Raw genomic sequence first — 104,089 nt, 5'->3', positions numbered from 1 at the left:
CAAAGGGCTGCTCTCTTCTCACAGGGGTCCTCTTCAAGCAGGAACCAGGCTGCTTCGGTCCCAGAATTTCCCCTCACCGTGAAGGGGTGCAGGGCTCAAGATGCAGACCACACAACTGCACCAAAATTCAAAACTCTAACCTCCCAGCCCACCCTCCAGACCCACCCAGCAGGCAGCAGCCCTGAACTTGCTGCTAGAGCCCAGCTGACCATGCAGTGACTCTCTCACCCAGGGAGCTGGAGCCAACTCAGCCTGGCTGGGGAAGCCTCCCAGCAAACTCCACAACTGGGAATCAACAGTGGAGACATAAACCCAGCTGAGGGATCCTGCCTTCAGGTCCCTAGAGGCCAGTTCTCAGGGGGAACCCTGCCTGCAGGCCTGGGGCTTACTAGCTCCCACACAGTCAGTCCTCCCCTTTTCCTGGCTGGCTCCAGACTCCCCTCAACAATGGTCTCCCCTTCCCCCTGGGAGGGGCATCTCACTCCCCATGGGTTGCCAGGCAGACTCTGGCCCTGGTAGGGAGGGGAGCCAAGGCAAACTCAGAGCCTCTCCCTGAGCTGCCAGCAGACAAAGCCCCGGGAATCCAAGCAATCTCCTTGGGGGTTACACTTATGTTTCTGTTTCGAGATACGCGTTATGGAGGAGGAAGAAGGAAGAAACCAAATGCCCATCATAGAATTCGTCCTCTTGGGATTTGGGAATGACTCTGAACTTCAGCCCCTTTTCTTCCTGCTGTTTCTACTGATCTACCTTGTGATTGTAGCTGGGAACAGTCACATCATTGTGCTGGTTGTGGCCGATCTGCACCTCTACCCCGCCCCCCCATGTATTATTTACTGGGGAACTTGTCCGGTGTGCAGATCTGATACAGCTCCACATTCCTCCCTGCCTGGGGACAGAACCATGTCTGTAAAGGTCTGTAAAGTTAGCTAGAACATTTCTGTTAAGGGCTGCCTTGTGCAATTATATATCTTTGAGGTACTGTCTGCTACAGAATGGCTGCTACTCGTAGCCATGGCCTAAGCTTGGTACGAAGCGATATGCCAGCCCCTCCGTTACACTGCTCTGATGAACGGCCGGATCTGTGGCCAGCAATGTTCTGTGATTCCAATGAAATCGACTATTTCTTTGAAACAAAAGACAGGACTATGTAGCACTTTAAAGACTAACAAGATGGTATATTAGGTGATGAGCTTTTGTGGGCCAGACCCACTTCCTCAGATCAAATAGTGGAAGAAAATTGTCACAACCATATATACCAAAGGATACAATTTTAAAAAATGAACACATATGAAAAGGGCAAATCAAATTTCAGAACAGAAGGGCGATGGGGGGGAGGTAAATATCTGTGAGCTAATGATATTAGAGGTGATAATTGGGGAAGCTATCTTTGTAATGGGTAAGATAATTAGAGTCTTTATTCAAACTTAGGCGTAAAGTGTTGAATTTAAGCATGAATGACAGTTCAGAGGATTCTCTTTCAAGTGTAGTCTTAAAAGGCCTTTGAAGCAGTTGAATTTATGGCTACATTTCTATGACTATTTCTTTGGTGATTTTTCACCCGTGATCAAGCTGTCCTGTGACGACTCCCATGTTCCGCCACTGGTGACATTTACTATCTCTGCCATGTGCCCTTTCTTTTCACCCTGACGTCTTACATTTATTTGTATCATCACCACGATCCCGAAGATCCCGTCCAGCACCGGCAGGCAAAAGGCCTTTTCCACCTGTTCCTCCCACCTCATGGTGTTGACCATTTTCTATGGAACCCGTATGATTGTCTACATTGCTCCACCAGCCAACACATTCAGGGTCCTATACCAAATATTCCCCGTCTTCTACACATCCCTGACTCCCAAGAGCAAGCCTGTTATCGACACCCAGAGAAGGAGGTGAGCGAGTCCCTGAGAAAAGTTTTTCATAAACTGGCTGCTTTCCGAAATGGGCGGAGGATGTGAAAGGATCAATTTTAGCACATGGCCCATCTGAGAACAGGTTCCTTCCTTCCTTCCGTCATACATTTAATAAACATTTCTTTATACACAACTTGATAGTGTCAGAAACATTCCTCATCAATCCCTGTATAAGGCCTGGGCCTGCTCTGTGTGTTGCTGCCTTGCCCTGTATAAGGCATGGGCCTGCTTTGTGTGTTGCTGCCCCGCCCTTTATAAGGCCTGGGCCTGCTTTGTGTGTTGCTGCCCCGCCCTGTATAAGGCCTGGGCCTGCTCTGTGTGTGGCTGCCCCGCCCTGTATAAGGCCTGGGCCTGCTTTGTGTGTTGCTGCCCCGCCCTGTATAAGGCCTGGGCCTGCTCTGTGTGTCGCTGCCCCGCCCTGTATAAGGCCTGGGCCTGCTCTGTGTGTCGCTGCCCCGCCCTGTATAAGGCCTGGGCCTGCTCTGTGTGTCGCTGCCCCGCCCTGTATAAGGCCTGGGCCTGCTCTGTGTGTCGCTGCCCCGCCCTGTATAAGGCCTGGGTCTGCTCCGTGTGTTGCTGCCCCTCCCTGTATAAGGCCTGGGCCTGCTCTGTGTGTTGCTGCCCCGCCCTGTATAAGGCCTGGGCCTGCTCTGTGTGTTGCTGCCCCGCCCTGTATAAGGCCTGGGCCTGCTCCTCCGTGTGTTGCTGCCCCGCCCTGTATAAGGCCTGGGCCTGCTCTGTGTGTTGCTGCCCCGCCCTGTATAAGGCCTGGGCCTGCTCCGTGTGTTGCTGCCCCGCCCTGTATAAGGCCTGGGCCTGCTTTGTCTGTTGCTGCCCCGCCCTGTATAAGGCCTGGGTCTGCTTTGTGTGTTGCTGCCCCGCCCTGTATAAGGCCTGGGCCTGCTCTGTGTGTTGCTGCCTTGCCTTGTATAAGGCCTGGGCCTGCTCTGTGTGTTGCTGCCCCGCCCTGTATAAGGCCTGGGCCTGCTCCGTGTGTTGCTGCCCCGCCCTGTATAAGGCCTGGGCCTGCTTTGTCTGTTGCTGCCCCGCCCTGTATAAGGCCTGGGTCTGCTTTGTGTGTTGCTGCCCCGCCCTGTATAAGGCCTGGGCCTGCTCCGTGTGTTGCTGCCCCGCCTTGTATAAGGCCTGGGTCTGCTTTGTGTGTTGCTGCCCCGCCCTGTATAAGGCCTGGGTCTGCTTTGTGTGTTGCTGCCCCTCCCTGTATAAGGCCTGGGCCTGCTCCGTGTGTTGCTGCCCCTCCCTGTATAAGGCCTGGGCCTGCTCCGTGTGTTGCTGCCCCGCCCTGTATAAGGCCTGGGCCTGCTCCGTGTGTTGCTGCCCCTCCCTGTATAAGGCCTGGGTCTGCTCCGTGTGTTGCTGCCCCTCCCTGTATAAGGCCTGGGCCTGCTCCGTGTGTTGCTGCCCCGCCCTGTATAAGGCCTGGGCCTGCTCCGTGTGTTGCTGCCCCTCCCTGTATAAGGCCTGGGCCTGCTCTGTTTGTTTGCTGCCCCACCCTGAATTATGCCTGGGGTTGCTCTGTTTGCTAAGGCTCTGTCCTGAATAAGGCCTGGGTCTATAAACTGCTGCTGCTCCCTGCAGAGAGGCGGGGACCCTACACTGTCTTTGTGCTGCCTGTTGCCCTAAGCCAGGGCTGGGCTTGGGAACTGCTGCTTGGCCATTGCATGGGCCTGAGCCCCTAGACCAGAGAGGGGGGAACCTCATTGGGATCCGGGGGCTGCTGACCCACAGAAAAATCCGCCCGGGGCCGCACACAAGCGAGAAGCAGGGGAGGCCAACTGGGGGCTGCATCTGGCCCCCGGGCCAGTAGCTGGTTTCTGTGGGCATCTAACTGTGCTGGGCGCCATGTAAGGAGGCAGTCTGGCCTCCCCTCCCAGCTGAGATCTCTCCAGCAGCCTTTAATTCTTCTCTCGCTATAAAATAGACCTGATGCTGGCTCTTTTTTTACTATTATTCCAGCCAATCGACTCCTCTAATCCCTCAGTAGAACAGCGATTTCCATTAAGACCAGCAGTTCCGTCGCCGTTATTTTATTTTGAAATAGGACATCCCCCTCCACCTTTTTTTTTTTAATTTCTTTGTTTTTCAGGACAGCAATTCTCCTGACTCGGTTATTTTCCTTTTGGAATCAGTTGTTTTGCGTGAGTTCTCCTTTGGGCTTCGGAATCAGACTTGCCTTTCGTTTGTAAAGAGACATATTCACGTTCCTCTCCACGATAATTTCCAATTCCCACCAGCAGAAAGATCAGGAGAGATGACATCATCTCACAGGGAGGAGACACTGCCGAGCAGAAGATACATAAATTTCCGCGAAAGGGAATTCCAACAAAAACACCCACCCACCGAGAAGCGCTCTATGCTCCATACTTTCAGGTAGGAATCAGAAGCTTGTTTATTGAGGAAATTGAAATGTATCGATTGTAGAAGAGACTGAAAAATACAGTGCAGAGGAAATAGTCTTCGCTCTGCACATCTGAAGGCAGGACCAGGGCGAAGCTGGCACTAGATCATCAGTGTGAATGTTCAAAGAGGGCAGTTAAAATGGAAAAAAAAATCTGATTTAGAAATGAAAAACACCTGATCAGGCATCATCCACCATGCGAGGGAGAGAATGGGATTGTTTGTTCCATCCTGCAGGGGAGGAAGTGAAGGCAGATGTGCTAAAGCAAAACATGCCTAAGAAAGATGAAGGACTCTTAGGCTGTGTCTAGACTACATGGCTCCATCGATGGAGCCATGTAGATGAGGGTTGTAGGCAAAGGCAAATGAAGCCGCGATTTAAATGATCGCGGCTTCATTTAAATTTACATGGCTGCCATGCTGAGCCGACAAAGAGCTGATCAGCTGTTTGTCCGCTCAGCGCGCTAGTCTGGACGCTCCCCTGCCGACATCAAAGCCCTTTGTCAGCAGCCCTCGTGGGATGAGTTATTCCTCGTGGGATGAGGTTTACCGAGGCTGCCGACAAAGGGCTTTGATGTCGGTAGGGGAGCGTCCAGACTAGCGCGCTGAGCAGACAAACAGCTGATCAGCCATGTAAATGTAAATGAAGCCTCGATCATTTAAATCGCGGCTTCATTTGCCTTTGCCAAAAAAACAAATCTACATGCCTCTGACGACAGAGGCATGTAGTCTAGACATCCCCTTAGATTTTGAATGTAGGAAAGTAAAGATGGGCATGGTGGAGGTCCATCTAGCCCTGTGGTTCTCAACTGGTGGTCCATGGATCGCTGGTGGTCTATGGTGACTTTTTTGGTGATCCACAGGAACATTGTCCAAAGTCACCCGGTGTGAGCAGGCACCAAAAATCTGTTAGTAAGAAATAAATTACAAACCAAAATGTTCGTTGTCTGCTCTTTTTTATAAGAACATGAGAACGGCCGTACTGGGTCAGACCAAAGGTCCATCTAGCCCAGTAGCCTGTCTGCCGACAGTGGCCAGCACCAGGTGCCCCAGAGGAGGTGGACTGCAGACAATGATCAAGCAATTTGTCTCGTGCCATCCATCTCCAGCCTCTGACAAACAGAGGCCAAGGACACCACTTCTATCCCCTGGCTAATAGCCTTTTATGGACCTAACCTCCATGAAATTATCTAGCTTCTCTTTAAACTCTGTTATAGTAAAACATTATCATGTCTCAAAAAGGAGGTGGTCCACGAAAATTTTTTGATTAGCCTGGTGGTCCATGGACTGAAACGAGTTGAGAACCACTGATTATTCTAGCCAAATATCCTCTCTTCCGACTGTGGCCAATGCCAGAGGGAGTGAACAGAACAGGGACTCATCCAGTGATCTCTCCCCTCTCGTCCATTCCCAGCCCCTGACAAACAGGGTGTGACTAGACCACAGCGTTTTTTCGAAAAAAAGTGGCCTTTTTTCAAAAAAACTTCCCTTGCATCTAGACTGCCGCCACGTTCTGTCGAAATTAAATCGAAAGAATGCAGCGGGTTTTTTCAACCGTGGTAAACCTCATTTTACGAGGAAGAACGCTGTTTTTTGAAAGTGCTCTTTTGAAAAAAGGCGTTCTTGAATGAAAACAGGGCTTTTTCGAAAGAGAGCATCCAGACTGCCTGGGTGCTCTCTTTTGAAAAAGCGGCTCACTTTTTCGAAAGAAGTGGTTGTAGTCTAGACACTCTCTTTCGAAAGAAGCCTGTAGTCTAGACGTAGCCTCAGAGGCCAGAGACACCATTCCTTCCTACCCTGAAAAATCACAAATGAACCTATCCTCCACAAATGTACATCCTTCACTGGATCCCCTGTGTGTGTCATGTATTTATTTTTTACCATATGAAAAGTGTTCTTCATAAAACTTGTGCAACAAAAATACTCTCTCTTTTGTGTGTGTGGTTTTTTTCGGGGGGAGGGGGTTCTGCATTTCTGTTGTCCTGTTGCACTTTTTTGTTACCCTAGCACCACTTCTGGGGTGAATATAGTTTATACGCGCCCTTCTTAAGTCAGCGGGGGAAGAGCTACGAAGGTAGGGTCTAACCCAATGTGTGTAGGGGAGAAGCAAAGAGGAGTCTTCAGATTTATTGGCTCTTGTACCTTTGGTTTAAAAGCAAGTGTCCGTCACGTCCCTCAAATACATGTCTGGATTTTATTCTTCACAACGTTTGGAGAAATCTCTCTCTCTCTGTTTCTGTATTTTTTCTCATTCTTTCTGTATATATTTTTCTTTTTTCACTCCAAGTTCCACTTTCCTCCACGCACGTTCTCCCTTCTGAATAAAATGACTCTCTGATTTCTCTCTTGGTGAATTTTCCTTTCAATTTCTTCTACCTTTCTTTACATGGGGTTAAATTCTTCTCTCATTTGTTCCACTTGTGTAAATATACAGGATCATCATTCTGCGGTAACAGCCGTTGGTGGGGCTTTACAAGTATTCTTTTTGTCTCGCTCTTTGTAGCTTTCACAACTGCCTATATTAAAGGCGGTAACGTGTTTTTGGCATTTCCTGTTGTTCCGCCATAGGTGGTATAGCGGTTAGCAGAGCTGCATTCCAGCTGGGTTCAATTCCCAGGCAACGCATGCTCAGCTCTTCCCTTTCTTCTCAGGTTGGACATAAGGAAAAACCGCTTAACTGTCAGGGTGGTTAAACACTGGAATAAGTTGCCTAAGGAGGTTGTGGACTCCATCACTGGAGATATTTAAGAGCAGGTTGAATGGACATTTGTGAGGGATGATCTAGAGTTACCAAGCAGAAGACATAAATTTCTGTGAAAGGGAATTCTGACAAACACCCCCCCCAAGAAGTGCTCTATGATCCAAACTTTCAGGTAGGAATGAAAAGCTGAGTTTATTGAGAAAATTGAAATGTATTGAGTGTAGAAGAGACGGAAAAATACAGTGCAAAGAAAATAGTCTTTGCTCTGAACATCTGAAGGCAGGACCAGGGCGAAGCTGGCCCTAGATCATCGGTGTGAAAGTTCAAAGAGGGCAAAAATCTGATTTAGAAATGAAAAACACCTGATCAGGCTTCATCCACCATGTGCGTGGCGGTGTTAGGTCCTGCCATGAGGGGAGGGGACTGGACTCAATGACCTCTCGAGATCCCTTCCAGTTCTGGTGTTCGATGTGGTGGAGGACAGCTGGCAAGACCTTCAAATACAACTCAGCATCTGTGGGATTTTAGCATGTGTCTTAGGGGCTATGTCTACACGGCATCTGGGCGGGATAATCCCCTGCTCCGGTAGAGCCACACGCACAATCTCTGTGCTAAAACTAACAGCGTCGCCTGGGCCGAACACACTAGCTGCCTCAGCTGGATCCCATCTTAGGTCGTAGGGACAGGTAGGTGGCTATTCCAAGCATTGTCTGTGCTGTCCTGTTCTCACTGCTAAGTCTAGCCTGCTCACTTGGTCAAAGCTAGTGCAAGGTAGGTCTGCCCAATGTTGGGAATTGCTACAGGGTAGATGGAACTGTGTTGGAATTCTAAACACCAGTCACTTCCAGTCGATGGACTTGGGCGTGTTATCTAGATTGGTGGATACTTTTATCGGACACGTGTTGTGTTTTACCTTCCCATCCTAAATCTTGATTTCTAATCCAGGAGGGTTTCAGGGAGTGAGAGGGAACATTTCTGTAATCCCATCGGGTTCCATGCTCTAGGTTCGCCTATCCTGAATGCTCCAACTCTTAATGATCTGAATCTTCCTCTGTTTATTGACAACTTCATTTTACCTGTGGAGAGATGCAGTGGCGGATATAGGGTAGGGCGAGCAGGGTGGCTGCCCCAGACCCCATGCTTCAATAGGCCCCTCACCAGTGCCAGGGGCGGACTGGCCTGGCGGGATACCAGGAATTTCCCAGTGGCCATCCGCCGAAGGGCCAGCTGCTGGAGGAGGAGGGGGATTGTGACGGGGCGCCACAGCCCTGCACTTTAAATTCCCCGGCACAGGCCAGTACGGGCCATGTGGGGCCGAGGGAACACATGCGTGGCGTGCTGAAATGCCACGCAACAGCTGAGAGGGGAGACACCTGGGCGTGGCGAGATGTCACGGCTCGGGACTTTAAAACGGTGTGGCCCAGCATTGCACCGCTCAGTTCGGCACATGGTCTGGAGCCTGGGCCGGGGTTGCAGTCACCCTGTACACTGGAAGGCAGAAGGTGGATGGCAGAGGAAGGGGCTTGTGCTGAGGGGAGGGGGGCAGGTCAGGAGAAGAAAAGGGAAGGCACCAAGGGACAGTGTGGAGGAGAGACAAATGCCAGGGGGCCAAGCGCAGACAATGAGGAAAAGGGCAGGAAGGGAGGTGTCAGTGGGGGGGGCGGGGCAGGGTGATGATGGGAGAGGAGAGGGTAAGGGCATTGGAAGCTAAAGGGGGAGGAGAAGGTGCTGGGAGAAGGCGTGAAAGAAGGGGTGGGCATGAGGAAGGCGGGGATGGAGCAAGGTACGTGTGAGGGCACAGAGGTATGAGGGGAATGGGGGCAGAGGGTGGTGAGGGGGTGGGCATCAGGGAAAAAGGGGGGCAGGGCCAGTGAGGGAAGGGGGAGGCACCAGGAGGGTGCAGGGCTAAGGGAAGGTGCAGGTGCCAGGGGATTCTGGGGAGAAGCAGAAGGGCAGACACCTGCAGGGGAGGGACCAGCACCAGAGGAGAGAGGCAGGGCTGGTGCGTAGAGGGAGGTGTCAGGAGAGGGGATGAGGAGGGGTAGCTCACATGATCAGAGTGGGGCTACTGGAGGAGTGGGTATGGGGGGACGCCTTTTTTCTATTTTTTCTCCAAAAGGGCGCCCCACAAAATTGTGCTGCCCTGGGCCCCGCAAAACTCTTATCTTCCCCTGGTGGTAGCACCTGCTCCGGGTTTCCAGGGTAGCCAATAGCACAACTTGACTGTTTCCTCCATCAATATTTTCTCTTTCTAGACACATATTATGGAGAAAGCAGAAGGAAGGAATCAAACGCTCATCATGGAATTCATCCTCCTGGGATTTGGGGATATTGGGGAATTTCAGCCCCTTCTCTTCCTGCTGTTTCTAGCGATCTACCTTGTGACGTTGTCTGGGAACCTCCTCATTGTTGCACTAGTGGTGGTCGATTCCCGTCTTCACGTCCCCATGTACTTCTTACTGGGGAACTTGTCCTGCGTGGAGATCTGTTACACCTCCACCTTCCTGCCCCGGCTGCTGGCCAGTCTCCTGACCGGCGACAGAACCATTTCTGTTAAGGGTTGCCTGGTGCAATTGTATTTCTTTGGTGCCCTATCATCTACGGAATGTCTGCTGCTCACGGCCATGTCCTACGATCGATATTTAGCCATCTGCCACCCCCTCCGCTATGCTGCATTAATGAATGGCCCGGTGTGTGGCCAGCTGGTGGCCGGGTCCTGGACGAGTAGTTCTCTGAGCTGCTCCATAGTCATTATTTTCTTGTTACAATCAACGTTTTGTGATGCCAAAGAAATTGACTATTTCTTCTGTGATTTTTCACCCGTGGTTAAGGTGTCTTGTGGTGACACCCGGACGCTGCAGCTGGTGACATCTATTATCTCAAATACAGGGGCACTTGTGCCCTTCCTACTGATCCTCACATCCTACATTTGTATCATCGTCACCATCCTCAAGATCCCATCCACCACCGGGAGGCGAAAGGCCTTCTCCACGTGCTCCTCCCACCTCATCGTGCTGACCGTGTTCTATGGGGCTGTGATCACTGTCTATGTGTTTCCAACAGCCAACACGCCCAAGATCCTGCGCAAAATATTTTCCGTTTTTTACACCGTCCTGACCCCCATGATTAACCCCGTCATCTACAGCCTGAGAAACAAGGAGGTGAACGACGCGTTCAGAAAAGCTGTTCTCAAACTGGCTGCTCTCAGACACAGGCATAAACTCTGAAAGGACAAATTGTAGCCAATAGAAAAATAGAGATGAACTAATGTAGTTGCTTAGATATTGTCCATTTGAGTCTTTCTTTCAAGGTATTCCTACAAAACTTGATTGCCTCAGAGATGGCCTGTATGAAAGTGGTTTAGCTTTTTTCAGACCTGTGTTTCAATAAAGCACGTTACTTCATTCATCTGAATGTGAACACCAGTGTTCTAATTCCACCCAGAGCGTCATGTCTTTTGTGGGGTTCTGGGTCTCTTCCACTATACACCTATCTCATAGTGCTGGAAAAGACCATGAGAGATCAAGGAGTGCAATCACAGTAGGACCAAATACCATCCCTAAGTGGCTTCCTCAAGTATTGAACTCACAACCCTGTGTTTAGCAAGCCAATGCTCAAACGACTGAGCTATTCCTCTCTGCTATGGTCATACTTCACTTAATAGGACCCTCTTAATAGGACTTGGAGGAGTAGGTGACCCACGTTGCTGTCACAGCGAGTGGGGAGTTTGGGTTGGTTTGTGTTCTATGCCGATCTGTAGCTGGGTGGGATGGGGCATCTGTCCCGCATTGGCCCTTTAAGGGGTTAAAACCCAGCCTGGGAGAGGGCTGGAGCCTTTGAACCCTGGAGCCAGCAGCTGTGGCCAGTATGAGCCAATTAGGGCCCAGCTGAGGGCAATATAAATAAAGGCTCCTGGAGGGAAAACAGACACTCTTGTTCTGGTTGGGGAGTGGGAGGGTCCTGGCTGCCAGGGAAGCTAGGGGCTGCCTGAGCCAGAACAGGGCTGGGGAGAGGGAGGCGGTGCTGGGGATCCCTGGCTAAGTGAGCTCCCAGGCTGCGGGGCCTGAAATAAGGCCAGAGAACACTAGGGCTGTAGTTACAGCAGGCCTGGGGAGAGGCAGGCAGAGCTGGGGACCTCTGGCCAGGCGAGCTCCCAGGTTGCAGGGTCTGGGACAAGGCCTCAGGGTTGCAGGGGGGCGGCCTGGGCAGGTGAAGGCAGCAGGTCCTCACCCTTTTGCCAATGCTCAGTGGCCGTGTCAGGCTGCTGGTTGCTTCTGAGGAAGGGGCAAGATGCCGACTGGCCGTGGGTCACTGAGGCAAGGTGGAGCTTGGGGTACCCAGAGCGTGGGGGTGCTGCGGTAGGGCCATACCCAAGGGGAGGATGCCACGGTCTGGCAGGAACGTGGGTCCTATTAAACAGAGATGCAGGAAAACTGGTACCAGCAGGCATGACCCCAGCCGAAAGGGGGTGCTTCTGAGCTGAGAAGCTAATTCCCAGCATGTCCAGCACAGGCGCCCCCTATCGGTGAGCAGCGCCCTGGGACACTGGGTAAACAGAAGTTGAAAGTCTGTGGCAGGTTGGACCTTTCAACATCCTGCTGTGTGAACTTTCCTGCCTTTTCCTCCATCTTTACTGGGTCACGGCAGCATTAAGATATCTATATCTGTGTGCACACCAGGATCACCGTGTACACTGTCACGTGCACAGAAAAGGCAAACCTAGGGGGGAGGGCCAGTATTTTCCGGGGTCATAAGAACTGACTTCCCTACCGTGCCCCCACACAAAGGCTATGTCTACACTCACAGCTTCTTGTGCAAGAGCTACGCTGCCCGCCCGCTCTTGCGCAAGGAAATTTAGCGTACGGCGTGGTAAGAGAGGGCTCTTTGAGCAAGGGCTATGCTGTTTTTTATCAGGTGTAAGCTCTCTTACACAAGAGCTCTTGCACAAGAGGGCAGTGTGGACGCTCAGCAGGGATTTCTTGACCTCTGGAGGGTCGATCTTCTCTGTAGTGTAGATGTGCCCCAAGACCGAGGGAAATGCAGTTTATGGCTTGATGTTTCAGGCATCGTTTGGATGAAGAGTTGGTTGATTCGGTCTGAAGTGATTCATGACATTCAAATTACCTGACTATTTCCAGCAAAAATCAGCCTAAATCTTTCCGAAACAAGAAACAGGACTATGGAGCACTTTAAAGACTAACAAGATGGTTTATTAGGTGATGAGCTTTCGTGGGCCAGACCCACTTCCTCAGATCAGATTGTGGAAGAAAATTGGCATGACCATATACACCAAAGGGATACAATCAAACTTTTTTTTTGATTGTATCCCTTTGGTGTATATGGTTGTGCCAATTTTCTTCCACTATTTGATCTGAGGAAGTGGGTCTGGCCCACGAAAGCTCATCACCTAATAAACCATCTTGTTAGTCTTTAAAGTGCTACATAGCAGGGCTCGAAAAATAATGCAATCTACTCGTCCGTGGCAGCGCAGCTGGCGAGCGGGGCTTGCCACAGTTTGGGAAGCCCTGCTATGTAGTCCTGTGTTTTGTTTCAGCTAGACTAGACTAACATGGCTACATTTCTATTACTATTCTAAATCTTTCTGGACTTACATGCTGGGCCATACCCCCTCCCTGTGTTTCCTGGAAGCTGAGTGCTTGGGCAGCCAGACGGGAGAGATCCCAGGGCTATCCAGCCAATTAGCAGAGTGCCCACGGTCGGCAGCATGCATTTCTATGGGTGGTGCACATCCACACATGCCTCAGTGCACATAACAAAATTTATTCCACATGTGAATGGAAAAAAATAGAGGGAATATTGTCCTCACTGCCCGTTACACTATTTAGCAGGTGGTTGGGACACTGCAGTGGGTGATGGGTGAAGCCCTACATTTATTACCCCTTTCATCTCAAGATAGGAGGAAGACAACAATCTTCCACGTTGTCAAAAATTGCCCTGGTCTATGGAATCCTCTCCACAGAAGATCTCTCTTGTGTGCACTCTCTCTCTCTTTCTTTGGTTGCATCTTTTCATACATACAACAGTGAAAGAGGCAAATAGTCACTGAACCAGGGAATTGAATTCAATGTCCTGCAGAGAATGCACAAGCCTCAACCTCTGATCCAGAGTTGTCTTTCTGCCCCGATAACTGTCCATTTCTCATTGTGAATGACACCAAGCAGACATTGGGCTGGGAACAGCCAGTGAGAAGCACTTTGTAGGAGGCCGAGAAAGCTTATTTTCCCCAGGACTTCTGGAGAAATGGGAAAAAAATGTGGTCACCGTGCTCTAAATCGGCATAACAAAAATAAATCCGGACTGGGTTTTCCATCAAGGGTTGGTTGTTTTGTGGCTAAGACTCAGTTCTGAGCATCACGACCCTTCATTTTGCTTCCCAGATGAGCCACCTACTGGATGGAAACATTGTCACATACGAATTCATTCTTATCCAGAGTTCGATGCATTGAAACTTGTGTTAAACTTACAAGCGATCTCTCTGAGGGCCAGGCTACACTCCAGCAAAGATCAACGCTGCCACAGTCGATCTTCTGGGGTTCGAATTAGCAGGCCTAGTGAAGACCTGCTAATTCAAATGGAAAGGGCTCTCCCATCGCCATCAGTAGTCCTCCTTCTCATGAGGAGTAAGGGAAGTCGATAGACGTGTGTGCTGCTCTTGACCTCTGGCTCTGTGGATGGTGCCAAAACAGGATTAGGCTATTTCTTAATTAACATAGCTGGAGGTGCATATCTTAAGTCATAGAATCAAAGCATCATAGGGGTGGTAGAGACCTCAGGAGTCATTGAGTCCAGCCCCTGCCCAAAGCAGGACCAACCCAACTCAACTGTCCCAGCCAGGACTTGGTCAAGCTGGGACTTAAACACCTCTAGGGATGGAGATTCCACCCCCTCCCTAGGGAACCCAGCCCAGGGCTTCCCCACCCGCCTAGGGAAATAGTTTGTCCTCCTATCCAACCTAGACCTCCCCCACTGCAACTTGAGACCATTGTTCCTTCTTCTACCATCTGCCCCCCCGAGAACAGCCTCTCTCCATCCTCTTTGGAACCCCCTTCAGGGAGTTGCAGGCTGCTCTCAAATCCCCCCTCACTCTTCTCTTCTGCAGACTAAACAAGCCCAAATCCCTCAGCCTCTCCTCATAGGTCATGTGATCCATCCCCAAATCATTTTAGTCACCTCCGCTGGACCCTCTCCAATGCGTCCTCATCCTTCCTATAGTGAGGGGCCCAGAACTGGACACAATGCTCTAGATCAAGCTAAGAGGATAAACTTAGTGTGAACTTTAGAGTAGAGGCAAGAGCTTGGAACAACCACCTGTGGAGGTACCTGGGGTCTCAGATGGGACTGAGTTTGGGCAGCTAGTCTGTGTGATCAAGGCTACACCATTTTCAGTACAATCACACAATCAAAGGTTGTGTGTGTTACTCTACCAGCGCTCTTAACACCAAGCCCTCTTAATAGATACCACAGCCTGTTGCCTTATGTTTGTTAAAAGAGTGGTTACTGAGGAAGCGTCCCAGGTGTTTATCCAAGTGCAAATGATATGAAACTCCCACCCTTTAGAAAGACATGTCGGCACAATAAAAAAGAAGTCATCAAGGAAAAATAACAACAGATCCATATTTGTGAGGAAGGGAGAATTTATCTGGGGAAAAACAACCTGGAAAAAGTGATATCGGTAGAAAGTTAATAAAATACAGAGCGATTGAGAGAGCTTGAGTGTTTTCCAAATATTACGAGCAAAATATGCAGATATTTGAAAAGAGAAGTAGGACTCCTTGCTGTTATTCAGAACTAATACATCTGAAATGTATCGCTTGCTTTTCCCCTACAACTGTCATGATATACCCAGTCTTTGGATGTCTCCTTCCCTGGCTTATGATGTGCCTATATAAATTAGGTCTCCATCAGGAGTGACGATGGTGCATTGAGATTGGTTTAACTTCAAAGTAGGACAAAAAAATTTAAATCCTGAAGTCAAAGAGAGAGAGAGAGAGAGAGAGAGAGAAACAAATTTGTGTTCAAATGATCTGCAAGCCAGAAAACACATGTAGTGAAAAAACATACACCCATACAAGGAATGAGAAAGCTATGTAAATTCAGAGAGGATTGGTCCATAATTGGCTTCCAAATCGGAGGGCCCTTCATTGCATGTTTCGCTATAACCCATCCACGTGTATTCATTTTCCTTTCGCCCTGGACTGACCACATCACCTTGTTTTTTCTGACATGGTGATTTTTTTAAACTGTGCTCTTTTCACTTTCACACTGCTGATCCAGTGCCATCTGCGCCCGAACCCTAATCCATCCATCAGATTTCTATTTTTTTGCAGACAAGGTTATAATATTTGCAGCACATTTCCAAGGCTTCTATAATATTGTAGTCTTCAGTGATCTCAGTAAACTGAGCTTTGGATTCCTACCTGGACGTTTGGATACTCTTTCTTAGGCATGTTTTTCTTTAAGCCATCTGTGATGGCTTCCCCTTGATGCTACCTTGAATTGGGGTTCCTAGGGACCCTTGGACCATCCGTCTGGGCCTCCTGTCACTCTGCGCTGCTGTTGAACCTATGCCTAGTTCTGTAGTTGCTTCAGCCTTCACACAGGCAGCTGTGGGTACAACCAGGCTCACCAACCAAACTCTGTGTCCACCAACTATAGAGAAGCTACCATAGCAATAACCAGCAGCGCCACCCCCCCCCCCCCACCTAAAACCCCTGGATTGTAAAACCTTGCCCTGGTCAGAACACCATGTAATACATGGGTTCCCAAACTGGGGGGGGGGGGCACGCTGTCCGGAGAGGTGTGAAGAAATTCAGGTGGGGGGGGGGTGTGTGCGAGGCAACACAGCTCCCTCCCCCCAGCCAAGGCCAGTCTATCCGTTCCTCCAGAACATGTGCAGCTCGGGCTGGCTGGGGCAGACTTCAAAATGACCGCCTTAAAAGAGCAATGCCTTCTCTGTTCTTAAAAGGGCAATCTTTTGTTTTTCTTCTCAACAAGTTTTGCTGCTATTTTGACAGTATTCTGGAAAAACTCTGCCATGTCCAAGGAATGAGATTGTTCTTCCGAATTTTTTTTTTTTCAAAAACGCAGATGCACTATTTCGAAAGCCATGTAAACCTCCTTTCATGAGGAAGAAAGGCTCTTCCAAAAGAGTAGGGGTTTTCCTAAAAATGTGGACCAGAAAAGCCTCTTCCAAAAAAAATTGGAAAGAGATACACAAATTGTGCCCTGCAATTTGTGTATCTCTTTCCAAAAAACAGTGTAGTGTAGATATATCCTCTATCAGCTGATTCTCAGAGAGAAAGAGAAAGAGAAAGAGAAAGAGAAAGAGAAAGAGAAAGAGAAAGAGAAAATTTTGCTCAATAAGGGTATGTCAACACTATTTTTTTTCAGGAGCAGTATGCAAATATTGCGGTGTATTTGCATACTTCCTCCATTTATTTTTTGGAAGAGGCTTTTCTTGTATTTTCGCCATCTACACAGGAGGAAATTTTGGGGAAAAAAACCCCTTTTTCGAGAGACTCCTTATTCCTCCTACAATGATGTTTACAGGGTCTTTCAAAATAGGATATCCTCCTGAAATTTGACCCCCACATAGTTGGGGGCCAATATTGGAAAATCGTCTTCCAGAAAAAAAAAGCCATAGGAAATATGCAAACGCACTGTGGTATTTTCATATTTCTCCTGAAACAAAAAAAGTAGTGTAGACATACTCTAAGGGTTAACCTTGTCCTTAAGGACAGAAATGGCTCATGTCTAAGGAAATAGATCAGTTTATCTATACCGTACACTATGCTAAAATGTGTCCTTCCTGATGGTATGCCTGTTGCTAAAAGCAACCAGTTTCTGAAGAGCTTTTCTCAGGGACACTTTGACGTCCTTGTTTCTCAGGCAGTAGATGACCGGGTTGACCATAGGAGGCAGGACTGTGCAGATGAAAGAGAATATTTTTTTGGGTATGGCTGCAGTGCTGACAATTGGAACCAAATAGACAGAAATTGTCATCACATAGTAAATGGTCAGCACGATGAGGTGGGAGGAGCAGGTGGAGAAGGCCTTTAGCTTCCCAGTGGTGGAAGGGATTCTCAGGATGGCGGTGATGATACAAACGTAGGTTGCCAGGGTCAGTAGCATGGGTGCAAGTATGCATATGACAACGACAATAAATGCCACCAGCTGGACTAACTGGGTGTCATCACAGGACAGCTTTAGCACGGATGTAAAATCACAAAAAAAATGGTCAATTTCTTTGCCATGGCAGAACTTGAGTTGGAAGAAGAAAATATCTACTATGGCACAAGCCAGAAAGCTGCTTATCCAGGACCACGCCACCATTTGGATGCAAATGGAGCCATTCATCAGGGCAGTGTAACGGAGGGGGTGGCAGATCGCTAAATACCGATCGTAGGACATGGCCGTCAGCAGCAGCGGTTCGGTAGCAGACATGACACCAAAGAAAAGTCCTTGGAGCAGGCAGGCCTTCACGGGGATGGTTCTGTCCCCAGTCTGGAGACTGGCCAGCAGCCGGGGCAGGATGCTGGAGGAGAAACAAGTTTCTAAGCAGGCCAAGTTCCATAATAAGTAGTACATGGGGCTGTGAAGTTGCTGATCAATGACAACTAGCACAATGATGAGGAAGTTCCCAGCCAGTGTCATAAGGTAGATCATGAGGAAGATGAGGAAGAGGAGGGGTTGCATTTCAGGGGCCTCCTGAAACCCTAAGAGGATGAATTCGAGGATGAGAGTTTGATTTCTTCCTTCTTCTTCCATAATAGGCATCTAGAAAAAAGTAAGCCATGAAATATTGATGGAGCGCAAGGAATCCGGTTGTGTGGTCAGTCTCACTATCAGACATCTGGATGGGCTAACCCCATGCCACCGGAACTCTGCACGAGGAAACAATGGCACTGTCAATCAACAGAGGAAATCTACATCTCACTGGCTGAGTGCCAGAATAGAGCGACCAAAATCACAGAGCCCCGTTACATTACAGAAATATCCCATCCAAGGGTGTTTCTACACATCAGGGCTTAACGAGAAATAAGCATAGCATATTTTGAAATAGCTAATTTTGAAATAGGGAGCGTCTTCACGGCACTTATTTCGAAATGAAGGAGTCTTCCTTCGAATTTCCTGCACTGTCCTCTGTCACAGCTGAGTCAATGAAAAACCTACTTGATGGATGAAGTCCTGCTCTGCACTGATTAGGCCTCAGTTCAAAAAGGAATAAGGGATCTTTCGGAAAAGGCTTTATTTTCCGAAAGATCCTCATCTAGACTGGTGCTTTTTTCCGGCAAAGCTCCGAGCCGGAAAAAAGAGGCAGCCATGTTTATGCAAATGAAGCGGGGGGGATTTAAATCCCCACCTCATTTGCAATTGCGATGTGTCTAATTTGCATCCCTTTTACAGAAAAGGGATGCAGTCTAGACACAGCCGTGGAGAAATTGGAGAGGTTCCAGGGAAGAGCAGCAAGAATGATGGAAGGTCTAGAGAACATGAGCTATGAGGGAAAGCAGAAGGAATTGGGCTTGTTAGAAAGGAGAAGACTAGGAGGGGACATGAGAGCAGTTTTCAGGTACCTAAAAGGTTGTCACAAAGAGGAGGGAGAAACATTGTTCTCCTTGGCCTCTGAGGACAATACAAGAAGCAATGGGCTTAAACTGCAGCGAGAGAGTTTTCGGTTTGACGTTAGGAAAAACTTCCTGCCTCTCAGGGTGGTGAAACACTGGAATAAATTACCTAGGGGGGTTGTGGTATCTCTATCACTGGAAATATTTATCTGCAGGTGTCAAGGCTGTTCCCCACTGTGGTACGACAAATGCAGAAGTGCAGACCCGCAAAAGCATCCCCAATGCTTCTCTCTCCAGGCTTTGGTACAAAACCTTCCCCCCAAAATCCTAATACCCAGACTTTGGGGAATATCTGCTGCCGCCACCCAAGTATTCCAAGAAAACCAGGGGGGAGATCACTTGGGAAATCTTCCTAAAGCCTCAGGGGTATCCCAAGCTCTTTTCCCCCCCAAAAAAGAGAAAAGAGAAAAACAAGCTGCAGTCTGTGAAAGCTGACCCCTCAGCAGACAGACAAGCAGACAGATCTTCCAGGACATAAGAATGAACTAATATGTATTAATTAGAAAAAGAAAACAAGCTTTTATTATCAACACCAAACTACCATTGCAAGTATAGTTGAGGTGTCTAGATGATAAGAGCCAACAGTTGAAATACTCAGAGAAAATTCCCTAGGTTAGAAAGCTTCATTACAAAAGAGGGAGAAAAAGAGAGAAAAAAACACTTTTAACAGCACAGACATCACTTCCAAATGCCCAAGAAAATAATAAAACCTGATGGGCTAACTAAACTTTGCCCTACTTACACATTGTGAGAAGACTTTTCTTGGAGAGAGACAGGCCTTCCCATCTCCATTACTTGAAAGGAAACTGCTGTGACCCAGACAAACGAGGGAAAAAATAAAATTTCCTTTGTCCCTGTTTGAAATCCCTACCTGAATTGTTCTTGACTGACCAAATACCTGGCTAGGTTAACCCCTTAGCCACCAGGCTGCTGGTCAGCCCTCCTGATTATGATAGCAGGTTCGAGAGACAGCTCTTATGGATGGTCTAGATGGTGCTTTGCCTTGCTGTGAGGACAGGGGACTGGACTTGATGACCTCTTGAGGTCCCTTCCAAATTCTAGTGTTCTATGAGTCTGTGATTCTATATAAGAGTTAAATATAGTTCAGGGACACAGAAATTCCATGAACTCACACCCCAGACTGCTTCCTGATCTGAGTAACATGCGTACAAATTTTGTCAATTTCATTATCCTATAATTTCCAGTTTCCCCTTCTATCGGTCATCTTCAGTTATATCACAAAAGTGAGCTTTGGGTTCCTACGTTGAAGTCTGTCTTTTTTTCTGGTGTATTTTGACGTGATTCCTGTGAGACGATGTATTCTTCCATGATATTTCTGGTAGTGGGAATTTGAAATTATTGTACATAGAAAAGTTATTATTTAGTTTTAGAAAGGAAAAATTATAGTAGAATGATATTGTTCCTATGAAAGGATCAAAGGGGAATGTCTGACTTCAAAGAAAATTAATGGAGACATTTGTCGTTAGAAATCTCTGAATTTTTTTTGCATTTGATAAATAGACCCACTAGAATGATAGGAATAAAAGGAAGCAGTATCTTTCATACTTTAGAATAAGAACATAATGAAATGAGACGACGTTACAAAATTCTTGTCTAAAGCTGCCAGGTCTGTCTGATCTCTGGACCGGCAACTCAAAATGCTGGCCAAGAAGACCCCTAAGTTGACACGTGAAAAACGTTTCAATCCGCTGGTTGACATTGGCTGGGATTTTGGAAGGAACCCAAGGGAACTAGGTTCCCCACTGCCTTCCAAAATCAAGGGGAGTAGAGACCGTCACCTTTCAATGCTCCTCCAAAATCCCTGCTTGGATGACAGCCTGACTTGGCCCCACTTTTCCGGTCTTTCTCTCACACTGTGAGACTATGACTCCTCTAAGCAGCACAGCTGTGCACAAATCAAGCCACACTGCTCCTGCCCTCAGACTTGGTGGTCTTACAGACTTCCCCAACCGCCAGCACACACACACTGTCTGTGTGTCACACTCACAGAGAACCTTTGGGGTTTTTTCACATCTGTACACTTACTTTGTCTCTGCCTCGGACTGACACACTCTCCCAAACTCTTCCATGCTCACCTCCCTTCATGTGCATGCGGTGTCGTTGTTATTTCTGGTATGCGCACACAGTCTGTGAAACGTTGTTCTTCGGAAGTGCTTGTCTTGTGGGTTTTGGGCTGGTATTTGCTTCTCCCACTTTGGCTCTTCATAAAAATGGTCAAGAGACCAAATAAGAAGTGTCAGACAAGGTCATTGCTATAAAACAATAATAGCATAGCACAGGAATACGGGGAGGTATGACGTGGCACCTGGTATTGGCCACTGTTGGAAGACATGATACTCGGCTTGATAGACCTTTGGTCTGACCTAGTTCGGCTGTTCTAATGTGCTAAATCTGGGGACCATTCACGACTGTTTCTTAGGCATATTTTCCTCTAACCCAATTATGATGGGTTCCCCCATAGTGCTAACTAAAATGGTGGTTCCACTGATTCCTCCAATCCACCAGTCTGGGCTCCTCTTGCAGGTTGCTAACTCTGCTCCTAGCACTGGGTACATGCAGGCTCTCGGAGGAGCAGCAAGGGAGACGTTACAGTCGACATTACAACCACAGCTTAGAGTCCCAGAGCAACACTGTTCTGCCGGGTCGAACCACTGAGCAATAAAATTTTATTATCCAGTTCACTGCTTCTTCCTTGTGGAGGGGGATATGCACCCTGCGCTAAAAAACCACACTGTGATTTTTTTCCCCCCAGACACATCCCTATGAAGCAGGCTGGTGCAGGGTAAGCTAGAAATAAATGTATTTGCTGCAGAAGTGATGATAAAGGTTAGGAAACAGAGCAGAGATGATTAGCAGCAAATACCCCAAACTGCAAACTGGGCATTACACAGTGGTTAGATTGGTCATACGGTAGCAGTTTCTCACCCTGACTGATGATATCGGTCCAATGGCAGATTCTCACAGCACAAGCTGCATTCGCAGTGAAGGCTGGGTTTCCATAAACTGCCCAGCAAACCCTGTGACCAGCACTTCCCCCCTTTCGGCTTTTGTTCGTCACGTTTTTCCAGGAGTCCTCTAGTGTGTGGCGTGACGAGGAATTGAAGAGATCATGCCCAGCCTTATATAGCTTTGACACAGGGCAGGAACCCTTTGTCTGAAAACCTGATTCTGAAAAAAAAGTTGGTGGAAAAATACAGACATCCCCAGACAGAGTCAAGAAACACGGGGCCTGATCACCACCCTTGGAAAATCCCAGCAACCTTTAGTTACAGGCTCTCGGGAGTGTTCTCACCGAGACTCAGATGGTGAGAGATGAGTGTCTCCTAAGGGCTACCTGAAATAGGCCGTTCACAAACAACTGTGTCAACTTCAATATCTTGCCATGTGGGAATTGCTCAGGTGTGACTGAGTTTGGAACCCAGATGTCGAGTCAATATTCATAACAGTAGATAGAAAACTGAGACTTTTGGAGTGGAAAAGACACAGGAGCACTCACCAGATATTTCAACCCCTTGCCAAATGTTGCAATGAGCATTTATATGCAGATGACTCATGCAGAGTAGTTTACATATATCTGGAAAAAAAGACCACTTTTCATGATTTTTTATTTTTTTTATAATATCAAGCTTTTATAAAGTAGTATGTAGTAAATATATAAAAGATGAATGCTAAATGATAGAGTGGAAGGAAGAAAGGAAGGAAATAGGAATTAAGGGAGGAAGGAAGGGAAGAAGGAGAAAATACTCAAAACCTAACCCTGGTCAGTACACCGTGTAAAAGGATTTTGTTACCTGTTTTATCCCCCCCCTCAAAGTGGAGAGGAACTTGCACACTTTTGCTAAGCAAGATTGGATCCTCACACCGTTAACTTCAGGGTGCACTGGTTTAGGTGAAACTGGAAACACACATAGGCTGTGTCTACACTGGCACCCTTTTCCGTAAAAGGGATGCTAATGAGACACTTCAGAATTGCAAATGCCGTGGGGGATTTAAATATCCCCCGCGGCATTTGCATGAACGTGGCTGCCGCTTTTTTCCAGCTCGGGGTTTTGCCGGAGAAAAGCGCCAGTCTAGACGTGATCTTGCGGAAGATAAGCCCTTTTCTGGAAGATCCCTTATTCCTACTTTCAAGTATTCCAGTGTAGACACAGCCATAGATTTTAAGGGGTTTATGGGATGGGAAACAGATCCAAGCATATTACCAGCAAATACACCAATAAGCAAATTGAACTTCATACGCTGTTGGAATGACGGGGCAGAAGCAGTTTTTACCCTGACTGGTGATACAAGCGAAATGGCAGGTTTGTGAGGTTACATTTGCCTTGCTCCTGAGGTTTCTTGGGTAGACATTGCGTTAACCTGGATGCAGCATTTCTCTAGTTCCATCTGTCTTCCTCGGGTCTACCCAGGAGTCCGCCTGTGTGGGGAGCAGAGAAGAATTGACAAGATCCCTCCCCACCCTACATATATTTAGCTTTTGTCTCAAACTTAGTACACTAGAATGGAGGGGGTGGAATGTCCATCTCTAGTGGTTTTTAAGTCCCAGCTTGACAAAGCCCTGGCTGGGATGATTGAGTTGGGGTTGGGGGCTGGACTCGATGACTCCTGAGGCCTCTTTCAGCTCTAGGATTCTAGGATTCAATCGTTGCTTCCCAGACAAGTGAGTGGAAAACCAGAGACTTTGCAAAGACACTGCCCTAGCAGAGCCCCAGCGACCATTAATTGCAGACTCTCTGGTATATCTTCAGGAAGACTCCACAGGTGGGAGATACATTTCTCCTCAGGTATATTCTTTTCCCTAATGGCTCATCACCCTGGACAGTTCCTTCACAACCAGCTCTCTGGACCATGTAGCCTATTAACCATTATTTCCCTCATTTTGGCCTATTAATATAATATTCACTTGAGTTCAATAATGGTTTTATGTTATCCTTATTTTTCTTTAATATAGATGTGAAATATGCTGGTAGCGCAAGGGGCCTACAGAATTCAGGTTCTGTAAGATGGCCGATGGCAATAACATATAAGTGGGGTACTCTATGCCTTGTGTCTGTTATTTTCCATAAAGGGGTGAAGTAAGAGTTTGCAGTCGGTGTAAGTTTATTTTTGAACCTTACCCGGAATTTATGGTATAAATCTGCTAACGTGAGAGTTACGAATGTTTCAGTCTCTTTGTGCAATCGCAAGCAGATGGAGACTGTTAGACCATGGTTTCCGTATAGCTTCTCACCCTTTCTGTGTGGTATAGGGACAGCGTCCAAAAAGTCATCAGGCACCCATAATGAATATTCATAAGATACCCAAAGACTTCTTCCAATCAAAAATGGTACCCTCAGAAATTTCAGGGTGTTAGGCCCAGTTATGGAAAAGGGGTGGTTTATCTGGAATGCTTTGGTGCCCAAAAGACGTATGTAGACCTAGTGATTTGGGAGATTGAGGCTGCTGTAATCTGGCACGTAGTGGAGAGAGCAGTCCCTCCTAAGACGTGTGAGTATAAGGTCAGAGAAAGCTTAGGATTTATCTCTATTCCTCTCTTTGGTAACGGGTTGCTTTCCCTTTCTTGCTTAAGTCTGCTTTTAGAACTCCTACTAACACTTGCTCCCATGTCTTCCAGGGGAAGGGAAGCCCCCCTTCTCCATCCAACCTTGGGATCCTTGTGTGTGTAGGAATTAGTAGTACTCTTATTATTATTATTTCTCTTTGTACTCTTAGGTAAGTTGGGAGTTAATTGTGTTATTGGCATCTTCAGAAGGAATTCAAGTGATTTGGGTTCTTACTGTAGTTTGTGCTGTGGTGATCATAATCATTATTCCATTAGCAATAAACCTGTTTTCCATTTCGTTTTCTGAGTTAAGGTGTGGTTGCTGTCTGTCGCCTGTTGACGCTCAAGAGGGGGAGCCTTGTGGTTCCACGGAATTGTAATCTGGGATAGAGGACGAACTTAGATCATTTCTGATCAGATTGGCCAGCTTTACCCATCCACATTTCACAAAACTCCTTCCCAGGCTACAACTACAAGTGTCTTGCCTGGTCAGAGTTCCTCAGGTGTAACTCCATCTGACCCATAGCCAAGAGTCCCACTTTTGGAGATGAACATGATACCTGCACATACACATGGAACCCCTCCTGTTGGCTGGCCCAGTGTGAGGTTATTCAGCATAGGGGAAGCCTTGTCACTTCTTACCCCACCGTGGGAGGCTAGGCCTGAGGCTGCTTGGTGTGCTCTGCCTTGTGTACTGTGAATGGGTGTGTGTGCACCTCAGACCAGACCCACTCAGACAAAGCACCAGGAACAAGCTTTATTCTGTAACAAATACAGAACACGATCGCAGTTCAGCAGCCCCTCCTCTCGGCATGCAGTCCGTGTTCTCGCACAGTCCCTTCTGAGACCCTGCCGGGGTCAGAGGGCACACCCTGGCAGAAACCAGGCAGCTCTCCCAACGTGCTGGGGTTTGTCGTTCCCAGGACTGCTGCTGAAGCCCACTGGGAGTTGGGCTACACAGAGAACAATCAGATTCTGCAAATAATCATTTTTCAAAGGACATCTCCAATGTCACGTCAAAAAAGTGTAGACATATCCTAAGGGGTAATTTTGTCCTCAAGGATACAAATGGTTGACGCCTAAGGGTACATCTAGACTACAGGCTTTTGTCGACAGAGGCTTTGTCAACAGATGCTGTTGACAAAGCTTTTGTCGACAAACAGCATCTACACTACAGGCAGTTCTGTTGACAAAGCAAGCCGCTTTTTCGACCCAAAGTCTAGACGCTCTCTTTTGAAAAAGCCCAGTGTGGATGCAATAGCGCCCTTTTTTGACAGAACTCTGTCGAAAAAGGGCATTATTCCTTGCAGAATGAGGTTTACCACCGTTGACAAAACTGCTGCATTCTGCCAACTTACTTTCAAGAGAACTCAGTGGTCATGTAGACGCAGGTATAGTTTTGTCGACAAAACCTTGCAGTCTATACACTCCAATCTCCTATCCACCCTCATTCCCAGTTTCATTGCCTCATCAGTTTCAGAAAAGCTTTTCTCAGGGACACTTTGACGTCCTTGTTTCTCAGGCAGTAGATGACCGGGTTGACCATAGGAGGCAGGACTGTGCAGATGAAAGAGAATATTTTTTTGGGTATGGCGGCAGTGCTGACAATTGGAACCACATAGACAGAAATTGACATCACATAGTAAACGGTCAGCACAATGAGGTGGGAGGAGCAGGTGGAGAAGGCCTTTAACTTCCCGGTCGTGGACGGGATTCTCAAGATGGCGGTGATGATACAAATGTAGGACACCAGGGTCAGTAGCATGGGCACAAGAGTGCACAGGACAGCGATAATAAATGCCACCAGCTGGACTAACTGGGTGTCATCACAGGACAGCTTTAGCACGGGTGTAAAATCACAAAAAAAATTGTCAATTTCTTTGCCATGGCAGAACTTGAGTTGGAGGTAGAAAATATCTATTATGGCAGAAGCCAGAAAGCTGCATATCCAGGACCCTGACACCATTTGGATGCAAATGGAGCCATTCATCAGGGCAGTGTAACGGAGGGGGTGGCAGATCGCTAAATACCGATCGTAGGACATGACCGTCAGTAGCAGAGGTTGAGTAGCAGACATGACACCAAAGAAATATGATTGCACCAGGCAGGCCTTCACGGAGATGGTTCTGTCCCCCGTCTGGAGGCTGGCCAGCAGCTGGAGCAGGATGGTGGAGGACAAACAAGTTTCTAAGAAGGCCAAATTCCACAGTAAATAGTACATGGGGCTGTGAAGTTGTTGATCCGTGACAACTAGCGCAATAATAAGGAGGTTCCCAGCCAATGTCATAAGGTAGATCATGAGGAAGACAAGGAAGAGGAGGGGTTGCATTTCAGGGGCCTCCCCAAACCCTAAGAGGATGAATTCGAGGATGAACGTTTGGTTTCTTCCTTCCTCTTCCCCCATAATAGGCATCTAGAAAAAAGAAAGCCATGAAATATTGATGGAGCGCATGGAATCTGTTTGTGCAGTCAGTCGACATCTGGATAGGCTAACCCTATGCCACCAGAACTCTGCAGAAGGAAAAAATTGAGCTGTCGATTTACAGAGGAAATCTACAACTTACTGGCTGAGTCCCAGAATCAAGTGACCATAATCATGGCCTCAGTTGGAGTATTGTGCCCATTTCTGGGCACCACATTTCAGAAAAGATGTGGAGAAATTGAAGAAGTTTCATGGAAAAGCAAGAAGAATGATGAAAGGTCTAATAAGTACGAGCTATGAGGGAAGGCTGAAGGAATTGGGCTTGTTTAGTTTGGAAAGGAGAAGACCAAGAGAGGACATGATAGCGGTTTTCAAGTACCTAAAAGGGTGTTACAAGGTGGAGGGAGAAATATTGTTCTCCTTGGCCTCTGAGGACAGGACAAGATGCAATGAGCTTCAACTGCAGCAAGGGAGGTTTTGGTTGGACATCAGGAAAAACTTCCTAACTGTCAGGAAGACAGTTAGGAATAAATAGTCTAGGGGGGTTGTGGAATCTCCATCCCTGGAGAGATTTCTCAGCAGATGTCAAGGCTGTTCCCGACTCTGACGCAACAAATGCAGAAGTGGGGCTCCGCAAAAGCACCCCAAAATCACATCTCTCCAGGCTTTGGGTACAACCCCCCCCCCCCCCCACACACACACAGAATCCTAATACCCAGATTTTTGGGGAATATCAGCTGCCACCATCCAAGTATTCCAAGAAAACCAGGGAAGAGATCACTTGGGAAACCTCCTTCCTAATACCTCAGGGGTACCCCAAGCTCTTTTTCCCCAAAAAAAGACAAAACAAGCTGCAATCTGTGATAGCTGACAGAGAGACAGTTCTTCTAGGGCACAAGAAAGAACCAATACTGATTAATATGAAAAAGAAAACAAACTTTTAGTATCAAAACCAATCTACCGTTGCAAGCATAGTTGAGGTGGCTAGATGATAAGAGCCACCAGTTGAAATACTCAGAGAAAATTCCCTGGGTTAGAAAGCTTCATTACAAGAGAGAGAGAGAGAGAGAAAAACACTTTTAACAGCACAGACATCACTTCCAAATGCCCAGCCCAAAAAACAATAAAACCTGATGGCCTAACTAAACTTTGCCCTACTTACACTTTGGCTACGTCTACACTGGCCCCTTCTTCGGAAGGGGCATGCTAATTTTGAAAGTGGGAATAGGGAAATCCGCGGGGGATTTAAATATCCCCCGCGGGATTTAAATAAACATGTCCACCGCTTTTTTTACGGCTTGGGGAAAAGCCGGAAAAAAGCATCTAGACTGGCCCGATCCTCCGGAATAAAGCCCTATTCTGGAGGATCTCTTATTCCTACTTCAAAGTGGCTACATCTACATTGGCACCTTTTTCTGGAAATGCTTAAAACGGAACAGTTTTCCGTTTTAAGTATTTCTGGAAAAAGAGCGTCTACACTGGCAGGCTGCTTTTCCGGAAAAGCGTCTGTGGCCAATGTAGACTCGCTTTTCTGGAAAAAAGCCCTGATTGTCATTTTTGCGATGTAGACTTTTTTCCGGAAAAGGCTACTGTGCTGTCTACACTGGCCCTTTTCTGGAACAGTTTTCCGGAAAAAGGACTTTTGCCCGAGCGGGAGCAGCATAGTTTTTCTGGAAAAGCAGCTGATTTCTTACAGTAAATCGTCATTGCTTTTCCGGAAATTCAAGGGGCCAGTGTAGACAGCTCGCAGCTTATTCCGGAAAAGCGGCTGCTTTTCTGGAATAAGTGGCCCAGTGTAGACACAGCCAGTAGGGATAAGAGATCCTCCGGAATAGGGCTTTATTCCAGAAGATCGGGACAGTCTAGATGCTTTTTTCCGGCTTTTCCCCAAGCCAGAAAAAAAGCGGCGGAAATGTTAAAAGCATTTCCGGAAAATCATGCCAATCTAGACGCGAATAAAGTCTCAACCCCCTGGGTGACGTTGGCTGGGATTTTGGAAGGAACCCAAGGGAACTAGGTTCCCCGCTCCCTTCCAAAATCAGAGGAGTAGAGACCGTCACCTTTCGATGCTCCTCTGAAATCCCTGCTTTGATGAGAGATGGTCTTACTCTCACCCAATTTTCTGGTCTTCAGTGGAAGAGTGAAGGTCTCTTTCTGCCACACAGTGAGGCTGGGATCCCGCTAAGTGGCACGGCCATGCTCGAAGGACGCCGCGCTGCTCCTGCCCACAGAGTCGGTGTTCTTATCGACTTCCTCAGCCACCAGCACACACACACACTCTCTCACACACTCCTACACACACACACAGTTTCTGTGGAGTGTTTTTTCACATGTGTACACAGATTTTGTCTCTGCCTCGGACTGATGCCCCCTCACAAACTCTTCCACGCTCACCTCCCCGCATATGGATGCAGCGTCGTTGTTATTTCTTGCATCACACACACAGTCTGTGAAATTTTGTTCTTTGGAGGTGCTTGTCTTATAGGTTTTGGTCTGGTACTTGCTTCTCCCACTTTGGCTCTTTATAAAGAGACCAGATAACGAGTGTCAGACAAGTTCATTGCTATAAAACAACAATAGCATGGTACAGAAATACGAGGAGGGACACCTGGCATTGGCCATTGTTGGAAGGCATGACACACAGCTGGATAGACCTTTGGTCTGACCTAGTACGGCCGTTTTTGTGTTCTAAATCTGGGAACCATTCATGACTTTTTCTTATGCATATTTTCCTCTATCCCAGTTGTGCTGGGTCCCCCAGTTGTATTAACTAGAACGGGGGTTCCACGGATACCTCCAAAAATAACAGTCTGGCTCCCTCTTGGAAGCTGCTGACCGTGCTCCTTGCATTCACACAGATAGCACTGCTGCAGGTATATGCAGGCTCTCGGAGGAGCAGCAATAGAGACGTTACAGTCAAGATTTACAACCACAGCTTAGAGTCCCAGAGTGACACTGTTCTGCCGGGTCGAACCACTGAGCAGAAAAATTTTATTACAATTCTCTGTTCCCTCTTTGTGGCGGGGAACATGCACCCATGTGCTAACCAACTACGCTGTGAATTTTTTTACCCCAGACACATCACTATGAGGCAGACGGGTGCAGAGTAAACGAGGAACAAATTTCTTTGCTGCAGAAGTGTTAATAAGGGTTAGGAAGCAGAGCAGATACACAGCACTACAAACTGGGCACTACACAGCGGTTAGATTGGTAATACAGGGGTAATTTCTCACCCTGGCTGATGATACTGGCAAACAAGCAGATTCTCACGGCACAGGCTGCATGCCTGGTGAAGGCTGAGTTCCCGTAAACTGCCCGGCAAACCCTGTGTCCGGCCTTTCCTCAGCTTCGGTCTTTGTTCCTCATGTTTTTCCAGTAGTCCTCTTGTATGTGGCGTGATGAAGAATTGAAGCGATCACACCCAGCCTTATATAATTTTGACAAAGGGCAAGGACCCTTTGTCTGAAAACTTGATTCTGAAAAAAAAAGTGGGTGGAAAAACACAGACATCCCCAGACAGAGTCTAGAGACACGGGGCTTGGTCAACAACAGCCATTGGGAAATTCCCAACAGCCATAAGTTATAGTCTCTTGGGAGTGTTCTCATCAAGGCTCAGCAGGTGGGAGATGAACGTCTCCTAAGGGCTATTTTGCCCTTACCGGCTCATTACCCAAATAGGCCCTTCACAAACAACTGTATCAACTGCAACATCTTGCCACGTGGGAATTGCTCAGGTGTGACTGTGTTGGAAACCCAGATGTCGAGTCAATATTCTTATCTTTAGATAGAGATCTGAGACATTCATACAATAGGATAATCAGAGGCAGCAAATCACGACTTTTCAACTGACACCTCCAATGACCCATCTTGCAGAAAATGCATCTTAGTTACGTTACAAAATATATGATCTCTATGAAGAATGGTGGTGGGGAAGCTGTGTCTTTCTTCACTTCCATTCTTCATGGATTGACCGAAGAGTCTTATTGATAGTTCTCTATTATCCATTAAAACTGAGTTTGGGTTCTGACCTGGATGTCTGAATACTGCGCCATTTCTTGGTGTTCTTTCATGATCGTCCCTTCCCCAGAGTTAATGCTCTCCTGGCTGGAAGATTCTCCTTCCTATGAGATGATGTCATCTCTGTCGGTATTTCTGTAGGTTGTAAATTCAAATCATTGCCCAAAAGAACATTCATATTTATTTGGAGAAAGGAAAACAACAGTCCAGAGCCATCTTATTAATTTAAAAGTGAACTCATGGGAAAGCACTGAGCGAAAGAGGAAAATTAATGGAAACAGGAGAACGACAGACCCAAAAGACAAAGAAAGAGAAAAAAGGGAATGTCTCCTTTCCAAGGAAATAAAAACACACAGAACTTTTGATCTCAGTGGAAATCTCTCTTTATCGGATGTTTTAGCTGAGTAGATGTACTAGAACATTAAAAAAAGGAACCAATGTGATATCTATTTCACTAGGGGTACGTCTAGACTACAGGTTTTTGTCGACAGATACTGTTGACAAAGCCTTTGTTGACAAAGAGAGTCTAGCCTGCATTACGTGGATCGAAAAATCGATCCGCTTTGTCGACAAAGAGCGTACAGACTGATGGATGCTCTGTCGACAAAAGGAGGCACCCGGAAGTGCTTCTGGCAGGTCACAGGGGCAGCCTTAAAGTCAAGGCGCTGCTACATGCTCTTTACAGAGACGCGTGCTTCAAGGGAACCTCCTGGACAGCCATTGCTCTGCTCCTGCTTCTGGCTTGCCTACCTCCTCAAGGGAAAGCAAAGCTGCTGCAGTTCTTGCTCTGGTTGCCCTGCTTCTTCGGACACCACAGACGTTTATTTTCAGGTTTTGTTTTTGTGCTTTGCACTGTGTTTTTGGCCATGGAGCCTGAGCTGCCCTGGGCAGGCGAGGACCCATCGAGCAGCACAGTATATTAATAGAAAGGGATACTTCTCACTGGTGCTGCAGGTCCTGGTCGACCATCGGGGACAATTCACTGACATTTGTGTCGGGTGGTCAGGCCGGGCACATGATGCCCGCATATTCCGGAACTCATACCTATACCAAAGGCTGCAAGCTGGGGCATTTTTCCTGGAGAGGAACCATGCAGTCGGGGATGTGCAGATGCCTACATGCATCGTGGCCGGCACGGCATACCCCCTTGTGCCCTGGCTCATGAAGCCCTACAACAGCCCCCTGGATGCGAGCAGGGAACTGGTTCACTCCCGCCTGAATCCAGCTCACTTCCAGGTGGAGTGCGCCTTTGGCCATCTGAAGGGCAGGTTTAGATGCCTGCTCATTCGGCTGGACATGGGGGAACACAACATCCCCGATGTGGTTGCAGCATGCTGCGTGCTGCACAACCCGGTGGAGAGGAAAGGGGAGGCCTTCCTTCCTGTGTGCGGACATGGTTGATGTGGAGGGAAGGCACTTTGAGCAGCCCTGGACAGCCGCCATCTGGCAAGCCCACCAGCTGGGCTTGTGCATTTGAAAAGCCCTGAGGGAGCAATTCTCCCAAGGAGGCTGATGAGTTTCCCCAGGGCCTTCCAAATGTGGGATTGCCCCCATCCCCCCGGTGCCTTCCTCCCCAAAATGCCTCCCGGCCCCACATTGACACATTGTACGCATTCATCACACACTGAGAACAGAGACAGGTGGTGGTGAAAAAATGTTTGCAGTTTATTTCACTGTTGGTTCACTGGGAGGGGGCTGGGCAGGAGCTGCGTACCTGGGCCATGGGGCAGGAGTTTGGGGAGGGCAGGGGCTGAGGAGGGGAGGAGTTGGGGGGTAGGGGCTGAGGCAAGGGGGCAGGTTGAGCAGGAGCAGCAGGACCAGGCACAGGACCAGGGAAAGCCGTAGCCTCCCGGATAGCAGCACAAATATCAGTGCGCTGCTGGGCAAATTCCTCCAGCAAGCGCCGGCGCCACTCAGCCTCTGATTCCATCCTCCGGTTAAATGTGTCCTGCATCCCTTGCAGGACCGAGATGTGCTGGTGCACCAGGTCCAAGTACGTGCACCAGTGCTGACGGGTTTCCTGAAGCCATCTAGGTGGTGGGGCGGGTGTGGCGCCCTCCTCCTGGTCAGCTGATCCAGCAGTGGCGGACAAGAGGGAAAAGTCGTCAGTCATGGATGCTCACACTTTTCCTGGGAGGCCCTCCTTCTTCTCAGCAGGCAGTGCCTGTCCTAGGGTCAGCGGATGCTCATGTGCGTCTCAGTAAGGCCTGGTGTGGCTTGGCCAGCAGTGACAGCCTCCCTGGAGCCCAGGCGGTGTGCAGGCCACCATCCTGCCCCCCCTCCACACACCCCGTGGCCAAGCAGCACAGACAAGTGTCAGGCCACAGTTGGGGTTCCCACAGGTTGCTGAGAGGCCTGCAGCTGTGAGGCAATCCAAGCGTCCCCAACCCAAGTCTGAACCTGGCATCACTGCCTGCAGGAGCAGGTGGTGCCTCGCAGCCATGCGGGTGCAGGGGTAGGACGGCCCTCCCTGAGGTCGGCCATGGGTGTGCCCACCCCGGCAGTGATCAGCATGACATGTCACAGCACCGCACCGTCTACTTTGCTCCTGCCTGCCCTGCCCTGTGTGTGTTGGACCCTCACAGCACCCACCTGATGTTCCCTCCCTGGGGTCCGAATTTGTTTGGGAGGCCTCCTGAGCATGGGTGTCTGGCTCCTGGTGCTCCTGGTGCTGTCTTCCTCCTCCTCCTCCTCCTCCTCTTCTTGGAGCTCCTGGTTGTCTGTCTGAAGTTGCAGCCGCTGCTGCATAGGGGTCTCTACACCACACTCCACAAGCCTCTCGGGAGGCAGGGGTTCCCCTGCCCCCAGGATCCAGTTCAGGTCCTCGTAAAAGGCACAATAATGTGCCGTTTCCCTAGAGCGGGAGCTGCGCTCGTGGGCCCTGATGTACCCCTGCCGCAGCTCCTTCACCTTGGCTCTGACCTCGGGTACGGTGTGGGGGTGGTGGCCTTGCCTTGACATCAGCCATTCTGCTGTAAATGTCCCCGTTCCTGCGCCTGGACTGTGGGACCTGAAGAGACTCCTCCTCAGACCACAGCTCCAACAGAGCTTTGATCTCGGGCCCAGACCAGGAGGGTGCCCGGCGTTTGGTGCCTCTGGCTTCCTGGGGGGATGTGTCCCTGGAAGGGCCAGAGGGGTTTTGGGGGAGGCTTGTCCCTGGGACATGGCTCTGAGTTTCCTGACTGGACAGAGCTGCACGGTCTCACGGTCCTGGCTGGAGCTGGCTTGTTGCCAGAATGCTAATCGTGGGTGCCTGTGCCTTTTAAAGATTGCTACAGGCAGGAACAATAGAGTTGAAAGCTGTGCTAGGAGTGTCCACCAGGGCTTCTTCCTGGAGGCCTTTATTGTCGACATAAATTCTCTCCTGCATCCACACTTGCCTTTTGTCGACATAACTCTGCCGACAAAGGCATCATTCCTCGTAGAATGAAATTTACCTCCCTTGACAAAACTGCCGCCTTCCATCGACTTACCATTGACAGAACGCAGCAGTAGTGTAGACGCAGGTATAGTTTTGTCGACAAAACCCTGTTGTCTAAACACACCCTAGGTATGTATCTACACAGCAAGGCTAACCTCAAAATAAGCTACGCAAATTGAGCTACTTCAATTGCGTATTTTATTCGAAATAGCTTATTTCGAAATAGGGAGGGTCTATCCAGCACTTGTTTTGAAACAGAGAGCTCTTCCCCCGACTTCCCTTATTCCTCTTACAATGAGGGTTACAGGAGTCGGAGTAAAGTCCTCCAGCTTGACAGTATTTTGACGCTATTTTGAAATAACAAGGAAATAGTTTGTCTTAATATCTGTGATTTATTCATTTGTCCCCTCCCTTCATCAGCCAAGAGTGAGAGACACACATAGAATCCAAGCACTTTCCCCTCGCTCCTAGATAGTCAGGAGAATGGGAAGAAAAGCAAGACACGTTCCAGTAGGCATGGCTGCTACACCATCCCCCCCAGCGCTTGCCTGAAATGGCACATCTGTGTCAATCCCCTAAGCCCATAAACCACTTTTGTTCCAGTCACCTCATTGGATTTTCACCAGCAGGGAGCTGAGCCTTTTGTGTAGCTGAGCCAGCTTGTATTTGTGATACCAGAGTACACAGCCACATCCATCCTTGAGATCCACAAATTCACGTTCTCATAGCTTTGTCTTATATTGAATGAACAGTATCCACCACAGCTCGGCCTTCAAAGGAACTTCAGATCGGAGCAAAATTGGATGGGGGGGGGGTGTTATAATTCAACGGCAGGTGTTATGAAAATCTCTCTTAGTGCGCCAAGACTACCCCAACTCTTCCCAGCCAGGGCTGTCATGTTGTATCTTTGCGCTTGTCTCTCTGTATCGACTTGCAGTCCGTTGGTCTTACACTAAGGCTACGTCTAGACTGGCATGATTTTCCGGAAATGCTTTTAATGGAAAAGTTTTCCGTTAAAAGCATTTTCGGAACAAAGCGTCTAGATTGGCATGGATGCTTTTCCGCAAAAACACTTTTTGCGGAAAAGCGTCCGTGGTCAATCTAGATGCGCTTTTCCGCAAAAAAGCCCCCAATGCCATTTTCGCAATTGGGGCTTTTTTGTGGAAAATAAATCTGAGCTGTCTACACTGGCCCTTTTGCGCAAAAGTTTTGCAGAAAAGGGACTTTTGCCCTGAACGGGAGCAGCATAGTATATCCGCAAAAAGCACTGATTTCTTACAGTAGGAAGTCAGTGCTTTTGCGGGAATTCAAGTGGCCAGTGTAGAAAGCGGCTGATTTTCCGGAAAAACTGGCCAGTCTAGACACAGCCTAACACTCCAATCCTGCAAACACTCATGCTCACATTTCCTGCCCTGAACAATCCCATGGATTCTGCTCTTTGGAGCAAGGAACAGCTGTTTGTTCTGTGTCTGCACACAGCCAAGCACAGTGGAATGCTGGACCAAGACCGGGAGCTCCTGCACAACAAAGTTAGCTAATACGTGGTAAAAAAAAATAGCCATGGCACTTCACTGCTCTTGAAAATTGTAGCCCCAAACTGATCAGACAGAAGGATGCGAACCTTTTCTCAGAGGCGGTTGCAGAAGAGAAAGCCATAATGAGTCAACTGAAAATGGAGAGGAGAGCAGAAGAAAGAAGTCACTGAAGCCTGGCCTACACTGGAGCAGAAGGTTGACTTAAGATACACAACTCCAGCTAGATGAATTATGTAGTTGGAGTCGACGTATCTTAAATCGCTATCCGCACATTGAGAGGCTAATGGGAGCAAACACGCCCATCTGCTTCCCTTAGTCCTCATGAGGAGCAGGAGTACCACCATTGTGGGTATACCCTCTGAGTTTGATTTAGTGGGTCTTCACCAGACCCACTAACTCAAATCTGGAAGATTGACCGTGGCAGCAGCAATTTTCCGCGTAGTGTAGACATGGCCTGAGTGAGAGAGAAGGAAAGACCTGAGAGCTAATGTACACATATAAATTGTATCACACCAGCACTGTTAAAAGTGCCCCAGTGCAGATCCTGTGACACCCCTATGAAGGTAGTAGGGTATTACCAATTGGGGCAATAAGCTACACCAGCATAAGGCAATGATTGTTATCTTTCCTTAATATACACACTGCTCACTGCAACAGGCAATCACCAGGAAGGAAAATGTTCCCTCACGCAACATCTACGGGATGACGTTGTTTCGTGTTGTGCTTGCGAGCATAGAAATGGTGCATCTCTGTTCTTGTCTGGAAAAATATAATATTTTTCTCTGAACTGCCTTACATCTTCTTTCAAACAGGCACAAACCACTGAAGGATTATTTCTCCTTACATTCCTGGTCATGTAAATGTATAAAACATCAGTGAGAGTGTCACTAGAATTTTGTTTCCAGTCGACAGGGCCCTACATTAAAATCATGAGTCACTATAATACTTTCAGGGGAAAGTGATTGATTCATGGTCTGGAAAACTGCCTCATGACGGAGACTGAAGGAGCTACGGGTATTTAATCACAGTCTGGAAATCATGCTATTTAACAGAGAGAGTAACCAATGCTCCAGTTACGGACTTCACACCAGTCCTGCATTTGGAGCTGTAGCCATGGTTTTGACCAGTGTCCACTAGGAAATGGGCCAAAGCTTCCAAATTGTTGTCATGTTTTACCGACATTTGGACAGTACATCAACTGGATTCATATCAATGGAAAGCCCGGCCAGCTGTTCCAAGACTCTTGAGTTCGCCCATTTGCAACAACTGGGGAATTTGGGCTTTAAATAACTGATATAGAAACACAACACAAGCATTGCCCAATTGACTCTAAACTGTGTCTTCTCTAAGGCTGTGTCCAGACTCAGGGGTTTTTTCGGGAAAAGTAGCCTTTTCCCGAAAAAACGTCCCCTGCGTCCAGACTCAAGCCGCGTTCTTTCGAAATTATTTCGAAAGAACGCGGCTTTTCTTTCGATGGCGGTAAACCTTGTTTCACGAGGAAGAACGCCTTCGTTCGAAAGTTCCTCTTTCGAAAGAAGGCGTTCTTCAATGTAAATAGGGCTTCCTCGAAAGAGAGCATCCAGACTTGCTGGGTGCTCTCTTTTGAAAAAGCGGATTGCTCTTTCGAAAGATCCGCCTGTAGTCTAGACGCGATCTTTCGAAAGAGGCTCTTTCGAAAGATGCTTTCGAAAGAGGCTCTTTCGAAAGAAGCCTGCAGTCTAGACATAGCCTAATAGAGCTCATTGGGAGGGAGACGGTTTGTAACGAAGACCTTTGGGAATTAATCAAGGGAAACTTTGGTTTTCCTCTGAACTATAGTGCGGAAGTCATAACGAGTTTTCATTCCCATGGTTCAAACTTTTTCCCTGGTGTAACCACTCTCTTTCCATTATGTTGACATCAGGCTCCTCACCACTATAGGTACCTAAATTCCAGAATCCTGCCCCAATGGGGTTCTCTAAAGGTAGGTCTACACTACAGGGTTTTTTTCGGAAAAAGATATGCAATTTGCTTATCTTTTTACGACTTTTTTTGGAAAAGCTTTTCCGACATTTGGCCCATCTACACAGGGCCAAAAGTGGGAAACCCTCCTCTTTCCAAAGATCCCCTGTTCCTCATACAATGAGGAATACAGGGCTTCTGAAAGAACGTAGCTACTTTTTCAGAAACTGCCAAAAAACTGTGCTACGTGTAGCTTTCTTATGGCCAGTGCTTTGATTCACACCAATGGTTATTCTGACTCTTTCATTGAAATCTCTTTGGCAGAGATTTGGCAGCCAGCCTGCAATCCAAGGTTAATATTTTCCCCATTTTTTGTGGGAGATGCTTGTTGTTTTTCAGAGTAGTCCTTCAGCGTATCAAAGGTGAGATTTTCAAAAACAGCAAGGGATTTAGCATCCCAGCACCGAAGGAAGGTCAGGAAGGGTTGGTGGTGTATTTCCCAGGTCCTTCACGAAAATCTACCCCCCTAATTTCAAGCATAAGGGAAGAGTCCATAAGCGAGAACACTTTGTTTCCAATATAGGAAACTGAAGATTCCCAACCCCATCAGGCAGGGTGATATTAGATGTGAGTTTTCCACCCAATCCCCCACACAACTGTGCAAAACACCTGGTTAAATATTATCACAGGTGCAGGTCACTTCTCAGCATCTTAGTCTTGGAAGATTTTGACAGATTTTTGCTGAAAATATTCAGTTGAGTTGAGATAGTTTCATGGATAACTTTGGGCTGAACAAATCAACTCTTCTCCAAAACACCTCATACACAAGGCCGCAATCAATACAGCCCCGTCTGTGCCTCTCACATGGCATGTAATCAGGGGATTCTAGGAGGCTGGGAAAGGATCAACAGGCCTCAATGAGATTAAAAACAGGGGAAGGGAATATGGATATTTTGGGCCAGAAAACAGGACCAAAAAGTCTGGAGAAAGATCACAAATATAAGGAGACTCAGTGTGATTTTATTCCTTAATTATTGTCAAATGTTGTTATTTCTACAGCACGTTTCTGGCTGGAGCGACTGAGGCTGGTGCAACAAAATCTAGGCAGAGATTTGCAAAGTTGCCTAGTGCTTTTGCCTGCTCATCTCCTGTTCATTGTCATTCATTCACAATGTCTTCTGAGTTTTGAAAATGTTGATGATGCCTATTCTGTTCCAATTCTACAGACCTACACCAATATCAGCATCAGTAGAGATTGGGCTATTTTAATATTTCCTTACCTGACAATAATATCAGGCCAGGACAGAAATCTCACCTCATAGGACACTGAGGCTCCCAGACCTCCCCAGTCTTTAATTTTTTGTTTATCCAGCTACCCATCAGCATGGAACGCTGCCCAAGCACAGTTCCCCATTCACTGCGGTGTCAACATTTCACCCACTTCTCAGAAGTGTAATTGACAAAAAAAGGACCCTCCTTAGTGCAGGAATGAGGGCTGAGAGATTCCGTGGGAGTGGAAAAGACCCAGGAGCACTCACCAGATATTTCAACCCCTTGCCAAATGTGTCTATGAGCATTTATATGCAGATGACTCACACAGAGTAGTTTACATGTCTGGAAATTAAAGACTACTTTTCATGATGCATGTTTCTTACAATATCAAGCTTTTATAAAGAAGTGTGATTTAAATATATGAGAGATGAATGCTAAATGATAAAGTAATAGGAAGGAAGGAAGGAAATATTCAAATAAAACCCTACCCTGGTCAGTACACCGTGTAAAAGGATTTTGTTACCTGGTTTATCCTCCCCTCAAAGTGGAGAGGACCATGCACACTTTTGCTAACCAAGATTGGATCTTTCCCCAAACCCTTCACTTCACTGCAGTTTGTTGTCCACAACTTGTAGTTCCCAGGGCTGCTACTGAAGCCCACTGGGCCTTGGGCTACACAGAACAATCATATTTCACAAATCATAATTTTTCAAAGCACACCTTCAATGTCGCGTCATCCACAAACACATCAGAATTGTGCTCTACTCATATAATACCATAGCTGTGCAGAATTTTGGGGGCATAGTCACTCCAACTACTTTAATGTCCATACCGCCTGGATGGAACAAGCATCAAACATTTTCAGATAGGCTGGATGGCTGTACCCATGGGGGTTTTTGTGTTGTTGCAAAGCTGTGTTGCTTTTCTTGGATGTGTTGCCAGCTGCCCCCATCTCTAAACCTTCCTTCAGAGTTTTGGAATATGAGTTTAGCCTTTCCACTCTACTGTCCAGTCTCTTCTACCATGGACAGGCTTTAGTTATCTCAGGGTACATCTAGACTACAGAGTGTTTCCCAGAAAACCTCTGCCACATCCAAGGAATGCGTTTGCTCTTCCATTTTTTTTTCTGAAGGAGCAGATGTGCTATTTCAGAAGCCATGTGAACCTTCTTTCATGAGGAATAAAGGATCTTCCAAAAGAGGAGGTTTTCCTACAATTTGGCCCAGAAAAGCCTCTTTGAAAAAAATTGGGGAAAAAAAGTGTAGTGTAGACATTACCTCAATCAGCTGAGCTTTGGAAGAAAGAAAGAAAGAAAGAAAGAAAGAAAGAAAGAAAGAAAGAAAGAAAGAAAGAAAGAAAGAAAGAAAGAAAGAAAGAAAGAAAGAAAGAAAGAAAGAAAGAAAGAAAGAAAGAGAGGCCGTGTCCAGACTCAGGGGTTTTTTCGGGAAAAGTAGCCTTTTCCTGAAAAAACTTCCCCTGCGTCCAGACTCAAGCCGCGTTCTTTCGAAATTATTTCGAAAGAACGCGGGTTTTCTTTCGATGGCGGTAAACCTCATTTCACGAGGAAGAACGCCTTCTTTCGAAAGTTCCTCTTTCGAAAGAAGGCGTTCTTCAATGTAAAGAGGCCGTCTTCGAAAGAGAGCATCCAGACTCGCTGGGTGCTCTCTTTCGAAAAAGCAGATTTTTCTTTCAAAAGATCCGCCTGCAGCCTAGACGCGATCTTTCGAAAGAGCCTCTTTCAAAAGAAGCCTGCAGTCTAGACATAGCCAAAGAAAGAAAGAAAGAAAGAAAGAAAGAAAATTTTCATCAATAAGGGCATGTCTAAACTACATCCCTCTTTTGAAAGAGATGTAGTCTAGACATAGCCTAAGGGGTAACCATGGTTCATGTCTAAAAAACTAGATCAATTTTTGTCTACCGTACTCTATGCTAAAATGCGTCCTTTCTGATTCTATGCGTGTTGCTAAAATCAACCAGTTTCAGAAAAGCTTTTCTCAGGGACGCTTTGACCTCCTTGTTTCTCAGGCAGTAGATGACCGGGTTGACCATGGGAGGTAGGACTGTGCAGATGAAAGAGAATATTTTTTTGTGTACGGTGGCAGTGTTGATGATTGGAACCAAATAGACACAAATTGTGATCACATAGTAAACGGTCAGCACGATGAGGTGGGAGGAGCAGGTGGAAAAGGCCTTTAGCCTCCCAGTGGTGGAGGAGATCCTCAGGATGGAGATGATGATACACACATAGGACACCAGGGTCAATAGCATGGGCACAAGTGTCCATATGACAGCGACTGTAAATGCCACCAGCTGGAGAAACTGGGTATCATCACAGGACAGCTTTAGCATGGCTGTAAAATCACAAAAAAAATGGTCAATTTCTTTGCCATGGCAGAACTTTAGTTGGAAGAAGAAAATATCTACTATGGCACAAGCCAGAAAGCTACTTATCCAGGACCACGCCGCCAGCTGGATGCAAATGGAGCCGTTCATCAGGGCAGTGTAACGAAGGGGGTGGCAGATCGCTAAATACCGATCATAGGACATGGCCGTCAGCAGCAGAGTTTCAGTAGCAGACATGACGCCAAAGAAATATGATTGCACAAAGCAGCCTTTAACGGAGATGGCTCTGTCTCCCGTCTGGAGACTGGCCAGCAGCCGGGGTAGGATGGCGGAGGAGAAACAAGTCTCTAAGCAGGCCAAGCTCCATAGTAAGTAATACATGGGTGTGTGAAGTTGCTGTTCCGTGACAACTAGAGCAACAATGAGGGTGTTCCCAACCAACGTCATAAGGTAGATCACAAGCAAGATGAGGAAGAGGAGGGGTTGCATTTCAGGGGCCTCCCCAAACCCTAAGAGGATGAATTCCAGGATGAACGTTTGGTTTCTTTCTTCCTCTTCCCCCATAATAGGCATCTAGAAAAAAGAAAGCCATGAAATATTGATGGAGCGCAGGGAGTCCGGTTGTGCAGTCAGTGTCACTATCAGATATCTGGAGTAGCTAACCTCATACCACCACAACTCTGCCTGAGGAAACAATGGAGCTGTCAATAAGCAGAGAAAATCTCCTACAAGTCACTGGCTGAGATGCCAGAATTGATGGACCAAAATCATGAACCCCATTGAATTACAGGACTGTCCAATCTAAGGGTACGTCTACACTTCAGAATGAACTATAGCAATTGCATAGTCTATTTCAAAATAGTTTACTTAAAATAGGGAGGGTCTACACAGCACTTATTTTGGAATAGAGCGCTCTTCCCCCAACTTCCCTTCGGGTATGTCTACACTAGCTCGTTAGTTCGAGGTAGGTAGGTAAATGAGGGCAACCGGAGTTGAAAATGAAGCCCGGGATTTAAATATCCCGGGCTTCATTTGCATGTTCTCGAGCGCCGCCATTTTTTAATCGCCCTTAGTTCGAACTAACTGCCCTCGGCTAGACGCGGCAGTTAAACGTTAATTCGAACTATCTCCTTAGTTTGAATTAACTGTTACTCCTCGTGGAACAGTTAGTTCGGACTAAGGGGGATTTAAAAATGGCGGCACCCAGGAACATGCAAATGAAGCCCGGGATATTTAAATCCCAGGCTTCATTTGCAACTCTGGGTTGCGCTCATTTGCCTACCTAGCTCGAACTAACGAGCTAGTGTAGACATACCCTTAGGGTCCATCTACACTGCACCATTACTTCGAGATAACTAGCGTTATTCCCAAATAATGATGTGAGCATCTACAAAGCCATTCCGTTACTTCGAAATAAATTTGAAATAACAAACAACTAAATCTGAAATCTGTAATCCTCCTTCTACAAGGAATAACGCCTCTCCCAAAATAGCTATTCCAAAAAAAGACATGTGAAGACGCTCCACAGCTGCTATTTTGAAATGGCCCCTCACCATTTTTTCCTAATGTCCAACCTCAACCTCTCTTGCTGCAGTTTAAGCCCATTGCTTCTTGTCCTGTCCTCGGAGGCCAAGGAGAACAATTTGTCTCCCTCCTTTTGACTCTCTTAGATACTTGAAAACTGCTACCATGTCCCCTTTTAGTCTTCTCCTTTTCAAACTTAACAAGCCCAATTCCTTCAGCCTTCCCTCATAGCTCATAGCTAGACTTTTCATCATTCTTGTTGCTCTTCTCAGGACCTTCTCCAATTTCTCCACCGCTTTTTTGAAATGTGGTGCCCAAAACTGGTCAGAATATTGCAACTGAAGCCTAATTGGTACAGAGTAGAGCAGAAGAATGACTCCTTGTGTCTTCTTGTGATGGGTCTCCCCACTGTGCTAACTAGAATAGTGGTTCCATTGATACCTCCAATCCACCAGTATAGGCTCCATCTTGCAAGCTGCTGACCCTGCTCTTCGCATTGACACAGGTAGCCCCGCTGCAGGTACATGCAGGCTCTTGGAGGAGCAACAATAGAGATGTTACAGTTGAGATAACAACCACAGTTTAGGGTCCCAGGGCTACACTGTACTGCCAGGTCAAACCACTGAGCAGTAAGATTTTGTTACGGGGTTCACCGCTCCCTCAATGTGGAGGGGAACATGCACCCATGTGCTAACCAAGCACACTGTGATTTTTTTTTTCTCCCCTGACACATCACTATGAGCCAGGCGGGTGCAGGGTAAGCTTGAAATAAATGTATTTGCTGTAGAAGTGATGATGAGGCTAGGAAACAGGGCAGAGCCGATTACCAGCAAATACACAACACTACAAAGTAGACATTACACAATGGTTAGATTAATAATGCCGGGGCAGTTTCTCACCCTGACTGATGATACCGGCAAACAGGCAGATTCTCACGGCACAAGCTGCATTCGTGGTGAAGGCTGAGTTCCCATAAACTACCCGGCAAATCCTGTGCCCAGCAATTCCCCCTTTTCGGCCTTTGTTCCTCACATTTTTCCAGGAGTCCTCTTGAGTGTGGCGTGATGACGAATTGAAGAGATCATACCCCACCTTATATAGCTTTAATGTACAACAGGAACCCTTTGTCTGAAAACCTGATTCTGAAAAAAAAAGTGGGTGGAAAAATACAGACATCCCCAGACAGAGTCTAGACACATGGGGCTTGGTCATCAGCTCTTGGAGAGTCCCAACAACCATTAGCTACAGGTTCTTGGGAGTGTTTCCAGCGAGGCTCAGCTGGTGCGAGATGAACGTCTCCTAAGGGCTATTTTTCCCTTACTGGCTCATTACCCGAAATAGGCCCTTCACAAACAACTGTGTCAACGTCAACATCTTGCCACGTGGGAATTGTTCAGGTGTAACTGTGTTGGAAACCCAGATGTCAAGTCAATATTCATAACTTTAGATAGAGATCTGAGACATGCATACAATAGGATAATCAGAGGCAGCAAATCACGACTTTTCAACTGACACCTCCAATGACTCATCATGCAGAAAATGCATCTTAATTCTGTTACAAAATATATGATCTCTATGAAGAATGGTGGTGGGGAAGCTGTGTCTTTCTTCACTTCCATTCTTCATGGATTGACCGAAGAGTCTTATTGATAGTTCTCTATTATCCATTAAACTGAGTTTGGGTTCTGACCTGGATGTCTGAATACTGCGCCATTTCTTGGTGTTCTTTCATGATCGTCCCTTCCCCAGAGTTAAAGCTCTCATGGCTGGAAGATTCTCCTTCCTATGAGATGATGTCATCTCTGTCGGTATTTCTGTAGGTTGTAAATTCAAATAATTGCCTAAAAGAACTCGGAAAGAACCGTTAACTCTATTGCTTCCCAAGAACATTTGAGGCTATGTAGAGAGCTCCAGTTTCATCCACCTCAGCTGACCCTGAAAGTTCCGTTGTTGGCAATACCATCAACTGTCTTCCAATGGGGCACAGAGAGAGGGCCAAAAACACCACAGATAGGCGAGAATGAACCCTGGTTAAAATGCATGTCTCTGGATTCGAATTCTAGGGGTTATTTCTTTGGAATTGGATGGAGTCTACAGCGTAAATATGGGTAAATGAGGTCCAAGCCTACTATGAGGTTTGTCGGGGGTTCTCATATGAATCCTAGAACATTAGAACTGCAAGGGACCTTGAGAGGTCATCAAGTCCAGTCCCCTGCCAAACATCAGGACCAAGCACCACCTAGACTATCCCTGACAGGGGTGTGTTCAATCTGCTCGTCAATATCTCCAGGGATGGAGATTCCACAACCCCCCTAGGCAATTTATTCCAGTGTTTCACCACCCGGACAGGCAGGAAGTTTTTTTTTCTAATGTCCAACCTCAACCTCCCTTGCTGCAGTTGAAGCCCATTGCTTCTTGTCCTGTCCTCAGAGGCCAAGGAGAACAATCTTCTCTCTCCTCCTTTTAACACCCTTTTAGATACTTGAAAACCACGTCCCCCCTCAGTCTTCTCTTCTTATTTTATAGGAAGATGAACGTTAATTGCGGCCATGTCTTTGGGTCAATCCAATACATGCCTCTGAATATAACTCCCTATCTGTCGCCATGGTAAAAGAATCATAGAGCCTCATCTGGACAACTGTCCAATTTACCTCGGCCAACAATGACTTCAGATAATGCGGGCAATGCTGTTATGGGATACTTGGCACAAGGCAAGAGGAGTGTAGTTATGGGAAGACACACGCAATTGTCAGTGTCCCATAGAATACGGTAAAGGAGAGGTAAAAAACGCCTTTTAGTTCCCAGAGGCAGACGAGATGCTCAGAATGTGCCTATATTAGCAACTTATGATAGAATGGTTAATAGAAACCGCAGAGAGAGAAAAACGAGGCGAACAAGAAAGCTATATGGTTATCAGGCAGGTGCCCATTGTGAGTTGTTTTAACACAGGGGACCGGAGAAAGTCAATTTCCTTAGAAGAGACCATCAGGACAGCTAGGGACTCACTCTCTTCCCTCTTTCTCAGATCTTCCCTTTCTGTAGCACACTCGAGATTGGGTTGCATCTTTTACTAAGCCTGCTACACCCTCCTGATGCTCTAACTGTACTCTGCAGTTCCCTATGGGGCATCTGTGGCGATTGCCAATTTGCTCTCGCAGGGACTTGTCACTGGTGGAACCCAGGTCTCTCCTTTTCAGCCTGAGCTTACAACAGTCAGGTTTCCTGCAGTCTGAAAGGCATTTACAAGGCAGTTTACAAGGGTCAGCTCTTACTGGTGTCTGGGGATTCGAAACATCTACCAGTTTTTCAGCTCAGCAATACTTCTCTTGGGTCTGTGGAGAAATTTGGCTACTTTCAAGGAGGAATAAGGGATCTTCCAGAAAAGGACTTATTTTCCGCACGATCCCGTCTAGACTGGCGCTTTTCTCTGGCAAAACCCCCAGCCGGAAAAAAGCGGCAGCCATGTTCATGCAAATGCCGCGGGGGATATTTAAATCCCCCGCGGCATTTGCAATTCCGACTGGTCTCATTAGCATCCCTTTTCTGGAAAGGGGTACCAATGTAGACACAGCCATGGAGTCCCACCACGGATGACCATAGAATCATATCATAGAATCCTAGGGCTGGAAGAGACCTCAGGAGTCATCGAGTCCAACCTCCTGACCAAAGCAGGACCAACCCCGACTCAATCATCCCCACCCAGGGCCTTGTCAAGCTGGGACTTAAACACCCTTAGGGATGGAGATTCCACCCCCTCCTTAGCGAACCCATCCAAGTGCTTCCCCACCCACCTGGGGAAATTGTTTTTCCTAATATCCAACCTAGACCTCCCCCACCGCAACTTGAGCCCATTGCTCCTCGTTCTACCATCTGCCCCCACCGAGAACTGCCTCTCTCCAGCCTCTGGAACCCCCTTAGGGAGCTGAGCCTTCAAATTGTTTGTCCAACATGGTCAGGTCTGACAGACTTCCCGCATTGGAAATATTCTGAAATTTTTTGGAAATGCAGAGGAAAAAAAATTAGAATTTCCAGTCAGAAACAAAATTTGGTTTCGAGAAATAAGGGTGAAAATCACATCGACTGGATACTGACTTAAGGCAAAATGAACAAAGACAAATTCCCTACAACAGCTTTAATTGCCAGCAGCACACCGAGAATTCATCGACTCATAGAATCCTTGAACTAGAAAGGATCTCGTGAGGTCATCGAGTCCTGCCCCCTGCCCAAAGCAGGACCAACCCCAACTCAATCATCCCAGCCAGGGCCTTGTCAAGCCAGGACTTAAACACCTCTAGGGATAGAGATTCCACCCCCTTCCTAGGGAACCCAGCCCAGTGCTTCACCACCCTCCTAGGGAAGTAGTTTGTCTTAATATCGATGATTTATTCATTTGTTCCCTCCCTTCACACACATCCTTGTGGTCTACCAACACACATTCTCATAGCCTTGTCTTAATTAAATGGACCACATCCACCAGAGCGAGGCCTTCAGTGGAACCTCCGATCGGAGCAACATTGGCGGGAAGAGTTATAATTCAACAGCAGGTGTTATGAAAATATCTCCTCCAGTGAGCGGAGACACAACTCTTCCCAGGCAGGGCTGTCATGTTGTATCTTTGTGCTTCTCTCTCTGTATTGACTTGCAGTCCATTGGTCTTACACTAATGCTCCAATCTTGCAAACACTCATGCCCATGCTCACATGTACTGCTCTGAACAATCCCTTGGATTCTGGTCTTTAGAGCAAGGAACAGCTGGTCTGTGTCTGTACACAGCCTAGCACAGTGGAGTGCATGCCCGGGGAGCTCCTGTATGACAAATTCAGCTAATACACTATAAAAAATAATAGCTGTGGCACTTAAGTGCTCTTGAAAATTGTAGCCCCAAACTGATCAAACACAGGGACCTGAGCCTTTTCAGAGAGAAGGGTGCAGAATATAAATCCATAATGAGTCAACTGAAAATGGAAAGGAGAGCAGAAGAAAGAAACCACTGGGGCCTTGTCTACACAAGAGCAGATGGTTGACTTAAGATACACAACTCCAGCTAGATTAATTACATTGCTGGAGTCGACGTATCTTAAATTGCCATCCACATGGTGACAGGCCAATGGGAGAAAATGCTCCCATCTGCTTCCCTTGCCCCTCATGAGGAGCAGGAGTGCCAGTGTAGATGGGAACACCCTCTGAGTTTGATTTAGTCAGTCTTCACTAGACCGACTAAATCCACCCCCGGAAGATGGATTGCAGCAGCATCTATCTTCCATGTAGCGTAGGCATGGCCTGAGTGAGAGAAGGAAAGACCTGAGGGTTCATGTATACATAAATATTGAATCACACCAGCGTTGTTAAAAGTGCCCCAGTGCAGATGCTGTGATACCGATATGAAGGTAGTAGGGTATTACCAATCGAGGCAATAAGCTAGACCAGCAGGAGACGCTAGCATAAGGCACTGACTGGTCCCTTTCTTTGATACACACACTGCTCACTGCAACACTGAACCCGATATTTGCAGCCTGAGGAACACGGAGAGAAAACGTGCTCTCAGGAAATCAGCAGGAAGGAAAATGTTCCCTCACATAATTTCTATGGGATGATGTTGTTGTGTGTTGTGCTTCAGAGTATGGAAAAGGCGCGTCTCTATTCTTGTCTGGAGAAATATCATATTTTTCTCTGAACTGCCTTACAGCTTCGTTCACCCAGGCACAAAGCACTGAAGGATTATTTGTCCTTACGTTCCTGGTCGTGTAGATGTATAAAACATCGGTGAGAATTTTGTTCCCAGTTGACAGGACCCTACATTAAAACCATGTGGAGTCAGTAGAATAGTTTCAGGGAAAGGCTAGACGGCTGATTCGTGGTCTGGAAAACTGCCTCATGGCAGAGATTGAAGGAGCTAAATATATTTTGCTGAGTAACCGATAATTTAATCACAGTCTGGAAATCAGGCTATTTAGTCGAGAGCGTAACCAACGCTCCAGCTACTGGCTTCAAACCAGTCCTGCGCCTGAAGCTGTAGCCATGGCTCTGACCGGGGTTCACTAAGAAATGGGCCAAAGGTTCCAAATTGTCGTCATGTTTTACCAACATTTGGACAGTACAACAATCAACTGGATTCATATCAGCTGAAATCCCGACGGGCTGCTCCAAACCCCTTGTGCTCACCTGTTTGTAACAATTGGGGAATTTGGGATTGAAATAATTGATGTTGAAACACAACACAAGAATTGCCCAATTGACTTCAAACTGTGCCTTCTCAAATTGATCTCATGGGGGATGGAGGGTTTATAATTGAGGTCTTTGGGAATTAATGAACAGCGACATTGATTGTCCTTTGAACTATTGCTAGAAGTTATAGTGAGTTTTCATTCCCATGGTCCAAACAGTTCATTGGTGTAACCACTCTCTTTTCATTATGTTTATATCAGGCTCCTCACCACTATAGGTGCCTAAATCCCAGAATCCTGCCCCAACGGGATTCTCTAAACCTCCATTCAGCTGCCCCCAACCTCTGCAGGCATCAAACTGTAAGGTGCCGCTTTCTACTGGCCAGTGCATTGATTTGCACCAATGGGTGTTCTGACTCTTTCAGTAGTAGACTCCTTTGGCAGCTAGCCTGTAATCCATGGTTAATATTTTTTCCCATTTTGTGTGAGAATCTTGTTAATTTTCCAGCTATTCCTTTAGTGTATCTGAAGGTGGGATTTTCAAAAACACTACGGATTTAGGAACCCAAGGAAGATCAGTGAGGTTTGGTGTCGTATTCCCCGAGTCCTTAGAGAAAATCTAACCCCCAATTTCAAGCACAAGGGAAGATTCCGTAAGCGATAGCACTCTGGTTCCAATATAGGAAACTGAAGATTCCAATCTCCATCAGGCAGGGTGATATTAAATGTGGGTTTTCCACCCAAACCCCCACACAACTGTGCCAAACACCTGGTTAAATATTATAATGGGCTGGTTGCTGCTCAGCGTCTAAGTCTTGAAAGATTTTGATAGATCTTTGCTGAAAATACTCAGGTCATTTGAGAAAAATTCATGAATAACTTTGGGCTGAACAAATCAACTCGTCTCCAAAACAACTGATATGTGAGGCCACAAAATCAATACACCCCCGTCTGGGCCCCTCATGTGGCCTGTAATCAGTGGACTGCAGGAGGGTGGGAAAGGATCAGCAGGCCCCTAGCAAGTTAAAAACAGAGCAAGGGAATATGGAAGGAACAATCAGTTCCATACATACAAGATGGGAAGCGACTGTCTAGGAAGGAGCATGGCGGAAAGGGATCTAGGGGTCATAGTGGACCACAAGTTGAATATGAGTCAACAGTGTGATGCTGCTGCAAAAAAAGCAAATATGATTCTAGGTTGTATCAACAGGTGTGTTGTAAGCAAAACTCGTGAAGTCATTCTGCCGCTCTACTCTGCACTAGTTAGGCCTCAGCTGGAGTACTGTGTCCAGTTCTGGGCGCCACATTTCAAGAAAGATGTGGAGAAATTGGAAAGGGTACAGAGAAGAGCGACAAGAATGATTAAAGGTTTAGAGAACATGACCTATGAAGCCAGGCTTCATGAACTGGGCTTGTTTAGTTTGGAAGAAAGAAGATTAAGGGGGGACATGATAGCGGTTTTCAAATATCTAAAAGGGTGTCACAAGGAGAAAGGAGAAAATTTGTTCCTCTTGGTTTCTGAGGACAGGACAAGGAGTAATGGGCTTAAAGTGCAGCAAGGGAGGTTTAGATTGGACATTAGGAAAAAATTCCTAACTGTCAGGGTGGTCAAATATTGGAATAAATTGCCCAGGGAGGTGGTGGAATCTCCCTTTCTGGAGATATTTAAGAACAGGTTAGATAGACATCTGTCAGGGATGGTGTAGACGGAGCTTGGTCCTGCCTTGAGGGCGGGGGGCTGGACTCGATGACCTCTCGAGGTCCCTTCCAGTCCTACGATTCTATGATTCTATGGATATTTCGGGCCAAAAGAGAGGACCGAAAAGTCTGGAGGAAGATCACAAATAGGATGAGACTCGGTGAGATTTTATTTCTTAATTATTGTTCAATATTGTCATTTCTACGGCACATTTCTATCTGGAGCGACTGAGGCAGGTGCGACAAAATCTAGGCCGAGATTTGCAAAGTTGCCTAATGCTTTTGCGTGCTCATTTCCTGTTCCTTTAAATTCATTCACGAGGCCTTCTGAGCTTTGAAAAGGTTGACCATACATTTTTGTTTCAATTTTACAGACCTGCATTAATATCTATATGGGTATCAGCTTTGATCCAGAGATATTTTAATGTTGCCATTACCTGACACAAATATTGGAACAAGTCAGAAACTTCACTTAGACGGGCAGAGACCCCAAAACATCCACAGACTTTCATTTTTTGTTTATCCAGCTACAGATTTGTGCAGAACACTGTAACTGGTTGGACACGACCTCCCCTTCCTTCTTTTCACTGGTGTTTAGCTGACGAGACGTACTCCCCTGCTTACCCCTTTTTTTCTGACCTTGGCTTTTTTAGTTACAGTTTGTGATGCTTTTTATCATGCCTTGGGTATGTTATCTGTAGTTTCTTGTATTCAAGGCTATGAGGGCAGTTTAGGATACGTGACCTTTTAAAGCAAAGACCCTGCAAGTAGATAAATTCACTGAGAAGCAGCCAGAAGCTTTCTCCCTCTTGGATAAGATGTAACATCCCAGCAGAAGCCTGGGACCGGCCCAGAGGAAGTGAAGCCTCCTAAAGATCTGAAGGGATCTCCCAAGGAACCTCATGGCCGAGTCTCCGGGAAGCTGACGCCAGCACCAGCAAAATAAAAGTAATCTACACCACGCTTGCAGCCCGCCTCCGAACTGCCTGCATGAATGTGATGTGTGTGTGTGTGTGTGTGTGTGTGTGTGTGAGTATCACTTTACTCTTAAGAATCTGGACAAATACACAACCCCAAAAGCCATCCTGCTTCATCCCACCCTTTGTCCGGGTTCGTTCCTCAGAAGGTCTGAGGAAGTGCAACAAACACCGCCCAATCACAGTTCCCCACTCGCTATGGTGTCGACATTTCACCCGCTTTTCAGAGGTGTCATTGACAAAAAGGGATAAGCACCAAGAGATTCTGTGAGAGTGGAAAAGCCTCAGATGTTTCAACCCCTTGCCAAACGTGGCAATGAGCGTTCATTATGCAGATGACTCACGAAGAGTGGTTTACTGAAATATACGTCTGGAAAAAAAGACCACTTCTCACGACGAATGTTTCTGACAATATCAAGCTTTTAGAAAGAACTGTGCATTAAATATATGAAAGATGAATGCTGCAAAAATAATGGGCTACATCTACACTGCAGGCTTCTCGTGCAAGAACTGTTTTGCACAAGAGTTCTTGTGCAAAAGGTCTTCTGCAAGAACGCATCCACACTGCCGTGTGCTTTTGCGCAAGAGTGTCCATGGCAGGGTGGACACACTCTTATTCAAGAAAGCTCTGATGGCCATTTTAGCCATAGGGGTTTCTTGCGCAAGAAATTCATGGTGCCTGTCTACACTGCCTTCTTATGGAAGAGCTCTTGCACAAGAGGGCTTATTCCTCGTGGGGAGAGGAATAACAATTCCGGAGAAGCCCTGTTTTCTGACACTTCGCTATAAATTGACTTATGCAAGAACGTGCGGGCTGTGTCTACACTGGGCCACTTATTCCAGAAAAGCAGCCGCTTTTCCGGAATAACTTGCCAGCTGTCTACACTGGCCGCTTGCTTTTCCGGAAAAGCAATGACGATCTACTGTAAAATTGTCAGTGTTTTTCTGGAAAAACTATGCTGCTCCCATTCAGGCAAAAGTCCTTTTCCGGAAAAACTGTTCTGGAAAAGGGCCAGGATAGACAGGACAGTAGTCTTTTCCGCAAAAAAGCCCTGATCGCGAAAATGACGATCGGGGCTTTTTTGCGGAAAAGCACATCTACATTGGCCACGGACGCTTTTCCGGAAACAGTGCTTTTCCGGAAAAGCATCCTGCCAATGTAGACGCGCTTTTTCCGGAAATACTTATAACGGAAAACTGTTCCGTTTTAAGCATTTCTGGAAAAGGGTGCCAGTGTAGACATAGCCTATATAGAGTAATAGATAGGTAGATAGGTAGGAAGGAAGGTAGGTAGGTAGGTAGGTAGGTAGGTAGGTTTTCCTCTGTTCCCCAGGATTCAAGTAGGCCTTTTCTAACACGATATATCCGTTCATCTCTATTTTATTATGTGATAAAATTTGTCCTTTCATATTCTGTGCCTGTGTGTGAAAGCAGCCAGTTTCAGAAAAGCTTTTCTCAGAGACTCATTGACCTCCTTGTTTCTCAGGCTGTAGATAACAGGGTTGATCATGGGCACCAGGACTGTGTAGAAGACGGAGAATAGTTTGTTTAGCAGGTTGGGGCTGTTGGTTGTTGGAACCACATAGATCGTAGTAAGGGTTCCGTAGAAAATAGTCACCACAATGAGGTGGGAGGAGCAGGTGGAAAAGGCCTTTTTCCTCCCAGAGCTGGACGGGATCCTCAGGATGGTGGTGATGATACACACGTAGGACGCCAGGGTCAGGAGACAGGGCACAAGCGTCCCTATGGCAGAGATAACAAATGTCACCAGTTGCAGAATCCGTGTGTCGTCACAGGACAGATTTATCACGGGGGAAAAGTCACAGAAGAAATGGTCGATTTCCTTGGAATCGCAGAACGTTAATTGGAACAAGAAAATATGTACAATGGCACAGCCCAGACAGCTACTCAGCCAGGACCCGGCCACCAGCTGGCCACACACGCGGCCGTTCATCAGCGCAGCGTAGCGGAGGGGCTGGCAGATCGCTAGATACCGGTCGTAGGACATGGAGGTGAGCAGCAGACATTCTGTAGCTGACATGACACCGAAGAAATACAACTGCATGATGCAGCCTTTAAAAGAAATGGTTCTGTCCCCAGACAGGAGACTGGCCAGCAGTCGGGGCAGAATGGCCGAGGTGTAGCAGGTCTCCAAGGAAGACAAGTTGCCCAGTAAATAGTACATGGGGATGTGAAGATGACGATCAGCCACCACTAGAGCAACGATGAGGAGGTTCCCGATCACGGTCACTAGGTAGATGGCTAGAAACAGCAGGAAGAGAAGGGCCTGCAGTTCAGGGCCATTCCCGAATCCTAAGAGGATGAATTCGGCAATGGGTGTTCGGTTTCTTCCTTCTGCTTTCTCCATGCTGTCTATCTAGAAAGACAAAAGAGTTAAATATTTGGTACATGCCCTCAGTTTGGCCAAACTGGACAGTCTCTACGGGAAAGAATGAATGGACACAAATCAGGCAGCCGAAAGGGCAACACACAGAAACCTGTTGGAGAACACTTGAACCTGCACTCATAAATGGATCTCCAACTCACCGTGTTGTTTCAGGCCAATTCGGCAAACCAAATACACAGGGAAGGGTTGGAACTGAACTTCAGTTACAAGTTTGATTCCTATCAGGGAGAAATGAGTAAAGACATTGGCTGGGTACTTTCCACATCCTAATGACATAACCAACCAACCTAGCAATGTTTACTTAGAGAAGGTGCCAATTGTTCTTATCAGCCTCATGTAACTTGAACAATCCAATTCACTATTTTTTCTCCTCTTCCCCATCTCCGTCTTCCCTTCGGGTATGTCTACACTAGCCCCCTAGTTCAAATTAGGGAGGCTAATGAGGGTGACCAAAATTGCTAATGAAGCATGGGATTTAAATATCCCGTGCTTCATTAGCGGTCGCCATTTTGGAAATTGACTACCCCAGAAGAACTGCCCGCGTCTACATGCCGCAGTGAAACGGGAGTTCGAAGTAAAGCCCTAATTCGAATTAGGGGGTATTCCTCTTGGAATGAGGTTTAACATCTAATTTGAATTAAGGGCTTTACTTCGAACTCCCATTTCACTGCCACGTGTAGACGCGGGCAGTTCTTCTGGGCTAGTCAATTTCCAAAATGGCGACCGCTGGGAACATGCTAATGAAGCGCGGGATATTTAAATCCAGCGTTTCATTTGCAATTTTGGTCACCCTCATTAGCCTCCCTAGTTCGAACTAGGGGGCTAGTGTAGACATACCCTTATTTATTATTGGATCTGGACTTTGAATGCTCCAGTCATGTGAAGAAGTGAGTTGTACCCACAAAAGCTCATGATCCCATCTACATGTGTTGGTAGTCTTTAAGGTGCTGCTAGACTATTCGCTGTTTTTTACGTTTTTTCCAGTTACACACTAACTTGGTTCCTCCTCTGAATCAGTTTGTGCTGTCGGTTACACTGGCAAAAAGTTGGACTAGGCAACACCTTAGAAATGCGCCACTCCCCTATAGAAATGACGTTGTCAATACACAGAGAAAGTCCCAAATACAGGTGACCCAAGAGCATGGAACCCTATTTTGTCACAGAAATGTCCCCTCTACCTACCTTAAACTCACCTGACATTGAAATAAAGACAATCAGGCTGGCATTTGGAAAAGTCTTTAGCGTACAATAGTCATATCAACTAATCTGGAAGACGTAACAGAAATCAAGAGATTGGAAAGGAAAAATATTTGGAGTTCAGCCAGGGGCGTATCTATCCTGCAGCCGGGAGGTGTAATTCCCAGCTCTGGTAGAGATGTAGGTTCATTTGGATCAAGCTAGCAGAATAAAAATATCAGTGTGAACACAGCAGGACAGGCAGTGGCGTGAAAGAACTAACTGTGCACATACCTGGGGTCTCAGATGGGATTGGTCCTGGGCAGCTACTCTGTGCTGTAGAGGTTACACTGGTATTTTTAACACAAGAACACAATCAAAATTACTGTGCATTGGTGAACCAGAAAAAGGAAATTCACTTTCCAGATGCAGTGTACACATCCCCCATAAGCCTGGCATGGAAACAGTGAATAAGGAAAAGTTATTCACGTATTCCCACACTATAAGATCTAGGGGGTCACCCAATGAAATGAATAGACAGGTTCAAAACAAACCAAAGGAAGTTTTTCTTCACTCAGCACACCGTCAACCTGTGGAACTCCTTGCCAGAGGATGTGGGGAAGGCTAGGACTTTAACAGGGTCCAAAAAAGAGCTAGATAGATTCATGGAGGTTTATGGCTGTTAGCCAGGATGGGTAGGAATGGTGTCCCTAGCCTCTGTTTGTCTGGATGTGGGTGAGAGGAGAGGGATCATGTGAGGATTCCCTGTTGTGTTTCCTCCTTCTGGGGCATCTGGCCTTGGCCACTGTTGTCAGACAGGAAACTGGGCTGGATGGGCCGTTGGTCTGACCCAGTCTGGCTGTTCAATCCTTAGAGGTGTTTACGTCCTGGCTTGACAGAGATCTGGCTGGGATGGTTGAGTTGGGATTGGTCCTGCCTTGGGCAGGGGGCTGGACTTGATAACTTCCGAGGTGTCACCCAACACTATGATTCTATGATTCTTACGTTCTTATGTTCTTAAGTCACAAACCAAAAGTCCAAAGAGGTGAAAATTACCTGAAGGTTTATCTAGCGGTCGTCTATTTGACCATGTCGAAACTAAAATTTGCAGCATGTGACAGATGCAGCTGAGAAGGTGACAAAGACACACACACAAACTAAACACAAGCGGGGGGGCTACAACCCGCTCTCAGGTACACCCGTGTAAATTGTAACAGCTGCATGTGGATTTACAATGGAAATCAAAGGTCAGAACCTGAGCTCAGAATCCAGCCACTTATAAAGAAATGTAAGCAAAATGAAAACGGAAACCCATCGAGAGAAATAAGAGAGACGTGACTATCTACAGGGTAGAATGTGCCGGGAGAAAAATGAGAAACCGGAGAAGAAAGGAAGAGATATAGACAGAATGAAATGAAAATACAGAGAGAGAGAGAGGGAACATAACGTAAGAACAGCCCAGTACCTTGTCTGCTCACAGTGGCTAATGCCAGGTGTCCCAGAGGGAGGGAATCGAACAGGTACTGATCAAGCGATCTCTCTCCTGCCATCCATCTCCCCCCTCTGACAAACAGAGGCTGGGGACACCATTCCTTACCCATCCTGGGTAATAGTCATTGATGGACTTAACCTCCATGAATGTATCTAGTTCTCTTTTAAACCCTGTTATAATCCTAGCCTTCACAACCTCCTTAGGCAAGGAGTTCCACAGATTGACAATGCGCTGAGAGAGAGAGAGAGAGAGAGGATACTATTTTTGTTTCGAAACTGTTACCCAGCAATAATCATCACATGGAGGGAAAGAAAAAGTGACTTGCGGTGAAAAATAAAATACACATGATGAAACTATAAACTAGATCAATTCATGGAGGACAGCTCCATGAATGGCTATTACCCAGGGTGGGTAGGAATGGTGTCCTCAGCCTCAGTTTGTCAGGCTGGGAATGGGTGACAGGGGAGGAATCACTTGATGTTTAAAACTAATAAGCGAAAGTTCTTCTGCAGACAGCGTGTAGTCAATCTGTGGAACTCCTTGCCAGAGGAGGCTGTGAAGGCTAGGACTATAATAGAGTTTAAAGAGAAGCTAGTTAATTTCATGGAGGTAAGGTTCATAAAAGGCTATTAGCCAGGGGATAAAATGGTGTCTTTGGCCTCTGTTTGTCAGAGGCTGGAGAGAGATGGCAGGAGACAAATCGCTTGATCATTGTCTTCGGTCCACCCTCTCTGGGGCACCTGGTGCTGGCCACTGTTGGCAGACAGGATACTGGGCTAGATGGACCTTTGGTCTGACCCAGTATGGCCGTTCTTATGTTCTTATTCCCTGTTCTGTTCCCTCCCGCTGGGGCTTGTGACATTGGCCACTATTGGGAGTCAGGACACTGGGCTAGATGGACCTTTGAACATAACCAGTTTTGTTCTAACCCATCTGTGATGCCCACGGGTGCTACCTGGACCAGGGGCACTCAACCCTCCGACCCGCCAGCCTGGGCTCCCTCTCACACTGTGCTGCTGTAGGAAACGGCAAACCCAGTCCTGATCCTACACTTCCACCAGCATTTGCACACCCAGCCGCAATTACATGCAGGTTCTTTGTCCAGTCTCTGCATGAGCCAACAATAGAGACGCTACAGTGAAGATACCCACCAGCTCACCAGCCTCGGACCCCAGATCTCCACCACGCTGCCCTGGTCAACACCCCAAGCAGTGTGGATCTGGTACACAATTCCCCTCTCCCTCAATGTGGGGAGGAACATGCACCCTTGGGCTAACCAACCTGGGAGTGTTTTTCTCACAAACACTTCACTTCATGGCAAACTGGTGTCGGCTGCAATACCAACAAGTGTGTGAACTGCACAAGGTAGATGTCAAGCGATGATCCTGGATGGGCCACAGCTCGAAGCCGATTCCTTCGCAATAAATAAAGAGGCACACGACGCTTAGCACAGTGGTTGTTGGACTCACAATGAACGTGCCGTTTCTCGCTCTGACTGGTGACAGCAGCCGATTGTCCGTGTCTCAAGGCACATGCTGCATTCCCCTAGCTCATTCTCTGTTGCCTAGTGTGGGGCATGAAGAAGAACCAATGATATCACCTCCTGCCTTATATAGCTTTGCCACAGGGCGGGAACCCTTTGTCTCAAAGCTTGGCTTCCAGACCAGTTTGTTGAAAACTACGGACATCTCAAGATGGAGTCTGGGGACACGGGGCCTGGTCACCTGCCCTTGGGGTGTCCTAGCAACCATTAATTACAGGCTCTCTGGAGTGTCCCCAGGAAGGCTCACTAACTGGGAGATGACGTCCTCCGAAGGTCTATTGTTTTCCCTAATGACTCAACAAGGACAAGTGTAGAGTCCTGCACTTGGGACGGAAGAATCCCAAGCATAGTTACAAGCTGGGGACCAACCAGCTAAGTAGCAGTTCTGCAGAAAACGACCTGGGGGTTACAGTGGATGAGAAGCTGGAGATGAGTCAACAGGGCGCCCTTGTAGCCAAGAAGGCTAATGGCATATTAGGTTGCATTAAGAGGAGCATTGCCAGCAGATCCAGAGATGTCATTATTCCCCTTTATTCAGCTTTGGTGAGGCCGCATCTGGAGTATTGTGTCCAGTTCTGGGCCCCCCACTACAGAAAGGATGTGGACGCATTGGAGAGGGTCCAGCGGAGGGCAACCAAAATGATTAGGGGGCTGGAGCATATGACCTATGAGGAGCGGCTGAGGGATTTGGGTCTGTTAAGTATGCAGAAGCGAAGAGTGAGGGGGGATTTGAGAGCAGCCTTCAACTTCCTGTAGGGGGTTCCAAAGAGGATGGAGAGAGGCTGTTCTCAGTGGTGACAGATGGCAGAACAAGGAGCAATGGTCTCAAGATGTGGTGGGAGAGGTCCAGGTTGGATATTAGGAAAACCTATTTCACTAGGCGGGTGGTGAAGCACTGGGATGGGTTCCCTAGGGAAGTAGTGGAGTCTCCATCCCTAGAGGTGTTTAAGTCTCGGCTTGACAAAGCCCTGGCCGGGTTGGTTTAGTTGTGATTGGTCCTGCCTAGAGCAGGGGACTGGGCTTGATGACCTTCTGAGGTCTCTTCCAGCTCTATGGTTCTCTGATTCTATGACTCATTATCGTGAACAAGCTCTTCCCAAACAGCTATTTAGAATGCAAATATTTTGCCTAGGGCGAGTTATTCTGCTATTACTACATTGAAATTCACAGACATCATGATATTCGTGACGTCAGCCACAAAACTGCATAAAAATAGGATAGTCCTATGCGGCAAAGCATGTAGCCAATGGCACCTTACGGTTGCGTCTACACAGCAAAGTTATTTCGGAATAACGGCTGCTATTCCGAAATAACTAGGCAAGTGTCTACACTACCATGCCGTGATTTCGAGATAATTTCGAAATAACAGACGGCGTATTCTGACTTCTGTCAACCTCATTCTACGAAGAATAACGCCTCTTCTGAAGTCGTTTTTTCAGAATAGAGGCTGTGTAGACATTCCTCTGCTGCTATTTCGAAATAGCTCCTCAGCAGGGCCATTCTAAGTTATACCTTCTGGGGCTCTAAATCGAGATAGCACGTTTACATCAGGGAAGCCATCTTTGGACTAATTTTGCGGCTTCCCTGCAGTGTAGACATGCTATTTCAAATCATAAAATCATAGAACGCTAGAACTGGAAGGGACCTCGTGAGGTCATCGAGTCCAGTTCTCTGCCCTCTTGGCAGGACCCAGCACTGTTTAGATCATCCGTGACAGGTGTCTGTCTAATTTCCTTTTAAATATCTCCAGTGATGGAGATTCCACAACCTCCCTGGGCAATTTATTCCAGTGTTTAACCACCCTGACAGGTAGGAAGTTTTCCTAATGTCCAACCTCAACCTCCCTTGCTGCAGTTTAAGCCCATTGCTTCTTGACCTGTCATCAGGGGCCAATAACAATAAACCAATAACAGTATAGTACAAGAAAAATGTAGCATGTCACACACATGCCTAGGAAACCGTTTTGTGTAGTCGTGTAACAGTCACCTGTTGCAGAAGGTGGGATCCCAAAGTTCCACTTCATTAGCCATCTTGTTATACCTGCTTTGTTTACAATTAAATGTACATCATTTGAAACCAATCAGGAGAGCATTCTTGGCTGCACTTTGGGGGCCCCATGGGGTCTGGAGGGGTAAGGGATCTGGAGCCAACATCAGCGGGTACTGTGTACTGTCGGGTTCTCGTTTTCCTCCCAACATCTGTTCCATCTCACTGCCACAATGAAGGTTCTAGCTGAGACGGCCCATCTAACCTAAGCCTTTATTTGACAGACTTTTCAATGGCCTTAAAATTTGGTCTCTGTTTGAATCTGCATCTTTTGGGAATGGAAATGCCCATGTTCCCAGGATGCAGACACGGGCAGTACAAGAAATGAGAGGTGTTCTTCACCTGCTCCCTTGATCTGAAGAACTTCCTGTTCTAGTAAACTAGACAGAATGTGTGGGCCTAAAGAGTATAGAAATCAAAGAACACTACAACTGGAAGGGACCTCGAGAGGTCATCGAATCCAGTCCCCTGCCCTCACGGCAGGACCAAGCACTATCTAGACCATCCCTGACAGGCGTCTGTCTAATCTGCTCTTAAATATCGCCAGAGATGGAGATTCCTCAACCTCCCGGGGCAATTTATTCCCATGTTTCACCACCCTGACAGGTAGAAAGTTTTTCCTAATGTCCAACCTCAACCTCCCTTGCTGCAGTCTAAGCCCATTGCTTCTTGTCCTGTCCTCAGAGGCCAAAGGGAACAATTTTTCCCCTCCTCTTTGTGACACCCTTTTAGATACTTGAAAACCGCTATCATCTCCCCTCTCCGTCTTCTCCTTTCCAAATTAAACAAGCCCAGTTCTTTCAACCTTCCCTCATAGCTCATGTTCTCTAGAACTTTAATCATTTTTGTTGCTCTTCTCTAGACCTTCCCCAATATCTCCCCATCTTTCTTGAAAACGTCACCTAGGCATTGTCCAACCTTAAGAAAGTGATAGAACTAGCAAAAGCAGTGAGGGGTCCCGTGGCACCTTATAGACTAACGGAAGTGTAGGAGCATAAGCTTTCGTGGGCAAAGACCCACTTCGTCAGATGCATGTAGTGGAAATTTCCAGAGGCAGGTATAAATATGCAGGCCAGGATCGGGCTGGAGATGACGAGGTGGATCCAATCAGGGAGGATGAGGCACACTTCTAGTGGCTGATCTGGAGGTGTGAATTCCAAGAGAGCAGAAGCTGCTTTTGTAGTTAGCAAGCCATTCACAGTCTTGGTTTAATCCTGAGTTGATTGTGTCAAACTTGCAGATGAACTGTAGCTCAGCTGTTTCCCTTTGAAGTCTGGTCCTGAAGTTTTTTTGCTGCAGGATGGCTACCATAAGATCTGCAATTGTGTGTCCAGGGAGATTGAAGTGTTCCCCTACAGATTTTTGTATGTTGCCATTCCTAACATCTGATTTGTGTCCATTGATTCTTTTACGTAGGGACTGTCCAGTTTGGCCGATGTATATAGCAGAGGGGCATTGTTTGCACATGATGGCGTATATTACGTTAGTAGATGTGCAGGAGAATGAACCAGTGACAGTATGGCTGATCTGGTTAGGTCCTGTGATGTACACCTGTGATGTACACCAAGAGCCAAACTTACTGATTACCGTGGCAAACACACCCAAAGCATCCTTTTTAGCTTTTATTAAAGACACACAAAAAAGAAAAGAAAACAAATGCCAATCTGGAATAATGGGTGTTTAGCTGGGACAAGTTTTCTGAAAGGAAATCAAAGGCTTGATTTGACAGACTTTTCAATGGCCTTAAAATTCAGTCTCTGTTTGAATCTGCATCTTTTGGGACAACACAACTAAGTTAGTAGCACTTGACTAGAGCTGTCACGGCTGTTGATAAAGTCTGACCCCACGGCCTATAATAACAAAACACGACAAATATACACAAAAGGGATAGAGATGCAGCCGTGTTAGTCTGGTCTAGCTAAAGCAAAAGACAGGACTATGTAGCACTTCAAATACTAACAAGAGGGTTTATTAGGTGATGAGCTTTCGTGGGCTAATAAACCATCTTGTTAGTCTTTAACGTGCTACATAGTTCTGTCTTTTACACACAAAAGGGGTGAGAAACAAAACAGAAGAACAGAAGAGCGGCCAGACCGTCCTGGCTGCCCATGCACCCTGATGGAAGGAAATCGATGTGAGGTTCCCCAACCCATCGGCTGCAAGAATTGTCCCCTCTTCCGATTTGCAGCCGCGCACCTATCTCGGCCAAAGCCCTGCCGTGCTACAGCGAGCTCGGCTTGTTCAGAGACCGCCCGGGGGTCTGGTTCCCCCAAAGAGAGGTCCTCTTTTGAACTCCTCCAGTCCGCTGGTTCCAGTTCCTTCTTGGGGTTCAGCCATAATGGATAGCAGCTAAGAACACAAGATCGGCTATACTGGGTCAAATCAAAGGTCCATCCAGCACAGAGTCCTGTCTGCCCACAGTGGCCAACGCCAGAGGGAGCGAACACAACTGGGAATCCAGTGAGATTTTCAATAACTCATCCAGAGGCTGGGGGTAGGTGGGTGGGGTCAGTCGCCATGTGCCGGAACTCAGAAGACATGATCCCAGTGGTCTCTTCCGGGCTTCATTTCTGAGTTGGAAACGGTTGAGCCAGAACAGCTGATTCGCCATGCGAGGGCATGGACTATCCAATGGATCACAGTGCCCCAAGGGCACCCAGGGATCTACCTCGTCACCGTGCATTGATCAGCCAGGAACACAATCGGGTGAACTGTGAGACCAATGGGAGCTTGGTCTTTGAAACTGGCGAGGTTGGCCCCGTTATTCGGGAGGATGGCGTCTGTCTAGGGGGCTAAATGCGTCTCAGTGGGGTGGAGTTTGAGCCCACCACAGTCCACGGTAAATGTTTCCTCCTGTCATTCATGTGAGATGAGGAGAGGAGATATTCCCCATGCAAAATGGGAGGGGGAAACTGAGGCACATAATGGCGTCTTTGCAACATCCAAGGCCCTCGCCATGTATGTGGTGTAGGTATTTACATCGGTTTCATCCGGGCCATATCTGAGGAGTTCTCAGCCATGACCAGCCTTTAATGTCATAATGTCCTTGTGAGGAAGACAGGTGTGATGATCCCTGTTTTACGGCGGGGGAAACTGAGGCACGGGGAAGCTTAAGTGATAGATATAACATCACCCTAGGAGCCTGTTGGCACCAGCCGGCGTCTTACCCCTCCGCCCCAATGGAACGACACCCAGTCCCTGCCAGAGGACGGCCTGTGCCCACTGCTTGTGGGATTTGGAGACACAATTCCCATTTGTTTCTGTTTTCTCAGTTTCTGCCTCAGTCACCGTCTACCTGCCCCAGGCCAGGCAGGGTCCAAGGGAAGGGCAGGAAGGGAGCGGAGAGGCCTGAGAGCCGGTTGAGGGCTGGAAACCCACAACCAGACACCTTGGGCAGGACGCCAGGGTTGTCAGTGTCTTACCCAGTTGGGGGTGATCAGCTTGCACGTGTGTGTGTACATGAGGGGGGTATGCATGTGTCCGTGTGTGTCCGTGTGTGTGTGTTCGTGTGTGTGTCCGTGTGCATGTGTTCGTGTATGAGTGTATGTATGTGTATGTGTGTGCATGTACATGTGTATGTGTGTGTGTGCATGTACATGTGTATGTCTGTGTGTGTGTCCGTGTGCATGTGAGTGTGTGTGTTTGTGTATAAGTGTATGTATGTGTATGTGCGTGCATGTACACGTGTATGTTTGTGTGCGTGTGTGCATGTTTGTGTGTATGTGTGTGTGCATGTTTCTACATGTGTGTGCATGTGTGCATGTGTGTGTGAATGTGTGAGCATGTGTTTATATGTATGTGTGTGTGTGTGCATGTCTGGTTCTACATGTGTGCATGTGCGTGGTTATGCGGATGTGTACGATTGTGCACACGTGTGTATGTGCCAGCACGCGTGTGTATGAATGTGCATGTGTGAGTGTGCATATGAGTGTGTGCGTGTGTGTGTGTGTGTGTGTTGGGCTAGCGGAGGGCCAGGTCCCAGGAGCACTGTCAGCGCTGTGTGAACAGGGAGGGCGGCAGTGCCTGTGGGCGTGTAGCTCTTTCGTCCGATGCCGTGGCGGCGGCGGGGCGCGGGGCCGATCTCAGTCAGGATGGAAGCGTGACGCTGGCCCGGGACACACGCTGCGCTCACGATGATTCCACCGGAACATCTCCGCCCGTCGTGCCTGAACAGGGCTCGCTGTGTCCCCGGTCTCTGCGGGCAGCGGGCGGTACCGAGCTGCCGCCTAACGGGGGGCTCTTTTACCGCCCCACCGGCATGGGTTCGTGCCCTGGGACTCGTGCCGCTGAGGCCTGAGGGTATCTGCAGCATCAGCCCTGTGCTTGCCAACTTCTCCGAGCAGGGCCCAGATCTCCGGCCTCTCCCCCAGCTGGGGAGACGCGGGCTTCTGTTTCAGCGCCTCCACTTGCTCCATTCAACCAAAGCTGTGAAGGGGGTGTGATCCCAGGAGCTGTGGGTTCAGCAGAGGGCCCTAGAAGAGCAGTGTATAGACAGCAGAGCAATGTCTGTCGCAGCTCAGGTACATTGGCTGACCTCACCTTAGAAAGAGGAGACTAAGGGAGGATAGGAGAGAGGTCCATAAAATCATGGCGACTGTGGAAAAAGTGAATAAGAAACAGTTATTTACTTGTTCCCATAGCACAAGCACTAGGCCGCCAAATGAAATGAACAGGCAGCAGATTTAAAACAAACAAAGGGAAGTTTTTCTACAGGCAGCGCACAATCAACCTGTGGAACTCCTTGCTGGGGGATGTTGTGAAAACCTGGACTTTAACAGGGTTCAAAAAAGAACTGGATACATTCATGGAGGAAAGGTCCAACAATGACTATTAGCTAGGATGGGTAGGAATGGTGTTTGTAGCCTTTGTCACAGGCTGGGAATGGGCAACAGGGACGGGGTGACTGGATGGTTCCCTGTTCTGTTCACTACCTCTGGGGGAACCTGGTATTGGACACTGTGGGCAGACAGGACACTGGGCTGGATGGACTTTTGGTCTGACCCAGTCTGGCTGTTCTTATGTTTTTATGTATTTATCTGCACAAGCCCCACAGAGCATAGAGTTGTGCTGTTGCTTTGCAGGAAAGAAACTGAGGCACGGTGAGGCTAAGGGGAAGGAGAGGGGTGAACTCAGGTGCTCTGAGCTAATGAAGTTAATCAGCTGCTCTCTCTGAGACCTGCCATTGAAACTTGCAGTGCCCGGGTTATTATAGAAGACAGGTACCGTTTATTTTGGTATTATTATTGGCTGATTACGAGTAGACTCTGTGTTTCCTAACCTCTAAATTTACACTTCTAAAGGTGCTCAGAGTGCTTAGGTTCACTGCCCTAGACAGGGGACCTAGCTGCACCTAAATACATTTAAAAATCCACCTTAGAGAAACTAAACCAGCACTCGCACTGAGCTTTGAGGAAAACCAAGATGAGAACGCCAGGGTAGGACCTCAGCTACTGGATGTTCATTTAGTTGTAGCGGTCGGTGACTTCGGAGTGTCACCATTTTGTCCAAGGAAATCCCCATAGCCAGCCTGACAGGATCCAGAATATGCTGTTCTCGCTCACGCAGGCATGCCAGTTTACCCCTATTCTAGCTGAAACGTATGGCATGAGAACACACTCTCCTAGTTCTTCCCAAAAGCTCTCCGCTTATTGGCCGCCCATCTCCTCAGTGCGTTGTGTACTTCTTGGTTTCTCAGGGTGTAGATGAGCGGGTTGACCAGAGGAGTCAGGACGGTGTAGAAGACCGAGAACACTTTGTTCAGGTCTCGCAACGTGCTGGTGTCCGGGAGCATGTAGACAATGATGATGGTCCCATAGAAAATTACAATCACCATGAGGTGGGAGGAACAGGTGGAGAAGGCCTTCTGCTTTCCCCTGGTGGATGGGATTCTCAAGATGGTGGTGATGATGAAGATGTAGGAGGCCAAGGTTAATAGACACGGTGTCGGTGTGAATATAAAGGCCATGACCAAGGTCACGAGTTCAACAAGGGAGGTGTCACTGCAGGAGAGGTTCATGATGGGGGAGAAATCACAAAAGAAATGGGGAATTTCGTTGGAGTCGCAAAAAGTTAATTGGGATGCCAAAAAGATCACGACGCAATTGGCCAAAAAAGCACTTATCCAAGAACCAGCCGATAGCTGAAGGCAACATTTGGTGTTCATCAATGCTGTGTAATTCAGGGGGTTACAGATGGCTAAGTACCGGTCATAGGACATCGCGGCCAGGAGATAACTTTCGGCAGCTGCCAGGGAACCAAAGAAATAAAATTGGGAGATGCAACCGCTAACGGAGATGGTCCTGTCCCCCGTCAGGAGACTGGCCAGCAGCCGGGGCAGGATGGCGGAGCTGTAGCAGATCTCCAAGCAGGATAAATTCACCAGGAAGAAGTACATGGGGGTGTGGAGGTGCCGATCAACCACAACTAGAAACATGATGAGGATGTTCCCGGACATTGTAGCAAGATAGATGACTAGAAATAGGAGGAAGAGAAACAACTGGAGTTCTGGCAGATCCCCAAATCCCAGGAGGATGAATTCTTTGACGAATGTTTGATTTCCCATACCTGCATTTGCCATGGGGTGTAAAATCCAAGAAAACCTGGAGGGGAAAATAAAAAATAGACAGTCATCATGCAATAGATCCCATTGGAAAATGGATTTTCCATTCTGTGGGTAATTCTAACGTTGCAAAATGGTTAGAACCTGGGTGAAAAAAAAATGTAATTTCAAAAATTCTCAGGGAACAAAGATTCTGCAAATTTTGGACTTGGAAACGTCAACATTCTGTCTTTCGATAAAATGTATCCTTTTTTTGCTAATGTCAAAACATTTCACCGAGGTAAGGTCAAGGTGGAAGCATTTTGATTAGATTTCTCAGTCTTTTGAAATATTAAATATACTAGTGTCTAAATAACGTTAATAATAATGCATTGGTAAAATAGAATGTTAACATCTACTGTGCTTTTGAGCGACTGTGCAGCCGTCTGTCTGTCAATCTGTCCATCCATCTGTCTGTGAGCCTGTTTGTTCAAGAGCTCCTACTAAACCCTACGAGCTAGGGCCGCCAAATGTGGATTGCTCTTATTATCATGGAATAAGCGTCCTCTTATTGTCATGGAAAGCAAGGTCTGGCTTTGTTTGCGCCTGGAAAATGGTTCCAAAAGGACACAGCTGAAATAGAATTCATTTGCATATGCAACCTTATCAATTTAGGATTGAATACAGATCTCTACTGGTTAATGAAGTACAAAGGCAATTTCCCCGCTCTGGATATTCAGATCTCCACGCCAAATGCCGGGAATGCCTCACTTCCACCTTGAGTTGATTAGCCATTCACTCAAGCAACTTCTCCCTTATATACATCCCTTCTTCTGTACCTTCCGCTCCCATTCATCTGACGAAGTGGGTTTTACCCATGAAAGCTGATGCCCTAATAAATCAGTTAGTCTCATAGGGTGTGTCTAGACTACAGGGTTTTTTCGACAAAACTGGACTTTTGTCGACAAAACTATACCTGCGTCCACACTGCCTTTGAGTTATGTCGACATAACGTTGACAAAACTCAGCAGTTTTGTCGATGTATGTAAACCTCATTCTATGAGGAATAACGCCTTTTATCGACAGAGTTCTGTCGATAGAAGGCATTATTGCATCTACACTGTCCTTTGCGTCCACACTGTTATGTCGACAAAGCGGCTTGCTTTCTCGACAGAACTGGATGTAGTCTAGACGCTCTTTGTCGACAGAAGCTTTGTCGACAGTATCTGTCAACAAAACTTCTGTCGACAAAACCCTGTAGTCTAGACATACCCTAAGGGTACATCTACACTAGCCCCTTAGGAGGCTAATGAAGGTGACCGAAATATCCTGTGCTTCATTAGCATGTTCCCAGACGGTCACCATTTTGGAAATTGACTAGCCCAGAAGAACTGCCCACAGAGAAGGGCGATTCCGAAATCAACCCCTTACTTTGAATTACCAGTTAAACCTCATTCCACATTTACCTTACCTCATTCCATGAGGTTTAACTGTTAATTCGAAGTAAGGGGTTTATTTTGGAATCACCCTTCTCTGCCGCGTGTAGAGAAGTTCTTCTGGGCTAGTCAATTTCCAAAATGGCGACTGCCCGGGAACATGCTAATGAAGCGTGGGATATTTAAATCCCTCGCTTCATTTGCAATTTCGGTCGCCCTCATTAGCCTTCCTAGTTCAACTAGGGGGCTAGTGTAGACATACCCTAAGGTGCCACAGGGCTCCTAGCTGTTTTGGCAGATACAAACTAACACAGCTCCCCTTCCGAAGCTAAGAAAGGTAATTACACAGTGTCTGCAACCTAAGGGGGTATTCTCAGATGAACCACAATGGTAGCTGTGACAATGTTCACAGAAATGTATGTCATATTTCTAACATTTTTCCATCAGCCAGAAGCAAGGCTGGGAATGTAATCCAACCCATTGATGGGAAGAAATCTAACACCAGAGGGAATAAAATACCATTCTACATGGAAAGCAGATTACTGGCATGGCATATTGAGCCGGAGACACAGGGTTATCGAATTGTGACAGGCTTAGCGGAAACAGATGCACAGTGGAAACCATTTGCAATACATGACCACGACAATCTACTGGTCTTGATGCTGTTGTGTATTTTTAAACAACACCTGCTGGCCCCTTATCAGATAACTCACAAAGCTTCCTGTTCTACAGAACATACTCCTAACAACAGCTATCTAGGCAGACCAAGAAAAAGTCAGTAAAGTAGCCAATAGATAAAAATAGTATCGTAATAAGGATTTTCCATTAAAAAAATTATAAATTGGTCCCCTTTCGCACCCATATGAAATATTTGAAATGAGCATTACATGTATTGTGTATTGGCTTTGGGCTTCTTATGGGCTGGACAACCTGGATAAATCGTCTGAGGTCAATAGGATGAAGGTTAATAAGGACAAATGCAAAGTGCTCCACTTAGGAAGGAACAATCCGTTTCACACACACAGAACGGGAAGCAACTGTCTAGGAAGGAGTCCTGCAGAAAGGGGTCTAGGGGTCACTGTGGATGACAAGTTAAACATGAGCCAACAGTGTGATGCTGTTGCAAAAAAAGCAACCATTTCTGGGAGGCATGAAGAGGAGTGTTGTGAGCAAGACACGAGAAGTCATTCTTCTGCTCTACTCTGCACTGATTAGGTCTCTGCTGGAGTATTGTGTCCAGTTCTGGGAATCACATTTCAGGACAGATGTGGAGAAACTGGAGAAGGTCCAGGGAAGAGCAACAAGAATGATGAAAGGTCTAGAAACCATGAGCAATGAGGGAAGACTGAAAGAATTGGGCTTGTTTAGTTTGGAAAGGAGAAGACTGAGAAAGGACATGATAGCAGTTTTCAGGTATCTAAAAGGGTGTTACAAAGATGATGGGTGAAAAATTGTTCTCCTTGGCCTCGGAGGACAGGACAAGAAGCGATGGGCTGAAACTGCAGCAAGGGAGGTTGAGGTTGGACATTAGGAAAAACATCCTACCCGTCAGGGTGGTGAAACACTGGAATAAGTTGCCTAGGGAGGTTGTGGAATCTCCATCGCTGGAGATATGGAAGAGCAGGTTGGACAGACACCTGGCAGGGATGGGCTAGCTGGCGCGTTGTCCTGGGACTGGACTCGATGACCTCTCGTGGTCCCTTCCAGTTCTACTGTTCTATGATTTTATGGTTTCCACAATTCACTCTCTCTCTCTCTCTCTCTCTCTCTCTCTCTCTCTCTGCCTCTCTCCATACATTTTTCAGTATTCCAGTGAGGCAGAACATAAACTCAAAGGTAAAATCCAGCCCTGAACAGAGGTGATGGAAGACCAGCTGCCCGGTCTGGTCCATCTGTAATTCTGACATAAATGAAAAGCAGAATGGAGATCAATTTACCTCTGTGATGGGTCTATTGCTCGCTGGACTGGTGTGATGTGACCCGTTCACTCAGCCTTTCAGGAGCAAGATTCAGGACCCCCGTCAATCTTCTAACCCCATTCCTTCCTGTTCTCTGTTTCCAGCACAAAAGGGATGACGCGCTGACCATTTAGGTGCCTTTGGAGCTGGTGATGTTCTTGGCACCATGCATCTTGCCTTCTGTAAAAGCACACCCAGTGTTTGCATTACTTATCCTTCATGCCGCACAGTGAAATCTCCCTGGACATTTCTGCAGATGGGGATTTTCAATTGCCACCAAGGGAAAATTCCAAGATGAGGCGGGGGAGGCGATATCATGTGTTGGACCACCTTGCATCGAGGAGAGAGACGAGTTTTTGAAAAGTTGAGATACTGTCGAGACAGTCAAACTCTTAACCTCAATAGCTACATCTACACTGGCATGATTTTCCGAAAATGCTTTTAACGGAAAAGTTTTCCGTTAAAAGCATTTTCAGAAAAGCGCGTCTAGATTGGCAGGATGCTTTTCCGCAAAAGCACTTTTTGTGGAAAAGCGTCCGTGGCCAATCTAGATGCGCTTTTCCGCAAAAAAGCCCCGATCGCCATTTTCGCGATCGGGGCTTTTTTGCCGAAAACAGTCCTGTGCTGTTTACACTGGCCCTTTTGCGCAAAAGTCTTTCGGAAAAAGACTTTTGCCCGAACGGGAGCAGCACAGTATTTCCGGAAAAGCACTGACGATCTTAGATGAGATCGTCAGTGCTTTTCCGGAAATTCAAGGGGCCAGTGTAGACAGCTGGCAAGTTTTTCCGGAAAAGTGGCTGATTTTCCAGAAAAACTTGCCAGTCTAGACACAGCCAATAGGAAAGAAATTGGGTGAGTAGATTGGGTATCCTCACGTAAGAGCGGTCAGACTGGGTCAGTCCAAAGGTTCATCCAGCCCAATGTCCTGTCTGTCGACAGTGGCCAATACCAGATGCCCCAGAGGGAGGGAACACAACAGGTAATGCTCACATGATCCCTCTCCTATCACCTATTTCCAGACAAACCTGAAGGAAAATTCTTCCTCTCTAGTACATCTGCACTACCCCCCTAGGCTACGTCTACACAGCAGGCTTTTTGTGCAAGAGTTCTTGTGCAAAAGGTCTTCTACAAGAGCGTGTCCACGCTGCCATGTGCTTTTGCGCAAGAGTGTCCATGGTAGTGTGGACGTTCTCTTGCACAAGAAAGCTCTGATGGCCATTTTAGCCATAGGGGTTTCTTGCGCAAGAAATTCATGTTGTCTGTCTACACTGCCTTCTTGTGGAAGAGCTCTTGCGCAAGAGGGCTTATTCCTCATGGGGAGAGGAATAACTCTTCCGGAAGAAGCCCTGTTTTCCGACGCTGCGCTGTAAATTTACTTGCACAAGAACGCACGTGAAGTGTAGACGTTCTGCACGTTTTTGCGCAAGAACAGCCGTTTTTTGAGACTGTTATCTTTGTTATCTTCTCTTCATGTCAACCCATTCTATTTGGCAAAATAAGGCCACAGTCACATGGAGAGATGGGCACCACGCTGCCTTGTTAGGTGCCCAACTCCCCAAATCTGGAATCTCCGAGAGGCATGAAAAGCTGCTCGTCTGCTGCCCAACCTGACAGGCCCCAAACGCTGAGTTTTCACGATCCACGTTCCCTTTTCAGATCTCCTGTTCCCTCTGCATACATAGGTGGGAGCCTAAGGCACAGGGTGCTCCACACAGTAGGACAATTTAGATGTTCCTCTAGTTTGCCAGCTGGACCACTGGCGACAGGGTAACATGAAGGGATTGCTGTGAGCTGTGCCGCCCCTGCCCCCAATTTGTCTCCTTCTCCTGCCTCAGTTTCCAGACCTGGGGGGTCTGGAACGCTGCCTACGAAGCCCTGCACCAGTTCTGTGTCATGCTGCCTCAGGTCTGTGAGCCAGTCCCTTCCAAGCCCCATGTAACCAGTAAGATGGGGAGGGACCTCCCCCTCCAGCAAAGGGGGAAGGGACAGATAGTCCTGGGGTGGGAAGAACATGGGGGGAAAGCTAGGGGGATTCTGGCAGCCCCAGAGTTGGGGGATTGGAAGGTGTGAGGGGTGGATGGAAGTTCCAGCCCCAGGTTGGTGGGGGGGTACCACAGCTCTGGGGACGGTGGTAATTCGTGGGGTGGGGAAGATGACACCACCCAGGGAAGCTCGCAGCAGCCATGTTTCTGCGGGACTGCAAATGGGCAGTGGGGACATGGGGGGTACCTAGGGGATGGGGGATGGACAGCAGGAAAGTGAGGCATACATGTGAGATGAGGGATGGGCTGTGGGAACATGGGGAACCTCAGGAATTGAGGATGGGTGGTGGGTACCTCGGGGAGGAGGGCAGCAGAAACATCAAGAGAACTTTGAAATGGGTGAAGGGCACCAGGAAGATAGGGGTATCTGCAGTATGGGGGATGGGCACCAGGAACATGGTGGGGTACCTGTGGGACGTGCATCTTGGCTGGGAGATGGAAGAGCAGGATGCTGGGTAAAGAACATAAGAATGGCCAGACTGGGTCAGACCAAAGGTCCATCCAGTCCAGGGTCCGGTCTGCTCACAGTGGCCAATGCCAGGTGCCCCAGAGGGAACGAACAGAACAGGGAATCATCCCGGGATCCCTCCCCTGTCATCCAAGAATTCATCTAGCTCTTTTTTCAACCTTCTTAATGTCCTGGTCTTCACCACATCCTCTGGCAAGGAGTTCCACAGGTTGACTGCACTGAGTGAAGAAAATACTTCCTTTTGTTTGTCTGAAACCTGCTGCCTATGAATTTCAGTGGGTGACCCCTAGTTCTTATGTTATGGGAACAAGTAAATACCTTTTCCTTATTCACTTTTTCCACACCAGTCATGATTGAGAAGCTGGAAATGAGCCAACAGGGCATCCTTGTAGCCAAGAAGGCTAATGGCACATTGGGGTAAATTAGAAGGAGCATTGGCAGTAGATCTAGAGAAGTGATTATTCCCCTTTATTCCGCACTGGTGAGGCCACATCTGGAGTATTGTGTCCAGTTCTTGGTCCCCCCACCCCATTGAAAGGATGCGGACGCATTAGAGAGGGTCCAGCAGAGGGCAACCAGAATGATTAGGGAGCTGAAGCACATGACCGATGAGGAGAGGCTGAGGGATCTGGGTTTGTTTAGTCTGCAGAAGAGAAGAGTGAGGGGGGATGTGAGAGCAGCCTTCACCTTTCTGCAGATGTTCCAAAGAGGATGGAGAGAGGCTGGTCTCAGTGGGGGCAGGTGGCAGAACAAGGAGCAATGGTCTCAAGTTGCAGTGGGAGAGGTCTAGATTGTACAGTAGGAAAAACTATTTCCCTAGGTGGGTGGAGAAGCCCTGGGATGTATTCCTAGGGAGGGGGTGAAATCTTCATCCCTAGAGGTTTTTTAGTCACAGCTTGACCAAGCCCTAGATGGGATGTTTGAGTTGGGGTTGGTCCTGCTATGGGTAGCGGCTGGATTTGATGGCTCGCTTAGGTCCCTTCCCACCCTAGGAGTCTATGATTCTTTGATCACCCCAGTGATCTCCAGCTTTTCCACAGGGTTTGAAATTGACTCGTCTTTAAAGATGTTCCGGTGATCCGAAATCTCTATGCAATTTGCCAAATAGCTGCTGCGCAGCAACTGACCAAAAACCTGATGAAACCATTTTGGAAATCCAAAATATCTGAATGTAGCCAAGAGTGGAGGAGGGGCAGCGGGCCAACAAATGAAGACAGTTGAGCACCGTTTCAGGAAATGTTTTGATTACAATTAAAATACCTTAAAACATGGCCATAACGTGGAGCGTTTTGGTGAGCGACTCTATTTGGGGGACGACCATTTGAGAAGGAAGATGAAACCGAGACACAGAGACAGGACAACTTGGCTAAATGCGGGAGCCAGGGCTCGATGACCCTATGTTTCTATACAATAGCCTTTTCTTAAGAGCAGTTGCTTAAGAAAGAAGAGTTATAGTCACCACTGATATGGCCCAGAAGGTATCTGGACACCATAATTGTTTTAAAAATATATCTTTCCAGTGCGGAAGGAATCACCTTTTTTTTCAACTTTGTTCTGTAAGGGTGTGTCTAGACTACAGCGTTTTGTCGACAGAAGTGGACTTTTGTCGACAAAACTATACCTGCGTCCACACTGCTTTTGAGTTATGTCGACATAACGTCGACAAAACTCAGCAGTTTTGTCGACGTATGTAAACCTCATTCTACGAGGAATAACGCCTTTTATCAACAGTTCTGTCGATAGAAGGCATTATTGCATCTACACTGTCCTTTGCGTCCACACTGTTATGTCGACAAAGCGGCTTGCTTTGTTGACAGAACTGGATGTAGTCTAGACGCTCTTTGTCAACAGAAGCTTTGTCGACAGTATCTGTCGACAAAACTTCCGTCAACGAAACCCTGTAGTCTAGACATACCCTAACTGAACCTAAGGCGAAACTCATATTTTCCTTCCCTTAATCTCGGCCCACACACAAAAAGAGTGGAAACCCACTTTCCTTCTTGTCAAGATAGAAATGTAGGCACAAAAGAGACCTCCAGAGGTCATCCAGTCCACCCCCAACTGCTCTGAGGTGGAACTAAGTGACCCTAAACCATCCCGAAGAGCTGTTGTTGCAACCTATTCTTTAAATCCTCCAACTAGAGAGATTCTGCAGCCTGCCTAGATAATCTGTTTCAAAAGTGAACTCTCCTGGGAGCCGGAAAGTTTCTTCTTATACCTAACCTCACATTTGGCCTCTTGTGTAAATAGATAAATGCCTACGAAGACACAGTGTGGCCATGCACCCGGCGGGTGCTGAGTTACGTTTCAACCAGGCGGAGCAATAGCCTCGTACAGTGAGGAGCAGAAGGTGTTTCCTCTGGGAGTGGGAGGTTGGTTGCGCCGGGAGAATAGTTCATTCTGTCTGCCCAGAAAACATTGCGCTAACTCCCCGGCCTCAGCTCGGTCAGACGGGGTATGCAGGGCGAGGCAGCCTGGCACGGAGAAGGGCTCAAATACCCGGAGAGCTCTGCCCTTTCCACAGGTTGGAGGCAGAGCATGTTCTAACGCAGCTGCTCCTCCGTTCGGGTCGATACAGATCTCTCCACTGGGAAGACCCACATTCTCCAGAAGGAGGAGAGAAAGAAACGGAGCCAATGAACCTGGATCCTGGTTGCCAAACCCTGGGAAATACGGGTCCATCACGTCAAGCTGGAACCACTCCGTGGTTGCAGGTGAGCACCGTCCACAGAACGGAAAGTCAGTCCCACCTCCCAGAAAGGGGCATGCACGTGCTTTGTGGTGATTCATCGCTTCTGCCTCACCTCCCCCAGGCAGTGCCCATCCGCGGGATGAGCACCATTTCACAAGGGGGACATTGAGATGTGTCTCGTGAAATGCCCTCAACTAGGGATCTGTGCTAATGCCACCAAGATGGCCAATTCACCCAACCTGAGGGTCTTCCTTGGTGTGGTCCCTCCTGAGGTTGGTGCATGGTGTGAGCGTGACCAGCCTCGCTTGCACGGTAGCACGTCGGCTTGTTTCTGAGTTCCAGAGCCGCCCCCGTCTCCTCCAATGCCTTGCTCGTTCCTGTCTTATCAGCTCACCATCATACTGGCGTGCAAAGGGTCCCTCCCCTACACATCGTGGGTTTTTTTTCACGTTTCCTAAAATCTAGTTTATTGCTGTGACAGGGCTATCGTGAAAAATTCTCCAGCAAAAAAGAAAAGGTGTTGTCTTTCCCCCCACCATGTCATTCTCATCAGTGTTAATACATGAGGATGAATGAGGGGGGATTTGAGAGCAGCCTTCCACTCCTTGAAGGGGGGCTCCAAAGAGGCTGGAGAGAGGCAGTTCTCAATGGTGAAAGATGGCAGAACCAGGGGCAATGGTCTCAAGTTTCAGTGGGAGAGGTCTAGGTTGGACATTAAGAAAAGCTGTTTCCTTAGGAGGGCGGGGAAGCGCTGGGATGGGTTCCCTAGGGAGGGGGTGGAATCTCCATCCCTAGAGGTGTTGGCTGGACACAGCCCTGGCTGGGATGGTGGAGTTGGGGTTGATCCTGCTTTGGGCTGGGGACTGGACTCCGTGACTCCTGAGGTCTCTCCCAGCTCTAGGATTCTATGAAAGATTGACCCGACTTCCTTATCCATGACAGAAGCCGGCGTCTTGTGAGGGGGAGTGAAAATAATGATCCCTTTCCCTACAGACCAAGGTCTATTTGATTAATTTGTGTGAATCCTAACCGAAGACCGGTACCTAAGGACAGGAATCAATCCGTCCAAGATTTCACTGGATGTCCTTATTGGTGTGGGGCCCTGCTGAGGCAGGGCATCATTCAGGCAGAAGGGAAATGCTGCTTTGAAGCATCATGGTTAAGCTCCTGTATGTCAGCAGGAGGTCTATGATAGCAGGGAGGGAAGCGGTCGGATTGTCACCTCACTGCTTGGCTTACCAGAGGAATAGCTGCTCGAAGAGGTCTTCCTCTGATGTGGCCGAGGTTGGGTCTACATTCAGTTCTCACACTTGAAGATGGCCAGGCAGCCTTACGTTGTCGTTGTTGTGCTTAAATGAAGCACCCGGGATCTTTTTCAGGGGGATAAGGCACCACACCAGTTATTGGGCATGCATGGATCAATCAACACTTCATCATATGTCTATGATACATCGCACTCATGCACTCACACACAGATACACAAGGACACGCCGTCTTGTTACCAGTAGTTGCTCCCCCTAACTGCACTGGCCAGGTGAGTTAGATGGGGGAGGGGTGGAGCCAGGCTCCTGCCGATCCGGATCGATGCTCCCATGTTGACAAGAAGAAAACCCGGGATCCCTCTGCAAGATGCCTCCTATTTATCCCTCTCATGCAGCCAGTTAGTCATCACCTCGCCTTTCCTAATGCTGCTTCAGAGAGAGTCCTTCCAAGGGCCGGCACTTGCTCCTTGACTCCCAAGCTCCTCTGCCTGTCCAGTTTTCTTTTCAATGAGCTCACTTCACAGGTATTGTCTTGGATCTGGTTCCAAGCCCCCTTCCATCCTTGCAACTGCTGCTGGAGGTGCTCACCTTTCAGTCTCCATTCACACCTCGTTCATTTCAACAGGGCAATCAAAGAAAGGGGAGAGATCTCAAATGACATTTTTCTTTACGTTAACTATTCCTAAGACCTATAACATAAAGAGCTTGATACAAAGTTTCTTAATACAAGGGATTCTATAAGAACACTTAACATAAAGACATATCTAAAAAGATCAAGATCTATCTATCTATCTATCTATCTATCTATCTATCTATCTATCTATCTATCTATCTATCTCCACACACCCCCTCTATCTATCTATCTATCTATCTATCTATCTATCTATCTATCTATCTATCTATCTATCTATCTATCTATCTATCTATCCCCACACACCCCCTCTATCTATCTATCTATCTATCTATCTATCTATCTATCTATCTATCTATCTATCTATCTATCTATCTATCTATCTATCTATCTATCTATCTATCTATCTATCTATCTATCTATCTATCTATCTATCCCCATATACCCCCTCTATCTATCTATCTATCTATCTATCTATCTATCTATCTATCTATCTATCTATCTATCCCCATACACCTCCTCTATCTATCTATCTACCCCCATACACCCCCTCTATCTATCTATCTATCTATCTATCTATCTATCTATCTATCTATCTATCTATCTATCTATCCCCATACACCTCCTCTATCTATCTAGCTAGCTAGCTAGCTAGCTAGCTATAAGGAAAGTTTCTCTTAATTCAAAGTTATATGAGAATGATACATGGTTATATGGAAATGTTACAGAGATTTATCCACATCATCTGGTAACCAGGAAAGAGGCAGGAGGTTTTAATGGAATTAATTCGTAATGTTTGAACACCTTTCCACTCAATGTTCTTAACGGCACCATTTATTTTTTTGCTCCTAGACTCAACCCACGGTGGACACAGAGTGGGGAAACCAAACGGCCATCACGCAATTCATCCTTCTGGGATTTGGAGACCTCCCTGACCTGAGAGTTCTCCTCTTCCTCGTGTTCCTGCTGATCTACATGGCAACCGTGGCCGGGAACACCCTCATTGTTGTGCTGATTGTGGTCGATCGGCATCTTCACACCCCCATGTACTTCTTCCTGGGGAACTTGTCCTGCTTGGAGATTTGCTACAGCTCAGACATCCTGCCCAGGATGCTGGCCGGTCTCCTGACTGGGGACAGGACCATCTCAGTCAATGGCTGCTTCACACAACTCTATTTCTTTGGTCTTCTGGCATCTACGGAATGCTACCTCCTGGCGGTGATGTCGTACGATCGGTATTTAGCCATATGTAAACCCCTGCACTATTCAGCTCTTATGAGTAGCAGGTTTTGCCTCCAGTTGGCTGCCGGGTCCTGGTTAAACAGTTGTTTGGCGACTACGATCTTGATATTATTCATGTCGCAGTTCATTTTCTGTGGCCCGAATGAAATTGACCATTTCTATTGTGAATCCCTCCCGTTGATCAAACTCGCCTGTGGGGACACACACCTGATCGTATTGATGGTTTTCGTATTTGCCTGTGCATTCACCCTGCCTCCGTTCCTACTAACCCTGACGTCCTACGTGTGTATCATCACCGCGATCCTGAGAATCCCTTCCACCACCGGAAGACAAAAGGCCTTTTCCACCTGCTCCTCCCACCTCATGGTGGTGACCATTTTCTATGGAACGATAATGGTTGTCTACATGCTACCGACACTTGATTCCCTAAGAGTCCTCAAAAAAATGCTCTCTCTTTGCTACACCGTCTTTACTCCCCTAGTAAACCCCCTCATCTACAGCCTCAGAAACAAAGAGGTCCGGGAAGCCTTGACCAACGTTGTCAGGAAACGTGGCTTTCACAAGAAATTGCCGGGAAGCCTATGTCATTACTGAAGTTGCCTATGTGATGTAGGCAAACAGGCCTCATCGAAATTAGGCTGAAAACTCCCCTTGAACATATCAGCATGTAGCAGTCGGTACCGCCACATGGCACCCGGTAACCCACATATTTATCGTTCATACAGGGCTCTGATTATTTCATGGAATGCATGCCATATGAGGCATCATATGACAGGTCATGAGTTGCTGAAACCTGTTGGTCTGTCCCAAGGCGCGTCTGAGTCGTGTGGACAAAGCTATCGAGAACGAGCATGGTTTTGACTGAAATGTGCTATGAGTGTGCTAGTGATGTGCAAACAATTCCAGTTCCAATGGCTGTTGACTACTCAGTAATCAAATGTATGACTCAGCTTCAAAAGACCCACACAACTAATAATGGGACACTTCCAGCTCACTTAATTAGCCTCATTAGCACCTGTCCAACAATTGACAAGTACTTTTTTCCCTCTGTTATAAATATCTTGGTTGCAGTTATTTCCACTCCAGCCCATCTGAGGAAGTGGGTTTTACCCACAAAAGCTCATGATCCTATAATAGATTTTTGTTCGTCTCGAAGTCCACAAGACTACTTGCTGCTTGACTATGGTGACTCAACAAAGCCCAATAGTACATGCGTGGGCTAGGATCTGCCAGGTGCATGGACGAAAGATTTAAAACAAGCCACAAAATTAATCTCAGGAGACCGGTTCAGACTTCAGTGAGCCTTCAAGGACTGTAATTTCTAGTGGGTGGAAAACACTACTTAGTCTAATCACTGTCTGGTGTAATAAGAGTTACGTTTTTGTCTGTGCACGTATTTTTATTTTGTGTGGTAACCATCTCTGTCCATTTGTGCATGCCACTTGTAATCATGTAAAATCTATCTCGTTATAGTTAATAAACTTGATTTATTGTTTTTAGCCTAAACAGTATTTTGCTTGAAGAACTAAGGAATTCTCTGCTCAGTTAGAAAGGCTAGTCTGTCTCCTCTCCATATTGAGGGAGGGACAAACAAATGGAGACAATCCATGTGGAGTTACTGCGTCTGAGAGTTTAACAACCCTCACGGAGCCCTTGAAACTCAACTGGAATGGGAGGTTGTAGACAATTCTAGCAATCTCTCGTATTCAGCACCGGATGATGGTATTTTTCACTGTGATGCGGGTGAAATATTCAGTCTTGGTGAGGAATATGCATCACATTTGATACTGCGCAGAAATGTCCTGGTGTGTAAGAGACACTGAATATCCAAGCATGTCTCTGTGTACATCCCCTGTTGTTCACTGTTTCTCTGTGTTAGACAATAAAATCCGGTAATCAAATTCTGGGAGTCTAATAGAAAGGGTTAAAACAAACAAAAGGAAGTTTTTCTTCACGCAGAGGACAGTCAATCTGTGGAACTCCTCGCCAGAGGATGTTCTGGAGAGCAGGACTTTCACAGGGTTCAAGAAAGAACTTGGAAAATTCATGGAAGTTAGGTATATCGATATTTATTCGTCAAAATGGGTTGGAATCGTGACCCTAGACTCTGCCAGGGGCTGGAAATGGGTGACAGGGGAGGGATCACTTGATGATTCCCTGTTTCTGTTCACTCCCTCTGGGCACCTGGCCCAGAAGACAGGACAGTGGGCTGGATGGACCTTTGGTCTGACCTGGTCTGGCTGTGCTTATGCTCTTAAGTAAATAAAACACAGTGGGCGACTGTGTGAGAAGTTTTATGCCTTCAGATAATTTCTTATGCTCCCAATAGGATGACTAGGAGTACATCTAGACTACAGGCTTTTGTCAACAGAGACTTTGTCGACAGATACTGTTGACAAAGCTTCTGTTGACAAAGAGCATCTAGATTACAGCCAGTTTTGTCGACATGAGAGTGTAGACGCACAGGACAGTGTAGATGCAATAACGCCTTCTGTCGACAGAACTCTGTTGACAAAAGGCGTTATTCCTTGTAGAATGAGGTTTACCACCATCAACAAAACTGCCGAGTTCTGTCGACGTTATGTCAAAAGAACTCGGCAGTAGTGTAGACGCAGGGATAGTTTTGTCTACAAAAGTCCACCTGTAGTCTAGACACACCCTAGATGTCCTGATTTTATAAAGACAATCCCAGTAATTAGGGCTGCATCGTACATATGTGTCTATGACCCTCCCCGCTCCATCATGACTTTCCACTCTTGCTATCGGGTCATTCCAGCCTCCAAGGAAGCCAGGCAGAATCCAACCGGCGCTGAGGTCCATGTTGTCTGTCTACGTGGAAGGCACAGAGAGGGAGGTCGCCTTAAACCTGGAGCTTTTGACGGGGCCCCGGATGGAGTGTGGATAAAGTCATCACCCATCATTTTCTCATAAGAAACCATTTTTTGTCCAAAATAAAGGCGTGGCCAATGAAAATACGAACTCTCAGTACAGCATGAAGGGGTGTAACCCCAGAAAATCTGCCATCCCCATCATGGTGTCTATTACTGTCCCAAATGTATCCTCCTACGAAACAGCCACTTCCATGGTAGTCCTGGTGCCATGGATAGCTCCGTTCAATGCAGCGGCCCCTCCTCTGGGAGAGAGGCAACTGGAGACCAGAGGATGCGGCTATCACCTTCCAATGGGCAGACGTTCTGAGGTGCCAAACATGGGAGTGGTGGTTCAGTCACTTGGGAGCACATCAGGGCTTGGTCAGAGGGTCTGGCCATGAGGGAGAAACGCAGGGCCACAACTTGGCGGAAAGGATTCCCCAGGGGGCCTAGTGGATTTAGGCACCGAAATCCCTTTGACACAGCTCTCAACCCCCTTAGGCTGCCCTGAGAATCTCAGACCAGACAGCCAATGGACTTCTGCCACGGCAGGTGGAACCTCGGCATTTCCATCTGGAACAAAGACCCCGTGTAAACAGCAATGCCCTGGATGGGTGGGAGACCCCTTGCTGAAGGCGTGAGGCCTACGACTGTTGTTGCACCGACCATTCCCTGTGGGGATCGTTCCATTGTCTGAGGTGGCTCCCAGCGGATGAAATTTGGAAGGAAAGAAAGGTGGGAAGATAGGATTATGCGGGACTGAGCCAGGTGGAGAGGTGTCGGCTGCTGAAATGGAAAGGCGAGAAAGGAGGAACAAGGCTGACAAATGATGTACAGAGAGAAGTGAAAAGGGGTGTGAATCTGTGAGAAGGATGGGCCCTGAAGAACACAGGACCTCCGTGTTGTGTCATGAACTGTGGAGCTCCTGTTTTGCTAGGAGGATGGGGAAGCCCTGGGATGGGTTCCCTAGGGAGGGGGTGGAATCTCCATCACTAGAGGTGTTTAAGTCTCAGCTTGACCAAGCCCTGGCTGGGTTGATTTAGCTGGGATTGGTCCTGCCTTGGGCAGGGAGCTGGATTCGATGACTCCTGAGGTCTCTTCCAACCGTAGGATTCTAGGATTCTATGAACACAAGTGGATTGTTCCTAATTACTGAAATGTAACACAGCACATTCATAGAATCATAGAACCATAGAGCTGGAAGAGACCTTAGAAGGTCATCATGTCCAGCCCGTTGCTCTAGGCAAGACCAATTCCAACTAAATCAATCCGGCCAGGGCCTTGTAGATCCCCAACCAGCCTCACAAATTCCTCCTCCACACTAGAGTAATTTTACTGGATTTAATGATGAACTTTTGTGTTTATAAAGTTAGGACACATTCACAGAAACAGGTTTACAACACACAGAATTGTTGAACATCCCCCAAATAAGTGATGGGCTTAAACTGCAGCAAGGGAGGTTTAGGCTGGACATTAAGAAAAACTTCCTACCTGTGCGGGTGGTGAAACACTGGACTAAATTGCCATGGGGGGTTGTGGAATTTCCATCACGGGTGATATTTAAGAGCAGATTGGACAGACACCTGTCAGGGATGCTCTAGACAGTTCTTGGTCCGGCTGGGAGGGCAAGGGACTGGACTTAATCACCTCTCAAGAGCCCTTCTAGTCCTAGTGTTCTGTGATTTTATGAATATTGGTGAAAAATCCACATTTTTGGGGGGGAATAGCTTTTCCAAATACATTTCATTTTTTTTTGAGGAAAACAGATGATTTTTTTTCCTCTTCTTTTCCTCAGTTAAACACCTAATTTTCCATCCAGAAAGGTTTTGGCAGAAAACGTTTACTGGCCCCCATGACGACAGGAGAAATTGCATGTGGCCTTAGGAAGGTAGCTGCCTCCTGCCCTTTGTTTGTGCTGTCGAATCAAAAGTCCCTGCGGAAACTCCCTTGAGTCGGTCGTTTCAACATCCCACAGAGAGACGCAGTCAGGAGCAATGCAGCCTTCCTCTGAAAAGGCACAAATATGAGCACGCGTCCCTCCTTCATAAAGAGCTTGATCTTACAGATGGCCATAGCATTGGCAGATCTCTTGGTTGCTATCTGGGGTCTTCATCCTAGTTCTGGAGAGACGTGAAAGACCAAAGTGAGCCGCGAGACCTTCCTACTCCTCACCCACCACTGTGAGATCAGAGGTAATCCCTTCAAGGTCCTGCTCTTGCTTAGTATGAATTTGGAGCTATCAGTCGTTACTTGTTTTTTTCTCATTGGCTTCGATTTTTAATTCATCTCAACTCCTCCCTATTTTGTATTAAGCAACCAAGTGTAGGCTAGATCCTATGCTAGATAAGGCTACATCTAGCCTACAAAGAAAAGTCAGGTACGCAAATTGAGAACCTTTCTCCACTTTCCTTTCGAAAGAGGCCTTTCCGAAATTTGGCGTGTCTACACAGCACCAAATTTCAGAAAAACCTGTTCTTTCGAGCCATCCCTTCTTCCTCATAAAACAAGGTTTACAGGGATGGTGAAAGAGCACGGCCACTTTTCCAATTTTTTTTCAGAAAAGCGGACACATTCCTTGGACGTGACATTGGGAGACAATTGTTCTCCTTGTCCTCTGAGGACAGGACAAGGAGCAATGGGCTTAAACTGCAGCAAGGGAGGTTGAGGTTGGACATGAGGAAAAACTTCCTGCCTGTCAGGGTGGGAAACACTGGAATAAATTACCTAGGGAGGTTGTACAATCTCCATCACCAGAGATGTTTACGAGTAGGTTGGATAGACATCTATCAGGGATGATCTAGGTGTTGCTTGGTTATGCCGTGTGGGCAGGGGACTGGATTCGATGACTTTTGAGTTCCCATCTGGTTCTGATTTTATGAAATCCAGCTTCTATCCTTGAAATGCCTCTTGCCAAAATCTGTCATGACCTCATGCTAGCCCGATCTCACAGTCGGTACATTGTCCTCATTCTCTTGCACCTGTCAGCCCCTTCCAAAAGCATTGACCGTGCTCCTCCTGAAATCATGTTCTCCTTTGGCTTCTGCAACTCTGTCTTCTCCAATCATTCCTTCAGCATGTGCTTCAATAGATGTCCCTCATCCCCTCTCCGCATTTTTGAGGTGGGGTATGGTAGGGCTCTGTCCTGGGTCACCTTTTTGGTTCTCCACTTTATCTTTGAGTGATCTCAACCACAAACACTCATTGATCTACCTTCTCTGTGCTGGCAATTTACAAACCCACCTCTCTCCTCCTAACCTCTCTCCTGCTGTCCAAACTGGGATCCGACGTCTGGCTGCGTGTGTTGCAGGCTCTCTTTCGACTCAGCCTGTCTCTCAGACATCCCTTTGTGGTGGCCACGCCATCCGTTCTACTAGACAATCTCTCATTCCTAATCCAGATGCCAATATCTCACCTCCACTTGACCCATTCTGCCATTCTTCATGGCCCACTCTTGCCTCTCTGTCTTGCGCCCTGGCCACTAGACAACTGCTCCCTTAATTTTTCTTCTTGAGACAACTAAAAGAGCAACCAGTTGAGCCAGCTACACCAAGATAAGATGAGGCGGCTATCTCTGAAATTGACAGCATCCCTTTATAAATGCTGGGTTTTGTTCTGATGGAAAACAACGAGGGCAAAACGAAACCACTTCATTCCAAATTTGGGGGCAATGAATATTCACCAAGCTCAGGAAAAAACTCAGGGCTGGCACGAATTCTGTCCTGTCATTGGTAGAAATTCTCCTTGATGGCTGACTTAGGTTCTGTACAAAACTAGGATGAATTATCATGACTAGATTGAAGAGTGTGAGATGAAAGGGAGAGGCAGCAACCTTTCAGTTATATTCATCGGGTTCATTAAACTCGTCTGCCGTGAGGTGTGGATTGAGACACGTCTGACAGATTCGCGCATCCCCTTTCAAATGTCAGTGGAAAAGACGGGGATTTTTGAGCTTAGAAAAGCAGAGACTAAGAGGGAATAGGACAGAGGGCTATAAAATCATGACTGGTGTGGAGAAAGGGAATAAGGAAAAGTTATTAACTTGTTCTCACAACATTCAAACTAGGGGTCACCCAATGAAATGAAGAGGTAGCAGGTTGAAAACAAGCAAAAGGAAGTTTTTCTTCATGCAGTGCACAGTCAACCTGTGGAACTCCTTGCCAGAGGATGTGGTGAAGACCAGGACTTTAACAGGGTTTCAAAAAGAACTAGATAAATTCATGGACCCGTCAATACTGATTAACCAAAATGGGTCAGAATGGTGTCCCTAGACTTCATCAGGGGCTGGAAATGGATGACAGGAGAGGGATCACCAGATGATTCCCTGTTTCTGTTCACTCCCTCTGGGGCATCTGGCATTGGGCACTGTGGGCAGGACACTGGGCTTTTTAATCTCTCTTTATAAATTGTCCTGCAATGTATGTCCTGCCATTTAATTCATTGTTCACTCTCCCTGGTGTTTACCCATCTGGCATTTTGATAGAGAACCCTCCTATTTCCCCCAGCCTCTGTTTTCTTAGGATAAACAAGCCCCATCCCTTGATACCCCTGTGGTAAGGTCGGTTTTCCAGTCCTTGGATTATCCAAGTGTCAATGACTGGGAGATGACATTATGGAATCTGCATCACTGGAGCAGGTTGGATAGACATCTGTCAGGGATGGTCTAGACAGTGCTTGTTCCTGCCAGGAGGGCAGGGGACTAGACTTGATGACCCCTCGAGGTCCCTTCCACTTCTGATGTTCTATGGTTCTGTGAATCTATATTAGGGTATGTCTACACTACCCCGCTAGTTTGAACTAGCGGGGTAATGTAGTCATCCGTAGTTGCAAATGAAGCCCAGGATTTGAATTTCCCGGGCTTCATTTGCATGAAGCCGGCCGGCGCCATTTTTAAATGCCGGCTAGTTCGGACCCCGTGCTGCGCGGTTACACGCGGCACGGAGTAGCTAGTTAGGATTAGGCTTCCTAATCGGATTAGGCTTCCACGCGGAGTACAGCTAGTTCGGATTAGATGCCTAATCCGAACTAGCTAGTCCGTGCCGCGTGTAGCCGTGCGGCACGGGGTTCGAACTAGCCGGCATTTAAAAATGGCGCCGGCCGGTTTCATGCAAATGAAGCCCGGGAAATTCAAATCCCGGGCTTCATTTGCAACTGCGGATGACTACATTCCCCCGCTAGTTCGAACTAGCGGGGTAGTGTAGACATACCCTTAGTGTTTAACTCTATGGCACTCACGTTATGTTGTCTTCTTTGTACAACTAAAGCGGCGAGGAGTCCTGTGGCACCTTATAAACTAACTGAAATGTTGGAGCATCAGCTTTCGTGGGCAAAGACCCACTTCATCTTGCATGCATCTGACGAAGTGGGTCTTTGCCCACGAAAGCTTCTGCTCCAACAGTTCGGTTAGTCTCTAAGGTACCACAGGACTCCTCGCCGCTTTTGCAGATTCAGACTAACACAGCGACCCCTCTGATATTTGTTTAACTAGATACAGCCTATGGCAGATGGAGACTGGGGAAATCAAACGCTGGTCACTGAATTTACCCTCCTGGGATTTGGGGACTGCTCAGAACTTCAGACCGTTCTCTTCCTGCTGTTTTTCACGATCTATATCATGACCATGGCTGGGAACATCTTCATCCTTGTGCTGGTGGTGGCCGATCGTCACCTCCACACCCCCATGTACTTCTTCCTGGGGAACCTGTCCTGCCTAGAGATCTGCTACAGCTCTACCATCCTGCCCCGGCTGCTGGCCAGTCTCCTGACGGGGGACAGGACTGTTTTATTTAGCAGGTGTTTCCTGCAATTTTATTTCTTCGCTTGCCTGGCCGGCGCCGAGTGCTATCTCCTCTCCGTGATGTCTTACGACCGGTATTTAGCAATATGCCGGCCCCTGCATTATGCGTCCCTGATGCATGGCAGGTTCTGCCTGCAGCTAGCTGGCGGGTCGTGGCTCAGTGGATTTCTTGCTAACTCGGTCACCATTGTTTTCATGTCGCGGTTAACGTTCTGCGGGCCCAATGAAATTGACCATTTCTTCTGTGATTTCACTCCCATGCTCAAGCTTTCCTGCAGCGATGCTGAGTTCATGGAACGTGTGGCATTCACGCTGGCTGCCGTCTACACGCTGCCCCCTTTTACGTTAACGCTGACGTCCTACGTTTATATTTTGATCTCCATCCTGAGGATCCCTTCCAGCAGGGGGCGGCAAAGGGCCTTTTCCACCTGCTCCTCCCACCTCATCGTGGTGACCGTTTTCTATGGAACCCTGAGCATGATCTACATGCTGCCGGGCTCCACCATGCGGAGAGACCTCCACAAAACCTTCTCCGTTTTCTACACGGTCCTGACCCCCCTGGCCAATCCCCTCATCTATAGCCTGAGGAACAGAGAGGTCAAGGAGGCCCTGAGAAAAGCACTCAGGAAATTGGTGGCTTCACAACCTTGCAAGCCTCTTTGAGGGAAAATGAATTGGAGTTGCTTCAGCGCGGAAGCTGGTTGGTTCTGGAGGCTCCCTTGCTCTAGATCTTTGCATAATCCTAGAAGAAAATTTGGGGGTTACAGGTAGATTACAACTCACATTTGGACTTGGACTACCTACAGCTGCTGTACGAGAGAGTAAAAAGACTTGGACTTTTCAGTTTAGAAAAGAGGCAACGATGGGGGATAGGATAGAGGTCTATAAAAGCATGAGTGGTGTGGAGAAAGTGAATAAGGAAAAGTTATTGACTTATTCCCACAATATAAGAAGTAGGGGTCACCCAATGAAATGAATAGGCAGTAGGTTTAAAACAAACAAAAGGAAGATTTTCTTCGCTCGGCACACAGTCAATCTGTGGAACTCCTCGCCAGAGGATGTTGTGAAGAACAAGGTCCAAAAAAGATCTAGATAGATTCATGGATGTTAGGTCCATCAATGGCTATTAGCCAGGATGGGCAGGAATGGTGTCCCTAGTCTCTGTTTGTCTGGAGGTGGGTGACAGGGGAAGGATCACATGAAAATTACCTATTTTGTTCCCTCCCTCCAGAGCAGCTGTCATTGGCCACTGTGGGCAGATAGGCCATTCTGGCCATTCTTATGTATGGATAAATTTCAGAGGGGTAGCCATGTGAGTCTGTTTCACCCAAACCAGGGAGGAGACTTTATGGCTCATTTATTGGGCAGAAGCTATTGTGGGCTGGAACCCACATTTTCAGATGCATCTGATGAAGTGGGATCCAGCCAATCAAATCTCAGGCCCAAATTTGTTAGTCTTTAAGGTGCCACAAGGACTTCTCCTAGGTCCCCCCTACCCCCCCCCCCCCCCCCCGCCCGTAAGGATATTTTTTCTCAGCTCAAGCAATGAAAATCCCATGAAGCACCACATCCTCTGCCCAAGAAATTAAACTGTGATGCATCATGGGAGATGTAGTCTTCCCATGAATCTACCCTGTAACATACAATAGAGTCAGGAACCTCTGGAACTTGAGCAGTTTTGAGACGTGGTTGCAGCATCTCAGAGTCAAAATATTTCTTTCCATTTCAGCTTGGAATAATTGTTGTAGAAATTAGTAATTCAGAATACCCACCAGCCACTAATTACATAAGAACATAAGAACGGCCGTACTGGGTCAGACCAAAGGTCCATCTAGCCCAGTATCCTGTCTGCTGACAGTGGCCAGCACCAGATGCCCCAGAGAGGGTGGACTGAAGACAATGATCAAGCAATTTGTCTCCTGCCATCCCTCTCCAGCCTCTGACAAACAGAGGCCAGGGGCACCATTTTATCCCCTGGCTAATAGCCTTTTATGGACCTAACCTCCATGAAATTATCTAGCTTCTCTTTAAATTCTGTTATAGTCCTAGCCTTCACAGCCTCCTCTGGCGAGGAGTTCCACAGGTTGACTACACGCTGTGTGAAGAAGAACTTAGTTTTAAACCTGCTACCTATTAACTTCATTTTTTCATTAAAAATTCTTCATCAATTCTACTTCGTTGATTACATGCAAAGGCCGAATGATGCTTTCACAATGGCTTTACATATGTCTAAACATCTAAATACAAAGCAATTACACCCAACCAGTAATAAATATTTATAAAGAGCGAACAAATGCAAAGCACTAGGCCTACTAACACCATGTTCGCTGACTCCAACTTATTAAGGAAAGTAACAACATGTTAAGAGTTCATACAATTATCGTGTACTTCTTGGACTTGCCATGAATGTTGGAAAATTTATTCTTTTGTTTAAACCCGTTGATCCAAACCTTTAATAATCTAATCAGGACTTCTTCTTCAAGGATCTGTCGTTCCCTGTGGTCAGAATATTTCCCCTGTTCTTTACTTGCAAAAAAGGATGCCATCTGTCCAGATTCAACCTCCTACTGTCTGAAATCAGCGCTGTTTGCGGAAATGCTATGCTGCTCCTGTTCAGGCAAGAGCCCTCTTGTGCAAATGCTTTTGTGCAAGAGGGCCAGCGTAGACAATGCGGTATTGTTTTGTGCAAAAAAAGCCCCGATGGCGAAAATGGCGATTGGGGCTTTTTTTTGCACAAAACCGCGTCTAGATTGGCATGGACGCTTTTCCACAAAAAGTACTTTTGCAGAAAAGCGTCCGTGCTAATCTAGACGCTCTTTTCTGCAAATGTGGAATGGAGATGTGAATATCAACGGAGGGGAAATTGCCTTTGCAGTGCATTAACCAGTTAAGTTGGAGGCTGCTAGCGAATCCCCCCTCACTCTTCTCTTCTGCCGAAAACCACGCCCAAACCCTTCAATGTAGGAGGCTGAGAAAGCACTGGGCAGTCATACAGTATTAAGCAGCATCACGAACATTGTTCCATTTATCCTTCTTGGTGAAATAAAGAGACCCACTCACTACAATATTGACTTCCCGTGGTCCGGCAAATCCTCTGGCCCCTTGATGTCAATGATTCACATTGCCTGGGTATCTATCCCATCAGCCTTTTCCCCTCCTAAAACACATTGTGCATGTCAAAAATAGAATTCAAAAGTGACAGAAACAATGAAACATGCAAACTCGCATTGCTCTTATTTTACAGATGGACACCCATTGGAGCGTCTCAAGAAAGTGATCACTCTCGCAACACTGAAGAGCAGTGAAGCGGATTTGTTGAGGAGCTTTATCTAGGAATTCTCCATACTCTTTATCATCCTTCCTTCCTTCCTTCCTTTCTTCCTGCTTATCATGCAAATATTGACAACTTGTCTAGGTGCACTAAACAAAATTGAGAGTTACCACTAAACACTCACCTGACTTTGCTTTAACTGTTGCTCTATTTTTTTAAATGTGTTTTTTCCTCCTCCTTTCATTCCTGCTGATAATTTCTTCCTCCTTTACCCAAGAGGAGCTGGTAGACTTGGAAAGCTTCAACAAAACTGATCCTTGTTTAAATTGGTGTGAAGAGAGAATTTGGCCTGAATTTTTCATCCCCTAAGTGTATTTTTATGCTATGAACAGAGGAAATGAATATACAGTTCTAACAGATTTTATACGTTAATTGGGAAAATATAAATTTCTACTGAAGTGCCTTTATTAAAGATCTCAAGAAGTCATTGGATAATGGCTTTGTGTTCCTCATATGCCTAGTGCTATACTAATGTAAAACAGAGGCTCTCAACCAGGGTTCCATCCTGTGTTGAATACATTTTGTTTTGTGCACCAAGGCATGTGTGGATGTGCACCACCAGTAGAAACATATACTCGGCTAATCAGTTGGGCAGCACCTAAATCTCATCAGGGTGGCTGCCCACTTGCTTAGCTTACAGGGAACACTGCTCTCAACCCCACCAGATCTGTCAGGCATACCCTAAATTTTATCTTACTTAAAATATTTGCTTACAAAATTAGACATAAAAATACACATAAACAAGTCTTTGGCAGTATGAAAATTGAGTTTGTACTGACTTTGCTAGAATTTTTATGTAGTTTGTCATAAAACTTGGCCAGTGCCTAGTAGATGAGTTTATGTACCTCTTGGAAAACCTCTGAATTTCCCAAGGGGTATGGCTGAGAACCATTGATAAGACGTTCCAATGGTTAGATTCTGCACTTATCGATAGAGGTGTCGTTGCAGAGGTACTCCAGTAAAACTGACGGAGTTACTCCGGTTTACACTGGCGTAGCTGAAAGTACATTCTCTCCCAGTGCAGCTACACAGACTATAGTTATTGATGTAACGATTTTGTATATATCGTATCTGTTTTGCTTCCCTCATTTTGATAGGCTATTTAAAGTAGAAGAGTTACCCGGTGTCTCTTGGGACCTTAACTCAAATAAGTTTTGGTTTTAAATCATTATTCTGGGGTGGGGATGGGGAGGAGGGAGTCAGGATGCAAGTTGCCCTAGGCAGAGAGGACAACGCCAGACCTCTCTCCCTTCAGAAGCTTGGGGCCAGGTCAGAAGTACATCTCCATGAATGCTGCAGATGCAGCAGGCACAGCTGGGGGAGGGTTGCATGGCCCCAGGCTGGGGGTCAGACACACAGACAAGCAGACAAGCAGACAAACTCTCTGAAATATACAATAGATAGCAGTCCTGTTCTTTGTCCTTTGCTGGCCCGATGGGGTTATGGCTGTCCTGGTTCCCATCTCTGCCTCCTTGCTGCCCCCTTGTGGTCATTCTGGAGTATAACTGCCCCTCTTACCATATCCCTCCCTTTCCACTTCATGAGAAACAATCCCATTCCAGGCACATCCCATTGTCCTGGCAGAACCAAACCCCGACCTCACTTAAGAGGAAATTGCCTACCACATTTGGTGATCCTAGCGCTTACCTTTTAGGAGGAGTTCTTAGTATCATAGAATCATAAAATACTAGGACTAGAAGGGATCTCGAGAGGTCATCGAGTCCAGTCCCCTGCCCTCATAGCAGGACCAAATACTGTTTAGACCATCCCTGATAGACGTTTATCCAACCTACTCTTAAATATCCCCAGAGATGGGGATTCCACAACCTCCCTGGGCAATATATTCCAGGGTTTAACCACCCTGACAGTTAGGAAGTTTTTCCTAATGTCCAACCTAAGCCTCCCTTGCTGCAGTTTAAGCCCATTGCTTCTTGTCCTGTCCTCAGAGGCCAAGATGAACAAGTTTTGTCCCTCCTCCTTAAGAAATCCTTTTAGATACCTGAAAAGGGCTATTATGTCCCCCCTCAATCTTCTCTTTTGCAAACTAAACAAACCCAAGTCTTTCAGCCTTCCTTCCAAGCTCATGTTCTCTAGACCTTTCATCATTCTTGTTGCTCTTCTCTGGACCCTCTCCAATTTCTCCACATCTTTCTTGAAATGCAGTGCCCGGAACTGGACACAATACTCCAAACTTCCTGAAGAAACAGAATCAGAAATGGATGGATGGATGGATGGATGGATGGATGGATGGATGGATGGATGGATGGATGGGCACACAAACTCTCGCACAGCAAAGATATTTCAAAATAACAGCAGTTATTTCGAAATAACTTTCCTAGCATCTACACAAGCCAACTGCTATTTCAAAATTAATTCGAAATAGCAGAGGGCTTATTTCAAAATGGGTAAACCTCATTCAACGAGGAATAGCGCCAACTTCGAAATTGCTATTTCAAAATAAGTGCTGTTTAGATGCTTATTTCAAAATAGGGGGCCTTCAACCCTATCCAGGGTGCCTTGCTGGCCGCCCTGGCCACAAGGTACGATCTGACTTGATGCCCTGCCAGAACCAGTTCTGGCTGGCCTTAAAAGCCAATCAGTGTGGATGTGCTCTTTTGAAATAGCAAAAAGCTATTTTGCAATACATTTTGTGTGTAGACACATTATTTCGAAATAAGATACTTCAAAATAACTATTTCAAAATTAGATATTTTGGAACAATGCTGTAGTGTAGACATACCCTCACATATATAGTAAATAATGAAACACATATTAGTAAAACTGCTACAATATGTATTATTTTATTTCCCCCGGTTACCTTTTTATAAAGATCTCTAGCTCAGACATTACCAATGGGATATCTTTATTTTAGAGAGAGTTGAGGACTGAATTGCTCATGACCTAAAGACAAGGGAAAAACAGGATTTGCTGATAATTCTTTGCATTCCACAATATTGATGTTTTCACCAACTTACAAACTGCCGATAGAAATATACGAGAAAATCATTTTGATCTATCTTTCCTACTCTGAGCCCACCACCCTCATTTTAGCAAAGGTAGATTAGTACTTGATAATAAGAGATTTACTTATTCTATTCAGCCAAAAGAATAATGGTGCACTAACAGAAGTGTGTACACACACATATTTCAGTTATAGTGATAGAAATGTGTTAGTCTGGTGTAGCTGAAACAAAAACGGGACTATGTAGCACTTTAAAGACTAACAAGATGGTTTATTAGCTTTCGGGGGCCAGACTCACTTCCTTAGATCAAATAGTGGAAGAAAAGTTCAGTTATGGAATTAAGTCAAGGCACCATTAGATGATAGCAAGAGTAACAATATATATTTGTTAGTCTCAAAGTGCATGTCTACAAAGCAGGGCAAAACGCGAATTACGCTATGCAACTTGAGCTACGTCAATTGCGTAGCTGAAGTCGAAATAGCTTAATTCGGCTTTTGGCTCTGTCTCCACAGCAGGAAGTTGAAGGAAGAACACTCTTCCTTCAACTTCCCTTACTCCTTGTGAAATGAGGGTTACAGGAGTCAGAGTAAGAAGTCCTCCAGCTCGACATTATTTCGAAACAATGGCTTGCTGCATAGACATGCACTTTGTTATTTCAGAATAAGGTCAGCTATTCCAAAATGATGCTGCTGTGTAGATGTACCCTAAGGTACCACGGGACTACCTGTTGTTTTTAAACTTACAGACTAACACAGCTATCCCTCTGAGACTTTCAAATAGTTTAGAGGTATTCAAATTCTTTTCTAAGTCATAAGTCTACTAATAACGTTTCTCAGGGCTTCCTTCACCTCTCTGTTTCTCAGACTGTAGATAAGGGGATTCACCAGTGGTATGATGACTATGTAGAAAACAGAGAGCGCTTTGCTAAGGTCTCTAAGGGTGTTGATTCTTGGAAATGTATAAGCAATAGTTAGAGTCCCATAGAACATTGTCACCACCATGAGGTGGGAGGAGCGGGTGGAAAAGGCCTTTTGCCTCCCGGTGGAGGATGGGATTCTCAGGATGGTGGAGATAATACAAATGTAGGAGGTCATGGTCAATAGAAATGGAGGTAGGGTGAATATGAAGCCAAGAAGTGAGGCCACAATTTTCATGGAGTAGGTGTCACTGCAGGAGAGGTCTAGCACCGCGAGGTAGTCACAAAAGAAATGGTCAATTTTGTTGGGGCCACAGAAAGTTAATTGCACGATCAAGAAGAGTAACAACAAAGTAGCCAACAGTCCCGTGGTCCAACAGCCGGCCACAAGCTGGAAGCAAAACCTGTCATTCATCAGATCTGCGTAACGCAATGGGTTGCATATCGCCAAATACCGGTCATAAGACATGACAGATAAAAGATAACATTCGGTGCCAAGTAAGGAACCGAAGGAAAAAAATTGCACAAGGCAGCCACTGTAAGAAATGGTTCTGTCCCCCGTCAGGAGACTGGCCAGCATCTTGGGCAGGAGGGTGGAGCTGTAGAAGGTCTCCAAGCAGGACAAGTTCCCCAGAAAGAAGTACATGGGGGTGTGAAGTCGGGAATCAGCCATAATTAGCACAAGGATGAGGAGGTTTCCAGTCATGGACATAAAGTAGAGCAGAAGGAACAGCAGGAAGAGTTGCAGGTGTAAATCCTGGACATTCCCAAATCCCAGGAGGATGAATTCTGAAATGGATGTTTGATTTCCCCCTTCTGCCTTTTCCATGGGAGGTGACAATATTAAGTAACACAAATTCTGCAAGATAATTTGAAAAAAACACCCAAATTAACCAGCAATGCAGTGTCATTAGCTGGATTCTATACTTCCCAAACCCTACATTTCCCAGATTGTTACATAGCTAAAATATTGGGTCAGATATCATTCTGTTGGCTAAAGGAATTAGATGTCCAAAGAGTGATCTTTCTTTCTTTCTTTCTTTCTTTCTTTCTTTCTTTCTTTCTTTCTTTCTTTCTTTCTTTCTTTCTTTCTTTCTTTCTTTCTTTCTTTCTTTCTTTCTTTCTTCAATCTATGTTACTAAGAAGAAGGGGGATGTTATTTTGCTTGTTATTGTTCTCATAAATTGTCTGCATTCATTATTAATCCATCATTATTACCCTGAATATCCGTTCATAGGCCGTGTCCAGACTCAGGGGTTTTTTCGGGAAAAGTAGCCTTTTCCCGAAAAAACTTCCCCTGCGTCCAGACTCAAGCCGCGTTCTTTCGAAATTATTTCGAAAGAACGCGGCTTTTCTTTCGATGGCGGTAAACCTCGTTTCACGAGGAAGAACGCCTTCCTTCGAAAGTTCCTCTTTCGAAGGAAGGCGTTCTTCAATGTAAAGAGGCCGTCTTCGAAAGAGAGCATCCAGACTCGCTGGGTGCTCTCTTTCGAAAAAGCGGATTTTTCTTTCGAAAGATCCGCCTGCAGTCTAGACGCGATCTTTCGAAAGATGGTCTTTCGAAAGATGCTTTCGAAAGAGCATCTTTTGAAAGAAGCCTGCAGTCTAGACATAGCCATAATGACCCATGGTGTTGGAAGTTATGGGATAATGTCTCCAGGAAAGGGACAGGAGCCACATGGTTTTAGTAATTGGACAAAGCTGTCAGAGGTAGCACCAGGGATATTATCAAGGTCTTTTGACACTACTTTCGGGGTCATATCCTAGTGCATGTGATGAGAAAGAGGCACATGAATCCAAATCGACAAACACGATGTTGGGTAAGAGTTACAATTCACACCCTAACATAACAAACAAGACAATAATAAGTCCAAAGAAAAGACTCCTCCATTTCTTGCTGCTTTCACATTGTCTACAATACTTTCCCGAAGGATACGTCTACACAGTCATTGAGTATTCACACCTTTGTTGTTCAGAGGTGTGAAACCTCCCTCCCACATAAAAGACAAAATTTTTCCAGTGGCGAGTGTGAGTCGGAACAGCATGACATCAACAGTGACTCATGAGTGGTGTGGAGAAAAGGAATAAGGAAAAATTATTTACTTGTTTCCATAATATAAGAACTAGGGGCCATCAAATAAAACTAATGGGCAGCAGGTTTAAAACAAATAAAAGGAAGTTCTTCTTCACACAGCGCACAGTCAATCTGTGGAACTCCTTGCCTGAGGAGGCTGTGAAGGCTTTAACAGGGTTTAAGAAAGAACTAGATACATTCATGGAGGTTAAGTCCATTGATGGCTATTACCTAGGATGGGTAAGGAATGGTGTCTGTAGCCTCTGTTTGTCAGAGGGTGGAGATGGATGGCAGGAGAGAGATCGCTTGATCATTATCTGTTCAATTAACTCCCTCTGAGACACCTGGTATTGGCCACTGTCAGCAGACAGGTTACAGGGCTAGATGGACCTTTGGTCTGACGCAGTACGGCCGTTCTTATGTTCTTACGTTCTTAAAAGGAGTGTTCTCCTGTTGACAATGCCAATGCTGCTCGTTACGAGGCGGGAGTATTTTCTCAGCAAAAATGTCAACAAGGAGCAGCTACACGCCCGTATTTTTAGTGATACTGCTGTGTTGACAAAGCCGAAGGTACTCTAGGGGTGTGTCTAAACTACATGGCTCCGTCGATGGAGCCATGTAGATTAGGGTTGTAGGCAAAGGCAAATGAAGCCGCGATTTAAATGATCGCAGCTTCATTTAAATTTACATGGCTGCCGTGCTGAGCCGACAAACAGCTGATCGGCTGTTTGTCCGCTCAGCGCACTAGTCTGGGCGCTCCCCTGCCGACATCAAAGCCCTTTGTCGGCAGCCCCGTTATTCCTCGTGGGATGAGGTTTACCGGGGCTGCCAACAAAGGGCTTGGATGTCGGCAGGGGAGCGTCCAGACTAGCGCGCTGAGCGGACAAACAGCCGATCAACTGTTTGTCGGCTCAGCGTGGCAGCCATGTAAATTTAAATGAAGCCACAATCATTTAAATCGCGGCTTCATTTGCCTTTGCCAAAAAAACAAATCTACATGGCTCCGTCGACGCAGCCATGTAGTTTAGACGTACCCTAGAACTCCACAAGATGTTTGCTTTCCTCTTCTACAGATACTGAACAACAGTTCATACCTTAGCTTCCCTCTGGGGCACCTGGCATTGGCCACTGTCAAGAGACAGGATACGGGGCTAGATAGACCTGTGGTCTGACCGAGTCTGGCCGTTCTTATGTTTAAAAGAGGTCCCAGAGGGATCCCGGCAATTATAGGTCAATGCACCCTACTTCAGTACCAAACAAACTGGTATGTGACACAGTAAAGAACTCAGTTATCACACACGGAGATGTGACATTTGTTGGGAGAAAGTCAGCATGGCTTTTGGAAATGGAAGTGACTCCTCTAATAAATTTTATCAAAATTCTGAGAGAGTGTTAGAAAGCATAGGTCTAACAGCGATACACTCCTAGGGTATGCCTAGACTACACACCTCTGCCGACAGAGACATGTAAATTAGACTACCCAACATAGTCAATGAAGCGGGGATTTAAATATCCCCCACTTCATTACAATAAAAATGGCCGTTGCGCTGTGCTGGCTCAGCTGATCGTCGACACAGCACGGCAGTCAAGACGTGGCTTGATCGACAGGGAACGCCTTTGTCGAACGCTCCTGTAAACCTCGTTTCAAGAGGCATAAGGGAGCGGTTGACAAAGGCATTCCTTGTCGACCGATCCGTGTCTTGACTGCCGCTCTGTGCCAATGATCAGCTGCACTGGCACAGCGTGGCGGCCATTTTTATTTTAACGAAGCGGGAGATATTTAAATCCCCGCTTCATTGACTATGTTGGGTAGTCTAATTTACATGCCTCTGTCGACAGAGGCAAGTAATCTAGACATACCCCTAAAGTGATTAGTTTAAAAGAACGTCAAACTGGAGAGCTCCCACCAGTTACACTAGCTGACATGATAGAGCTAATTTTCAGGGTTTTTTTAATCTCACTTAATCCTAACATCCCTCCTTTTAGTTTGCTCAGTAGTTCCTCAGCACACCCTCAGTTAGATTGTAGAATTACATTATAGAGAACTCAGGTAACTGCACCAAAATTATAATGGGGACCAACCAGAAACTAGCAGAAAGATGTATTGGATTGGGACCAATATTCCTCTTCTATCTCGATCCTCCTTCTATGAGGCTCCATCCTAGTATTTTTGGTACTAGGTACTTTTTGTACTACTGTCCGGTACTACTGGTACTTTTGGTACTTTGGTACTACTATCCTCTGCCTCCTTCCCCTATCTGTACAGAGGGCAGCACTAAAAAATACCGGGAAGACGTTTGGAGAGCATGAGGCTGAATTAAAAGTATATGAAACACTCTGATTTCCCTGGATGGAAGGGGCGTAACAATGCAAAGCAGGGATCGTATTGTGAGAAAACGCTTACCTGAGACAGTGGTCTTGTCCAGATTTGAAGCAAAGGCTGCTTATTTCTGAGGGGCTCTGAGAGCAGGATTCTGGCTGCCTGGGTGGGTTTTCTCCCAAACGAATTCGCTGAAACACGAGCAGGCCACTGACGGGAAGTATCCCACGCCTCATGCAGAACTTGTGTTCCCCTCCTCATTTGATTGCACGGATGCCACCTCATATTTACGTGCTTCACAGAGCACTACATCTCTCCTGGTGCCCGCCGTAGGGAATTTGCGAGCCTCGGGATTCATGGCTGTGCGGCTCTTGGTTTTGATGGGGACAGTTCAGATTGAGCCCTTTGCAGTGAGAGGAAATTTCTCCTCATAGACCACAAGTGTGGGACAATCGCTCTTCAGGAAGAAAACACCTTGCACATCTAGAAATGGAACCTTTGCTTCCTTACTTACTTTAGTGTCCTTCTTACAAACAGGATGCTAGGGCCAGATTTTTGAAGAGGTTTCCATGCCCAGTTGACAACACAGTATATTTGGCACCATGTGGAATGGCTTCCTCTGTAATACAGATGTTTATGGTCATTCAAGTACACAGATGACTAGGACCATTAGCCACAGGCGGTGCCTAATGGTTTTTAGACATGTCTCGAGGATGCCACAAGTTGTTCCAGAAAACAACCATTTTCTGGGAGGATTATAACAGCCAGGATAAAATGCCACCAACTAAGCAGTGGAGGAAGACCTCCTATTACATGGGCTCTTCATGTCAGTTCCAAAGTTGTACTCTCAGGAGGTCAATCTTCCGCAGATGTGCAGGAATGGGCCAAAATGGCAAACAAATGTTATGGCTGACTTGTTAAGTGTTGGAGGAGGAGAAGTAGTAGTAGTAGTAGTAGATGGTTGGATTCAATGACCTTCTGAGGTCTCTTCCAACCCTAATCTTCTAAGACCTGAAGAAGACAACGAAGTCGAAGAGGAAGAAGATGATGAAGACAAAGACAAGAGAAGAAGGAGAAGATGAAGATGAAGAAGACGATGAAAATGAAGACAAAGACAAAGAAGAAGATGATGAAGAGGACGATGAAGACAACGAAGAAGACGATGAGAATGAAGATGAAGAAGAGGTGGAGGAGGAGGAGGAGAAGGAGGAGAAGAAGAAGTAGTAGTAGATGGTTGGATTCAATGACCTCCTGAGGTCTCTTCCAACCCTAATCTTCTAAGACCTGAAGAAGACAACGAAGTCGAAGAGGAAGAAGACAATGAAGACAAAGACAAAGAAGAACATGACAAAGAAGATGATGAGAAAAGATGAAGAAGACAAAAACAAAGAGGAAGAAGACAAAGAAGATGATGAAGACGAAGACGATGAAGACAAAGATGAAGAAGAAGAAGCAAGAGAAGGAGGAGGAGGTGCTTAGAGGGACTGTCAAAAGCCCCTATATGCCTAAACCTCTTTGATTTCAGTGGGTGCTAGGTGTCTAGATAATTCGGAAAATCCCACTAGGCATTTGAATACTTTTAAAATCTGGCCCTTTGTTACTTGATTAACATTAAACATGGGGCCTGTCACATCCTACTCCAGCCAGGTTTTTGAGCATACAATCAATTGTAAGTGCACCATTGCCCCATTTGAAATCAGGGTCCCACTTATATATTGAAGGACTTATTTAAAGTTTGATCTACACTTAAAACATGGGCGCCGGGATGTGGGTCAGGGATATGAAAAAGTCGCACTCCCCAGCAATATAGCTCTGCCAGCCTCACTACACTGCACTGAACCTGCCCCTTAGCCAGAGCCTCTGGAACCCAAACCAATCATAGGCCAGGTGTGGGTGTCTAATTGCAATGTACACATGCTTTTGAGGGCACCAAATTCTCATCGGGCAGTTGCGTAAGACCCATTCAATTCATTCCTCAAAATCTTAGGGACAACCGTTTGCAGCCAACATGGTCTAGCCTGTTGCATGTGAGGACATCGATGTAATTGCCATATAGACAGACCCTAAGAAAAGGCAGATTTCAGGTGAATAGATTTTCCTGCCCTCTGTCACTCCTAAAGAATGGGTGTGGTAAATTTCAGGGCTGTGGATCATGCAAGCAAAGAATTAAGTCCCGTGAGTCACTGGGAAACGGATCAGTTAGTACGTCCGTATGTGCAAGAGGGTGTCTTCACTCATCTTATTGTAAGACACCAGCCTAATTCTGTCAGTCAAGTGGTGAGTGGCTGGAGCGAAATGTAAAAGAAGTGTCCTTATATAGGCTGCTTGCAAATGTAGCCTGGCGAGAAGCACCCACATCCCTCCAGACCTTGCAGTAGAGCCTTATAGGTCTTTCCCCCTTATCCATCCTCAGCAGATGACCAAAGAGGTTCTTGTAGTAAACAAACAAAGGAAAAGTTCCCCCCTTTCGTAGAACCCTAGAAGATTGGAATGGGAAGGTACCTTGAGAGGTCACCAGGTACCATCCCCTGCCCTCACAGTAGGACCTAGTACTGTCTAGACCATCCCTGGCAGGTGTTTATCTAACCTGCTGTTAGATATCTCCAGCGATGGAGATTCCACAACCTCTTTAGGCAATTTATTCCAGTGTTTCACCACCCTGACAGTATTATTGTTGCTGTTCTCTATACCTTCTCCAATTTCTCCACCTCTTTCTCGAAGTGTGGTGCCCATATCTGGACACAATATTCCAATTGAGGCCTTAATCAGCGCAGAGTAGAGTGGAAGAATGACTTCTCGTGCCTTCCTCACAACGCTCCTACCCTTGTGGGGCACAGGAGCCCATGGCAGAAAAAAGAAAAGAAAGGGTGGTAAGAAATTCAGACCATCTTTCTGGCTCAATCTAAATTGGCTTGACACCCCCTCCCTCCTTGTGTGGCTCGGAGATTGGGTCACGCAGCTGCAGGAGGGTGAAACTTCTTACTGCCATCCTCTTGGTAGATAAAAAATCACTCTGGATAAAGCAAAGAGAAGCAACATATTTTCTATTCCTGAAAAGACTCGTCTTTTATTCTCGGCTAACTATCACAGATATTTGCTTTCAAGCTCTTGGGAATTCGACCAATCTCATCCATAGGGCCCTACCAAATTCACGGTCCATTTTGGTCACGTTCACAGTCATAAGTGTCTAAAAATGGTCACTTTCATGAGTTCAGCGACAGAAACCTGAAATGTCACGGTGTTGTAATTGTAGGCATCCTGACCTACAAGGGAATTGTGTGAGGGTCGCAAGGTTATTGTAGGGCTGGTTGCGGTCTTGCTACCCTGACTTCTGCTATCTGTAGAGCTGGGTTCATAGTCAGCAGCTGCTGCTCTCTGGCCACCCAGCTCTGAAAGCAGCAGGACAAACGTAAGGGTGACATAAGTGTGGTATTACCACCCTTCCTTCTACACTGCTGCTGATGGGACGTTCCTTCAGATCTGGGCATCCCGTCAACATTCCAATCACCGTTTTCCACTCGCCCAGCTCTGAAGCCAGCGCAGACCTAAGGGTCGTCATACCACGGCCCTACCAAAATAACCGTGTGATCTCCCTTCAGCTCCCTTTTGGGTTGGAAGCCCCACGAGGAATGTTGGTCTCCCCCATGACATGGATATGGTACAGGGGGAAAGCACCCAAAAGGCCAGATTGCTCAGCAGGACACCACATTTCATGGGCCGTGAAATTTGCACGGCTGTGAATTTGGCAGGGTCCAACTCACACAGAAAGGACTTTATTGGGTGATGGCAGTATTCTGAATTCTTCACACGTTACAGGGGGAGCAGGGTGGCTGTGTAATTCTCCAGGATTTCCCTCCGAAATGAGTCACCGGGCCACAGGTAGACCATGCCCCAGTGCCCAATTTACGCACTGGCTATTTAAACTAGAGAGTTTAGGGCCTCCGATTATAAAGGGCCTCTAAATTTAAAAATAATTCCAATTTTTCGTTGCATCCTCGCCTATGTATCATTATAAATGCAAATATCAAATTTCATTAATCCTGTTTTCAGTGTCCTTTTTTTTTTTTTGGTAATGCTCTGGGACTTCTTAAACTTGACATAGTGTCAAACCTGTTCCCCACTCTGGCATGACAAACGCAGAAGTGGGGGCCCACAAAAGCAACCCCAAACCTGATCTCTCCAGAACTGGTACAAAAACTGTCCCCCAAATCCTAATACCCGATGTGACGTAGTGGGGGGTGGAGGGGGGGGGCTGTACAATCTTGTGGCCCTAGGTCCACTCTGGTTGCTGTGTTGTGCTCCGGGTGACCCCTACTGGCCGGTGTCTGTAAACACTTCCTGGGGGGGCGGGGGTGGTCCCTAAGGGCAAGCATGTAGGCCTTGGCTAGCAATGTCTCACCTGGCCAGGGGAAGGGGTTCGAACTAAGGAAGGGGTGTGGCTACCTGGGGGGGGGGATGAGTGTTCTGTGGTTTGGAGAAGGGCCAGTCTTGGCTGGACAAACATGAAGAGAACAGACTAAGTCGAGTACTGGGGGTGCAGAGGCCTGTGTACCCTGCCCCAAGGGGTCTAAGGCTGCCTGCTCCCTCACTCTTATGTCCACATCAAACCCAGGCTGTGCTGTATCTCTGAGAAGCAATAACCTCTCTCTATTGTACTGCCTGGTAGAGTCACCTCTTGCTGTGGACAGGGGTGCAGGGTCGGGGGGTCCCCAACGCTCTGTCACACCCGGACTTTGGAGAATATCAACCGCTGCCACCACTCAAGTAATTGTAAGAAAACCAGGGAAGAAATCACTTGGGAAATTTCATCCCTAAGATAAAACCAGGACACAAAAATGAACCAATACCGGTTAATTAGAAAAAAAAAACTTTTATTATCAAAACAATACTACCATTGCAAACACAGTTAAGGCAGGTAGAGGGTAAGAGTCTCCAATGGATATACTCAGGGCTCAACAAACTATTGAATCTACTTGCCCGTGGCGAGTAGATTTCAGCCTGGCGCCCCGTTTACCGGTGGCGTGCGCAATGTGGCTCTTGCACATGCGCAGTGTGGGGCTGGCGAGTGGCTTTTGCCGCTGTTTGTCAAGCCCTGGATATACTCATGAGGCATGCTCCCATGGGCTCAAAACGTAGTTACAAAAGAGAGAGAGAAAAAACCACGTTTAACAGCACAGACATCAGTTCCAAATCCCCAACCCATGAAAACAATAAAACCTGACGGGCTAACTACTTTGCCCTACTTACACATTGTAAGAGGTCTTGGAGAGGGACAGGCCTTCCCATCTCCCTGTTACTTGGAAGAAGCCGCTCTGCCCCAGACAAAGGAG

General features: G+C 46.8%; 8 protein-coding genes across 8 annotated transcripts; 3 read left to right on the top strand and 5 right to left on the bottom strand.

The window, feature by feature from the left end:
• The first annotated feature begins 9,296 nt into the window (after positions 1–9,296).
• Positions 9,297–10,259, top strand: LOC102456840 (olfactory receptor 11A1-like). Its single transcript, XM_006114047.2, has one exon. It carries the CDS (start codon positions 9,297–9,299, stop codon positions 10,257–10,259), a length of 963 nt encoding a protein of 320 aa, XP_006114109.2.
• Positions 10,260–16,845: 6,586 nt separating this feature from the next.
• Positions 16,846–17,820, bottom strand: LOC102457079 (olfactory receptor 1E5-like). Its single transcript, XM_006114048.2, has one exon. The coding sequence runs from the start codon at positions 17,818–17,820 to the stop codon at positions 16,846–16,848; it is 975 nt and encodes a 324-aa protein (XP_006114110.2).
• Positions 17,821–40,780: 22,960 nt separating this feature from the next.
• LOC102457328 (olfactory receptor 1E16-like) lies at positions 40,781–41,758 on the bottom strand. Its single transcript, XM_006114049.2, has one exon. The coding sequence runs from the start codon at positions 41,756–41,758 to the stop codon at positions 40,781–40,783; it is 978 nt and encodes a 325-aa protein (XP_006114111.2).
• An 11,204-nt stretch (positions 41,759–52,962) lies between these two features.
• LOC102457587 (olfactory receptor 5AP2-like) lies at positions 52,963–53,925 on the bottom strand. Its single transcript, XM_006114050.2, has one exon. The coding sequence runs from the start codon at positions 53,923–53,925 to the stop codon at positions 52,963–52,965; it is 963 nt and encodes a 320-aa protein (XP_006114112.2).
• Positions 53,926–65,841: 11,916 nt separating this feature from the next.
• Positions 65,842–66,783, bottom strand: LOC102457843 (olfactory receptor 6F1-like). The gene has a single exon (XM_006114051.2). It carries the CDS (start codon positions 66,781–66,783, stop codon positions 65,842–65,844), a length of 942 nt encoding a protein of 313 aa, XP_006114113.2.
• An 8,794-nt stretch (positions 66,784–75,577) lies between these two features.
• LOC106731375 (olfactory receptor 5AP2-like) lies at positions 75,578–79,104 on the top strand. The gene is given in 3 exon segments (XM_075912180.1): positions 75,578–75,628; positions 78,102–79,039; positions 79,041–79,104. Coding segments are annotated over 3 exon segments (1,053 nt in total).
• A 7,748-nt stretch (positions 79,105–86,852) lies between these two features.
• Positions 86,853–87,818, top strand: LOC102458095 (olfactory receptor 2AP1-like). The gene has a single exon (XM_006114052.3). It carries the CDS (start codon positions 86,856–86,858, stop codon positions 87,816–87,818), a length of 963 nt encoding a protein of 320 aa, XP_006114114.3. The 5' UTR covers positions 86,853–86,855.
• Positions 87,819–94,252: 6,434 nt separating this feature from the next.
• LOC102458329 (olfactory receptor 6N1-like) lies at positions 94,253–95,194 on the bottom strand. The gene has a single exon (XM_006114053.2). It carries the CDS (start codon positions 95,192–95,194, stop codon positions 94,253–94,255), a length of 942 nt encoding a protein of 313 aa, XP_006114115.2.
• Positions 95,195–104,089: the final 8,895 nt, after the last annotated feature.

The sequence above is a fragment of the Pelodiscus sinensis genome, chromosome 30, assembly GCF_049634645.1.
Source record: "Pelodiscus sinensis isolate JC-2024 chromosome 30, ASM4963464v1, whole genome shotgun sequence".
Lineage (NCBI taxonomy): Eukaryota > Metazoa > Chordata > Testudines > Trionychidae > Pelodiscus > Pelodiscus sinensis.
The sequence above is the reverse complement of the archived record's forward strand: the minus strand, read 5'-3'. Positions and strand labels throughout refer to the sequence as shown.

What these genes read in the sequence shown, in the direction of transcription:
- LOC102456840 (XM_006114047.2), top strand. Translation starts at nt 9,297, where the DNA reads ATGGAGAAAGCAGAAGGAAGGAATCAAACGCTCATCATGGAATTCATC.
- LOC102457079 (XM_006114048.2), bottom strand. Translation starts at nt 17,820, where the DNA reads ATGGAAGAAGAAGGAAGAAATCAAACTCTCATCCTCGAATTCATCCTC.
- LOC102457328 (XM_006114049.2), bottom strand. Translation starts at nt 41,758, where the DNA reads ATGGGGGAAGAGGAAGAAAGAAACCAAACGTTCATCCTGGAATTCATC.
- LOC102457587 (XM_006114050.2), bottom strand. Translation starts at nt 53,925, where the DNA reads ATGGAGAAAGCAGAAGGAAGAAACCGAACACCCATTGCCGAATTCATC.
- LOC102457843 (XM_006114051.2), bottom strand. Translation starts at nt 66,783, where the DNA reads ATGGGAAATCAAACATTCGTCAAAGAATTCATCCTCCTGGGATTTGGG.
- LOC102458095 (XM_006114052.3), top strand. Translation starts at nt 86,856, where the DNA reads ATGGCAGATGGAGACTGGGGAAATCAAACGCTGGTCACTGAATTTACC.
- LOC102458329 (XM_006114053.2), bottom strand. Translation starts at nt 95,194, where the DNA reads ATGGAAAAGGCAGAAGGGGGAAATCAAACATCCATTTCAGAATTCATC.